Here is a 144179-nt window from a genome sequence, read left to right on the forward strand (position 1 = left end):
AACAAACCTCGTCGCTTACCTCATCGTCTCTATCTAGCTCCCGTCATCTCCCTCATTTCTTCACTCTCCTCATCCCCCCTCCACCTCATCAACTCATCGCTCACCTCTTCACCTCTCCCTAGCCCCCATCATCTCCCTCATCTCGTCTCCCACCCTCACCCCCCTCCCCTCATCGCCTCCTCCACCTCATAAACTCGTCACTCACCTCGTCATTCACCTCATCGTCTCTCTGTAGCCCCGTCATCTTTCTCATCTCGCCGCCTCGTCACTCCCCTCACTCCGTCCACCTCGTCTCTCCCTCGTCCCCGTCATCTCCCTCCTCTCCTCCCCTCGTCAGCCGCCACCCCCCCTCACTCCCTCAACCTCGTCCACACCCCAACCTCGTCGCTTCACCTCGTTACCGAGGATGGCGCCGCAACTGAGAGGAACGACGCTGCGCTGGAGCGACACGAAGCTGCGCGCGGGGTTCGTGCGCACATGCGGCCTCCAGCAGCTCGTGCGGGGCCTCACGCAGCGGGGCCACGGGGACCACCCGCTCCTCTGGGGTGATGAGATAAGATCGACGAGGTGATAAGTGAGGCGACGAAGTGATGAGTGAGGGGACGAGTGATGAGTGAGGCGACAAGGTGAGAGAGACAACGCGAGAACGACGAGGTGAAGAGTGAGGGAACGAGGTGATGAGTGAGGCGACGAGGTGATGAGTGAGTGGACGAGTTGAGAGACCAGGTGATGAGTGAGGCGACGAGGTGATGAGGCGACAAGGTGATGAGCGAGGGAACGAGGTGATGAGTGAGGCGACCAGGTGTTGTATATATTCGGTCTTGAAAAATTAATAAAAACAAAAAAATAAAATGAAAATAAAAAGGTGTAATTATCCAAAATTATGCTAATTTGTGTAATTTTGCAAATAAATGTATGCTAATGAGAATTGTGTAATTGTTTAAAGTTAAGCAAGTGTGATGTAAGTATGCTGATTAAGCTTGGCTTCGTTGTTTAGGGTTGCATTATCAATCGGGATAATACAGTGAAGAAGGTGTCATTGTATCAAGTTATGTAAGTGTGATGTAAGTATGCTGATTACGCTTGGCTTCGTTGTCTAGGGTTGTATTATGAATCGTGATAATACAATGAAGAAAGTGTCATTGTATGAAGTTATGCAAGTGTATGTTATTCTGCTCATTAGGCTCGGCTACGTTGACTAGGGTTGTCTTATCAATCAGGATAATACAATGATTCTCGCTTTAACTTTTACTGGTTATGTTTTAGTGTTTATGTCAAGTCTCATAATTCAGATCTCACTGCAGGATACAGGTATTATAATTAAGATTATTAATACGCATTCACTTAGGAAGGCACTACTCAGACTCTTCTGTGTTGAGCAACTTTAATCTCGAAACAAAAATATAACACTCTAATATGTGAACTCTTATACTGGTGTAATGCGGGCGTAAGCGACCTTCCGGATGTGACGTCACGGAGAGGTGGAGTTATGTGACGTGGGAGAAAGGTTCGGGTCCTTAAGGGGAGAAACCGGAAGGAGACGGGAGAGAGTGGGAGACTGAGCAAGGGTGAGGTCACGCAGGGCGAAACCAGGGAGGGGTGGCACCGTCGGCCAGCGGTGACCAACCCCGGGAGCAGCCAGCGGGGCTGCGGGAGGAGACAGCAGTGGGGCTGCTGGAGAGGGAGAGCGGTGGAGGAGCTGCAGCGAGTACAGGCAGGGAGGCTGTGTATGGGAGACAGCAGCGAGGCTGCTAGGAGCTACGGGAGCGACAGGGAAACAGCCGCGAGGCTGTCCGAGGCTACGAGAGCGACACGAGGAGGAGCTGCAGCGAGTACAGCCAGGGAGGCTGTGTGAGAGTAACAGCAGCGAGGCTGCTAAGAGGCTACGGGAGCGACAGAGACCAACAGCGGGGCTGTTAGTGGTGACGGGTGTAACAACAGCGTCGGCACCGTGTGGAAGGTCTCAAAGGAGGACAGCCGTGTGGGAGACAGCAAACGAACCGAATAAAGGACACCAAGCCAGATATCGTGGTCGAGTCTTTTATTACATTGGTGTCAGAAATGCAACGGCATGTCGAAGCAAGTAAGAAAGAAAATTATTCCGGCGCCAGCATCGGCTTCTTCGTCCGACGACGACGACCTCCCTCCAACCATGGATTCTGCTGGGGTGGTGGAGGAGAGCCCTGCTGAAGCGAGCACGGGGACTGGAGTTGAAGATGTCGCCGCGGTGGCGGGCCCGCCAACATCATCGGACGCTGATCCACGATGGCAGCAGATGGCGGAGCAACTGGAGACTCTCAAGGACGTCCTGGCGCAGTTGAGTCATCTCGTCACGCCAAGGACGGCGACGGAGAGAGCAGAGAGTGCTCCACAGGCCGCCACATTGTCTTCGCTTCCGACGCCATCAGCCACGCGGCACGAAGCCGCCATCTTGCGCGCTCCGCGGCGGGAAACCGCCATCTTGACCACGCCGCGGTTCGACGCCATTTTGAACTTACCACCGGAGGAACCATCAAAGGAGGACGGAGTAAAGAGAAGTCGGAGTCGCCATCTTACCACAGTCAAGGAATTCGCCATCGGGGGCGATTGGAGCGCTTTCGCCTGCAGATTCTTGGCGGCGGTCCGTTCTGCGAGGTGGACCGATGCTGAGGCCTTAGAAGTGTTGCCGACTCTTCTGGACGACGAATCAGTTAGATTTTTTCGTTCCATAACGGCCGAAAAGAAGAAGACATTACGTGGAGTTTTTGAAGAAATGGCCGACGCCTAAGAGCCACCTGACGATGCGCATCGGCGATTTGCTCAACGACAACGAGCGCCCGAGGAATCGCCCGTTGCATATAGGGGTGCGGTGCTGGAGTTGGCTATGGCCGCATATCCAGAGACGACACCTGACCTGCTCGAGCCTCTCATCTTGGGTAAGATGCTCGAGCTGTCTCGGGATCTTGGGATTCCCATGCCTGTGTGTGGGCATGAGAAGCTCACTTCCCGGGCGGGAGCAAAATGTCTGGATGCACAATTCAACCTCCGACGGTGGAAACAAGTCGCGGCGTGGACGGGGGGGCCCGTCGCAGAGGGTGGTGCTCTGGGTTGGGACCCTACGAAGGCGGTCTACGTGCCGGATGGGGGGGGCCCTCAGGAGCTGACGGCCGCCTCCGGTCCATGGTCGGGACGTGGTGGGCCGGGCCCGCGCGCTGCACCACCGGTACGGGGCCGGCGGGATGCAAGGCCTGCACTTCGGCGCAACGACGTCGACTGCTTCCGCTGTGGGCGGAGGGGCCACTACGCAAAGGACTGCTGGGCCCGCATCCCGGGTCCGCCGCAGCAGGAGGCCTCATCAACGGACAAGCCGACCAAGGAACCTCCGAAACAGACAGACTGGCCGTGACGCCGCAGGTGATGAAGGGCCCTGCTCGGAAGGTGCCTGCCAGGACTGCGGGAACTCCGGGCCCTGCGGCCCTTCCGACCCCGCTGCAGGCACATTCGCGGGACACGTCCAGGGCTAATTCTTCAGGGACACGGGACGTTGGTGGACCTCCAACATCGACAGGAGGATTACGCCCTGTCACTCCTCAAACTCCATCACGTTCCCGCTCTGCGGGTGGGCCGCCGACCGTCCGGGACGGGCCGGCGACCCGCACACGTTCTAAATCCCTTACGTTTCGTTGATTGTTATATGTTGCATTGTTGTTCTTACTGTTATATTTATTGCCTGCTTCTCGTACGTTCGTTGATTGTTATGTTGTGTTGATTGTTCTTACTGTTATATTGCATGCTTGGTGTCCTTTGGTGTGTCAAGGTCGGTTTCGCCCGCATTACTGTTTGGTATTGTTCAGCCGAGGTCGGCTGGGTTTTTCTCTACGGGGGAGGGTGGTGTAATGCGGGCGTAAGCGACCTTCCGGATGTGACGTCACGGAGAGGTGGAGTTATGTGACGTGGGAGAAAGGTTCGGGTCCTTAAGGGGAGAAACCGGAAGGAGACGGGAGAGAGTGGGAGACTGAGCAAGGGTGAGGCCACGCAGGGCGAAACCAGGGAGGGGTGGCACCGTCGGCCAGCGGTGACCAACCCCGGGAGCAGCCAGCGGGGCTGCGGGAGGAGACAGCAGTGGGGCTGCTGGAGAGGGAGAGCGGTGGAGGAGCTGCAGCGAGTACAGGCAGGGAGGCTGTGTATGGGAGACAGCAGCGAGGCTGCTAGGAGCTACGGGAGCGACAGGGAAACAGCCGCGAGGCTGTCCGAGGCTACGGGAGCGACACGAGGAGGAGCTGCAGCGAGTACAGCCAGGGAGGCTGTGTGAGAGTAACAGCAGCGAGGCTGCTAAGAGGCTACGGGAGCGACAGAGACCAACAGCGGGGCTGTTAGTGGTGACGGGTGTAACAACAGCGTCGGCACCGTGTGGAAGGTCTCAAAGGAGGACAGCCGTGTGGGAGACAGCAAACGAACCAAATAAAGGACACCAAGCCAGATATCGTGGTCGAGTCTTTTATTACAATAGGAATGTCAACACAGTACTCCTGGAGATGTCCTCCTCATTGATACGTACATTTAACCCTCAATTATTACGTTTGTTAAACTGGGTAACAGAACAATCGGTTAATTCCTCAGAGTAAAGCGATCATTCACGGCGATGAGAAAAAGTCCTTTAAAATTAATGTGACAATATTCATACAAACAGCAATAAAGAAACATGTCTCGAAAGCAAAGGTAGACCACGATGAATTTATTGGTAAGATTATGCAATTAACGAAATGTCTTGGAACCATGGTGTACGGCAGTGTGCCTGCTTGTCTAGTAAATGCTTATCAATTGACTAAGGCTTCAATAAATTCGTGGGAAAGATTCCTGTGATCAAAAGAAATTTTTTTAACACAATAGACTCCCTGCGAGTGTGTAGATTCGTAACATAGATGTTTCTAAATGGTTAGTTTCGTCAATGAATTCATTGGTACAGTTAGGCTATTAACAACAAGAATGACTAAAATACTTCTAAACGACCGTAGCTACGTAACTCGATGGGCAGCAATGCTTTTCATGATCAGTTAACGCACCACCTTAGGATGGCCACGCTTTTTCAAACACAAAGATAACTTTGGAGTAATCTTATTAGTCCTGTTATGTGCGTGTGTGTGTGGGCATGTTATACACATGGCGATCTCGCTCTCCTGGCAGCAGCTACAGGCCTGTCTGCTGCTGGATGAGTCAGCACGACGCTTGTCTTTGAAGGTGCCCGATTGCGCTCGCAGCTCGTCCTCAGGTCGCCGGGGCCTGCACTCTTGCTCGGCTGTGCTGGTTGCGTGCTCTCTCTCCTGCTCCGTGCACGGTTGGTCCTTGTAGACTTGACCTTTGCAGGAGTATGCTCGGCTTCTGAGTCCACACGCTCGTGAGTAGTCGTTAGCCGCTGCTGCTGGTCCTGTGCGATGCTCGCTTGGTTGATGCTTGGCGCTTTTCCACCCTTTCTCCAGGTTGATTGCTTGTCGTTGCTCATCACTCTCTCTTTCTCTCTTGCTGCAGCTGCTAGTGGCAGCTGGCACTCAATGTAGAATAAAACTTTTAGCGATACTTCGTCTGTCAGCGCCGAACTCGTACTCGGTGACACATCGCTACTCTTCAAGCCTTGCCATCCTTGGTCGATTACAGGGCCCACCCCCGGAGTTTGCCGCAGAAAGACTCAATTTCTGTTTCTCTTGTATAGCTATACAGTGAGGGGAAAAACGTATTTGATCCCCTGCTGATTGAGTACGTTTGCCCACTGATAAAGAAATTATCAGTCTATAATTTTAATGGTAGGTTTATTTGAACAGTGAGAGACAGAATAACAACAAAAAAATCCAGAAAAACGCATGTCAAAAATGTTATGAATTGATTTGCATTTTTACGAGGGAAATAAGTATTTGTCCCCTCTGCAAAACATGAGTTAGTACTTCGTGGCAAAACCCTTGTTGGCAATCACAGAGGTCAGACGTTTCTTGTAGTTGGCCACCAGGTTTACACACATCTCAGGAGGGATTTTGTCCCACTCCTCTTTGCAGATCTTCTCCAAGTCATTAAGGTTTCGAGGCTGACGTTTGGCAACTCGAACCTTCAGCTCCCTCCACAGATTTCCTATGGGATTAAGGTCTGTCGACTGGCTAGGCCACTCCAGGATCTTAATGTGCTTCTTCTTAAGCCAGTCCTTTGTTGCCTTGGCCGTGTGTTTTTGGTCATTGTCATGCTGGAATACCCACCCACGACCCATTTTCAATGCCCTGGCTGAGGGAAGGAGGTTCTCACCCAAGATTTGACGGTACATGGCCCCGTCCATCGTCCCTTTGATGCGGTGAAGTTGTCCTGTCCCCTTAGCAGAAACATAATGTTTTCACCCCCATGTTTGACGGTGGGGATGGTGTTCTTGGGGTCATAGGCAGCATTCCTCCTCCTCCAAACACGGCGAGTTGAGTTGATGCCAAAGAGCTCCATTTTGGTCTCATCTGACTACAATACTTTCACCCAGTTGTCCTCTGAATCATTCAGATGTTCATTGGCAAACTTCAGACGGGCATGTATATGTGCTTTGTTGAGCAGGTGGACCTTGCGGGTGCTGCAGGATTTTAGTCCTTCACGGCGTAGTGTGTTACCAACTGTTTTCTTGGTGACTATGGTCCCAGCTGCCTTGAGATCATTGACAGGATCCTCCCGTGTAGTTCTGGCCTTATTCCTCACCGTTCTCATGTTCATTGCAACTCCACGAGGTGAGATCCTGCATAGAGCCCCAGGCCGAGGGAGATTGACAGTTCTTTTGTGTTTCTTCCATTTGCGAATAATCGCACCAACTGTTGTCACCTTCTCACCAAGCTGCTTGGCGATGGTCTTGTAGCCCATTCCAGCCTTGTGTAGGTCTACAATCTTGTCCCTGACATCCTTGGAGAGCTCTTTGGTCTTGGCCATGGCGGAGAGTTTGGAATCTGATTGATTGATTCCTTCTGTGAACAGGTGTCTTTTATACAGGTAACAAGCTGAGATTAGGAGCACTCTCTTTAAGAGTGTGCTCCTAATCTCAGCTCGTTACCTGTATAAAGAACACCTGGGAGCCAGAAATCTTTCTGATTGAGAGGGGGTCAAATACTTATTTTCCTCATTAAAATGCAAATCAATTTATAACATTTTTGACATGCGTTTTTCTGAATTTTTGTTGTTGTTATTCTGTCTCTCATTGTTCAAATACACCTACCATTAAAATTATAGACTGATCATTTCTTTGTCAGTGGGCAAACGTACAAAATCAGCAGGGGATCAAATACTTTTTTCTCTCACTATATGTATCCCTTTTTGCGGTTTTGACTCTTTAAGTGACTCAAGGGCATGTTTTGAGCAGTGTTTATAGTAGGCGTGGTTTGGAATTTCTTCATGGTGTTTGACATCTTAAGGGGAGGCGCCCTCCCTGCATGTGTGATGTATTGCTACCACGTGCTTCTGGAAGACAAATGCGGTTTGGAAGTTCTGATTCTATGGAATACATATATATCTTGGTCGTGTGTGATTTACATGTTTCGCATTTTATTTCTTCTGGATGACCCTCGGTATAGTATTTAATAATTATTATTTGGTTTATGTTTAACCAAGATTTTTGATCTACCATAGTTGTTACCACAGATATTCCTAGGGTTTTATTAACTTTGTTCCCCGTCTGTATCCAGGGATCCGTGCTTTTTATTCTCGAGTTGTATTTTGATATCCTGAGGTTTGGAGATCTGGCTAAGTAAATTCACGTAGATAGAAATATACAATAACAAACAATATTTCTGGTGAATAAGAGTAAAATAAGGTAAGTAATAATAAAAGTCACTAATGTAGACTGCAGTCTGGTACTTAATCTGAGTGAGTGTGTTGGCAGTCTTTGATGTCGACTTATTCTTGTCGCTAAGTTTCGAACTTTACCGTTAACTAAAAACAACTTTAAAAAAAACGTGTCTGTTCGGTTCTTGCCGCCCAGGAAGAATTGTGGCGCATGTTGCTTGTACGTGCTATGTGGCAGCCTTTTAAGCCGTGTAGAGATTTCCCCAGAATCTCATTAGCAACCCCCCCACCTCTCCCCTTTTTGCACCAGGTTTTTTTTAATACCTGTTGTCTACTTCCTAGCCTGGTGTGGCTTGTGGGAGGCAGCTGCTGTTTTAGGGGAGGGTGTTTGTGTCGCCCCCTTTTTGCCCAAAGCGACACCCCGATCGATTATTATAAATATATATATATATATTGTCAGACTTATTCTTAATATCAATTTTGGAAAAGGACCTATATATGCAATAGAGGTCATGAGTGATGGAACGAGGTGAGAGAGACAAGGCGAGAACGACGAGGTGAAAAGTGAGGGAACGAGGTGAGAGAGACGAGGTGATAAGTGAGAGGACGAGGTGAGAGAGACCAGGTGATGAGTGAGTGGACGAGGTAAGAGAGACAAGGTGACGACAAAGCGAGTGAGCGCGGTGATGATGTGACTAAGAAAAAAAGTGAGAGGACGCGGTCATGATATTATTTAGGGGATGAGGTAAATGAGACGAGGTGATAAGACAAGGTGAGAGGATGAGGTCAGTGTGAAGTGACGATGTGTGTATCTAACGTGATGAGGTGCGTTCCCTTTTGCCTCTATGCCCAGTCAGAAGCAGCAATTACAATTACACACCTGTGCCTCGAGCCCATTGCAGTGTGACTGTGTGAGTGACAGTCGGTCGATGGTGGTTGCTCACTCACAACTTGCTCCTGCACTCGGTGGAGCCTGTACGGGGCATCTTTGGCGGTAATTAGATGCCCGCTCACAGACACCAGTGACGATTGTCTGAACCGGTACCTGGGATTCCACTAGGTCGACTCGGTCTCAAATGAGTACCTAGTGCGATGTGTAAACATTGGCACGGGGGAGACAAAGGCGGCCGGCGTGATGCTGGCCAACCACCCCCTCATGTGCCGTGCCGGCCTTCGTAGGTGCTCGCTAACAGCAATTGCCCCTACAGACTGTTAAGACTTTTCGGGGGGATTTGCCTTTGGTGAAGGTGATGATGATGTTGCTGGTCGTCTGAATGTTGAACTTCCGTCACACCGGAGGGAAGGTGCGGGGGGGAAGGGCAATTCAACATGAAATAATAATCAACAAAACACAATCACGCAACAAAAAACTTGTCGTTTAACTTCTAGCGCCATAGTGTTACTGACGAATGCGTTTGTTGATATTTTCACTCTGAAAGGGGCATCGGCTTGGCCGTGATGATATGGCATTGCCGCTATTACATACTTCCACTTCTCCGTGTCCCTTTCTTCTCTCCGTCTCCCCCTCATCTCTCCATCTCCCCCTCCTCTGCGTCTGCCCCCGTGTGAGCACGCAGGTCGAGTATATGCTCGTCTCCTTCGATCACACGGCGCGCAGGGCCCGTGTCTTGTTCAACGCAGAGGAGCTGATCAACGACTTGAGAGCCATGGACGAGGAGGCCAACCCGGGGTGAGACCTCCTCACCCTCCCCTTCCTCCTGCCACATGCTCACAGGAGAGCGGCCGTGCCCCAACGGCCCAGAACCGTTTTCAAACCCAACACTTTGCGTAAATTGTGAGAATTCCCACTAACCCCCCACCTTGCTCCCCCCATCGGGGAGGAGCAGGAGGAATGCACGCAGGCTGTAGACAAGCAGGGATAATGACACGCAGAGGTGGTGAGGGCGATTGGGGATGGCGAGCCGATCCCAGAGGAATAGATTTTCCGATTCTATTTTCGTAAAGTTTCGGAATCGATTACATTTTTGGTACAAAATATCCAGCCCCAGCCGTGCATAATGAGCCAATAATGTCTGTGTGTAACGCGCGTGACGTCACATAATCATAAACAGGTGGTGTCCTCCACATGGACCCCCCCCCTCATTAATAATCATGAACGGGTAACTTCACTCCGCATTAATAAGGTGCAGCGGAAAAGAACATTTGTTTACGCAAATTGGCTTAAATTTTAACCTTTCTTCATGGTAAATAAACCTAATAAATAAATCAACGCATCAACTAATATAACGAACCAAAAAAGTTTGTGTCTGTGTCCCGCGCGTGACATTACTCCACATGCGCCCCTCCCCTCATTATTATTCACGTGTGCCTGGATTTTCAGACGACCGCAGAAGAAGGTCGAGCGGCTATGACATTTTTTAAATGCAAATTCGCTTTCGATTTTACGTATCTTCATACAAAGTGAAGGAAATAAATCATTATACGCCGCATCACTGTGCATTTGGTGTCTTTAGCTTCCTAATTATGCTATCATGAACATTTCTCTGCTACTTTGCAGACATTATATTGAATTCGAATGTTTTCAACCCAGCGAGCGAAAGCGGAAGGTAAGTGTCAGAGCAGTAAATATCAAATAATTGATAAGTCCGTTAATTACAGTGCTACTATGATGTTACGTCAGGTGTTTTATGAAATAGTTGTGTGCAAGAAAAACAGCTATGAATGCAGTGCTGCTGTCAAATGCTGTCAGGTGTTTTATGACTTCGTTTTGTGCAACATTCACTGCCATTATTACAGTGCTACAGTGAAATGCAGTGAAGTGTTTAATGACATTCTTTTTAAAATATCATATTTTTTGTGTCCCATAGATAGGTTCAAAGAAACGTAGTTTTTGTTATTGTTTGTGATTTTCTTTGAACCTATCTACGTGACTCTACCGAAAGACCCAAATAATATGAATTACTGCAGTCATGAATGCTTTAAGTCAAGATTTTTCAATATTCTTTGCCATTACATTTAGAAAAGATACAATTATACTCTGATCAATTTATTCATAACTCTAATGCTTCTCTTTGGTCTTCGTTATTTGCTAAGTTACTTCAGACAGTATCACCACTCTACTTTCTTCACTCTTCCCTATTAAGCGCCCTTTGGAGAAGATTCATTTGTTAGTTAACAGCTTCAGGTGATTTTAAAACAGTGCTAAAGTGAAGTTACAGTTTTTTTTCAAATTAGACAGCCACATAGATTGCTCACCTTTGACTATTGTGTAAGATACCGAAGAGTTCCTGGTAAAAAAATTACCAATTTTAATGCTTCTTTTGACTCTGCCAGCTAAATGTGGCCCCTCTGTAGATCACACTGCCCCTCTACAGTGTCTAAAAAGCGCGAGGCAACCTTATTCGCAGTTTTACAGCTGCTGGAGCACGTTAAGTGTCATAAGATCTAAATACGTGAGCCCAGGATTGCCAAACATCATGGAGGACGAAGATACTGCAGCTAAGAAACGCCGTTTGCAAAGAGAAAGACAGCAGAGATGGAGAGCTCGCCAGAGCCAAGACACTTTGATGCTGGAGCTCAAGTCAACGCAACAGTATGTTGGAGCGCAAACGGTGATCAGAGGCACATTCAACCCACAAATCAGTGCTGGAAAGCTTACAAAACCGTGTATTGTCGATTCGTACCTGCAGGTTGAACCTAATAATTTGAATTACATACGTCAACATCAGCCGAAATTACGAGTTGAGCTTTATCAAAAACTTGCCGATCACATAGAGAATGCCTATCAAATGGCTGCAGGACGAGCCGGAATTCCTGTTATTCTGCCATCGCCTTTCGAAGGTTCACCCCGGAACATGAAAGAGCAAAGCACGGACTCCATTACAATTTTCACAAAGCAATAGCTCCCGATCTCTTCATAACATTCACTGGAAATCCAAGGTGGCGAGAAATCACCAACAATTTGCAGCAAGGTGAACAAGCATCTGATCGACTTGACTTAGTGGCACGTGTTTTCAAGTTGAAACTGAAATCGTTGATGCAGGATCTCACTGTCCATGGCGTTCTGGGAATCTCAACGGCTTTCGTCTACACCATCGAGTTCCAGAATCGTGGTCTGCCTCACGCACACATCCTGGGAACATTGCAAGTTGATGATAGATTCACAAGCTCTGAGCACATTCATCAGGTTGTGCCTGCTGAAATTCCCGTTGTGGCTAAAAATCCGCGGTTACACGAAATTGTCACAAGATGCATGATGCATGGCCCATGCGCAGCTGCAAATTCTCGCGCAGCCTGCATGCAAAATGGAAGGTACTAAAAGGCGTTCCCGAAGGAATTTGCTACCATGACAGTGCACAATGTTAACGGATATCCTTTGTATCATCGGCGACAAGGAATTTCAGCTGAAGTTCGTGGATCGTCAATGGATAACAGATATGTGGTGCCGTACAATCCATATCTGTTGCTGATGTACAATGCTCACATCAATGTTGAGGTCTGCACGTCACTACGAGCTGTTAAATATATTTATAAATATATATATGTTTATATATTTATAAATATATTTACAAAAGATTATATTGCGCCAATATGACGATCACTACCAGCGAGATTTCTCTACTTACACACGACGAGCTGTGAAATTTCATCAACGCAAGATACGTCAGTGCACCAGAGCTATGTGGCGTTTGCTCGAGTCGCCAATGCATGATAACTCGCATGCCGTGATGAGATTGCCCATGCATTTGCCACCTCAGCAATGACTTATGTTCCAAGAGGGTTGAGAAGATGAGGCGTTGGAAGCCGCACGAACAGGTCGCAGGAAGATCGAAGCTAGGTTTCAGCTATGCTTCATAGATCCACACGCACAATAATTTATCTACAACGACATTCCCTACAATTGTGTATGTCAACAACAACTGGAAGCAGCGACAAAGAGGAGGCACTAAGATCGTTGCGAGATTATACAGTGTTCGAATAATTGATGAGGAGCGCTTCTATCTGAGGATGCTGTTGCATCACGTCAAAGGCGCTACCAGTTTTGAATTGCTCTGAACCGTCGATGGTGTCGTTTACAACGCATTCAAGGAAGCTGCCTTTCATCGGCATTTGCTGGATTCAGACGAAGAATGGGCTCGATGCATGCAGGAGTCCACGAAATGCCCAATCATATGCGACAGACGTTTGCTCACGAGTTGTGGAACAACCATTAACTTGACATGTTGCTGGATTATCTACGGTGTCATGATGAGAATGTTGCAACATGCCTCTGCACGACATCAACGCTATTCTCAAGCAACATAGATTGTCTTGTGCATCAATTGGTATTCCCGAACCGATAAGCCATCCAATCGAAGCTCAGCTATACGATGCAGTGCATGAAGAACGAGAAGTGGAAACGGGAATTTCCTCCCTTAATGGCCAACAGTTTGAAGCTTTAACAGCAATAATGAGAGCTGTCGATGATGAGCATGCTCAGAACAGACTTTCCTACTTAGATTATCCTGCCGGATCTGGTAAGACTTTCCTGTACTCCACGCTGCTCTCATTTGTTTGTGAAAAAGGTCACATCGCTCTTCCTTTTACCACCACTGGAATCGCAGCTACTTTACTGCAAGGCAGACGAACTGTGCACAGCGGATTCAAGCTTACAGTTCCCCTCCTTGACACCTCTTCTTTGTCGATGAGACTTAATTTGCCAAAAGGCGAAACGATGAGCTTCATTCATAATAATTGATGGAAATTACGATGCTGACAAAGCATGGCCTTCGATGCATCGATCAGCTGCTGCGTGACATCGCGCAGATTCAATGCCCATTTGGTGCAAAAGTCATCGTTATCGGTGGCGACTTCAGACATACTTTGCCGGTTGTACCAAAAGGCACACATGTTGATGCCGTCGAGTGCTGTATCAAATCCAGCGTATTATAGCAGCATTTTTGCAAGTTGACTTTCACGGCAAACCTTCGGAGTGATGGTCAAAATGAGCATAACAATTGGCTGCTGAAAGTTGCATTGGGAAGTTTGACGGAGTTATCTCGATTGCGGTTAGGTTCCATTGAAATTCCACCTCAAATGATCACGGTTGATGATCTGGTCACCGCAATGTACGGTCAAAGCTTGCAACACATGCCTGCCGAAGAACTTGTGAAAAAAGCGATTATGGCACCTACCAACAAGGATACTCTCGATATGAACAGAAACATCATCACACAGCTGTCCGGAGATATCCAAAATCATTACAGCTCTGACTTGATCGTGTCGGAAGATTCTGTGGACGCATTTATTTACCTTCCAGAATTTCTTCACGCTTAAACACCTTCAGGAATGTCTTCACACACATTTGCACTGAAGACAGGCGTTATCATCATGCTGCTGCGAAATCTTAACCCGAAGAATGGCCTTTGCAATGGAACGCGTTTGATGGTCAAATCATTACAAAATAACTTAATCACCGCAAATATTGTATTGGAATGCAACCGAGGCGAAATCGTCTTCATCCCGAGAATCGACCTAACTCAAAGTGATGTCACTTTTCCTTTCGTACTGAAACGACGACAAATTCCAATAATTCCTGCATATGCAATGACGATCATCAAGTTGCAGGATCAGACTTTTGAAAATGTGGGTATTTATCTCAATTAACACGTATTTTCCATGGCCAGCTGTACGTGGCTCTGTCTAGATCTACATATCCTCAGCGGATCAAAGTGTTCATCAAGGATAGCCAACTGAGCCAACTGCAAGGAAACCTTTTGAACAGTGATAAGAGATTCACACAAAATATTGTATACCGAGAAATCTTTAAAAGTCCTTAATTTAATTTAATAAGTTAAGAATGTTTTCTTTATGTGCTACATTTCCTAATAAAATTTACAATGACACATTAATTTACATTTTTTATATGACAGCTTCCATCCTATGACGGGCTAACAATTGAGTTCCATAAAATGGAATCGAAATTACACTGCTATATATATTTTTTCAAACTATGGATTCAAATACAATTACCCCCACCTCTAAGACAAATATGGCTCTCGCCTGATGATGCTGGGTGTAGTTACCTGCAAAACGTCGTACTCGAATTGTAAATGTTGTGGGTTTACTCTCCAACACACAATTGTGCTGAACTACTGAGTAATTGGCAAGTTTTGTTTACGTGACAACCCTTAATAGTTGGGTTTGTTGGGTGGTGGCAGGTTTTACGATGCATTTATATTAACGCGATCTAACCCAAAACACCTATGTTATGGATACTTTTCGTTTGTTGACGAAATGCATAAGAAGGTAAAATGTGGCATCGCAGGACATCTTTCAGAACGGTTATTTCTCACACGGAGTATGCTGTTTAGCCAGTTACCCAGCAGTTTTTCGACAAAGGTCCATGGTGCATCAGCAAGGAGCGAGCACAACAACGACAGAGTGATCCGTGGTACAGAGGAACGGACGACATCGGATCACTAAAACGTGAAAATATTAACCAAACGAAAAGGCACATTGCACCAAAAAGACGGATGAGAGGAGAAGTGCGCTATGGTGGAATCAAACGCGGTCGAACGAATGCAACTAACCATCACGGGAACGGCCAGTTCATGAGTGGGTCACATGGTTCGCGCCTGCCGTCTCCTTCAAAGTGGACGCTAAAAGTCTCGTGACGTCATTTGCCGGAGTAGGCCCGTTGTACACCAGCATCCAAGGGTACGCCATGGTGGCGAGATGTTAATTACCTCGTCTGGTGTGCAGGAGGTCATGGGTTAGATCCTGACCTTGACGCCCGTTGTATATTTTGAATTTGTGATGGTCTCCCTGTAGTGGCGTGAATATTTCTCCAGCTGCTCCGTTTTTTCCCTCCACATTTACCATCATGGTTATAGTGTATTTGGCTAGTATACATGTCCACACGAGAACCTATTTCGTTGAGCTATCATTTGTGGCCAGGTCGCTTCTGAAAAGAGCTACAAAGCTCAATGGGCTTTAACTGGTAAAATAAAAAATAGTTTGCCTATTTTGAAGAAAACAATACCCGCAAAATTGCCTGAATTAGAATATACATATCAATCATCTCCACGCTGCTATGAAAATATGGCAGGACTCCACTTAATGAGAGTGATTTTGGCTCAGTGAAACTTCCTTGCGTGCACAAACAAGCAGGATGAAGCAACGCGATAATAATAATAATGGTAATATCTCTCCCATGCGGCAGGTACCCATCGCGGTGGCACCTGGAGTATGGCAGCTACATGCTGGAGGGTATCCCAGTGCAGCCGTACGGAAGCTCCATGGCCGAGCTGGCCAGCGTGGAGCCGAGCATGAGGCTGCGGCGGAGAGACGTGCTGGCTCGGCTGCGCTCGAACGAGACAATATGCTCCCTCACCACCTTCCCCAGGTGAGAGGGAGTGTCGTCGGCGTCGCTCTCCTCTCAGGAGAAGAAGTAGGCACCTGCGTGCAAGCTGAGCCCCTTTGTATGTATGTGTAGTGTCGTAGATCTCTTCTCCCTTATTGAGGCTTGTGTGTGTGCGGGTGGCGTACGGTGTACACACTCAGCCGGAGACGAGGTAGTCGCAGAAGGCACCGTCCTTCTTTCATTACATTCACGCCCCCAACTCCGCCCCCTCTTTCTCTCACGACTACACTTCTGTATGACCCAGCCTAGACACGACCCTGTCCACGTTGCACCGACGGCGTCGACCGAGAAAGCAAACTACTGTCCGGCCTCGCAATGATCGGGCAAAGGCGGCAGCGACAACGGCGGTGATGACGACATCTACGATGAGACGAGTGCACTCCCAGAACCAGCAGCCCAGAGCTCTCGCTCTCCACTGCGAGCTCTACATGATGCTCTAATCAAAGTTTCAAACGTTTGTTTCTTCTGCGCATTCGTCCTCACTGTGCTTGTGTAGTGACTGTGATTGCCATTGTGGGGTGCCGGGCTTATGAAGCCACGGCGGATAATGTGTTGGCATTATGTGTAGCCCGCTTACTGGGTGTAGTAGCAGCCCTAGCGGGGCTTGGGTGAGCGCTGGTCAGCGCGGAGGCACCACGTACAGTGTGCGGTGTGGGCTCCCGGTGAGGGAGCGAGAGGGAGCGTCAGCCAGCCAGGGTTACGTTGGGGCATGATACGCTGGTTGACCTGCCGATACGTGACTAGATGATATTGGAGGGGGGCCACCGGTGGACGGGGGCCGCTGGGCGGGCACGTGGTCTAAAAGAGCTCTCGGGGAGCCTTCAGGAAAGCGCTCGAGAGATCTATAAGGTGGGCGGGGCGAGGGGTGGAGCTAGGCCCAGCCCAGGACAATATAACGGGGGCCCAGTGAGGGGCTCGGGGTTCTTTGTGTTGCTGGTGAAGAAGATCCACGGTCGGGTTAAAGAAGCCTCTAGCCACGCGGTCCGGGACCCAGCTTGTGGTCCGGGCCGGGATAGTGAATCGTGTCTAGTTCTGCCATAGCATGGCTTGATGAGCATTCAACACCCAAGTGTAGGTTGTGTCGCAGACGTTGTCCTGGGAGCAGGACAACGTCTGCGACTCAGTTGGACTCACTACACTTGGACGACATGACAACAGAGGTGGGTCGCGGTGTCTGTGCGCCATGGGACGGAGTCGCGAAAATCGTTTTTAATTTATTCCGATTTTGACTTCCGTTTATTATGGACCCCGGAGTCCTGCCATACGGTTCAGGTGCAGCTGCTGTGCAGCAGTCAGTGCTGTGTCGCTACATATGTATGTTGAACTTCTTTCGTACTGAACGTAGCCAACCGGGCTAATCGAAGTGTGCAGGGGGAGGGTGGGGGTGGGGAGGACACCAAACTAAACACAACAACAAGCAGTTTTAAAGTAATTACTTTTCTATCTGAATTAAAAAGCGCAAGGCCCGCCCAGATGTTCCCAGAAGCCCGGCACAGAATGCTACGTGTGGGGGGGGGAGTGGGGGGCCCGAATTCACCGCCTGGAATATTTGCCCTCATTTCTCTCACGACCACGCTGCTGTACGACCCGGTCGCTGTGAAGATTTCGGTTCAAGCAGGGAGTGCCAGCCTGCATGTCACGTATAGCTGGCTCGCCCGCATTGATGTATGGGCGCCCTCGCTCACCCGCTGACTCGCCTGTGCGTGGCTCCTGTTGATGCAGACTCGGCTGCCCAGGTTTCTCTCAGCCTGAGTGTGTGCCCCAACACCGAGATGGACTATCTGCGTCTGTGTTCTTGCCGGACGAGGCTATCACCTGCCACCCGCGCTTCAGGTGAGAGTGTGTAGCGAGTGTTTGAGTGTGTGGAGTGAGTACATGAGTGAGTGCGTGAGATCTGGACAGTGTGGGGAGGGATAGTGTAGTAGCGGTCAGTGCGCTGCCCTACTGAACCCGGTGGCCCGAGTTAGATTCCCACTCATAGTCAACACGAATAACGATGATCTGAACCAGTCCTCGGCCTCCCCTAGGTCGACTCAGCCTCAAACGAGTACTTTGGAGTAAACTAAAATAAACTAAACTATTTTTTTTTTCACCAGATAAGGCCCACAGAGCTATGCAGCTCTTTTCCAGAAGCGACCTGGCCAAAAATGATAGCTCAACAAAGTTTCTTATTGTGTGGAAATGTATAGCAGTCAAATACTCTAAACGCATGTTTCTAAATGTGGAGGGAAAAACCAGAGGACCCGGAAAAATTCCACGCAACCAAGGGGACAACATGCAATTCCAAATATACAGGTGGCAGCATAGGGATCGAACCCACGACCTCCTGTATACCAGGAAATGTAGTTAACATCTCGCCACCGTGGTGCCCCGGGATTGACGTCAGGGGGCAGATAATGTTGATGTTGCGGGGTACCATTACGGAGGGCCGTTGCATTCATTTGAAATTCACAGAAACGTCATCGGGTTTCGTTTTTTGTCGTCTCTCGCCCGCAGTACGATTACGAGGAACACCCGCGAGAGGCGAGGAGAGAAGGTCATGGTGAATGTACCAAGTGGGTATCATTAAAACCAGCCGACCCCCTCCCCCATTCTTTTCCCTTTCACCTGCAACGTACAACAACAGGAGTATGTGCTGCGCGTCAAACCTCGCTTTCCCCCTCGTCTACCTCCCCCACCCCCCTAGTCTTCAGGGACAGAAACACTCCATCCCCATTCATCGACCAAATCCCGCACGGTGACGAGGAGGCGGCCATCACGATGAAGGCTGACCACATTTACATGGACGCGACGGGATTCGGCACGGGAAACTGCTGCCTGCAGGTAGAGCTAAGAAAAAAAACTATTAAACTATTGTCAGGCATTTCACAACGGTGTAGCAAGTTGAAACTAGACTATTTTTTCTCATGAAAATTGTTTTCATGATAACAAGGCCCACTGAGCTACGTAGCTCTTTTTCAGAAGCGACCTGACTATCACAAATGATAGCTCGACGTGGGCTTATCATCATTATCGTGTGGCAATTTATAGCAGCAGCCAAATAATCTGTACGTGCGATGATGATTCTAAATGTGGAGGGGAAAAACCAGGGGACCCGGAGGAAAAACCATTGCCACCATGCGGAGAACATGCAAACTCCAAATATATAGGCGTCAGGGTCAGGATCGAACCCACGATCTCCTGTACACCAGGAAAAGTAGGTAACATCTCCTAGCCACTGTGGCACCCCAGTTAGATAAGCCTACCCTCTCGGGTCCCACTCATGTCCACAGCGGGTTTTGCAAAATCCCACAAACTGGCTTACGACACGAAAACGATTGAGAAATATATGTTCCGTGAACAGATTTCATTCACTCTCGCGCAAACGGAGACAGAGGCGAAAGAGAAAATGATCAATACGGCTTCGGAAGCTTTCTCTTTTGCATCACAGGTTACACTGCAGGCCAGAAACATAGAAGAAGCGCGACATATCTACGACCAGCTGGCTCCTCTAAGTCCCATCATGGTGAGTTGCAGTGAGTACAGCTGGCTGCTCTTTCCAATCGTTGTGAGTGTCAGTGAGTACTGCTGGCTCCCTACCTCATTGGCGAGTACCATCTGACTTTGTGCGCTCGCCCCTCCTGCAGATGGCCCTTGGCGCCGCCGCCCCCTTCTACCGGGGGCTCGTGTCGGACGTTGACTGCCGCTGGAGCATCGCCTCTGCTGCAAATGACGACCGAACGCGACAGGAGAGAGGGCTCGAGGTGACGATAATAATATTTTTTTTACCCCGCCAAATGCGATCGCCCCCCCTTCTGATCGCTCTATCTGCTTTCACGCTGGAGATTCCGACACCCTCCTCCCCCCCCCCGTTTAAGAGATTGGATACCACAAAAGCGAATATCAGAGAACTAACGCTGAGATCCCTTCTTCACAGTGCCATCAGATCCAGCGCTCTTTCACTTGTGCGTCGCACGGCAGTAACACCGATATTTTCATTTTATTTTCATGGCCAAATTAAGTGCAGAACAAATTTAACATTTTCTTTCTATTAATTTTTATTGAGGTCATGTACAGACCTGCCACATCACGTAACGCATGTGTACACACACCGTCAGCATAAGCCAAAGGTGACTTTTTTAATTAAGGGGAGAGAGGGATACAACCGAAACACAGCTGACCCTCCATCCTGTGAACTTCCAGGTGTTGTATGAGGGGGGACCATCTGGCTTCCAATTCCTGCAGAACCAAATGTAACGTGGGGTTTTTTTGTTCAAGACATTGGTGACTTGGCTAAAACCATTACCTCACTGTACTAGAGAACACAGATTTAATCACAGGCAGCTGAGACCTGGCTTCAAACCCAGAACCCCAGTGGCGCTGGCTCATTTCCAAGAATGTTTCTACTTAATTTTATAATCGCTCATTGACTGAGCAGACCTTGGGGATTGGCAGTCGACTATAAAACGATTGTAGGATCTGGCAGAGGGAAGGCAGCGATGGCGAGGTGTGGTCGCACCAACGGTGTTTGGCCATGGTGACCTCTTGACCTTTGCAACTATTTTTCAGGCTGCACGACATCTATGAAGCCGTGTATTGCAATCAGGGTTTAAGTTTTGTCACTGAATATCTTCCAGTTGCTGGCAGGTGACGAGTAGGTGGCACGTAATGAGTTGGATATTTTTGTTTTGGGTGCAATTGTGAACAATAGCCAAAGAAGACACTCGCGGTAAATACCCGGCATTGCCCAGGGGAAGAATACATATTACAAAACTTTTCTTAAAAACATAACATATATATACACAAATACAAAAAAGTTTTGTGTATGTAAAAAGTGTTTGCGCATTAGTTGTATGTGTTTTGGAGAATACAATATAAACTCTAATACTAAATAAGCAATGCAACTGTGAACCCAAATGATGGACCAAATAATAGACCAGTGTGGTCTCCGTCTCTTCATTGGAGGAATAACAGGACTGCATGAGCTCTCTCCTGAAGCCCTTTCGTTGCCAGCAGACCTCAACATTTATATCTAGCTCCCCAAAAGTGCCAGACACAAGACAAACATAATTTTTTAAAATTGTAGTTAGCAAGGCATGTCACAAAACACAGACGGTATATAATTGTGGATAGGAAAATGGGGGAAATGGGGAGGAAGGGCAGGTAATGGCCGAGGAGGTGCCGCAAACAACCGCTGGCAGCCAGATCGCCGACAGGACGCTTGGCAGGCACGGAAGCAGGCAGGAGACTTGTGGATGGTGTTGTATATGTCGGGTCTTGAAAAATTTATAAAATTTATTAGAATAATACAAATTACATTAAAATGGAAAATGCGTAATTATCAGAAACCATGCTGATGTATGTAAGTATGTGCATATATTATGCTAATTGTTAATGTTTAATTGTGATCAGCTATGCAAATGCATAGAACCATGCTAATGCATGTCGTAATGATAATTAGGCTCTGCCTCGTTGTCTAGGGTCGTATTATCAATCGGGATAATGCAATGAATTGTATGAAGTTATACAAGTGTGATGTAATTATGCTAAATTAAGGTCGGCTTCGTTGTCTAGGGTTGTATTATCAATCAGGATAATACAATTATTCTTGCTTTAACATTTACTGATTGTGTCTTAGTGTTTTTATGTCAGGTCTCCAAATTCAATTCTCACCGCAGGATACAGTTCTCATAATTAAGATTATTACGTATGAACTTTGGAAGGCACCATTCAGATACTTCTGTGTTAAGAAATTTAAATTTCTAACCAAAAACCTAACACCCTAATATGCGAACTCTTATGCTTGGAATTGTCCACACAGTACACCTGGAGATGTTCTCCTCATTAATCCGTACATTTAACCCTCAATGGTTACGTTTGTAAAATTGGGTAACAGAACAATATATTCATTTCTGAGAGTAACACGAGCATATACGGCAGTTGGAAAAAGTCCTTTAAAATGAATGTGACGATATTCAAACGAACGGCAATAAAGAAACATGTCCCGAAGGCAAAAGTAGGCCTCAATTAATTCATTGGTAAGATTATGTAATTAACGAAATATCTTGGAATAATGGTGTGTGGCAGTGTGCCTGCTTCCGCAAATGCTTATCAATTGGCTAAGGCTTCAATTAATTCGCAGGCAAGATTCTGTGATCAAAAGAAAGATTTCAACACAATAGTCTCTCTGCGAGTGTGTGGATTCGTAACATAGGTTTCTAGACGTTTAGTTTAATCAATCAATTCATTGGTAAGTTATGCAATTAACAAAAAGAACGACTAACATACTTCTAAACGACCGTATCCACATAACTCAATGGTCATCAATGTTCTTCATCATCAGCTAATAGTTGACACACTCTTATTATTAGTCTTCTTCTTATTCCAGATATGTGCATGTTGGTGGTTTGTCTTCTTGTTCAACACTGTTGTGTTAAGCAGACGCAGGGCGATGCGTTGTGAGTGTGTGAGTGTGGGGTAGGGTCATACACACAGGGTTTGAATCATTTGGGCGACGTACCCATCACTACCTGTGGACAGTGCAACCAGGCTCTATCCCCAGGCGCCCACTCATGTGCCCAAGCACGGGAACCCCTCAGCCGCTCATTTGCTAATTTACGCGAATTGGAATTTTCCCTGGAAGCCTCCCGCACTTCGGAAAGCTTTTGAAGGCTTAGCGCACGGAATCAGAAATTTTAGATTTAGCCTTGTTGGGCAGGGCTTGTAACTGGACATCAATCGGGGGGTTGTGTTCTCTCCCGTACATTAAAAAAACGGTGAGTTCCCGGTGGATGCATGAGGAGCCATCCTATATGCAGCTAGGACTGATGGCTCAACGTAGAGGTCAGAATCCTGTGCAGATGCTCAACCATGCCCTCCGTCTGCGGGTGGTATGGTGATGTGCGTACTTTCTTTGTTCCCAACAAATCGCACACTTTGCGCAACAATTATTAAGAATTTATTTTTGCCCTGATAGGTCAGAAGACGTTCGGGAGCACCCTTGTCCATTACATAGTCATTGAGGAATGCCTCAGTGATCGTCGCCACCGACTGGTTGGGGAGCTGCCAGGTCATAGGCCATCGTGAAAAATGCTCGACTCCCACTAGGAAATACTTAGTCCCACGAGGGGTAGTGGGAAATGGACCAGGGATGTTCAGAGCAACTAGTTCATTTACGCAGGAGACCTGAATCGATTACAATAGTGGACAACAAGGTTTCACCAGCGGTTTCCGCCCCATGCACTGCACACACCCTTTCAACAAATTAGTAACATCCTCAGCCATGCTAGGGTAGAAGAAGTCCAGCTTAAGTTGGCCAACGTCTTATGCACACCCAGGTGCAACAGGTGCTCGTGTACCACCAAAATGACCTTACCCCGCAGGTCAGTGGGCACAACAATGTTATAACGGCACAATCCTCTGTCCCAATGCATGAGCAATCCGCCTCTAAGAATGAGAAAGGCGACACCCGTCGATCCCCACCCACATCAGCCTCCCTGACACAGCGTCACAATTTAAGCAGGGAAGCTACCTCAACCTGGAGGCGCCCCATTCGTCTTGGTCCAACCCAATGACGGCGTCACGCGCCACTGGACCCGCGGCCACTTCAGATGTTACAACCTCGGCTGCTGCCGCAAGGGAAGAGGGCGAGTACTCGTTGGGTGAATTACAGCGCCCGGAGCCCGAAAAACACGCGCACCCGGTAATCACAACAAGGCATCAGTGTTCGTGTGTCAGGAGCCTTTGCAATAGGTAACATTTAAGGAATAGTCCTGGAGGACCTCCAACCAACGTGAAAGTTGGCCAGATGGCTGTTCAACACTCAGCGCATATTGTAGCGCTGCGTGGTCAGAGTGCACCTCAATGCGTCTCCCATACAAATAGGGGCGATGCTGTTGCACATAAACCACAATAGCTAACAGTTTCCGGCGTGTGACACAGTACCGTTGTTCAGCCAGAGACAGCTCTCTGCTTCCGTATGCGACAACCCTATCGATGCCATCGATATCTGGAGACAGAACAGCTCCAATTCTGGTGTTACTAGCGTCTGTATCAAGGAAAAACAGCAAGGAAAAGTCAGGGAAGCAGAGGGTAGGGGCGATCACCAAGCCACCCCGAAGCGCAACAAATGCGGCCTCCTCCTCCCCCCAATAGAATTTATGACCCTTTTCCATCAAGGAGTGGAGAGGTTTAGTGATGGTAGTGGCCCTGACTAAAAAGCAGTGGTGATAGGATGCGAATCCTATTAAACTGCACACCTCCCCCACCATCGTGGGGGTCGGGCAAATACGAACACACGCGGTTTTGTCTGGGTCAATCACAATACCTGATTCACTTACTATGTGGCCAAGATACCGAACCAATTTCTGGAGGTGGCCACACGCATTTTGAGAAAGACAGTGCGTAGCCGTTCCAGGTGTTCGTCAAACGTACGGCTGAAAACTATAACATCATCGAGATATATCACACACGAGTCCCGCTGGAGACCAGCCACAACCAGTTCCATAAATTGCTGGAACATAGCCGGCGTGGAATGAAGACCCATCGGAAGCTGATTGAATTCAAACAAGTCTTGTGGTGTATGAATGGCTGTTTTGGGCTTAGAGGCTTTGTTTAACGGCAACTGCCAAAACCCGGATAGGAGATCAAGAGTGGAAAAGAACCGCGTTCCTGCTAGAGCATAATGTGAATCGTCCATCCGAGGTAGAAGGTACGCATCAGCAACAGGGACCTTATTAACCTTACGGAAGTCAACACAAAAGCGCAAGCTACCATCCTGCTTTTTAACAACTACAATTGGGGCTCCCCATGGGCTGGTGGATGATTAAATAATATTTGTGGCTAACATTTCGTCAACCACCAGCCGAACGTGTTCTTCTTCCTTAGGGCTCAACCGGTAGGGATTCTGCCGGATGGGAGTAGCGTTGCGCGTATCAATGTGATGACTCAAAAGAGTAGTGCGGCCGATGTCAAATTTCCCTTTAGCTAAAAACATCTGAAAATTCGCGCAAAAGCGCCCTCAATTTCCCCCTCTGGACCTTGGACAAATCCGTATTCTCCGAACAAAGCGTATCCATCCACCCCTCATCAGGACTTTGGTGCGGCCGCGTATTCGATGTGGCACTCACACTGCCAACGATGCTTCCCTCATAAAGCGCTCGTGACGCATGAGCTAGCATGGTATCTTCTTCGATAAACAACGTGTCTAAACCCTGCGTTATGAACCTGAATGAAGGGTTCCTGATCGTTGGATACCAACATCTGAGCCCCTACTAACGTCAATCCACGACTGGCTTCATTAGTAGGTCCCAAGAGAATTCCTCCCGCCGTCGCTTCCTGGTCTAGTGGCTTTCGCAATCGTAGGGGGACCAACATTTGTGTGTCGGGGGGAATTTTAACCATCCTACATGCAAATACTTGCACGGTAGCGTTAGCTGTGCACAAGCGAGTGGGAGAAGGCAAGAATGCTATTCAACGGCCGGATGGTAATTCCACGCACCCCTGGTCAATCAAAATTTCCAGGGGCATCCTTCCCAGAAAATCAGTCCCGAGCAAGCAAGGAATAGCAAAGGACGTTGAAACAAGAACTGGTCCCCATAAATTTGACATCCGAAATGCACACCTCTGCTGTTATTCTCCCAATGAGCCGCCGTTTGTGGCGAAGCGCAGAGCTTCGACTGAGCATAAGGAACAACAATTAGGGGTCAAGATATTATAAATCAACTCTGAAATGATGGTCGCTAACAGACTGGTGTCAACGAGCATCCTAATTTCAACCCCTTCTATCAATCAAATGACAGCGGATGAACCTTTAGTCACGGCCACCACTCAATTGGCCAGCTTTGACCACTGACCCAGTAGGAGCGGCCGGCCGGCCCGATTGAAGTCAGAATCCTCCTGCACCGACGCACGACCGGAACGGAAACTGAACGAAAGAGATGGGTGAGGCGGATTCAGGGGCCGAGTGTGGGATGTGTCGTGACTCGCCTTCGGGTGCAGTGGAGCAAAGGACGGTCGGGCAGATGATGGTGGTGGTCCGGGGAGGCATCGTCGTGACACGCGTCAGCCCTACAAGACATGCCCCAGCAGGCCACAGCTGTAGTACATGACCAGCCCGCTCCCAGGACGAGATGTCTTCCGCCATCGCTGGTCTTCCGCCCGTCCCACCATGCCGTCCCCTCACCCGCCTCCGCTCTGGGTCAATGCGCAGGCTGGGATGGGCTCTACGTCTTCAGGTGTATTCGTCCCCTCACAGGACGTGGTACACCCCGCCAACCCCTTGTGCCATTGCAAGAGCTGTTGAGCCTGGATGCATCTTGCAACATTGATAGGCGAAAGATGGTCGTCTACAGGCAGCAGGACGATGTTGAGGTCCTTAGCCAAAGCCAGCAATCTCTCGAGGACCAACGAGTCGACTCCGTTGTGGTCCATCCTCGGAAAGGCAGCCTTCACTAGCACCAAAAGTGCGCTATGGAAGTCGAGGGGAACTTGTGGTGCATGTTCGACGGTGACTTGTAAATTGCTGCCATTTGGTCAAAGGCTTGAGTCAGCATGGTCCTCTTTGACGGTGGGATGGTGAGAAACACTGCCAGGGCGTCGTCATCAGTGACTCCACCTCGGTCCACTCCGCTAAGTCGGTGTTCATCAGGAACCACCGCTTGACGGCCACCCAGTCCCCTCCGGCGGTTGTAAATTATTTCACGAAGGGCAGTCGTCACCGGAGAGATGGAATTTCCACAGGCGATTTGGATGCAGCTTCGGATTTGGCGGGCTCTGCGCTCTGCTCTTCTGACAAGATGGCAGCCGCAAGCGCGGGCTGCGCCACAGAGGTTCCCACTTGGGGGGAAATGGCGGCGAAGACTTTGTTTCCACGCGGTTCAGCTGCACCTCCGTCAACCGCTGGCTCCTTGCGGTGGAGCTCCATGACGATGGACGCCGTGGCTTGCAGGAGCTCTGAAAGGCTGGAGTATGCCATCCGGCGCTCCTTCCCCGATGGTAGTGAGCCGTCGCGCGCCAGGTCGGTGCACTACTCCGCCGACAGCACCTCAGGGGTTGCCATCCCCCGGGCTGTTTGAGGGATGAGGTCTTCATCTTCATTGTCCGATGTCCTGGTACATAGTCTGCATCCCGTAGTCATGCCCTAAGACTTCTACACTCTTTGGATCTTTCGGTGAAGTAACATAGGTATAAAATAAAATAAATCACTATGTTTCGGGAGCAACACAAGTGTCCGTCATCAGGTGGGAAAGCATGATCTGCTGCTGAGGCAGACTGTTTTTAAAGGTTTGAAATGGGTGTAGCCCAAGGGTCATAAAGAAGTGGACAGGGCTAGTGATGTTAATGTGAGAAATTAGCATGTAACTGTAAGAATGGAGAGCGGTGCAATCCAAAGGCATGAGAGCGCAATCCAAAGGACATGTATGTGAGCATGAGAGTGCAATGCAAAGGACATGTAAGCATGAGAGATGTAAGAGAGAGGCACGTGTGCCTTTTGGCGTCATCTGGTCGAACACCATATGAGACCGTCTCTGGTGTGGACCAATCAATTTCAAGGACAATGCATACATTATTAGAGTGCTGTTTTTGTTTGCATTTTGACCACAGGTATTGTGGTCAAATGCAAACATTATCCCTTGTAAAAAGGTGTCAGTTTTGTGCCAAATAAAAGGGTAAAAAAACTATTATATTTTGCTACTGGCAAAGGAGGTCTTATGATGTACCATATGTTTTCGACATTTGGAGGCCGAGAAGACCAGAATCAGTAATTTAGCTGATAATGTGTTCAAAGAGGTAGTTATATATCTGGACAGCAGAGTGAAGCAGAGCTTCTGTCCAGGGAGCAATGTTCTGGGAACCTGGGGGAGGCAAGGGCATGCCGGGATCAGAAACATCTTCTGGATCGCCAACCCAGACAAGCCCCTGGCTGAATTCAAGCCCTGATTTGGCTGTGCTTCCTTGTTCGTGCCTGTTAACTGATCACTGGACAGCGCTTGAGATCTCGTGACTCGTCGGTGCTAAACACTGCGTTGCAATTAACTCTGTAGGGGGAGTATGTACGTGCTCGCGAAAATGCGTGACTATGGATCGAGAACATTTAGCTCTGGACATTTTAAATAATAAACATCATAACGCGTTGTTCCCTCGGCACCGGGTTGATTGCCATTTGTTTTTGCAGCCTTCGGTTGTCGTTGCTATGAGGCGACAGCGTTGAGCTGGCACCACTGAGAATCTTCACAATCAAAATGTCAATCTGCGCATCTCCCTTTTTGCAGCCCCTGACAACGTGCAAGTGGCGAATCGCCAAGTCGCGGTTTGACTCCATCGACAGCTTCCTGTCGCCCGGCGGAGCGCAGTTCAATGACCTGGAGCTGCCCAAGGACGAGGATGTCCACCTGCAGCTCCTGGATGCAGGCACGGAATTTCTCCCTGCTATGCTCACCTCCACTGCCAGGCTCACCTCCACCACCATGCTCACCTCCCCCAACATTCTCACCTCCCCCAACATTCTCACCTCCCCTGCTTTACTCACCTCCCCTGCCATGCTCACCTCCCCCGTCGCGCTCACCTCTCTGCAACAATTACCTCCCGCGCCATGCTCACCTCTCCCCTCCTTCACTTTCACCGACCGTTTATTGGGGTTATGGATTAATCGCGCATGCTGTGAAACACCAAAGGATTTTTGACTTGCCGTGCCGGTGCAACTATCTGCTGCTCTCACTGGTCGAGGGCACGTGACTCGGTGCTGCGTGACCACAGGCATGCCGGCGAGGAAATCATGATACGTCACGTCGATTGTGATTGGGCTGAGTGCGTCTACTGGCTGGTGTCCCTTGCAGGCCCCCAGTTCCCAACCTCCATCTGCTCCAGCTCTCCCCTCTTCGCTTTTTAAACTGGTTAGATCGAGGATATCAAGGCAATCGGTAAGGTTTGTCACTTAAACAAAACATACCAATTAGTTACTCGTTCAGCACACCAGTTGGGTGTTGGAGAGTAAACCCTACGACATTTACAATTCGAGTACTGTGATATTTCCGCTGGTAATTCCAGGAGCAATTAAGACCAAAACAGGAGGAATTTTCCCCATTTCTGGCTATCGCCTAATGAAGCTGGTTGTAATTATTTTATTTTTAGATTTGTCAATGCAATGTGTTTTTCTTCTTATTCTAGTGACATGCAATGTGTGTTTGCATGAGCTGTGTGTGCATGTGGAGAAGAGGTAGTGTAGCAGTTAGCGCGTGCTGCTCTACGAAACTGGTGACCAGTGATGATTAACTGAACTGTTCGTGGGCCTCCCCTTGGTCGACTCAGCCTCAAATGAGTACCCGGTGTGGTGTGTAAGCATCGCTACTGGGGAGACAAAGACGGTTGGATGTGGTGCTGGCCACGTACTCCCCTCGTATACCGTTCCAGCCGTCATCGGTGCTCTCTAACAGCGCTTGCTTGTAGCAGCCTCTGTTCAAGGGCACACGGGGGGGAACTTTGTATCTTTGTGCATGAGCCGTGCCTCTGGCTCACAGGCATCGATCCGCTGCTTGCTCAGCACTTTTCTCACCTCTTCATCCGCGACCCCCTCGTGCTGTTCTGCGAGAAGATCCATGCCGACGACGATGAGAACGAGGCCTACCACTTTGAAGTGAGTCATCCGCCAGTGTACTTTATGAATATTATTATTCCGCTTGTTTACCCATAAAGGTCTCGCCAGGTCCCAAAAATATTTTGCAGGAGGGTGCCGCCAATTTTTGCATAAGCGGGGGGGGGGGGGGGGGTTGCGATATTGCTGCAGCTGCCTCTGTGTGCTGCTAATTTGAGTAATTTGCAGGTAAATTTCAGCATTTTATGTTGTTTGGCAAACGTCAGTTGCATCGCATGGTGTATTTTTTTTAAGCTGTGGGATGAAACCGGAGAACCCGTAGGAGACCCATAAAGAACAGGAGGAAAAACAGACACAAAAATTTCCACGCTGAAAGGTCCCCGAGTCGGGAATCTAACCCAGGCATCTTCCTGCTTTGAGATAAAAGTGTGTTAATACCGATCCACCCTGCCAACCCTCGAATTCCCCACTTGCGGTGCTACCAGTCGCGTGCCTGCCTAACCGGTAACCCCATAAAATATTCCGTGAGAAGTGATAGCCTGACTGGAGAACACCCGCAAGGGATCGGCGCGTGTCTTCCGTGATCGTGGGCGCTGACCGGAGCGCCCACCCCGTGTGCGTGCATGTGTCCGTGTGCATGTGCATTGCATCCAGTCCACAAACTGGCAGACATTACGCTTCAAGCCTCCACCGCCGAACACCAACATCGGGTGGCGCGTCGAGTTCCGGCCGATGGACGTAAGCCTCTCTGAGAGGGCGACGCAGATTATACGTTGAGGTGGAGTCATACTGAGATGCCTCTGAGGCTTGGGAAAAGAGGTGATGATGGGAGGAGGGAATTTCAAAATGGAGCAGTGCATGCGAAGAAACAGAACCAGAAGCGTTCTGACCCCGCAGTGTAGTGAGTTAGTGAGTGAATAAGTGAGTGGATGAGTGAGTGAGCGATTGAGTCGGTGGGCGAGTGTTGTTGTTGTTGTTACATGCAGTGTGGTTAGTGAGTGACATGAGTGAGCGGGTGAGTGGGCGATTGAGTGGTTGAATGAGTGTGTGGGCGAGTGTGTGGGCGAGTGTGTGGGCGAGTGTGTTATTGTTGTTGTCACATGCAGTGTGGTGAGTGGATGAGCGTGTGAGTGAGCGGAGGACTGAGTGAGTGTGCTGTGACATGCAATCGTGGTGGTTGAGCAGTGTGGGTCAGATGAAGCAGGCAGCGTGTGATGCAGGTGTAATAAGTTCGAGGAGACGAGGTCGGAGTTGAGGCACACTCTGTTTATTAACTCAGTGACAGGCACAATAGTTGAAGGGGTAACGGCCCCTTCACCCGTACTATGGGAAATCCACCCTAGTACTAAGCCCTCTGTCCTGTTCCCCAGTCCTCCTCTAATGGGCTACGGGAGGCTGACTGATCTGGCCCTGGCAAGCACAGATCTCGGCACCAGCTAAGCCGGCCTTGCCCTGACAAGGGCAGAGGTCCGGGAGCTCTTGGGCCGCGCCGCTGGCTTACCCAGCTCGGCCCTGACAAGGGCAGCGAGACAGGGGAGTCCCAGGGCCTAATCTCCGAGTCTTCGATCTTCACTGGTCAGCTTCGTGTCGAACTGCCTCGAGCGCTCTGGCTCCCCGCCTTTTATAGGGATCCCCTCAGAGGGCCGGGGGCGTGGGGGATAACGGATGCGGACGTCGGTGTGACCACCCGTGTGTGTGAGTGCAGACACCCCTGTGTTTGTCGTCCGCCGTTTCTCCCGTAATAACCCCTACACAGGTGCAGCTCACGGACTTTGAGAACGCGGCGTACGTGGTGTTTGTGGTGTTGCTCACGCGCGTCATCCTCTCCTATGGTCTCAACTTCCTCGTGCCACTCTCAAAGGTAAGGAGTCGCGTCCCTCCCACCGACCATGCGAGCGCTGCCGGGAGGCTCATCCTGGTCGCATTGCAACCCATCCACTTGTATATAGGCTGGCGCAAGTGGTAGCGCTTGTGCCTCAGAGTAAGAATGGCCTGGGTTCGATTCCCGACTCGGGCACGTGTGAGCATTGCGGCGAGGCTCGACCAGGTCACATTACAATTCAGCGGAAACAGGAAGAGGAATTGCGGGAATGTTTGAAACAGCACGACGCTGCAGCCAGACTTCCTAACCTAGTTCCACCCACTCACTGATTCTAGACACGTGCCTGAGCTGCGGCAGAATCTGTCAATCCCAGATCCATTTTTTCAGCCATCTTCGGGCCCACAGATAATCCGACTTTTATATGGAAGACAAGTATCCTCGATTGTGACGGATAGCCTATGACAATGGTAGAGCTTGTGCCTCAGAGTTAGAATGCCCTGGGTTCTCTTGCCGACTCGGGTACCTTTATGAGTGGATTTTGTTCTGCATGGGTTTCCTCCGGGTTCTCTGGTTTCCTCCCATAGCTTAAACAACAAAAAAACCTCCACACAAAATGTAACTTGTACGTTAGTCCCTCGGTTAACAGTGACATCAGGATGACGGTTTTTGCAGTCAACGTTTCACCTCTCATAATGACCCCATAATTTCGACTCACGTCAGCATTGTGACTAACGGTACGTTTTCGTTACGCACACCGCTCCCCACACAGTGCCGCTAGCGCTACAAGGTTGCCATCTCCTGGCTCAGGCTAGGGTATGGCAGTGCAGCAAGTGGATTCATTGCCATCTGTATTCCATCTGCAACCACCCCCCCCTTCCGTTCACACACAGTGGGTTTTCTGAGTGCTCTGCTTTCCTCCCACGTGTACAAACACACGTTCATAGAGTTGGCCTAAGCGTCCAAATACAGTGACTTCTCTTACGAACGAGTTAGGTTCCAAAGGTCTGTTCATAAATCGATTTGTTCACAAGTCCAACTTTACTCCCGTCGATTCCAAACCCATTGTACGGCATGTACACTAAACTCGGGGAATGGGTTCAAAAGTTGAAGTATCTCATGTAGTTGTTGATGCCACTGTTTTCTTCATGTTCTGCAGATGTAGATGCCACTGGTTCTGCAGATGTAGATGCCACTGGTTCTTTAAGTTCTGCAGATGTAGATGCCACTGATTATTCATGTTCTGCAGATGAACCTATAGGCGCGACTCCGGGTCCCATAAGCCCCTGGCTCTCGCATAAACTGCTTTGCAAAGTAATTTTTATCAAAGTTTCAAAGTTTTGCTTCTTCTGCGCATTCGTCCTCGCTGCGCTTAGACGACATGACAACAGAATGATCCATGCCAGGTGGTTTGCGGCGTTTCTGTGTGTGGTGGGACGGAGTCGGCAAAAACTAATTAGTTACGGTTGAAAATCCGTTTATTCGGGACCCCGGGGTCCCACCATAAGGTTCAGATGTAGATGCCACCAGTGATATCAATTGCGCTTCAGTTGAATTTACGACTGTTCGGTCTCTTCGTATCTCCAAAAATTTGTAAGTCGAATGTTCATACGTAGAGGAGTCCCTGTATTGGGCCTCAGAGCTTGGGAATTTTTTAGCACCAGGCTCTGGTTCCGGTGCCCCTCAATCTTACAAAAACTGTGCAGCGCATTACAAATGTTATTTTTTAAAATTTGCTACTTTTTTTATTGCTTCTCTCAAGCACCTTTGGTGCAAAAGGTTGCCGCCTGAATGTTTGGCATGTCCCTGACCGTCAATTCTCTTCTGTCACAGGTAGATCAGAACATCAGGAAGGCGCAGAAGAGGAACGCGGTGCTGGAGGAGATGTTTTATTTCAGGAAGGACATTCAAGCAGGCAAGTCGAGCCATTACAAATCAGACGTCTTTTTTTCACAACTTTACTCTGATTGTGCTCTCGGTGTCGAGTCACGAGATGAAGAATACATTCAGAAATCTCACATGGCAGTGACCCACCCCCATCCCCGTGTTAGACAATAGCACACAGAAGTGAATATCCCAGAACTATTTTTGAGATCCCTTCTGCAAATGACCTCCATGTCACATGGTAGGGGGCAGCACTCTTCTACTTGCCCCGCTGCCAACAGCAATGTTTGTTGCATGGCAGTCAACGCGATATTTGAAGTCTCACAGCTGGAATTTGGCGAAGTTAAGTGCAGAACCAAATTTTACGTCATGGATTTTGTAATTTTTTAGCAATCATTGTTGACCGGGCTGAGACCATCTACTCATCGCAGCGGTGCGGGCTCAGCCACTCTGATCTCCAAGCCAACGATCTGGACCTCCTCGCAACCCAAGCCTTCACCCCAGCCTGCCCTGCATTTTTGTGCGCATCACACGCGCGCTTAACCTCGCTCACGGTCGCTCGCCAACTCGCGTGAACGTCAAATTGCCATGCGGTTTCTATTTTTTTGTGGCCAGAGGTGGACGCTCCCCCAGCAGACGGCACCGAGTCCGAGGGCGAGGTGGGGATCCTCATGAGGATTGACACCATCATCAACGGCAAGGTGGGCAACCCGGCGGGGCAGGGCGCACAGCCATCCTCATAGTGTCAGGCCCTGTGGGCTCTTGCAGCATCAGGCTCACCCTTTGCCATCCACCGCCATGGCTGTCCAGAGCACCGCAACATTCGCTGCTGTATAACGTCTCGCTCACCGTTTTGCGCGGTGGCGGAGTGGTCGGCATGCTGTGGCTAACATCAGTTGGTGAGCGAAATCTGAACCAGTTCTGGAGACTCCGCCACGCACCCCCCCCCCCCCTCCGTGCCCATGAAAACCCCATGCTGACGCATGTGATGAATGGTCAAAACCCCATGACTGCGTGGGGAGGCCATCATCGAAGCGGTGGATTGACAGTTGTACATTATGATTAGAGCTCGTCTCCCAGTGATCATGTGAGCTGCCTTCAAGCATGCAGCTCCACTGAAACCAGTCACTTGCACTTCCCGTGCTGAAGACTGGCTCACCACTTCAGTCATGGATCCATCCCACATATCATCATCAGCCATGATCAATACACTGCTGGATTCAGCCCTCCACCAAGTCATTGCCATTTGTCGCCATCCTTTGATGCAACAAATCGACGTGACAAGCCTGGTGAGAGTAACACTGATAAACTGAAGGCTGCAGCTGACACTGCCTGCCATGGCGTGGTGTGCTGCGGTGCAGTGTGATCAATTGTAATGTCGTGTGCTGTGGTGTGGGGTGTGGTGTGTACGGTGTGCTATGGTGTGTGCGGTATGTAATGTGTGGGCTGTGCTCTGATGTGTTGTGTGTGCTGTGATATGTGCGGTGTGTGCTGTGACGTTTGCGGTGTGCTGTGATGTGCGGTATGTGCTGTGATGTGTGCGGTATGTTCTGTGATGTGTGCGGTGTGTGCTGTAGTGTTTATGGTGTGCTGTGATGTGTGTGGTGTGCTGTGGTGTGTGCAGAGTGCTGTGGTGTGTGCGGAGTGCTGTGGTATTTACGGTGTGCTGTAATGTGTGCAGTGTGCTATGATGTGTGCGGTGTGCTGTAGTGTTTACGGTGTGCTGTAGTGTGTGCGGAGTGCTGTGGTATTTACGGTGAGCTGTGATGTGTGCTGTCGTGTGCTGTGCAAGCACAGGTGGGGGTATTCCAGGGCCTCGTCCCCATAGTCAACAGCTTTCTGGAAGACATGGAGGTGGACGTGGAGACTCGGTGCACGATCTCCCACTACATGGAGCTCATCAGCAAGCGTGCGTCCGGTGAGTGCACTCCAGCGGATCATCACCCCTTCTCCAAGTGCGAGCGATGATGACTCCTGATCTCGTGCAAGCCTCATCGTGGCTGTGCAGGGGATGATGGCCGACAGACGAGACCGGTGTTGGAATGGCAGCCATAAGAGGGGAAGCAACCGAGGTGATGACCGCAGATTGTTGATGGCCAGGAGCATAGAAGCCGGAGCGTTGTACTGTACAATTGATTTTGGGGACACTGCCTTCTGCTGCCGACGACGTAGCACCGCAGCAACATCTAACGCCTCGGCGTGCACGGTGGTCGCCCATCCAAGCGCTCTCTGGGCTCAGGAATCCTGATCGGGTTGCGTGGTGCGACAAGCTCGGGCGCCTAACGTGCGCGAGAGACTCCGCACACCGCTACGTGCATGGGAGTGGTGGTGGTCGTCGTCTCCTCCTCCGCTACCGCTGACGACGCTACGGCGACCGCGTGCGCGTCTCGTTGGTTTCCCCCAGGGGAGCTAGGAACGACGGCGCAGCGGCTTCGCGCCTTTGTGAGCGGCCACCCCGACTACACACACGACAGCGTCATCTCGGAGCGCGTCAACTATGACCTGATGCTGCATTGTGACGCCCTGTCGCGTTCGCGGCCCCACCGCCATGGCGCGGACCCCTTGCACGAGCTCAGCCACGGCGCTTGCCAGACTGGCTAGCTTACGTCACTCGCCACGCTCAGCGCACTTACCACGCCCACCAGGCTCGCGATCCTCACCACACTCACCTCATTCGCCAATCTTACCTCGCTCACCGCACTGACCTCGGTCACCACGCTCACCACACTCACCATGCTCACCATGCTTATCACACTCTCCTCACTCACCTTGCTCCCCGCGCTCACCACACTTGCAACAATCACCGCGCTCACCACACTTGCAACAATCACCGCGCTCACCACACTTGCAACAATCACCTCGCTCACCACACTTGCAACAATCACCTCGCTCACCACACTTGCAACAATCACCTCGCTCACCACACTTGCAACAATCACCGCGCTCACCACACTTGCAACAATCACCTCGCTCACCACACTTGCAACAATCACCTCGCTCACCACACTTGCAACAATCACCTCGCTCACCACACTTGCAACAATCACCGCGCTCACCACACTTGCAACAATCACCGCGCTCACCACACTTGCAACAAGCACCTCGCTCACCACACTTGCAACAATCACCTCGCTCACCACACTTGCAACAATCACCTCTCTCACCACACTTGCAACAATCACCTCGCTCACCACACTTGCAACAATCACCTCGCTCACCACACTCGCAACGCTCACAATGCTCACCACACTCACAATGTTTACCATGCTCACCTTGCTCCCTGCACTCACCTCGCTCTTTGTGGTCACCACGCTCACCACACTCTGATAAAACCAAAGGCGAGCGCCAGGTCACCCTAGGACAGCAGGGACCCTGTCCTGTGGTATGTGGGCAAGACGCGGGCCATGCTTCGTTTTCACGTGGCCCGTCACTTCACTTGTTATAAATGTATTGTTTCACGTGGCGCTTCACATCATATTCATATAATTGGATATGAAAAAAAACAAGACAAGGCTTTTGTAGAAGTTCTGGTGGTCTGTGGGTTTCAGGTGAGGTCAGCAGGAAACCGTGTGTGAATTGTCAAACGCAGACTAACAAATACAAAGGTGGACGGAAGTGACCGCGTGTGCATATTTAACGCGTGCAGGCTTTCATGACCCGATGCTATTAAAATATTTTTTTGGTCAGATGGCTGCGAGTAAAAAGTGTGTCGTTACACTCTCCTCCACGCGTCACAAACAATTCATGAAATAAAATGCTCTAAAAATATTTCCGTCCATTCCTGTTGACGCTAAGTGTGTGTGTGCTGTAGGAATCGGTGAGTGGTCACCGTTCCTGTGAACTTCACTCATTGATTCCTCCACCCATGTCCACACAGCGTTCAACCAGGTTATAAAGAAAAAGACAAAGACCTCTCGTATAGCCTTAACAGACCGTTGGGGCAAATGGTGTTAGTGACAAGGCTGGATTATGGACCGGGCCAGTGGGGCTAGTGCCCTGGGACCTCGGACTGCCAGGGGGCCTCTAAGCCTCAGGCCGCGCGGTGCGTGGCCCAAGACTTCCAAAGGAAGTTGAACGCCAGGGCCCTCAGTGCACACATCGCAAGCTGACCACTAGGCCCCTGGGTGCTTATAGCATGAGCTCACCACTAGGGCAATCGGACCCCTCAGCGCTTACAATGTGAGGGCCCCCAGACCCATTGGTGTATAAAACGTGAGCTGACAACTAGGGCCCCTGGGCCCCTCAGCACTTACAGTGTGAGGGCCCCCAGGCACCTCCGTGCTTAAAGCATGAGCTGACCACTAGAGCCACCGGGCCCCGCAGCGCTTACACTGAGTCCCCTCGGTTCTTAAAGCGTGAGCTGACCACAAGGGCCATCGGGCCCCTGGGTGCTTACAGTGTGAGTTGACCACAAGGGCCCCAAGACCCCTCAGTGCATACATCGAGTGAAACACCTGGGCCCTTTGGTACATATGTAATAAACCTTCTCGAGACGGCCTCTGGAATCAGTCCTTTATTTTTCACTTCCACAGTTACACACACTCCCCGTTGCTGACAGGCAACGGGAAGCGGGCAGACAGCCAGCGAAGTCGCACCCCGCGCACGTGGCACCCAGAGCCCCGTACGCGCGTGGCTCCTGCTCTCTTCGTTCCCAGGTCTGCTCCCGACTCCTCCGTCTCTCCCCCTCTTAACCCCTGGGTCACGTGGTACTCCTAAGCCAATCCTCAGTAGTCAGCGTTGACCGCTCCAGATGACTCCCCGTCAATTCCCGGGACCACGCCTCTGATCCGGCTTCCCATTAGCTGAGGCCAAGATCGGCCAAGCCAATCACCTTAGCTAACATGCCGTGATCACGCCGAGGCCATGCTCCCGGGCTTTCCCCTCATTGGCTACAAAGCGGGACCGGCAAGCCGATCGCCACGTGAGCCATACATGGCTCTTATTACACAAACAGTGAATGCTTAAAACGAGGGCCTCTCGGATAGTGCAGTGCTTCTGTAAAACTGAACCACTGGTTGGCACGCTACAATATGCAGTGGCATGATACAATATTCACCAACAAGTCAGTTCATTATAAAAAAAACAGGACAGTTTGGAGGGCGTCATATTATGGCAAGCCATTCGTTATTTGACTTACCTTAACTCGCTATCCCTTTATTTTAGCTAGCTGCCCATTTTCCTTAGCGAGCTGCCCATATGATTCAGCTTGTTAATAGAAATGAGTTAGCTAGCTGCCATTTTTGCCAGCTCACTGCCCTTACAACCAAATTAGCTGCACTAAAAAGTCAGCTCGTCACACCGAGGGCTTGTCGTCTGTTGAGAGCTTAGACGTTGGCTAATCAAGTATTAAAAATACACCGCGGTTTTGTGAAACATAAAAAAGATGCCAAAAACGATATTTTTACATACACTGACATATATATAAGATACCTAATCCATTCTTAAAGATTAAGGAAAAGTCCAATCATTTTCCCCATAGACCGTCTGTTTTTAGATCCACCGAAGTCGATAATGCTAACGTTGACGTGCAAATTGTCGACAGCTCATACGAGGTATTTTTTCCCCTCGCCATCGATGGGGTGTGACCTATGTACACAGTTTACACCAAGTAATTTCAGACTTATCAGAAACCTTTGTTGGATGTTGAGCCAATGAAAAAAAGTTATCTTTGGAATTTCAAGCAACATTATTATTTCTGTGTCAAACAGGTATATAAGACATTTATTGGCAGGAAAAGCCACAGACAGATGCCTGTTTTCTTGCTTGGTATGCCACAGTAATATATTCAGAGACTTTTTTCATTCTTTCTTTCTTATATATAAAAGTCTCTGCGCGCTCGCGCTTGCGGGGGATTTGGCTCTCGGACGGTGGGGTTTAAGACTGAAATAATTTGCCAGCCGGCACGCCCTAAGCCCCGTGGTGGGAATAGGCTATTCCGTTTTCCCATCCATAAACTTTAAAGTAGTTTAATTAACACATTTGTGCCGTTTATATTATTCATTATTTACCTATTGCACGACATCGACCGTACCAACTGACGACAATTGCGTGGGGGGGACGGACCCTACCAGGTGCTGCGCGTTCACTCGAGCTCACGGGGGACATTTTCTTGTACGCGTTTTACAGCCAACACATACATAACGCTGCGGACATTTCTTCACAGTGTCATGTCCTCTTCGCCCTCCCCCCCAACACGATGGGTCCAGTTTATACTACAGACTGTGTAGATAATACATTTTTACTGCTTACATAGCATTAATCTTGCACGGCCAGGGGATGCTGGGGAGGGGGGGTAGCGGCCCAGCCCCTAGCCTGGCAACGTGCCAACTCCACCGTCTCGCCAAAGTAGGCCAGGACGGGGGGCTACGCATGGCACAAGGCCTCAACACGCCTATGGTAAGTAAACATTTCCTTGCTTCTTAGGCTAACAACTCAAGCCCATTGTTTACTATTGTTAAACACATTAGTTGACAAACATTACAATCATAATGTTTGTGTGCTCATAAAAAATCTGCTTCATTGCTTAATATTATGAAACAAATACGTTGCCAGATATTACTATATTTATCTTTGTGTGCACATACCAACTCTGGTTCATTGGTCATCTTTCATTTACACTTATTTCTGCTTATTTCTTAAATGCATTTCTATTGTTTCCATCGCTCACGTCACGCTATTTACTCATACGTAGTACTGCAATACTGATGGCTGTGCCATCATCGGGGATTGTTGTGCCCATCGATGTGTGTGTGAGTCCATGTGTGTGTCTTTGAGTCCATATGTTTGTGCGTGTAGAGCCATGCGTGTCTTTAACTCCATGTGGGTGTCTGTCTTTTTCGAACAGACAACGCTCGATGTGTGTGTGTACGTCGAAGTGTTTGTGTACGTCGAAGTGTTTGTGTGTCAGTCCAAGTGTGCATGTCAGTCCATTTGTCAGTCCATTTGTCTGCGTATCAGTCGTTGTGTGTGTGTCAGTCGATGTGTATGTGTGTGTCAGTCCATATGTGTGTGTGTAAGTCCACATGTGTGTGTAAGTCCATACATGTGTGTGTGTGTGTCACTCGATGTGTGTGTGTGTAAGTCAGTGTGTGTGTGAGTCGATATGTGTGTGTTAATCCATGTGTGTCAGTCTATGTATGTGTGTGTAAGTCCATGTGTGTGTAAGTACATGTGTGTGTGTCTTAGTCGATGTGTGTATGTGTAAGTACATGTGTGTTTACGTCAATGTGTGTGAGTCCACGTATGTCTCTGTGTGAGTCGATGTATGTGTGTGAGTCGCTGTATGTGTGTACGTCGATATGTGTGTATAACTCCATGTGTGTGTATCTCAAGTGGATGTCTGTGTGTGTGAGTCCATATGTGTGTGTGTGTGTCTCAGTCCATGTGCGTGTGTTAGTCGCTGTGTGTGCATGTCTCCATGTTAGTCAGTGTAAGTCCATTTTTTCGCGTGTCTGTAAGTCCATGTGTGCGTTTTAGTCCATCTGTGTGCTTTATTGACCTGCTCTAGGCCTATGACACCATCAGTAGGCCTGGGCTCTGGGTTGTTCTTCGTGCTTTCGGAGTCCCTCACCCTTTGCTCACGATCCTTAAGGACCTTCCTGCTAGTGAGCGGCCCCACATCAAACTACGTGGCCGTCAGTCAGAGCCATTCTCTCTACACCTTGGGGTGTGACAGGGATGTCCTCTGGCTCCCACATTCTTTAACATATCTTTTGACCACGTAGTTCGTGAAGCCTTCGATGGCTGTACCGGAGGAATTGCCATATGGTACAGATACAATGGTAGGCTTATCGATGCGCGGGTGCGGTCAAGGGATGGCTCTCTATTGCTCAACCATGTTATGTATGCTCATGCTTTGATGATTGCTGCTCACTGCTGCTGAACCTGGAACTTGCCACTAAGAGGTGGGGCCTTACCATCAGCCCCACCAAAACTAAGCACCTGCCTGGGTATTTTGTACCATCGAACAATCCACCCCCACAACTCACAATTGGTGATGCGGCAGTTGTAGAGAAATTGCCGAAATTCCCATACCTGGCCAGTGTGCTCATGACCGGCTCCGGTTTAACAGCAGAGGTCTCACTCCAAATCAGTCGAGTGCCATTATCTTTTCATCGGCTGCGTTACACTGCGTGGATGCTACCTGGTCTCTCGCTCTGCATGAAGCACCAGGTCTTCTCGCCCACGGTAATTCCCTCCCTTCTTTACGCTTGCGAAACGTGCACCCCCCTAATGGAACATCTTCGCCGGTTAGAAACATTTAGGCTGGCCTGCTAACGATCTATCCTGGGTTTAACCATATATGTGTGTGCGTCTAAGTCGATGTGTTTCTATGTGTGTGGGTCAATGTCTGTGTGTAAGTCCATGTGTGTGTCTGCCTTTTTCGCCCGAGCAACGCCGGGTACTTACCGCTAGTATTGAGATAAACAAGGAGATATACGTGGGGCAGTAGAGGTTGTTGAAGAGTAGTGTTATTTTGAAATTGTGAAATCGTGTATCGTACTGCCCTCTTTTAAGTAACATAATAACAGTGCCCTCGTGTTCTTGGATTTGCATGCGAGCCACCACATGGTACAAGGCTCTGATACTGCAGAATTTGCATTGCCGATAGACTCACTCTGCAGACGGCGCGAAGGCTGTCCCCCGCACAAATCGTGCTGGGCTTAACCTTGGCTCCCCACCACCCGGCGCTGCTGCACGCAGCGTAGCTGATGACTGGAAGCCGCACTTGTTGCAGAGTGTTGGAGACTCGGCCTGATACTGACGACACATGACCAAAACGACAAACTCTAAATGATGATTATCTTCGTTATGAAAAACCCTTCATCATAATCACCATCATAGTTAGGCTTCATCAGTCCATTGTTGATCCCCATTTAATGGTGATACTGTACTTTCATCAGCAGGGTAGCATAATGTCAATGCTTGTGCTCCATAGCAAGATTACTTGGGTTCGATTACCAACTCGGGTGTGATTTCTGTGTGGACTGTGTATGTTTGTCCCCTTTTCTGCATGGGATTCCTCCATATTCTTTAATTTCCTTCAATATCCAAATACAAACACACATACAATGTAACTGGTATTGGCCAACACATCCCAAAGCTGAAAAAATCGTTGCAAATTAATGTTAAAACCGGCCTGAGATTCATAAAGAATGAGGTCAGCAATGTGTGTTGATCAATTGCAGGAAAAAATTATTGCCAAAACTAAAATGCTACTGTAATTTTTTGCAGTCACTACATTTACCCTACTTGTATATGCTTACGATCTGAGCATCCTTAAAGTCCTGTGATATATTTTGAGTGTCCCATATGGGATATAAAAGTCAGCGAAGCTTTTTATTCAGGGTTGGCTCAGATACTTTGTGGATATCAGGTAAGGTTCCATCTAGACCAGGCACCTCTTGAGGTTGTGTTTGATGGATGCCTTTTTCTGATCTCTGTCAAATCAGGAGGGAGGTCCAACTCCGTGATTATGGTGGCTTGTGATAGACGATTAATTACACCAGTCTCTACCAAAAATGAAAAGTTGCTGTATTCATGCCATCTGTCTGCAGTTGCTTACCATCACAACTCTTCAACGGAGCAGAGTTTGTACATTATGGGCCAAATAGGACTTTCAGTGCATCGTATATGCTCCTCCTGTCATGCCTGTGCATTGATCGCACCAAACGATCCGTGGGACAATAGAACAGGGCGGTGCTTACTCACCAAAGACCGAGAAATACCTTTCAATCAAGAAGGGTGGAGCAATCACTTCATGTTATAATTGGTTAGGGCACGGGAAGAAAGAGGATTGGCTGGGGCGTTCAAAAGAGATGAAAACGGAAAATTTGGGCGAGTGTTGCAGGGCAGGTTCGGTCAAGAGAAGGGAAAGCGGTGAGGATTGTTGGAGACGGAATGCGACGAGGGGCAAAGAAAGGCCCAGAGTATTCTTTCATATGTAGAGTAAACTGTTGGACTTCATCAGCTTTGTTCCCCACCCATTCGTTCTAAGATAGTCTCAGTTAGACCTCTGTGACTTTACATAAACGGATGAAAGCTACCTGTCTGGAGTCAGAATTTATGTTTTGGTAAGTTATTTTTTTTATATCCAGGAGTGCTTCAGAGAGTAATTAAATCTTTTGCACATTGATTGTTTTTTCATGGAGTCGTCTGATATTGAGGTGCCACCAGAGACCAGTTATGGTTCTGTTGACTTTGGATTTGATGACAATGGCCAGCTTGGTTCTGAAAAGTCTGTGATCTGTCCAATATTCTGCTATTTGCATGATCCTGTCATTCAGACATCACACAGATCACTATTCCTGGTGATAAGACAGTTGATCATGTGCCAGTGGCGATATCGTGGATGCATCCACAAGCTCATCGGTGGGCATCACTCGAAGGAACATCCTGGGGCACCGATGCTGTGATTCTCCAGAAAGCAACTGCTTAATCGGTGTACTCTACAGCTGGGTACTTGTCTTTTTTCATCTTTATAGAGTGCCGTATAGCGTAAGGCGCTGTACATAGTTTAAAATTTGGTAGCAAAAATCGTGATGTATACAGTATGGCAAGGGCTGAGAAATAAGTGACTGTAATAGATAACACATGAGGTCACGAAAGAGCAGGGTAGGAACGGGATGTAGTGGAGCGGTGAGGGGAGGTAAGAGGAAGATAATGGGCAATGGAGAAGAGGTGACGTTTTCAGAGAGGAACGGAATGAGTTACGGAGGGGGACTGCTTCATGTGCAGGGGAAGTTTATTCTAATGGAGTGGTGCAAGGAGGGAGAAACATCGAAAACGAGATTTGACAGGACAGAGAAGATTTTCAACGAAAAGCATGAGGGGATACATACAAATAGATGAGAGAGGCTAGCCAGCTCATTGCACACAAGGACAGACAATTCCCACCTGAAGAATGTAATGCAAATCTTAACTGGGACACTAAAATAAACCCCACAACCTTGGTTACCTGTACCCTCCCCATATCGCCAAAGCACACCTCTGACTTGAAGCAGTAACACTCTTGGAATAAATGTGCTACCAAAACAAAGACCTCAAATCAAAATCAATCTCAACAACCTCTAAACAATCAACCTGAAAACGTTTCTCTGTATCTCTCGCAGTCGATCTCTGTTCATCTACATATGTCTCTATCTCTGTGTCTCTGTATTTTTCTGTATCTTATCTTTCTCTGTCTACTTGTTTCCATTTATTTCCCTCTCTCCCTGAGTCCGAGTGTGTTTTTGTATGTTCTGTATCCATATATCTTCATGTTAATTAACGCCTATACATTTGTATAGTGCTGCCCATCCAAACAAAGTTCAGAAACTGACTGAAAAGGCGCCTAAATCGAGGGAACCAACTCGGAAACACGGCAGAAAGGTTCGGCAGCATGCCGGGAGGCATGCGAGACTGGTGGATGGACAATTGGGAGGATCAAGCCTCTCATCGTGGATTTCACCATCCAGCCATCAGGAAGCTCACTGATGCACAGCAGTGGGCTACCTTACATCGTGTCCACACTGGCCACGGTAGGTGCAATTACATTTTCCAGAAGTAGAAAATAACAGAATCATCCAAATGCGACCACAGCACACAAGACAATGGAACACATCGTGAACTCATGTCAACTGCGAGCATTCTCTGAGGGTATATGTGGATCACACTTATTTTGCTCTGAAGAGAGCGGTTGGCTTTGCAACCCAGACATCGATTCATGGTTGTTAGCAAGTAACTGGATTAAATTAGTGATGGGTCATTAATCAATCTAAATGCTTCCCATTGAATTCGAAGAAGTGTAGTGAGGTAGGAACATGAGATGCATTCTCAATGACATATGTCTATATATGTGTCTGCATGATAGTGATGATAGTGATGATAGTTGTTTGGTCCTTACACGATGATGTTCCCCAGCCGGTAGCGTAGCACTCGGCATCATTGGTGAAGATTTGTCCCGGGTAAGGCAGGGACGCGGGTTGGATCTTGCTGGTGACCTGCACCGACTCGTTCAGCTGAATGAGTGCGATGTCAAACCTGGTGAGGGGTGCAGTTGACGGAGAGGGCAAGTGGCGTTAAAATTACGTTCGATAGCTAAACGGATGACAATACTCTTTGGTTCTTTCGGTAAAGTCACGTAGTTAGAAATAAAATAAAACATATCACGACGTTTCGATTGCAAAACAAGCAATCATCATCAGGTGGGAAAATCAGAGCAAAACAAAATTTCTGAAGTAGGAGAGAGAGCTGCCGTGGCTATAGATTATATTGGTAAGAAAGGGGGAGGGGCAAGGGGGGAAAGAGAGAGAGAGGGGAGGGTGGGGGGAGGGGAGCGCTGCGTGAGCGCTAGAGGGAGAGAGGCTGTGGGGGGGGAAGTGGGCTGCGCTGGAATTGGGAGGCCGTGAGAGCTGGGGATGCGGGGGGAAATTAACTCGGAAAAATAGACTAGTAACCGGCAGATATGATAGACACAACCATAAGGCAGTTAAGGTTTTACCTGGTTAATAACATCCTTCCTATGATTGCTCAATTTATATACATGTTCTCGGTTGAAGTTATGTTTATGTTTATATATATGGATGGCTTCATGAACAAACCTTTGATAGTAGCCCGAAGGTTTGCAGAGTATCTTGGTCTCGGAAAAAACAATATCATGCGAGCCCACAGCGTTATACAATGGTCAGCCACGGCAGAGGTATTGCTTCTGCCGTGTTTCAGATTGGCCTTGTGTTCGCGGACACGGTCCGAGACATGTCGTTTCATTTCCCAATTCTTACTGCTACCGCAGGTACAACTCAGTTTGTAAACTCCAGGATATTGCATATCAGGAATGACATCCTTCACAGATAGGATTAGATCACAGATTTTGTGTACTATATTGAATCGGACCTGGATCTTGTGTTTGTTTAAGATTTTGGAAATCTTTTAAGTAACACTTGCTATGTATGGTAACATGATGGTTTTGATCGGCTTCTCAGGGGGTTATTTCTCCATGGTTGTGTAATGCGGGCGTAAGCGACCTTCCGGAGGTGACGTCACGGGGGGTGGAGTCATGTGACGTGGGGGGAAGGTTCGGGGCTTTAAGCGGGTAAACCGGAAGAGGAAGGCAGTCGGGGTGTGAGCGGAAAAGAGTGAGGCCACGCGGGCAAGTGTGGAGAGGGGGGGCGCCGACGGCCATCGGGAGCCAACCCCGAAGATAAGAGGAAGCTGCGGAGTGGTGTGCAGCTGGGGAGGAGACAGCCAGGAGGGCTGCGTGTTAGAGGCAGCGGTGTGGCTGCCAGGAGGAGCTGTGGAGAGAGAGAGAGAGGGGGCTGCTTGTTAGAGGCAGCGGTGTGGCTGCCAGGAGGAGCTGCGGAGAGAGAGAGAGAGAGCAAGAAGCTGTGAGAGCTGCGGAGGGAGAAGAGCAGCAGAGAGTACAGCCAAGGGGGGCTGTGTGAGAGAAACAGCAGCGGAGCTGCTGTTGTGGATCGGGCCGACATTGGAGTCAGCACCGTGGAGAAGCTACAGAGTAAAGACAGCCGTGTGGGTGTACAGCACGAACCGAATAATAAAGGACACTGAGCCAGACATCGTGGTCCAGTCGTTTATTACACTGGTGTCAGAAGTGAAACGGCTTGTCAAGACGGCTCGGAAGAAAGAATATTCCTGTGCCATCATCTGCTACATCATCCGACTTACGATTGAGACAGATGGCGCAGCTGGAGACCTGGAAAATCGTGCTGGCGAAACCGTGTGAGCTCACCACGCCGACGACGGCAGTGGGGAAAGCCGATGGTGGTCTGCAGGCCGACGCCTTGCCTGCGCTGCCAGCGCCATCTGCCACGTGGCACGAAGACGCCATCTTGGGCGTGGCAGGGGAGAAACGGCGGGAAGCCGCCATCTTGTCTTCACCGCGGCGGGGAGACGCCGCCATCTTCAACATCGCGGCGGAGAGGCAGCCTTGCGCTGCCATCTGGAGGTGCCGCGGGGAGAGCAGCCTGCTGTGAGCTGCTGTTTTGCGAGGGGGAGCTGCGAGGAGAGGACGACGACGCTACAGCTGCTGGGGCGGGAGCTCTCCCGTCCTGGCTCGGGTGCGTGACAACGGAGCAGTCAAGTCGCCGAACGAGTTCTGCGAGACGACTCAAGTTGCCGCCCTGCCATCCTCTTCTTGCTGCAGCCCCGGGCGGGTCGTAACGATACGCAACCGGCCTTTACACACACCTCACCCATCTTTCGAGGGCCGGGTGGGGGCGATTTTGTTCTCTCATGACTCGATTGTGCGGAGCGCGGTTCGGAAAGTGTGTATGTGTGTGTAATAACGATGAACGCGCTATCTGCTTGTTGCTCGGTGTCAATTAAAGTGTGTACGTGTGTTGAGAATGGACGGAGAGTATGCTGTGCTTGCTGAGTGTTAAATTGTGTGTGTGTGTGCTGCGGTGTGGAGTTGTTATATTGATGTCGAAGTTAATTATTAACTCGGGAGCGTCGGGTATCTTGCGCTGTATCATCTCGTGGGTTACCTTGTGCGATGGGCTTAATTGAAAAATATATATATTTTTTTTGGTGTATTGTGCTGCGAGGTGCTATGTGCGATGTGGTTGTTGCAAGAGAGAGAATATTTGTGTTGTTGCTGCAATGTTACGACTGGATTAATGGTGTGTTGGTTACCTGCAGATCGGTTTGCTATTGTGCTTAAATGTGCGCGTGTGATCGCGATATGCTGACTGTATGTGCTGTTACACCGTTCTGTACGGTTATGGGGTGCGATGCATTGATTGACTATTGGGATTGGGATGTTATTAATTGTGCGTACCTGTTTGGAAATTGGTAATAAATTCGAGGGGGACCCTATTATTTGGTCGCATGCAGCCACGAGTTGCTTTGCGAGTTGGGTTGTGTAACCAATGTGGTTGGTAAAATATTGGTTAAAAATTCCCCGATATGACTGCTGCGCGCAGCAAGCTGGGGCTGTGCGTCTATCGTTGTTGGGATTGTTACAATAAGACGGGGGATGCAATTTGTGACCCCCAGCAAAGGGAAGCTGGGGTGCACGAATGGAGAAAACTGGCCACGTGTTCGCACGTTGGGCCGCCATTTTGCGCACACGCGGGGTATGGCGTCGATGCGCTTTGCGGAAAGGGCCGCCATTTTGAGTGCGCGCGAGATATTGCGCGAACGCGCTGGGCGAAGGGGGCCGCCATTTTGAGCGCGCGGGAAAAACCTCGGTGGGGCAAATATTCCATCTGTTATGCCTGCCATTGTTGATTGGGTGATGCAAGAGTGGTGGTCACGTTGGCCTATGGCTGATGGCTGACCTGACAGCCCGGAGGCGAAACCTCCGTGGTATGTCTTAAACTAATGGGCCGTGTGCTCATATGGCTCGGGGAGTCATGGTTCAGTTGTGCGGAGGCAGACTGAACCTGGTGTGCCGGGGGCTCACGGGATTTGGGTTAGGGCGTTATTGTCTCTATAAGAGAACATTACCCCATGGGGGGGGTCGTTGAGATCTGGCCTTGCCGAGGGATTGATCTTCCCTTGGCTATAAAGCGTCAGACTATAAGAGGCTGGTGTGTGTCCATCGCTGATGGGATAGTAAGGGAGGAGCATGGCCGAGTGCTGCTCATCCCCGAAATGGCACTAGCCGAGAGTATGGTAAATGGATGTTGCCGTGGGTTGACGACCACGGTGAGGGTTACGGCGAGTTAAACGTTACCGCTGGGGAGCGTGGCTCTCCACGCGAGGGTGTGCGATTAGGGGTTTTGTTGGTTTGTTGAGAGTGACTGTGGGTACATGCTGTGTACGTCTGAGGTCTGTGCTGGTCCTCAAGGGAGGACTGCTGGTGGGTAAGAGCAGAAATTTTTTTGTTGTTGTTGTTTTCACGTGTAAATAATATTGCTGTTCAAATGTAAATACTGGGGCGTCCATCGCGGTTATTTGGGTAATTATTGGGGGTTTCTTAAGCGGCCCGGAATTACATCATCTCTATCCTGGGGCCGGGGGGCTGTCGTGTACGACATGCGGATGTGCGTTGTTGTGCTTTGTGCTGTTGTTGTTCTTGTTGTTACATTATATGCTTAGTGTCCTTTAGGGGGGGAAGCTCGGTTCGCCGCATTACGATTTGCTATTGGTCAGCCGAGGTCGGCTGGGATTTTTCTACGGGGGAGGGTGGTGTAATGCGGGCGTAAGCGACCTTCCGGAGGTGACGTCACGGGGGGTGGAGTCATGTGACGTGGGGGGAAGGTTCGGGGCTTTAAGCGGGTAAACCGGAAGAGGAAGGCAGTCGGGGTGTGAGCGGAAAAGAGTGAGGCCACGCGGGCAAGTGTGGAGAGGGGGGGCGCCGACGGCCATCGGGAGCCAACCCCGAAGATAAGAGGAAGCTGCGGAGTGGTGTGCAGCTGGGGAGGAGACAGCCAGGAGGGCTGCGTGTTAGAGGCAGCGGTGTGGCTGCCAGGAGGAGCTGTGGAGAGAGAGAGAGAGGGGGCTGCTTGTTAGAGGCAGCGGTGTGGCTGCCAGGAGGAGCTGCGGAGAGAGAGAGAGAGAGCAAGAAGCTGTGAGAGCTGCGGAGGGAGAAGAGCAGCAGAGAGTACAGCCAAGGGGGGCTGTGTGAGAGAAACAGCAGCGGAGCTGCTGTTGTGGATCGGGCCGACATTGGAGTCAGCACCGTGGAGAAGCTACAGAGTAAAGACAGCCGTGTGGGTGTACAGCACGAACCGAATAATAAAGGACACTGAGCCAGACATCGTGGTCCAGTCGTTTATTACAGTTGGAGAAACCGCTTTGCGAATGTGGTCCTAGTACCCATTCATCTTGAGAGCCTGGTGTACGTGTTCCAGTTCACTGGCTCGGTAGTGTGGGTCAGAAATGCAGTGGGCCCTATGGTGTCGTGTTTTGATGTGGGGATTCTTCTGTGTCGGATGGTGGTGGGAATCAGGTTTCAGATAGGAATCTGTGTGGGTGGCTTTCCTGTAGATAAAGTGTCTCAACGAGCCGTCAGGTTTCTTCTCAAACAAAACATCCAGGAATGGTAGCTTTCCATCCTTCTCCACTTCCATGGTGAATTTGATGGATGGGTGTATGGAATTTATGTAGTTGAGAAATTGGTCCAAAGCTGGAAGGCCATGTGGCCAAATGACAAAAGTGTCATCTACATATCTCTTCCACAAGGAAGGATGTAGGGTCGATGCCTGGATGGCATCTGTTTCAAATTTCTCCATGGAATCATTCGCTATCACTGGTGATAAGGGGGAACCCATGGGGGTACCTTAATTTTGTTTGTAGAAAGTACCATTCCAGGTGAAGTAAGTGTTGGTAAGGCAGTGCCTAACCAGAGTAGGTACATCGGGATACAGTCCATGTTGGACTAAGTCTTCAATTATTGCTAAGGTGTCAGGTACAGGAACGTTGGTGAACAGAGAAGCTGACGAGCACATCATCTGGGGACAGTGAAATGCCCTTGATTAGAGAGACCAAGTGAGCTGAGTTACGTACTGCTGAGATAGTCTTGCCCGTGAATGGAAGGTGTCAGACAGAAAACGGGCCAGTTTGTAGGTAGGTAAGTTGATAGTCGAAACGATGGGCCAAAGTGGAGTACCATCTTCATGGATTTTTGGAAGACCATAGAATATGGGTTGCTAGCAGCAGAAGGTTTTAGGGAGAGCCGTTTGAATAGTTCGAATAGAGAAGTCGAACTGGTAATTATATTGTTGGTTTTTGTAGCCAGGCGGTTGGTAGGATTTTTGTTGATTTTGGTGTAACTGCCATCATTAAGAAGGTCCTGGATTTTGTTGTTGTATGTGGTTTTATCCATGATGACAGTAGCATTGCCTTTGTCGACTGAGAGGATGACTATATTTCAGACAATGGCTCAAATGGGTAAGACACGCACTTTAAAAAAAATTCGTATTGAAAAATAAAAATAAACATTCATGAGAGGTGTTTTGTGTTAGATCGCGTAAATATAATTGTGTTGTTAAACCCGCCACCATCCGACATAGCCAATTAGTAAGGCTTGTCACTGAACAAAAATACATGGCAATTATTTACAAGTACAGCACACCGGTGTGCTGGACATCACATTTATCCCACTATATAAGAACGAAATAGGAGGATTCCTTCACATATCTGGATGTCGCCTAATGATGATAGGTGTAATTACTGGTGAAACGTCGTAATCGAATTGTAAATGTTGTGGATTTACTCTCCAACAATTCAGCGTTCTATACGAGTGTATTGACATGGAATGTGCCACTGTGGTACATAGCGCTGGTTGCTGGCACAGAAGGGGATCGGCAGGTGTAGTAGCCCTGTCTGCCAGCAGGATGTGATGAGCCGGAGAGAGGGATGTTGTGTATATGCCCCCCTTTTTAATATTTAAAATTAAATTTTTTAAAGAATTATTCTGCCAACATAGATAATATCATTTTTTTTAATAGACACAGGGCAACGTGAGAACGGACACGCCCCCACACACTAACACAGATGTGCGCACACCTCATTTCAAAGGAAAGAGGGCATGAAAGAGGGTAATCACGGCCATCTTTGTCTTTCCGAGAGGATCTCCACACAAAGGCACAAAGCCGGGGAATGACACCAATAAAACTCCCGGGCAATGGCTCAAAGGAAATTAACACGTTCTCAGAAAATAAATAAATAAAAGCATGCGCCGGGTGCTTCCACACTGGAAACAACCGTCTTTGTCTTCCCACAACACGGACAGCAAAAATTGCACACGCAAGGAATAACATCTCCATGAGAGATCGGGTCACGATGAAACATCGGGAACACGGTTTCGGCATAACTGGGGCATAATGGAATAAGTCGCATTTCAACTTCCAAACCAAAACAACTTAAGCTATGTGAGACAAAAGATATGATCCCCGAGCGAGGGAGGAAATAATTAAGCTCGCTTAACGCGTAGGTTTTCGCGACAAATATTATTCAGTAACAAAAACATGGATTCGAATATTTCTTTTATATATATATATATAACTCGACGCGAATCATCGGTCTGGCTAATGTATAACTTCGTTGGCGCCGTCACGAGGCCCCCCCCCCTTCCAGAACGACAACAGCTGTGTCTTCAAAGCTAATAAACACACGGACAAACACGCACGCGAAACACACGGACGGACACACACACGGATGCAGATGGTCACACACAGAAAGGTTTTATGACAGACTTTGAACAACTCGGGAAACGGAGGGGATTTTTCTCAATATAAGCCGGAAAAAAATCCATTCAACTAAGATCGTCTGGGCCACGGGCCCCACCACCAGATCGTCAGGGCCTCTGGCCCCATCACAGATCGTCAGGGCCTCTGGCCCCATCACTTCGTCCGGGCCACGGGCCCCACCAAACAGATCCTCACCGGGGCTCCGGCCTCCATCTCTCTCACCGGGGCTCAGGCCCCCCATCTCATCTCGTCGCCAACAACGAAGGAGCTCTCCCGTCATCCAGAATGACGATGTTCGCGGGGTAGCGACGTGCAGTGACAAGCTGAGGTCTGCACCACCTAAGAAGAATTACTACACTGAGCCGCCGAGCTGCGAGTGAAACGGACGGAGATTCCAGCTATCACTCTCGAGCCAACAACTTCAACCCAACGTCAATACCAGCAACGAACGAAAGCATCGTTCATCGCCAGAGCGACAACCAACGAGAACCGACTCGTCATCCAGCAGTGGAGAGAAAGAGCGAGCCACCGCGCCGTCAGCTACAAGAGCGTGCCACCGCGCCGTCAGCTACCGAGATCGCGCCACCGCGCCGTCAGCTACAAGAGCGTGCCACCGCGCCGTCAGCTACCGATAGCGCGCCACCGCGCCGTCAGCTACGAGAGCGCGCCACCGCGCCGTGAGCTACGAGAGCGCGCCACCGCGCCGTCAGCTACCGAGAGCGCGCCACCGCGCCGTCAGCTACAAGAGCGCGCCACCGCGCCGTCAGCTACCGAGAGCGCGACACCGCGCCGTCAGCTACAAAGAACGCGCCACCGCGCCGTCAGCTACCGAGGGCCGCCAAGCGCCGCCAAGCGCCGCCGCTCACCTCCCTGCGGAGAAAGTGGCGGCTGCAACCCGCACGGGCGAGAGGAATCTGCGAACCAGGGTCGTATCACCTCCCCCACTCACAACCTCCAGGAAGCACATACACACACACGCACACACCTACTTTTCGCGGGGCATGCAAGAATTTATCCAAGAGACAATCCACCTCTCTCACAATGGGACCAACCCTAGATAATCATCAGAAGACTAATTATAAAGTTTGAACACCAGCTGGCCGTAAGGAATCGTGGCCCTCTGAGTAATTAAGAATCCGTCGGTTATAAGAGGGTGAAGTTTTTTTTTCTTTTCTTGCCTTTTTTTTTGTTTCTCTTATCGCATAAACGACCAATAGATTCGTCGATGCAAACTAAAACCCTCGAAATCCTCATTGCAAATCGACCGTGCACAAAGAGAGAAAATCTTGTCAAACCAGTTTTCTTTGTCTTAGAGTCTCGCGGAAGAATTAATTAAAAAAATCAGACTCGCTCTCCCCACACCCGCTCTCACATAGACCTTCGCCTCTGGGATACAATAAGTGCTTTTTCTTACCGCAAAATGAAGTGTGTCATGCTTGGTTTCAAACTCGGCCAGTCGCCGATTGTGATCGATACCAAAACGAACTAATGAGATGCCTGGTTGTTAGGAGGTTTTTTTTTTAGTCATTCCGTTCGTTAAATGCATAAGAGTTTTGAGTTGTTCTCGCAAATGCATAAGTGTTTATTCATTCATTTTAGTCAATGCTTAATCTCGTAATTGCATAAGAATTTTAGTTATCCATATTAGTCGAATGCACAATATCGAAAATGCATAAGAGTTTTGAGTTATTCAATTTAGTAAATGCATAAGTGTTTATTCATTCATTTTAGTCAATGCTTAATCTCGTAATTGCATAAGAATTTTAGTTATTCATATTAATCGAACGCATGATATCGCAAATGCATAGGGGTTTGGTTATTCATGAATTATTGACGCATGTTCGACCTGCATGATAGAATGTCACATGCTTGTTAGAATAAAATTGCTTAACACCAACTGTTCGAGTGCTTCTTTCCAAGTCCATGCAAAACCATCTTATTCTTGATAACTGTATCCTGTGATGAGATATGAAAATGGAGACCTAAATATCATAACACACACTAGGATAATCGGTAAACGTTTAATCATTGATCATCGTGTTATCCTGATTGACATAACTCTGGATAAACGAAGCTGAGCCTAATTACCACAACTGCTCTCATTAACATCATCGCAAGCATCCGCATAAATTACTACGATTATCTCCGCGATTATCATAATTTATGCATACAATTACTCACACTATCATAATGTATGCATATAATCACATACATTATCATAATTTATGCATATTAATACACACATTAACATAATTAATGCGATTTGCGCATTTTTCGGAAAATTATTAAATTTTATTATTTTCATCAAAATTTCATAACCCGACACATACAACAGGGACGTCAGACAAATTGGATAGAGGGGGTTCTAGAAGGGGGGCATGGCCGAAGGTGGGGCGAGGCCATGCTGGGTGAATAAAAGGGGAGCCTGAGCGAGGGTTCGGGGCTGTTGTTTGGAGTGGGACCGTCGTGCTGCTGGAGTTTTCGTCATCGTCTTCACCTCCTCGGCGTTGTTGGTCAGGCAGCCTGTTTGCTATCCTGACCATAGTGTAGTTATTTCTTGTACCTGTGAAGGCTATAATAAATAGTGTCTCCTACTATTTTTGTATCTGAGTGACACACTACACTAACAAGGAATTGGCATGTTCTGTTTACGTGACAAACATTACTAATTGTCTGTCTCCGGTGGTGGAAGGTTTAACGGCACATTTATATATTTACGCCATCTAACCCAAAAACCTCTATGGATAATATTGGTCGCGAAAGCCTACGTGTTAAACTGACCAGCGGTAGTGGAGCAGTTAGCATGCTGCATTATGAACCCGGCGACTCGAATTAGAGTCTTGCTCACAGCCAACACCAGTGACGATTATCTGAACCTGTCCTAGGCCTCCCCTAGGTCGACTCCGTCTCAAATAAACACTTGGTGCAGTGTGTAAACATCACCGCTAGGGAGACAAAAACGGCCGGGCGTGGTGCTGGCCACCCGTGCCGGCCTTCAGAGGTGATTGCTTGCAGGACTTGTCCCAAAAGTCTGTTAAGGCTATATGTGGGATCTTTATAAAGTAGTTAGTATGTTCTCCCCTTTTCTACATGGGTTTTCTCGAGTTTTTCATGTTACCTGCCATAGCTAAAACATACAAGGTAATTGGTGTTGGGGAAATATTTAAATGTTGGATCTTCCTTGAAAGTCGTCTAACTCAGTGTGGGAAAATTTGTGAAGTAATGGTTTTGGTGACCAAGCTGAGAGATTGCCAGGCAGTGTGCAGCCATTAGCTTTCTGGTCAAACTAACTAATCAGCGAGTCCATGGGCGTCTCTGTCAAACACCTCCGATAAGACGGTTGGATACGTATGGTGAGAAATAAGTTCAAATACATACGTGCAATCACAGCACCAATGTTTGTGTGCTGAAATAATGGAATGAGACACTCACTGTATGCAATGGGCGGCAGTCATTACCCATTCGCTGTTGATGAGGATGCCTCCGCACATGTAGATTGAAGCATTGGAACCAGCGTGATTGAGATACGATAACAGCTGGATCTGTAATGATATCATAGCATCACAATAGCATTTTATATCACAAAGGTAGAGCATGCAAACCACAGTATTCTTTGCATATCAAGATTATACTGAGTGCAGGAATCCTCGCCAACCATGGACTTGCCAACCACGGTTTTATGTATACACGGTGTATTATTTGAATACCAATTTACCAACCGCAGCCTGGAAATCTGAGTATCCACGAGTAATGACGGTTTTAAGGAAGTCACATGAACGTGTGTGTTACGTCATTGCATTACTGCATTACATAATTTTATTGCGTGATGTAATTAAATACGTTTTGTACGATACAGTTATTTTATGTTTTGTTTCCGATTCTGGAAAGCGTAAATTTTTCACTTAATCACCGACCCGCAGCGTGCAATGTGCAGTGAAGGTGAGAGAGTGTTGCGTCTGTAGCCCGGAGGAAAAACGGAAGTGTAGGCTGAGTCCCACCTCCATCTAACCAGCCCTTCCCCCATCATCTCATTGTCAGCATGGTCGTGAATATTAAAGGTATGTAAAATTACTGTTTGGTTCTTTCGGTAAAGTCACGTCGGGTAGAAAAATTAAATAAAACTAAAAATAATATATCAAGACGTTTCGATTGCAACACAAGCGGTCGTCCTCAGGCGGAAAAAAATAATCCAGCAGTAGAACTCCTGATGGGCAAGCAATAATCTTATTCGGTGTTTAGTTAATAAACAGGAAACTTATTTAAGCGATGACGAGTCTGACCGCGGCCTTGGTTCCCCTAACCCCATATTTCCATAGGCCCTGTAATTTACCAACCGCGGTTTTGCCTACCGCGGCCTTTTCCAGGAACCTAACCCCTGCGGTTCGCGAGAGATTGCTGTACATTATTTGTTTTCATTCTCTACATTTACCGTATTTTATATTCGAAATATTTATTGTTGAATGTTTGGGTTGATAAAGGGTAACAAAGCAAAATAAAGGGGGGTCATATTACTAACCAGGAACCAAACCCTCGTTTTCTCATTTGCCTTTGAGTTTGCAGAATGTGGATTTTACAGATTGCGGCAAATTTAAAGAATGTAACCCCGTGATGGGCAAGGGTATGCTGTATGAGGCAGTCGAGCAATGTTCGATATGCTAGGTCTTCACGAACTTGTCTACATGTTCCTTGAAGGAAAGCTACTGGTTTATTAACACCCCGAGATGTGTAATTCTGTTCCTTGTGTTGTTGTTGGGGCCGCTGGTCCCCGAGGTCCCTCCCTGCTGCGTGCCAATGGCAGGGGCTCCGCCTTTTGCCGACCACTCGCTGGTCTGCGACCAGCTGCTGCCGTCGCTGGGTTCCTCGCCCGACGGCTCCCCTCCCTGGTCCGCCCCTCCGCGAGCTCGTGTGAGAGGCATAGCTCGCCGCCCGCTCTCGTTCACCTGTAAACGCTGCGTTATCTCTCCACCAATCCCACGCTCTGAACGGGGGTCAGGGGTCGGAGGGCGGATGACGCTGCCCTCACACCGCGCGAGTCCCTGCGGCGATAGACGGAGCGGGTACCTGTGGACGCACCGACCCCCCCCCCCCCCCCCATGCTACGAGCGCACACACCTGCACACAGCTTCACTCACACGTAAGACCACTCGAGGCTGCGCTGGGTTATTAATGGTTTATTCTCCGCGACTGCGCTTTACTGTTGGGTCGGTATCGATCGGCGTGGCTGGCCTACGTTATCGTCTCTGGGTCCGTACCCGATTTATTGGAGGGATATGTTCTAGGCGGCTCTGGACTCTAGTCTCTTTCCCAATACCCCCTTTCCACTTACTCACGATTAGGTGCCCACGGCGGTCCGCTGATCCCGTCCTCACTGCGTACCTCGATGCGTCGCACGGACGTCCGGGTCGCTGGGCTGGAGAGCGTCTCGTGGCCTGGTTCTGGAGCAAGAGAGCGATCTACCCGTTTTCGCCCCCCTTTTATCGTCCCTACATCAAAGAGATGCTGCTCTGCCTGTGGTGGTGCCCTCCCAGCGAAGTAGCATTGGGGGAGGTCATCCAATTTCCTGGTCACCGGAAACCGTGAAAGTTATCCCGATAAGGGCTTCTCGGATTAAAACCGGTCGGCCAGGTGACTTCCCCTCGGAGCTCTATGGGGGGGGGGGGGGGGGAAATGCGTGCGGGTGTGTTCATGTGAGGTGAGGTGGGGGGACGCGGGGGTCGGCTCCGTCACTTGGTGGTGGCGAGGTCGGGGATGGGGCGCCCGTCGAGCGGCTTCGTGGCGGTGGCATCACATTGTGTTGTAAAGGACGGACTTCTAAACTTCTTTATGGCACACACTGTTTATTATCTTAACACACAATCTCCTGACCCTGCACAGCTCATACTCACTCTTCGCTCCTATTTTACGAAGGTACAGCCTTCGGATTTCTGTCTATCTAATGTTCCCGCTAGCCTAGCGTCCTCCGGCTGGGACCTAGGGGAGACACACTGACCCGCCGCTGGCCCGGCGGGTCCCTGACCTCTGGTCGCTCAGGACCTTTGCCCTCACAAGGGCGGGAAGGCTGGGAGCCAGGGTCCTATCCAGGACCTATCTCCCCTGACCACTGGTTACACTGAGCTTCAGCCCTGACAAGGGCTGGAAGGCTTGGTCCAGGGTCCTCGCTGTCTTCAGCCGACTTGGGTCTTCGTGTAGCAGAACTAACCAAGAGCTCTCAGCGCTCTGGCTTTTATACCTGTTCGTGGCCGGGTTGTCCAATCCCCGGCCACCTTGTGGAACCCTCCGATTGGTCCTTCCCAATCTGGCGTTTGGATCCTACCTCACCCCATTTGACCCTGACAGTTTGATTGAGCGGGAAAACCTTGTTTACGATCCGCTCTCTCAGTTTGCGAACAGCGAGTAGTTAACACCACTACACTTGCACTATGGCTATCGATCACCATCTAAATTTGGTAAGTTGGTCGAGGGAGCCAACAAAGACTTCAGTTCATTAAGCTGAAGACAATACTGCAGAATTCAAAATGTTATGAATGACACTGACGATAAAAGTACATATGATATTACAGATGCAAAGTGAGATCTCAGCTGAACATACAATTTGGTGTCGTCCCCATAACACTGCTAACAAAGGTCTCACAAACTAAAAGAGATGCTCCAAGTGGAGCGATGTACACGCTGAACAAGGTGAGTCTGAGCACTGATCCTTGAATAACCCCAATGACACTGGGTTGATAGAGGACTTAAAGCTAGCAATGGCGACATACTATACGCACGGTTGGTAAAATAAGACCGAAACCATTGCAGGGAAATGCCTTTTATGTCCACTATATGTTCCAGCTGCTCAAAAATAACGGCATGAACAATCAAATCAAAGGTAGCACCAATACCAAGAAGGACACCAGCACTTGGAAAAACCGGGACTGTATAAATCCTACCAAAGCAGTCTCTGTACTAAGCCGTAATATATCATCAGAACGTGTATTCATCTTGGAGGAATCCGATGAGCTATTAAGCCCTTTTTCTCAGATGTCACGTAGGGGTGGGTTAGAAAGTTGCAATAACAAACAACACAAAAAAACGATAAGAGTGCAAAGTAGAAAAATGGGACACAAGGCACAAAAATAAATCGATAATACATGTAATAAAGCGTATGTGTCAAATTTGCATAAGTACACACACTCCTGCAAGCTTGGGCAAGGCATCAAAACAACATCAAAACAGTCCCAGGACACACCAAGACAATACACAGTCCCTCAAATGTCACGTGAACATTGTATTTTCGATATACAGGTACGGATTAAAGTTATAAATCACATTTGCAAATGTAGTTGTATCTAGAACTGATCTTCTGCTTCAGGATGTGTTTCAAATAAAGATTTACGATGTAAAGCGACGAAACAAGGTTGTCGTTCCAAAACGTTGGTGCTGCAACGGCAAAGGCTTTGTCACCTATTCCAATTCTTGTTCTTGGGACAGATAAAAAGACAATTATATGGACGTCTAATGTTTCTTGGGTTTGACAACGGGGTTAATTAATTTGCTAGTTATATCGCGTATTTTCCATTAAGGATTTTATGGATGAACATGGCCTAATGTAGATTTATTCTTGCATCAAGTGATTTTAAATATTTTAAGTAGAGGTTACAATGATGGGGCCTGCGTGGTACATCCAGTGCCAATCGAAGGGCAGAATGATGAAGCGTGTTTCGTCTGTTAAATTTTTTATTGGTAGCTCATCTGTAAGCAGCATCACAGTGGTCAAAAGTGGTAGAATGATAGCTTCAGCCAATTGTAGGCACAATCAACTGGTAAAAACTATTTGTCTTTCTGTCTTGATTTGATGCTTTCGTGACTGCAGGAATCCATACTCTTTGGTTCTTTCGGTGACGTCATGTAGGTAGACAAATTGATCAATCACGACGTTTCTATCGCAATGCAAGCCAGCATCCTCAGGTGAGAGAGAAAACTGGTTGCGAGTCAAAATGCAAATAAAAAACAACACTCTGATAATTTATGCATTGTCCTTGTTGGCATTTTGACTGCAAGTATTGTGGTTAATGTAAACATGATTCCTTGCAAAAGAAGTCAGTTTTGTTGACAGAAAAAATGGGAAAACCCCTATTAGTATATTTTGGTACTGACAAAGGAGGCCTCATTGTGTATATGCTTACCCCGAGCTCTCATTACTCTGATAGTGCGTTGTGTTTGAACTGTGCGCCTTTTGGCGTCATTTGGTCGATCACTAGGCTCCAAGAAAAGCGTCTCTGGTGTCGACCAATCAGTTTTAAAGACAATGCATATACTACCAGAGCATGTTTTTTTTTCATGTTCACCACAAGTATATATGGTTAATGCAGGCATGATTCCTTGCAAAAGGTTTTAGTTTGGTGCTTTAACATTTTAACACCTGTTTAATTGCCAGAAAGGGTAAAACCAATTATTACCTCCGTGTTCATTAATTTTCATGTACCGCGGCACTCAAGCCCAACACTCGCCCTTAACATGGACACTTGAACGTTAATGATCCGCTACCGATGTGTCAGTATGACTGACATCAGCGGAGTGGTCAGATGGATCTATGCGGCAAAATGTGCAAACATTTGCATTGTGCCATCGTGTCTCTCAGAGTGCATTGCTGATTCGCTATCTAGGCGTCTGTTTAGGGTCCCTCAACGAGTGGACAGCTAGCAGATATCCATGTGGCAATGTGGACAATTACAATATGTCATTGTGCATGTTGAGTGTGCTACATTATCACACAAGACACACATATACGACATCATACTCTGGTAAATAAATCGTTCTCACAGTCGATTCATTCCTACCTTCCCACGGATGCAGCACTCTCACAGCACTACTTTTCGACGCAGAGATGAGGATCTTAGCAGCATGAAACCACATAGAGCGGAAACATGTAAAACTAAAACGATATTTTATTTTACGAAGTGGTTTATCAAGAGGAAATGCAGTGAAATACATCAAACGTTTATACACGTGAAAAATTGGAGTACCCGAAAAAAAATTAATGTGTCCTCACTGAGTGAAAGAACACGCAAACTCTAAATATACAGAAAACAGACCTCGTTAGGCAAATCCGCGTTGGGCAAAGTTTTCCTGTACTGCCTTGAGAAAAGTCGATAGGCCACTTTTAGCGAGAAGAGACCTCAGAGAGCTGCATTCTAATTAAGCGATTTTTTCTTAGATATATTCATAACAGACAAATTGCATCGTTATCACCATCACATGAGAAACGACTGATGGGGTTTGGGGAGCCACTCTCACCTGCCAGGGCCAGCTGTTGGGTGTTGCCTCCTCGCGATTGACGATGCAACTCTGCTGGGGGTTGACTTTGATTGCTCGATGTTTGTGGTCGAGCGGTAACGTGGTTCCTTCGTCATCCCGGGCTATGATGAGACCTGGGACACAGACACAGCAGCATGATATTGATCTCATAGCTAAATTATAAACGAACTTTTGTTTAAGAGGTAAAGCCAACTGGACTAGATTTGAAGCTTTCGTGACTGCAAGGAATCATCTGCTTAGGTTTTTTCTGTAAAGTCACGTAGAAAGTAAAATAAAATAAAAACAAAAATCACGACGTTTCGGAGGCAACACAAGTCTCCGTCATCAGGTGGGACCGTCACAGCCAGATTAGCTGTATCAAGTGAGGCAATGATTCAAGATGTAATCCCTTAAAAGCGAGTTGAGGGGGGAGGGACAGGGAGGGGGGAGCTCATCAGACTATGGTAGCCAATGAAAGGAACGTATCGGGAGGGAGGGGGGGCGAGGCCAAAAGGGTGGGCGATGGACGTGGAAGCGCTTGTGCGCAAGCGGCCAATTACTGCACACGCCAACACAATGGAGCGATTGTGCGCAAGCGACCAGCCACTGCACCCGCCAACACAATGGGCAGAGAGGAGGAGGGGAGGTCTAATACACATGATAGACAAAAGAACGAAAATGATGATGGGTACAAACTTAGGGAGAGCTCATCAGACTATGGTAGCCAATGAATGGAACGTATCGGGAGGGAGGGGGGGGCGGTGGGGGGCGAGGCCAAAAGGGTGGGCGACGGACGTGGAAGCGCTTGTGCGCAAGCGGCCAATTACTGCACACGCCAACACAATGGAGAGAGAGGGGGAGGGGGGGTCTGATACACATGATAGACAAAAGAACGAAAATGCCCATGTTTATACCAATGCTGGCTGAACAATGAAGAGAGTACTGTTAAAATAACTGGGGATGTTAACACTCGGTAAAGTACAGTAAAATAGTGCCTGTCAGATAAGATGGTCCAAAAAATTTGTGATTAAGTCTTTTTTGCGTGGTTGATAACATCTTTCCAATGATTACTAAGTCTTCAGCAGTACTCAACTCAACCCAATTAGTCTCTATGGTTAAGGACATGGTACTATCTCCTGATGACATCCTCGTCAGCTTTGATGTAGTATCTTTGTTTACCAAAGTCCCAGTACCGGACACCCTAACAATAATTGAGGACTTAGTCCAACATGGATTGAATTCTGATGCACCTGCGCTGGTTAGGCATTGCCTTACCAACACCTATTTTACCTGGAATGGCACCTTCTACAAACAGAATGAGGGTACCCCTATGGGCTCCCCTTTGTCACCAGTTATAGCCAACATATTCATGGAAAAGTTTGAATCAGACGCCATCCAGACATCCACCCTGCGTCCTTCCCTGTGGAAGAGATATGTGGATGACACTTTCGTCATCTGGCCACATGGCCTCCCAGCATTGAACCACTTCTTGGACCACATCAATTCTAGACACCCATCCATCAGATTCACCATGGAAGTGGAGAAAGACGGTAAACTACCATTCTTGGATATTCTGTTTGAGAGGAGTCCGGACGGTTCCTTGGGACATTCTGTCTACAGAAAAGCCACCCACACAGACTCCTACTTGAAACCGGATTCCCACCACCACCCATCTCAAAAGAACTCTCTCATCAAAACGCTATACCACAGAGCACATGGCATTTCTGACAAACACCACCTGACCGGTGAATTAAGACATGTACATCGGGCCCTCAGGATGAACGGATACTCTGACCGTACTATCCGCCAAGCTGTCTCTCCCACCACACAGAAACAGCCACATGAAACTCCGACCAAAACCATCACGTTACCATACATAGCTGGCGTGACCAAAAAGATCTCCAAAATTCTAAACAAACATAAGATCCAAGTCCGATTCAGTACAGTGCATAAAATCCGTGATCTGATTCCATCTGTGAAGGATGTCGTTCCTGACTTACAGTATCCTGGAGTCTACAAATTGAGTTGCATTTGTGGTGATTGCTACATTGGAGAAACGAAACGTCATGTTTCTGATCGTGTCCGCGAGCACAAGTCAGATTTGAAACACGGCAGAACTGATTCTTCTGCCGTGGCCGATCATTGCTACAACTCGGTGGGCTCTCATGAAATTGTCTTTTCCGAGACCAAGGTTCTCTGCAAACCTCTCGGCTACCATCAAAGGTTTTGTACACGAAGCCATACAAATATACAAACACAGACATAATTTCAACCGTGATGATGGGTACAAACTTAGTAATCATTGGAAAGATGTTATCAACCACGCAAAAAAGACTTAATCACAAATTTTTTGGACCATCTTATCTGACAGGCACTATTTTACTGTACTTTACCGAGTGTTAACATCCCCAGTTATTTTAACAGTACTCTCTTCATTGTTCAGCCAGCATTGGTATAAACATGGGCATTTTCGTTCTTTTGTCTATCATGTGTATCAGACCCCCCTCCCCCTCTCTCTCCATTGTGTTGGCGTGTGCAGTAATTGGCCGCTTGCGCACAAGCGCTTCCACGTCCGTCGCCCACCCTTTTGGCCTCGCCCCCCCCCGCCCCCCCCCCTCCCTCCCGATACGTTCCATTCATTGGCTACCATAGTCTGATGAGCTCCCCCTAAGTTTGTACCCATCATCATTTTCGTTCTTTTGTCTATCATGTGTATTAGACCTCCCCTCCTCCTCTCTGCCCATTGTGTTGGCGGGTGCAGTGGCTGGCCGCTTGCGCACAATCGCTCCATTGTGTTGGCGTGTGCAGTAATTGGCCGCTTGCGCACAAGCGCTTCCACGTCCATCGCCCACCCTTTTGGCCTCGCCCCCCCTCCCTCCCGATACGTTCCTTTCATTGGCTACCATAGTCTGATGAGCTCCCCCCTCCCTCTCCCTCCCCCCTCAACTCGCTTTTAAGGGATTACATCTTGAATCATTGCCTCACTTGATACAGCTAATCTGGCTGTGACGGTCCCACCTGATGACGGAGACTTGTGTTGCCTCCGAAGCGTCGTGATTTTTGTTTTTATTTTATTTTACTTTCTACGTGACTTTACCGAAAAAACCTAAGAAGACCAACTGGACTATTAGCTTTTTCTCAGAAGCGACTAGGCCACTAATGATAGCTCAACAAAGTGGATTATTACGTGGAAATTTACACCAGCAATATACTCTAAATGCGCGTTTCTAAATGTGGAGGGAAACACCTGTTTACCCGGATAAAAATGGACACGGAGAACATGCAATCTCCAAATATACAGGCGTCAGGGTCAGGATCAGGATCGAACTCACGACCTCCTGCATACCAGGAGAGGGGGAACACGTTCCTTTGGAGTAGGTAGGTAGGAACTTGGTTGGACAGCGCATTCGTGCACGACAAACAAATATGCGCGACAGACAAATAATCCCTGGTGGGCAGTGTGGAACCTGTTGTTCCTACCTGTATAACACTGTTGTATATATGCCTTTTCCCAAAACATATATTAAGAGTGATATTGTCGAATTTTTACGTAATCGACTTTCTGATTTATATGGATTCAGCGAGTTCCAAAAAAAAATACAGTGACGCATACCTGCGAACTCCTCTCTCGAGACAACAAATGCCAAAAGAACCCCCCTCCCCGCTGCCTCGCCACACAAAAGACATCTGGAGGTTGATTACTGTGAAAAGTTGCAAAGCTGGAACGGCCACAGTTAGGGGCAATTGAGAGCATCTGTGTCTACAGGCCATAAGATGACTGGAGGAAGGGTAGAGGAGCCAGGCCTTGATGTGACTTAGGAAATTACTTTAATAAATTAGAACAGACACACACACGTACAATGGACAAACGGTCACTCAAAAGGAAAGTTCCATCGTGAGGGGAAACCAAGCAATCACAGGCCAAGGAGCGAAATTAAAGGAATTCCGGTCCTTTGAGAAGACGAGCCGAGGCTAAACATTTTGGATATAACAAAGAAGCCGAACCATCCAAATCAGTCTTGCTATGGCAAGCTCCGGGGTATGGTCCTCGAAATCAACCATGGGTGTCGAGTCTTACAGAGGAGAGGGGAGATGCGTTGCTAAGTATTGAGTTCGGCGCTGAGAGACAGAGCATCGCTGAAAGTTTGATTCTAAATTCATCCTTATTTTTTGAGTCACTTGCAGAGTCAAGGACTGCAAAAAGTTATATTGTACTAAGCTATAAGAGTTGTAAAAAGCTAATAGGTGTTCGAAAACATTTTATGAGTTTACGAGAGTGAGAGAGGAGCAGCGACGAGCAGCTCACAGCAGGAGCCATCCTAGAGAACCAAGGGTGGTCGCGCAAAGCCAGCTGCTACTCACAGGACCAGCAGCGCAGCGGCTCACGGCTAACCACGAGCGTGCTCACCTGGAAGCCGTGAGCACACTCCAGAAAATGTCGAGCTCAAGGATCAACAGTGTCTAGTGACGCGCTGCGGCACAGCGGACGAGCTGCGAGCGCTATCTGACGACGGGACCATAGTGCACATCGACCCATCATCCCTGCCAGCACGGGCACCGCCGCCAGCGTAAGCAGCGTGCCGACTCAGCAACCACCCCAGCGGTGGAGAGAGACTGACGGCGCAGCCAAAAGCGCTGTGTGTTCGACACATACACGCCGTTACAAGGAACGCTGCACCGCGGAAGCCGCTGACTCGTCAGAATCACAGCAGGAATAATACGTGGACAAGTCAAACCAGACTGCCCGCTATAATTACGTACTATAGGAACTCTATCCTGCGGCGAGATCTGAATCCTGAGACTGGACATAATTACACTAAAACATAATCAGTTAAAGTTAAAGTGAGAATAATTGTATTATCACTATAATACACCCCTAGGCAACGAAACCGAGCCAATATAATAATAATACACGTACCTACACACACACCTATTGATCATAATGAAAATATGAATCGAGTCTAATTAGCATAATTGCGCACATTTGCTAAATTTCATAAAATTACATATTTTTTTTTCAAAACAATATATACAACAACATTCCGTCACTGCGACATTCCAACTCAGGATTTGAATGTGCATATTCACTCTCAGTGCGAATGATTCAGAGAAGCTTTTTACCGGTGGAATTTCCGTCTGGTATAGATACAATGGGAGGCGAATGGATGCCCAGGTGTGGTGAAGGGATCACTCCCTATTGGTCATTCATGTTATGTATACTGATGATCTGGTGATTTCTGCCAACTGGGGAGTTGGAGACGGTGGCTATGAAGAGATTGCACCTTACCATCAGCCTCACAAAAACAAAGCATTTGCCTGTATATATTATGTTATTAAATGCTCCCCGCCCTCTACTGGCCTTGAGTGATGGGGCAGTTGTGGAGAGGGTGGAGAGGTTTCCATACCTAGGAAGTGTACTCATGAGCAGCTCTGATTTGGCAGCAGAGGTGTCTCTTTGAATTAGTCGAGCGGTATTATTTTTTAATCGGCTGCACAACACTGTGTGGAAGCTTCCTGGTCTATGGCTACGAAGCTCAATGTCTTCTCAGCCATAGTTATACCCTCATTTATCTATGTTTGCGAATCGTGGAGCCCTCTTAAATAATATCTGAGCCAGTTCGTAACATTCACCCTACGGTCCATTTTGGGTTTAACCAGACTGGATTATGCGAGGAGCTCACCTATTTTTTTAAACATCGGTGAGCTCCTCTGGCAGATGAGGCTGCATTGCCTGGGTCATGTGGCCCACATGCCCAGCCACCGTGTACAATATGTGAGTAGCTGTGTATGTGTGTGAGTAGCTGTGTGAGTCTGTGAATAGCTGTGTATGTGTGTGAGTCTATGAATATCTGTCTGAGTATGTGAGTAGCTGTGTATGTGTGTGAGTCTGTGCATCGCTGTGTATGTATGTGAGTCTGTGAGTAGCTGTGCACGTGAGTCTGAGTAGCTGTGTATGGGTGTGTGTCTGTAACTAGCTCTCTATGTGTGTGAGTCGGGGAGTAACTGTGCATCTGTGTGAGTCTGTGATGATCTGTGCATGTGAGTCTGTGAGTAGCTGTGTGTGTGTGATTCTGGGAGTAGCTGTGTATCTGTGTGAGTGGGAGTAGCTATGCATGTGTGTGAGTATGTGATTAACTGTGCATGTGAGTCTGTGAGTAGCTGTGTATGCGTGTGATTCTGTGAGTAGCTGTGTATGTTGGCGATTCTATGAGTATCCGTATATGTGTCAGAGTCTGTGAGAAGCTCACCAGCACTGGAAAGCAACAGCAGGTGGCTTAGAATATTCAATTTCCGCATCTTGGTCTTTCAAGGTTTCTAGATGTCGCGTCTGTGAGATACCACTGCAATGGACCGCTATTTAAACACCAGCCCGCATCCTCCTTTCACCTCGCCTCCTCCCCTCATCCGCCTGTATAACCCCTATCGTGAACACCTTGCTCTGTTCAGATTTCATTTCCTGGAGTTGTCTGAATTCCTTTCCATAAAGTCGTAAATGCCGTGTGTTTCCTCGTGTATTATAAAAGTTAAGTGGATTTACTTCGTGTGTCTAGCTGCCTGGATTATTTTTACAATTTATAAGTGGTGGTGACACTGCAGCCCTCCCTGATTGTTTGTTCTGAGCATAGGCACAAAGACACCTTGGCTGCAGCACGCTTACACATGAACGTCAAGGTACATTAATTTGTGTAATGCAGGATTCACCATTTGAGCATCTAGAACAAAGCCCGGGTCGAGTGTTGGTGTTGTGTCCCATTAAAGGCTCCGAGTAGCAACGTGTATACCACTCTGAGTAGAACTGCTATATGTTACACGTATACCACTGAGTAGGACTACTATTTATTACACGTATACCACTCAACTGAATTTTGATTTTTCCAGTGACTAAAACCTTTTAGTTCCCCTTTCTTGAAACACATTCTCACATTGCTTACATTCTGTACATTCTTTACAACATCATCACCGCAGGGTGTTAGAACTAGTTTATTCTGTGTTTCGACAGATGTCAAAAAAGTCACACAAAAACCATGACTCTGTAAAAGTCAGTCACGATCAAATTGTTTTATTCGAGTTCCAATATTGACTCATAGACTGAACGTGGGACAAAAATCGGCCCAGGCATTTGCAAAAACATCAGCCAAAATTCTCGTTATGGAGAAAATAGATTGCTATGTGACTTATTTGCCTGCTTTGCCATGCGATTTCATTCACTCATTTGGGCTGTACAAAAAACAAATAGGCCAGTGAGAAATATTCTTTGGGGCTGCCGAATATGGGACTTAATGTTAACGTAGAGAGTAAATAACCTATGAAGCATACAAATTAGAGGTCATGAAATATGAAAAGAAAAAAATTTGAAATATAAATGATACTAATAATACTGTGATTACATTTGAAATGTTCCCACATACACTGGCACCATTGTCCCTTAGAATAGACTGGGCATTTGACCAGACTGCCCAATGTCCAGTCCAGTCCTATGTGTAGTGATTGTGAATGTCACTGTGTCGTGCCAAGCTTGCGAGGCCACGGTGGATAATATGTTGTCATTATGTGCAGCCCGGTTACAGGGCGTTGTACCAGCCCTAGCGGGGCTTGGGTGAGTGCTGGTCAGCGCGGAGGCACCACATCCAGCGTGCGGTGCGGGCTCCCGGTGAGGGAGCAAGAGAAAGTGTTAGCCAGCCAGGGTTACGTTGGGGCATGATACGCTGGTTGACTTGCCGACACATGACCGGATGATATTGTAGGGGGGCCACCGGTGGACGGGGGCCGCTGGGTGGTCACGTGGTATGAAGGAGCTCTCGGGAGCCTTTGGGAAAGAGCTCGAGATATCTAGAAGGTGGGCGGGGCGAGGGGCAGAGCCAACCCCAGCCCAGGCCGATAAAATGGGGGCCTCCTGAGGGGCTCAGGGTTCTTCATGTTGTTGGTGAAGAAAATCCACATTGGGTTGAAGAAGCCTCTAGCCACGTGGTCTGGGACCCAGTTCGTGGTCCAGACCGGGATAGCGGGACCGTGTCTAGTTCTGCCGTTGTGTGTTTAGATGGGCGTTCAACACCCAAGTGTAGGTTACGTTATGTTGTATTGAGTTGATATAATAAATAGTGTTTCTCCCAAGACAACGTCTGCGACTCAGTTGGACTCACTACATATGTATGCCACTCCGAGTGGAACTGCTATCTGTTACACGTGTAGGGCTGTTACGGAGGGGCTGTATGTATAGGGCTGTATGCATGGGATCACACGGGAAACAAGCACAGGGAGCGGGGCTCCGTGAGTGCTAACGGGGAGGTGCCCGCAACGACGTCCGCACCGGGCAGCCTGGGGGGTTGCCCGGAGTTGTGATCCTCCGAGGGGTATAAAGGGGGATGAGCCAGAGAGATCGGGGCTCAGTATTAGGATGAAGGAGGAAGACTGAAGATCGTCTAGCTAGAAGCCCTGGACTCCCCTGGGACGCCGCCCTTGTCAGGGCCGCGCAGGACCGAGCTAGCGGCGTGGTCCCGTGAACCAGAGTTAGTCTCCGGGACTCCGGGTACCGTAGCCCGACTAACCAGTGTCGGGCCAGACAGCCTCCCCTAGCCCATTAGTGGAGGATTCAGAGGCAGGTCAGGGGTAGCTAGCGGAGTATCCCCAGCTATCTGGGTGAGGGGGCCGATACCCCCTCTAGTGCTGTCCTGTTGTGACCACTTGTACAAATAAATATACGTGTGCCTCAACCTCGGTGTCAAGCGTCCTCAACGGTACTTCATCTGGTGTCAGAACAACTTCGAACATGGAGACGCGCCGGACAGCTCGAGCCGGAGTACCACAGGAGGAGGACACCGCTGAAATTGTCGAGCCCGAGAAGGCTCAACAAGACATCGTGAAGCCGGGGCCGGACGAATTCTTACCGGGACATCTGCATGAAGAGGAGCCGCTATCAGAAGGGCTGAGGATGGCTCACTCGAGGCTGGCGGAGCTGCTTTATGCCGCTGCCGCCACATTCGAAACCATCACGCGGCTGGGGGCTGGTGGACCACCACGGGGCGAGGACAACCGACGTCCGGTGCGCCTTCCCGCCATTTCTACAGATTCGAAATTTGAATCTCCCGCCATCGCCGTGGCAGCTGCAGAGGGCGTGGCCGGGCTCAACCTTGGGTCCGACATCGCTCTCGCTGGGGCAGCCGCGTCATCGCCAGCGGAGGGAGCGTCATCACGGCTGCGACAGGCGATTCCATCTGCCGTCCGCGCCGAAGCACAGCCGAGTTCCGGGGACAGCAGCCTGCAGGCTTCCACGGCGAACGCTGCGCTGCAACAACGGCTGCCTCCGCTTAAAGAGTTTGTTGGTGCGGAGGGCGACTGGGGCGGCTTCCAGCGACGCTTCATCGCCCACCAAGAAATGGCAAGGTGGTCGGACGCTGAAGCTCTCTGCGCGCTGCCAGCGCTCCTCGACGGCGATGCACTCGCCGCTCTTACGTCGGCGCCGAGGGAGAAGCGCTCCACCTTACAGAAGGCGCTGCAGTTGCTGGCCGGGGTCTACGGACCTTCAGCGGAATGCCGGCAGCAGTTTTACGATCGCCAGCGGGGTGAGAAGGAGTCGCCCTTGGCGTACAGGACGAGTCTCCTGGCGCTGGCAAAGATGGCCTTCCCTCGAATGGACGACGACGGCGTGGACGCCATGGTCACGGAAAAAATCCTCCTGCTGGCAGACGACCTGGACATCGCCGTCGTTGCACAGGAGGACACGGAGATGACTTCTCTCCAGGCTGCGCGGCTCCTCCACGCCAACCTGCTGTCGCTGCGTCGGAAAGCCAGCAGGGCAGCGGCCGGGCGCGCGATGGCAGCAGCCACCCTCCCGGTGGAGGAGGTGTACGCCGTCGACCGTCAACGGCAGCAGGGGACGGGAGCACGGTCGGGCCGAGAGGGGTCAGGCCGCGTCGACCGACCGTCATCGCCGCTGGCGCTCCCGCGGTGCTTCAACTGCGGCGTCCGGGGCCACGTCGCCTCGGGGTACCGCTCTCCTCGGCAGCGCGGGGCGACGCCTCGGCAGGACGCCGGCCCTCCTCCTCCCAAGCTCCATCAACAAAATCCGGCGAGTCGCGGCACCCCCCATGTTTGGCCCAAGCACACACTCGGCACACACTCGCACACCGCAACGAAAGGGGGGCCGACATTGTGCTGCGACGGGCCAACACGCACCACTATGGGGACTCACATCGAACCCAGGCAGTGGTCCGTCTTGGCCCATCGCGTTGTGGCCGCGTCGTCGGGGTCGTCGGCCGTGGTGGGACACATTGACGGGGTGGAGGTACGCATCCTGGTAGATACGGGGGCATCGGCGACCATCATTTCAGAACTAATTTATAATATTCTACCTGTCCAGAGCCGTCCTTTACTGCCGGTTAATGTCCCATTCTATGCTGCTAACTGGGGCTCTCTTGGCATTATCGGACAGATTCGAGCGCAAATTTGTATCGGGGATATTAAATTGTCGGGCCCGATTTTTGTTTCTTCCTCGCTGGCGGTTCCGTGCCTGCTGGGGACGGACTTCTTGGGCAAAATGCCGATCCGTATTTTGATAGACCAGGGATGCATTGAGCTACCATCGGGACGTCGCATGGCGTTCCTGCCTTCCCCTACTGCGGCTAGGACGGCGTTCGTGACAGTACCAGCGTCCGTCGTTAAAACAGTTTGTGTGCCGCCGGGAGCTCAAATGTTGGTGCCGCTGAAGCTTTGGCGGCCCTTCGCTGAGGGCATTGGGGACCAGGGCATTCTGCTGGGACCTTATAGGGCCGGGGTTAGTGGACCTTATTTGATTCCGGCCCAGACCGTCGTAAGAGGGGACGGGGACCCTTTCATCGCGGTCCTTAATGTGGGGTCGCAACCAGTGGTAGTTCCTCAAGGGACGGTACTTGCTCACGCGACGCCGGTGCCCTACGAGGAACCGGTTGCGAATCACGCCGGCACTGTTCCCCAGCCGCCCCCACATTCGGACAGCGATGGAGGGTGGCTCGATGCGCTTTGTGCGGGATCGACGGACCAATCAAATTCAGAGCGCCAACAACTTAGAACGCTATTGCGGGAATTTTCTGACGTTTTTAGTCGGGATAAGTACGATTTGGGTTGCACTCATCTGCTGCGTCACCATATTGACACGGGTGACAGCGCGCCAATTCGCCAGAACCCGTTTCGGTTAAGTCCCGCCGAAAAGGACCATGTCAAATCGGCTGTTGATGACATGTTAGCCGCCGACATCATTTCTCCCTCTACCAGCCCTTGGGGAGCGCCGATCGTCCTGGTTAAAAAGCAGGACGGCTCGTTGCGGTTTTGCGTTGATTTTCGGCACCTTAACAAAATTTCGGTGGCCGACGCATACCCGCTCCCACGGATGGACGAATCGCTGGACGCCTAGGCGGGAGCGCGATTCTTCTCCACACTAGATTTACTTTCGGGATTCTGGCAGCTTCTTCTGGACGATGAGTCAAAGCCTAAAACTGCTTTCCGTACACCGCACGGCCTGTTCCAATTCAACCGGTTGCCGATGGGCTTACACTCGGCGCCGGCACTTTCCAGCGGTTGATGGAATTGGTTTTGGCTGGATTGCAATGGGAGTCGTGCCTGATTTATTTGGATGACGTTATCGTCTTTAGTAAAACTTTTGACGAGCATCTCCAGAGGTTGCGGGCGGTTTTCCTAAAGATGCGGGCTGCTAATTTGAAATTCAAGCCCCAAAAATGTCATTTGTTACGCGAGTCGGTGCGTTATTTGGGGCACATCGTGGGGCGCTCAGGTATTGCTACCGATCCCACCAAAACGCAGTGTGTCAGCTCCTGGCCGACTCCCACCTCGGTGGGAGAGGTCAGGAGTTTCATTGGCTTCGCATCGTATTACCGACGCTTTGTCGCTGATTTTGCGACTATCGCCAAACCCCTGCACGCTTTAACAGCGAAAGGGGTTCGGTTCCACTGGGGTCAGGAGGAGGAGGCTGCTTTCTGCTCCCTTCGGGACGCCCTGGTAAAAGCTCCTCCCTTGATTTACCCCGATTTTTCGGTACCATTTTTGCTCGACACCGATGCGAGCAACACAGGTATTGGGGGCGTGCTTTCCCAGGTGTTTGACGGTGTGGAACGGGTGGTTGCGTACGGCAGTCGGGTGTTGTCTCCAGCGGAGCAAAGATATTGTGTCACCCGTAGGGAACTGTTGGCAATTGTCTATTTCATCCAACAGTATCGCCCATATCTGTACTGTCGGCATTTCACCGTCCGCACAGATCATGCGGCACTGCAGTACGCCCTGCGAGTTCAACAACCATCGGGTCAATTGTCCCGATGGTTGGAGATCCTCCAGGATTTTGATTTCGAAACCACCTACCGAAAGGGCGTTCGCCACACTAATGCGGACGCTCTGTCGCGCATGTCAACCGCCTCCGTATGTGCATGCCTCCTGGGGTCGGGACGTTGCAAGCCGGCAGGGGACATGCCGGTTCCGGTCCTGGCGGCCGCCGCCGACGACGAAGCATTGCTTACTGACTCTGTCGCACAGCAAGGGAAAGATTCCCTGCTGGGTTTGCCCGTTAATGAATGGGGGCGCCTCCAGATGGAGGACACCTCCCTCCTCGCGTCGCGTCGTCGCGCCGGGCAGGTGGGGCGAGGGACGGGCGATGCCGACGCATGGGAAATGCACGCGGGGTTGCTAATGCATTGGGACGCAAGGTCCCGTCGACACCGGTTGGTGGTCCCTTCTGGATTACGGGGTAGGGTGGTGTGGGCTGCTCATGAGCACCTCCTCCACCTGGGTACCCAAAAGACCCTCGCCTTGCTCCAGCTTAATTTTTTTTGGCCTGGTATGACGAGGGATGTCGCTGATCTGTTGGCATCATGCCCTCGTTGTGTGCAGCGGAAACCGCCGGCGCGGGAGTCAAACCCCCCCTTGCAGTCCATCAGGGTCTCCAGAGTAAACGAACTTGTCGCGCTGGACATTCTGGGCCCATTTCCCGCCACCCCTAGCGGCAATAGATATTTGTTGACCAGGGTGGAATACTTTATGTGCTGGCCTATGGCATGGCCCCTGGCCAACCAGTCGGCAGCAGCCATCGTGGACGCCTTTGTCCAAGGTTACGTCATGGACAAAGGTGCTCCGGAGCAGCTGCTGACCGACCAGGGGAGAAATTTTTCCGGCAAACTCCTCCATCAGGTCTGTAAGCTATTGGGAACGAAAAAAATTCGTACCTCTCCCTATCACCCGCAAACTGACGGGATGGTCGAGCGGCTGCACCGAACCATAACGTCTATGTTGTCGCAGCAGGTTTCGGACTAACAGACAGATTGGGACTTACAAATTCAAGGGGTCCTGGCTGCATACAGATTGGCCCCCCATGCTGCGACGGGGTTTTCACCATTCTTCCTCATGTATGGCCGAGACCCTGACCCACCTGTTCGGGCACAGCTGCAGATCCCCGCGACGTTAGGAAAATCTAAATTGGCCGACCATCTTAAATTTAACCTTGAGAAATTGACTGAGGCGCAGGATGCTGCCATGCTAAATTCTGACAGGCGCCAGAAAGCGAACGAGCGCCTCAGACTGGGTCGCGCGCACGTGCTACAGTGGAAGCCGGGGGACAGGGCATGGCTGCACTGTCCCCAGGTACCGCTCGCAACCTCCTCGAAACTGGTGCGGCCGTGGCGGGGCCCCGTCGAGGTGGTCGAGGTTATGCGGCCTCAGTGTGTTCGCATCAAGTGGGGGAAGCGCCGGTGGTTTGTACACCCCTCTAGGCTTAAACCCTTCGTTGCGGTGCGAGGGCCCACTCCGCACACACGTGGCCAAACATGCGGGGGGTCGGCCGGCTCAAAGGGCCCGTCTCTGCTGCTCTCGCCTGACATGTTGCCGGCTGTTCCACCCCCAGGCGCACCAGGAATGACGGCCTCCCGCCCGACGACCCCTACGGGGGACGCCGAGGGTCTCGCGACATCAAGCGCAGACTCACCAAGAAAGGGACAGCTGCCACCGGATGGTCCACCATCCGGGGTTGCCCCGTGTGACGGGCCTGCGGCAAGGACGCGCGCAAGAATGCGCAGACTCTTGTAATGCACGAAAAGAAGATTTTTTTTATTTTATTTTTTATTCTTCACGCGTATGGTTCTTGTGCGCTGCGTCGGTGGTGTGCTTCTGCCACATTGTGTTGTGTTGTCTTGTGTGTGTGTTCGTGGGTTCCTTGCGATTGGTATATACGTGCTCTTATGGAATTCGTATTTATTCGGGGGGGGTGCGTCGGGTTATTTTCCCTTCGGGGTTTTCTGTTTTTTATTGTTGTTGTTGTTATTGTTGTTCTCTTCTCGTTATGGTTGAAAAAAAATTGAGGCACACGCGGGGCTCAAGGGGTTAATATACCTTTATTGGAATTGTTGCAGCCGGGACGGCTGTGAGCTGTGTAGGGGGGGGTGATGTAGGGCTGTTACGGAGGGGCTGTATGTGTAGGGCTGTATGCATGGGATCACACGGGAAACAAGCACAGGGGGCGGGGCTCCGTGAGTGCTAACGGGGAGGTGCCCGCAACGACGTCCGCACCGGGCAGCCTGGGGGGTTGCCCGGAGTTGTGATCCTCCGAGGGGTATAAAGGGGGATGAGCCGGAGAGATCGGGGCTCAGTATTAGGATGAAGGAGGAAGACTGAAGATCGTCTAGCTAGAAGCCCTGGACTCCCCTGGGACGCCGCCCTTGTCAGGGCCGCGCAGGATCGAGCCAGCGGCGTGGTCCCGTGAACCAGAGTTAGTCTCTGGGACTCCGGGTACCGTAGCCCGACTAACCAGTGTCGGGCCAGACAGCCTCCCCTAGCCCATTAGTGGAGGATTCAGAGGCAGGTCAGGGGTAGCTAGCGGAGTATCCCCAGCTATCCGGGTGAGGGGGCCGATACCCCCTCTAGTGCTGTCCTGTTGTGACCACTTGTACAAATAAATATACGTGTGCCTCAACCTCGGTGTCAAGCGTCCTCAACGGTACTTCACACGTGTAGTGGGTTCAACTGAGTCGCAGACGTAGACTTGAAGGCAAGACATTTATTCAGTTCCAACACACAGGGTAACTTCCCCTTAACACAATACAACCTTTGGTGGTGACCACCAGGCTAACTACACTAGTTACAACGTAGCTGCTACTTCGGACCAGGACCAATAGTTCTGGCCCGGATCCACGTGTTGGAGACTCGTTGAATGGAGAACGTAGACAAAGGGTTTCTTCCAGGATGAACAACAACCCTGGTCCCTCTCGGGACCTGGCTTATATTCTATGTGGCGTTGACGGCTCCACCCTTGGCCAAGTCCACCTTCCAGAATCTTCGGGAAGGATCTGGGTCCCAATCACGTGACCCCCCCTAGCCCCGTCTTGGGGCCCCTCTGTCAACTTAACCGGTCACGTGTCCTCCCAGGTCAAACAAAGTGCCATGGCCTCACACAACCTCATCCTTCGGTCGGCACTTACACACCTTGTCCTGTAGGGTAGGCACTGCAATTAAAGCATGGTGCCATTTCGCGCTATTATTCAGCACACACCAGGCCCCTTTAGGGCCAGTACTACACCCACACCATTGTGGTATCTGGCGATGTCGCTACACAGCACGCCATGCCCGTCTCGGGCCAGTACTGCACCTCTTCTTGACATCCAGCGATGTCACTACACACGTATACAATTGAGTATAACTTCTAGCTGTTACACGTATACAACATATACAACGGAGCAGAACTGATATCTGTTACACATGTAATGACATGGAATGGATCACTACGGCGAATAGCGCTGGGTATGTGATGCCGCCGCCATGAAGCCGTTTAGGAGGCGCCCCATCTACGACCTCGCCACCACCAAGCGACGGAGCCAACCCCGCGTCCCCCTCACCTCACCTCACATGAACACACCCGCACGCATTCCCCCCCCCCATAGAGCTCCGAGGGGAGGTCACCTGGCTGACCGGTTTTTATCCGAGAAGCCCTTATCGGGATTAACTTTCACGGTTTCCGGCGACCAGGGAATTGAACGACCTCCCCCGACGCTACTTTGCACCGCGGCGCTGCGACTGGCCTTAAGATGGTATGGTCGCGGCGAAGGGCATTCGGCCACCGCGGTTGAAATGCATCCCCCCACACACACCCCCACGGGTCGACGAGACAGGCAGAGGAGGGACGGGGCGGCATAGTTTAGCGTGCCAAAGCGGGCTCGAGTGCGTAGGTGCCATTGTTAGGGAAGTTAAAGGATAGGGCTAGAATTGCAAATAATCAGAGTGGCGACTCGGGCACATAGTGCGCAATTGATGGGGCAGGTGGTGGAGACATGCGGAGGCTCCACGCTTAACTTCCACAGCAGGCCGTTGTGATGGAAGCCGCTGCATAATGTGCATGACCAAGGCGCCATGCATGAGAAAGGGATTAATTAGAATTAACGCCACACACGGAGCGCATCTGATTAGCATAGCAAGGGCGCCCGGAACCGCCGCACGCGCGCTGACGGGCACGCGCCCATTGTTAAACAAAATCTGGGAGGGAGCCGCCACCACGCTCGGAGCAGTGTCCCTTTGATGTAGGAAGGATAAAAAGGGGGCGCAAAGGGGTGATCGGTCTCTCTTACTCCAGCACCGGGCGACAAGACACTCTCCAGCCCAGCGACCCGGACGTCTGTGCGACGCATCGAGGCACGCTGCTAGCACGGGATCAACGGACCGCCGTGGGCACCTAACAGTGAGTAAGAAGGCAAATTAGGATCATAGCCATTAAATAGGGAATAGGTCCAGGGGTAGGAGAATAGGCCAGCCTCGTCGATTCATACTGACTCAACAACCAGTTCCAGGTAGCAAACAATAAATCATTAATAGCTGATCGTGGCCTCGTGTGATCTCGTTGAGCAGTGTGAACGTGTGTAGGGCTGCGTATACAGCGGCTCGCCTTGTGGGAGCGCTGCACAGAGCGGCGCGAGAGTGGGTGTCGCGTGTGGAGCTGCGTGTGTGCGCATGCGTTCACTGCGTGTATGATACAGGTGCGCAATCACAACGTGAGTATTCAGTGGTGAGTGGGTGCCGCGGGGAGTTGTGTGCGTGAGTGCGCGTACGTTCGCTACGTGTCGGATACGGGTGCGCATTGGTAACGTGGTTATTCGACGTGGAGGCGAGTGCCGCACAGGGCTGTAGATGGGCACATGCTCGCAGCGTGCGAGAGCTGTACGTAGCGGTGTAAAGAGGGGGAGTATGGCGTTTGATTGATGATGCTGTGCGCACGTATGCTTGCAGCGTGGGAGCGCTGCGTGAGGCCGTATGGGTAGGGGAGTCGCGTTCGAAGGCCGGCAAAACCCTAGCGGGTATTAGGGTGGTGGGGTAACGTAAACGGAATAGGGGATGCAGGAGGGGGAGACCCTGGGGGCCAACGGCCCCCACATATTGGTGTCAGAAACGGGACGATCCCCACGCCCCCAAGGGAAAGAGGCCCCCCAAACCAAGTTAAAGTAAAATGCACATTTACGGGCAAAGGGATTCCATCATGGAAATCGTTTACCCGCAGCATCAAGGGGGCTAAAAATGTTAATGGGTGGTCAGATGAGGAGGCGTTGCAGCAGTTAGAGCTACGTTTAGATGGGCGGGCAGCTGATTTTGTGGAAGCTTTGCCCGCAAGTGCACAAACTCAGTGGGAAGAATGAATGTGCCAACTCGAACAGCGCTTCGGCACCGATGACGAAGAGGAGGCGCATGCAGCCTTAGAGGCACGCCGCTGCCAACCCGGCGAGGATCTGCGAGATTACGCCGAGGACGTACGCACGCTGACCCAGCTCGCATACCCGGAATACGAGGCAAAAATAATTGAGGGCCTCGCCGCCGGTAAAATCCAGCGATATTTGCACGCACCCCGTGGTGGCAGCCAAATGTAGACGGTGCACACCTCTCCTTTAACACCCTCGTCGAGCGCGCGCGCAAATGCGAGAAACTCTCGGGTGAGCGTGCGCAGCCTCGAGGGAGGGGACGAGAGTGCGCCGTAGCGAGCCTACTCTCCGACGAGGAGGAAGAGCTCGCCATCACAGTAAGGGGACAGGCAAGGGAGCCCCAGAGACCCAACGAGACAACCCCGGGGTGGGTAGCCGAGTTACAGACCGGCATGGGAGATATTGCTGGCCGGGTAGACCAAATGGACAGTAAGATAGCCCAAGTAGGTGAGGAAACGAATAAAAATATGACCAAACTGCAATCCTCCGTTGAGACCATCCGATCTGAGATGGGGGAACTAGACTCCACGGTAGGAGGGCTAACTGGAAGGATAGCCCGACTAGAAGCAGAATATGAGCAACAGCGCACTGGGGGAGGAGGGAGTGAGCAGAGAGCTCGCCACAGAACCGCCACCCTTCCCCCTACATGCCATATATGCGACCAACGGGGACACCGAATGAGGGACTGTCCTCGGGTCGCTCGAGCTAGACAAGAACTAAGGTCAAACACTAAGGCCCCCCTAGAGAGGAGACAACCTAGGGGTGCAATCGACGCGGTCCCGATACAAATAGACAATAATGAGAGTAATGGCGAGCGAGTGATCTCCACACAGGTTCCAGCAACAACGCCCACGGAAACGGTGACTCCTGGCAACTGGCTACGGGAGCTGGTGGCGGGGATCACGGGGGCCACGTCGCTGGTGAAAGGGGAGGTAAACGGAATGCGTACCCGAACCCTGCTGGACATGGGGGCGGTGGCCTCGCTCGTGAGCGCAGCACACTGCAGCGCGATCGGGGTCGACGTGCGTCACCTGCAGGCACCGGACCGCGCGCTGCACACGGCGAGCGGAGCCGGAATGGGGTTGCTGGGGAGAGCCACCCTAGAGGTCCGCATAGGCAGCCAGGTGTGCATCCAGGAGTTATACGTGTCGAGTGCGTTGTGTCACGAGTGTATCGCAGGTACCGACCTCCTAGAACAGATGGGACTCAACGTGCAACCCAGCCAGCGATGCGCCACCATAGAGAGCAATGGCGAGCGGATACCGTTCCTGGGACGAGAACCGATGCGCCCCCGCTTCACACCTGTGGCCGCTATCCTGGCGACGGCAGTCACCATCGGGCCGCTCATCAAGATGCTGGTGCCGGTAGCAACATCCCCCACCGACCCCGCGCTCTGACCATCAGGCGAGGTAATGCTAACTCCTCACCCGGAGTTGGCCAAACGGTATGGGGTCGTGGGATCCGCCACGTTGGTAAATGCAGATGGGGACCGATTGTTTATGCGGATGTTTAACCCTCACAGCACCCCAGCGATACTATGACGGCGCACCCCGATAGCCACCGTACACCCCCTGCACGCACGCCACTCTAACGACTCGGTGTTCGCACTCTGGGCTGAGGACCCCGGTCGTCCTGAGGGTGACCAGGACCTGGCCTGGCAAGTCGGCCAGACTCCCCAAGCCGAGGTCGTTTCTCTGCTCGACGCGTTACATGTACCATGGGCGGATTTACCTAAGTGAGAGGCCGATTGGCTGCGCGAGTTACTGCGGGAGTATGCCGACGTATTCAGTAAACACGACTCGGACGTGGGTCGGACCGACCTTGTTAAGCACCAAATTGACACCGGTGCAGCCCGACCCGTCAAACTCCCTGCAGTCCGAGTGGGCGCACCCGAACGCGCCCAGATCAAAGAGGCAGTTGGGGACATGCTTCGCGATAACATAATTCAGCCCTCGGCGAGCCCCTGGTCAGCCCCAGTGGTACTAGTAACGAAAAAGGATTGGTCAACCCGGTTCTGCGTCGATTACCGTAAACTGAACGCAGTCACGCTCGGCGACGCCTTCCCCATACCCCGCATCGACGACACCTTCGACAGCCTCGCCGGAGCGCGATATTTTTCCACCCTCGATCTCGCGTCCGGGTACTGGCAGGTGGAGATGGCGGAGGAGGATTGGCCGAAAACCGCATTCACCACCCCGATGGGACTATTCGAGTTTCGAGTACTCCTGTTCGGACTCACCAATGTGCCCGCGACGTTCCAGCGGCTGATGGAGTTGGTGATGCGGGGCTTGCAATGGGAACAGTGCCTGATTTACTTGGACGATGTGATAGTGTTCAGTAGATCTTTGTCTGAGCATTGATCCAGGTTACGAGAGGTATTTCAGCGACTGCGAGCGGCTCATCTCAAGCTCAAGCCACGTAAGTGTTACATCGCACAACGCGAGGTGGGGTACCTCGGGCATCGCGTCAGCGAGGCAGGCGTGCACACCGATCCGGAGAAGGTACGCGCTGTAGTGGAGTGGCCACGGCCAAGGAATCTGACGGAGATTAGATCATTTTTGGGGCTCGCCACCTATTATCGTCGATTTGTAAATTGATTCAGTGAGATTGCACGCCCCCTGACCCAACTCACCTCCCCTAAGCACCCCTATCAGTGGACGGGGGCCTGCCAGACGGCCTTCACCACTCTCAAAGACCACCTCACCCACGCCCCCACCCTCGCTTTCCCCGATTTTACCACCGATTTTATTTTGGACACCGACGCCTGCAGCAGCGGGCTGGGCGCAGTGTTGTCACAGGTACAGGATGGGACGGAACGAGTCATCGCGTACGCCAGCCGGACCTGGAGTGGGGCCGAACTGAACTATTGCGTGACCCGCCAAGAGTTATAGGCTGTGATTTTCGCATGTAAGCAGTTCCGGCCGTATTTGTACGGCAGGAAATGTCGTGTACGCACTGACCATTATGCTCTGCAGTTTCTTCTTACATTCAAGGAGACGCGGGGGCAGATGGCCCGGTGGTTGGCGCAGTTGCAGGAGTACAACCTGCAAATCGAGTATCGGGCTGGCCGGACGCATGCAAACGTGGACGCCTTGTCGAGGCGGCCCATGGTGTTCCCTGAGAATAAGGCGGAGGAGGCCTGCCCTTGTTTCACGGGGGGACGCTGCCGGCAGGCAACGGACCCCCGAGAGGCCGCGGCCACTGACCCCCCTCCAGCGAGAGAGAGTGCAGTGTGCTCCACAGAGACCCTCACAGGTGGCACCGAGGATCCCGTCGACCGCCCGGCAAGCGCGGGACCCACGGTTCGGGACCCGGTGGATCACCCCGCCCCGATCGGACAGATCCAGGAGGACGTCGGCTGCGCCTTCCCGGACCTGAATGAGGATCAGCTGAGACAGACCCAGCAGCGGGATCCGGATCTGGCGGTGGTGGAGGCGGCACTACGGGAAAAAAAGAGCGCCCTACCAGGACCCTGGAGCGGTTTGTATGGCCGGTTGTGTGTGCAGAACGGGGTGGTACGGGAGTTAACCGAGGCCGGCCAGCCGGGGTGCATCTGTGTCCCTGCCCAGGTGTGACCCCAGCTGCTACGGCTGGTGCATGACCACCCACTCGGCGGCCACGATGGGGAACGACACACTCGAGAAACCCTGTGTCGCCAGTATCTCTGGCCCAAACTGGCACAAGACATGGCCGCCTGGGTACAGGGCTGCCGCGCCTGTCAGCAGTGCGGGCAGAAGCCGGCACAATATCAGGTACCCCTAAGGCCGTTCCACGTCAGCCGCACGAACCAGCTGGTCGGGATTGACCTACAGGGGCCATTCCCGCGGTCCCATCGAGGCAATCGGTATATCCTGGTCGCAGTAGAGTATTTCACCCGCTACCCCGTGGCAGTGGCCATCCCTGATAAAACGGCCCTGGTGGTGGCCTGGGCATTCGTGGAGCATTACGTCCTTAAGCACGGGATCCCAGAACGAGTCCTCACCGACCAGGGTAGTGTGATGCCGCCGCCACGAAGCCGTTCGGCAGGCGCCCCATCCCCGACCTCGCCACCACCAAGCAACGGAGCCAACCCCTCGTCCCCCTCACCTCACCTCACATGAACACACCAGCACGCATCCCCGCCACCCCATAGAGCTGGAAGGGGAGGACACCTGATCGACCGGTTTTCATCCGAGAAACCCTTATCGGGATTAACTCTCATGGTTTCCGGCGATCAGGGAATTGGATGGCCTCCCCCGACGCTACGTTGCACCGCGGCGCTGCGACCGGCCTTAAGATGGTGTGGTCGCGGCGTGGGGCATTCGGCCACCGCGGTTGAGGCGCATTTCCCCCCACACACACCCCCACGGGTCGACGGGGCAAGCAGGGGAGGGACGGGACAGCATGAATAGCGGGACCGCAGGGGCTCTTGCGCATAGTCATGGAGGGTTGGGATGATTGCGCTTGAGCGCGCAGGCCCCATTGTTAGGGAGGGTAAAGGATTGATTGGGATTTGCACCGCGCACGCCGCACACTGATTAGCATATCAAGTGCGCCGAGAACCGCCGTGCGCGTGCCAGAGGGGCGCGAGCCCATTGTTCAGAGCCGCATCCCTTTGAGGTAGGGAGGATAAATAGGTGGCGCAAAGGGGAAATTGCTCTCTTGACTCCAGCACCAGGCGACACCACGAGCTCCAGCCCAGCGACCCGGACGTCCGTGAGACGCACTGCGGTACGCTGCGAGGAGGAGATCAACGGACCGCCGTGAGCACCTAACAGTGAGTAAGAAGGTGAAGCAGGGTATGGTAAGCCGATAAATAGGGAATAGGTCCAGGGGAAGTAGGATAGGCCAGCCTCGCCGATACGTACTGACTTAACAACAGGTTCCAGGTAGCAGACAATAAATCATTAATAGCGAGTCGTGGCCTCGTGTGATCTCGTGGAGAGGTGTGAACGTGTGTGGCGCTGCGTACACGGTGGTTCGCCACGTGAGTGAGCGCTGCGCGGAGCTGCGCGTGTGGGTGCGCGTGTGTTCACTACGTGTATGATACAGGTGCGCGATCACAACGGGGGTATTCAGTGGTGAGTGACTGCCGCGGGGAGCTGTGTGCGTGAGTGCGCGTACATTCGCTACGTGTCGGATACGGGTGCGCATTGGTAAAGTGGTTGTTCGACGTGGAGGCGAGTGCCGCACAGGGCTGTAGACGGGCACATGCTCGCAGCGTGCGAATGCTGCGCGTAGCGGTGTAAAGAGAGGGAGTATGGCGTTTGATTGATGATGCTGTGCGCACGTATGCTTGCAGCGTGGGAGCGCTGTGTGAAGCCGTATGGGTAGGGGCGTCGCGTTCGAAGGCCGGCGAAACCCTAGCAGGTATTAGGGAGGTGGGGAACGTGAACGGAATAGGGGATGGAGGCGGGAGGGACCCTGGGGGCCAACGGCCCCCACATATTGGTGTCAGAAATGGGACGATCCCCCCCACCCCCAAGGGAAAGAAGCCCCCCAACCCAGATTAAAATCAAATGCACATTTACGTGAAAAGGAATTCCATCATGGAAATCGTTTGCCCGCAGCATCAGGGGGGCTAAAAAAGTTAATGGGTGGTCAGATTAGGAGGCGTTGCAGCAGTTAGAGCTACATTTAGATGGGCAGGCAGCTGACTTTGTGGAAGCTTTGCCCGCAAGCGCTCAAACTCATTGCGAGGAACTGATGTGCCAACTCGAAGAGCGCTTCGGCAAGTATGACGAGGAGGAGGCGCAGGCGGCATTAGAGGCACGCCGTCGCCAACCCGGCGAGGATTTGCGAGATTACGCTGAGGACGTGCGCACGCTGACCCAGCTCGCGTACCTGGAGTACGAGGCAAAAATAATTGAGGGCCTCGCCGCCGGGAAGGTCCAGCGATATTTGGCACAAACCCCGTGGTGGCAGCCAAATGTCGACGGTGCACGCCTCTCCTTTAACACCCTCGTCAAGCGCGCGCGCAAATGCGAGAAACTCTCGGGTAAGCGCACGCAGCCTCGAGGGAGGGGACGAGATTGCGCCGTAGCGAGCCTACTCTCCGACGAGGAGGAATAGCTCGCCATCGCAGTAAGGGGACGGGCAAGGGAGCCCCAGAGACCCAGCGAGACAACCCCGGAGTGGGTAGCTGGGTTACAGGCCGGTGTGGGAGATATGATAACCCAAGCACGTGAGGAAGCGAATAAAAATGTGAAGACCATCCAGTCTGAGATGGGTGAGCTACACTCCACAGTAGGGGGGCTGGCCGGGAAGGTATCCCAATTAGAGTCTGAGTTGGAACAACCGCGTACAGGGAGAGGGAGCGGGCAGGGGACCTACTACGGAGCCGCCACCCCTCCCCGGACGTGTTATGTGTGCGATCGTCGAGGGCATCTCATAAGGGATTGCCCTCAGCTCGCCCGTGTGAGGCAGATGCATAAGTCAAACAGTAAGGACCCCCTAGAGAGGGGACCACCGGGGGGTGAAATCGACGTAGCCCCGACACAAACAAGCTGTAGTGATAATGGCGAGCGAGTGATCTCCACACAGGTTCCAGCAACAACACCTACGGAAACGGTGACTCCTGGCGACTGGCTACGGGAGCTGGTGGCAGGGATCACGGGGGCCACGTCGCTGGTGGAAGGGGAGATAAACGGAGTGCGTACCCGAGTTCTGCTGGACACGGGGGCGGTGGCCTCGCTCGTGAGAGCAGCGCACTGCAGCGCGATCGGGGTCGACGTGCGTCATCTGCAGGCCCCGGACCGCGCGCTGCACATGGCGAGCGGAGCCAGAATGGGGTTGCTGGGGAGAGCCACCCTAGAGGTCCGCATAGGCAGCCAGGTGTGCACCCAGGAGTTGTACGTGTCGAGTGCGTTGTGTCACGAGTGTATCGCAGGTACCGACCTCCTAGAACGGCTGGGAATCAACGTGCAACCCCGCCAGCGATGCGCCACCATGGAAAGCAACGGCGAGCGGATTCCGTTCCTGGGACGAGAACCGACGCGCCCCCGCTTCGCACCTGTGGCCGCTATCCTGGCGACGGCAGTCACCATCGGGCCGCTCACCGAGATGCTGGTGCCGGTGGCAACATCCCCCACCGACCCCGCGCTCCGACCATCAGGGGAGGTAATGCTAACTCCTCACCCGGAGTTGGCAAAACGGTATGGGATCGTGGGATCCGCCACGTTGGTAAACGCAGATGGGGACCGATTGTTTATGCAGATGTTTAACCCCCACAGTACCCCAGCGATACTGCGACGGCGCACCCCGATCGCCACCGTACACCCCTTGCACGCACGCCACTGACGAATCGGTGTTCGCACTCTGGGCTGAGGACCACGGTCGTTCTGAGGGGGACCAGGACCTGGCCTGGCGAGTCGGCCCGACTCCCCGAGCCGAGGTCGTCCCCCTGCTCGACGCGTTACATGTGCCATGGGCGGATTTACCTAAGGGAGAGGCCGATCGGCTGCACGAGTTACTGCAGGAGTATGCCGATGTGTTCAGTGAACATGACTCGGACGTGGGTCGAACCGACCTTGTTAAGCACCAAATTGACACCGGTGCAGCCAGACCCATCAAACTCCCTGCGTACCGAGTGGGCGCACCCGAACGCACACAGATCAAAGAGGCGGTTGGGGACATGCTTCGCGATAACATAATTCAGCCCTCGGCGAGTCCCTGGTCAGCCCCGGTGGTACTAGTAACGAAAAAGGATGGGTCAACCCGGTTCTGCGTCGATTACCGTAAACTGAACGCAGTCACCCTCGGCGACGCCTTCCCCATACCCCGCATCGACGACACTTTTGACAGCCTCGCCGGAGCGCGATATTTTTCCACCCTCGATCTCGCGTCCGGGTACTGGCAGGTGCAGATGGCGGAGGAGGATCGGCCGAAAACCGCCTTCACCACCCCGATGGGACTATTCGAGTTTCGAGTACTCCCGTTCGGACTCACTATTGCGCCCGCGACGTTCCAGCGGCAGATGGAGTTGGTGATGCGGGGCTTGCAATGGGAACAGTGCCTGATTTACCTGGATGACGTGATAGTGTTCAGTAGATCTTTGTCTGAGCATTGGTCCAGGTTACGAGAGGTGTTCCAGCGACTGCGAGCAGCTCATCTCAAGCTCAAGCCACGTAAGTGTCACATCACACAACGCGAGGTGGGGTACCTCGGGCACCGCGTCAGCGAGGCAGGCGTGCACACCGATCCGGAGAAGGTACGCGCCGTAGTGGAATGGCCACGGCCAAGGAATCTGACGGAGATCAGATCATTTTTGGGGCTCGCCACCTATTATCGTCGATTTGTAAAGGGATTCAGCGAGATTGCACGCCCCCTCACCCAACTCACCTCCCCTAAGCACCCCTATCAGTGGACGGGGGCCTGCCAGACGGCCTTCACCACTCTCAAAGACCACCTCACCCACGCCCCCACCCTCGCTTTCCCCGATTTTACCACCGATTTTATTTTGGACACCGACGCCTGCAGCAGCGGGCTGGGCGCGGTGTTGTCACAGGTACAGGATGGGACGGAACGAGTCATCGCGTTGTTGTATGTGTCGGATTATGAAATTTTGATAAAAATAATAAAATTTAATAATTTTCCGAAAAATGCGCAAATCGCAGTAATTATGTTAATGTGTGTATTCATATGCATAAATTATGATGATGCGTGTAATGATATGCATAAATTATGATAATCACTGAGATAATCGTAGTAATTTATGCGGATGCTTGCGATGATGTTAATGTGTGCAGTTGTGATAATTAGGCTCAGCTTCGTTTATCCAGAGTTGTCAATCAGGATAGCACGATTATCATCGATTAAACGTTTACCGATTATCCTAGTGTGTGTTATGATATTTAAGGTCACCAGTTCAGATCTCATCAGGATACAGCTCTTATGAATAAGACAGTTTTGCATGGACTTGGAAAGAAGCACTCGAACAGTTGGTGTTAAGCAATTTTATTCTAACAAGCATGTGACATTCTATCATGCAGGTCAAACATGCGTCAATAATTCATGAATAACCAAACTCTTATGCATTGCGATACTATGCATTCGATTAATATGAATAACTAAAATTCTTATGCAATTACGAGGTTACGCATTGACTAAAATGAATGAATAAACACTTATGCATTTACTAAATTGAATAACTCAAAACCCTTATGCATTTTTGATATTGTGCATTCGACTAATATGGATAACTAAAATTCTTATGCAATTACGAGGTTAAGCATTGACTAAAATGAATGAATAAACACTTATGCATTTACTAAATTGAATAACTCAAAACTCTTATGCATTTTTGATATTGTGCATTCGACTAATATGGATAACTAAAATTCTTATGCAATTACGAGATTAAGCATTGACTAAAAATGAATGAATAAACACTTATAAATTTACTAAATTGAATAACTCAAAACTCTTATGCATTTTCGATATTGTGCATTCGACTAATATGGATAACTAAAATTCTTATGCAATTATGAGATTAAGCATTGACTAATATGAATGAATAAACACTTATGCATTTACTAAATTGAATAACTCAAAACTCTTATGCATTTTCGATATTGGCCATTCGACTAATATGGATAACTAAAATTCCTATGCAATCGTAACCTCTACCTCTCCACCAGGCATCTCATTAGTTCGTTTTTGTATCGATCACCATCGGCGACTGGCCGAGTTTGAAAGCAAGCATGACACACTTCATTTTGCGGTAATAAACAGCACTTATTGTATCCCAGAGGCGAAGGTGTATGTGAGGGCGGGTGTGGGGAGAGCGAGTCTGATTTTTTAATTAATTCTTCGGCGAGATTCTCTGACAAAGGGGAACTGGTTTGACAAGATTTTCTCTCTCTGTGCACGGTCGATTTGTAATGAGAATTTCGGGAGGTTGAGTTTGCCTCGACGAGTCTATTGATCGCCTATGTGATGAGCGGAACAAGGGAAAGGCACGGAAACCAACCTCACTCTTATAACCGACGGACTCTTAATCACTCGATGGGCCACGATTCCTCATGGCCAGCTGATGGTTCATGTAGTTGATAATCAGTCTTCCAATAATTGTGTAGGGTTGATACGACAGTAAGGGTGAACTAGATAGGATAGTCTCACAGGTGAGTGGGGCGTCGATGCGTGCGTTTGTGTGGGTCTATTGGTGGGGGAAGTTGTGGGTACGAACGACTTTCGGAGAAGGGCCCTCCTTGTCGCGGTTGCGGTGATCAGCTGCTGCAGACTCCGCCCTCGGCTGACCCCGTACGATGATTGTCGGCGCGGTTAGGCGATGCACCTCGGCGTGGCGACACGGCACGGGAGCTGGGCTCGTACCCTCGTGTGCGGCAGGCGATGCACCTCGGCGTGGCGACACGGCACGGGAGCTGGGCTCGTACCCTCGTGTGCGGCAGGTGATGCACCTCGGCGTGGTGACACGGCACGGGAGCTGGGCTCGTACCCTCGTGTGCGGCAGGCGATGCACCTCGGCGTGGTGACACGGCACGGGAGCTGGGCTCGTACCCTCGTGTGCGGCAGGTGATGCACCTCGGCGTGGCGACACGGCACGGGAGCTGGGCTCGTACCCTCGTGTGCGGCAGGCGATGCACCTCGGCGTGGTGACACGGCACGGGAGCTGGGCTCGTACCCTCGTGTGCGGCAGGCGATGCACCTCGGCGTGGTGACACGGCAAGGGAGCTGAGCTCGTGTACTCGTTTGGGTCAGGCGATGCCTCGTCCTTCTGGATGACGAAAAGCTTCTTCGTTGGCGGACGAGAAGAGATGGAGCCGAAGCCCTGGAGATCTGTGGTGGGGCCAGAGGCCCTGACGATCTGAGTTGAATGGATTTTTCCCCGGCTTATATTGAGAATATCCACTCAATCTTCCCGAGTTGTTTGAAGGCCGTCATATATCTTTCTGTGGGTTGAACACATCTCGTCCGTGTGTTTCGTGTGTTTATTAGTGAAGACACAGTTGTGTGACCCTTCTGGGAGGAGGGGTGTGGAATATTATTTGCTTGCGTGTGCAAATCTTGCTGTTTGTGCTCAAAACGTGATCACCCTCTTCTCTCTTTTGCGAGAGAAAACAAACTAAAACAGAGCGAGAATAAGCAGACACCCTCGCAATCACTCCTCGCGACCTTCCTAACCCTCCAAGCATTCATGGGCCATCTGTTTGTGCTGCGGGGAGACAAAGGCGGCCGTGCTTAACTCAAACACGCGAGCACCCTCCCTCTCTCCGCATCTCTTGCGAGAGAAAACAAACCATGTCAGCACAAACCCCCCCCCCCACCCCTTTGCGACCTCTCTGCTCCCTTCTTGCCCGCCCCGCGCGGGTCATTCCGAGGCCAGACCCCGCTGGGAGACAAGGGTGGCTGAGGAGATGTTTGCAATACATTTATGTGGTCCTGTGTGTTACATTTATTCTTGAATTATATTTTATGAGTTCCTTCGGTCTTGGTATTGGGGTTATCATTCGTCTATGTTTAATGAATATTCGTCATGATCCTCGTCACATTATTATTTTGGGTTTCGCCAAGTTTAGTTCTCCAGAGATTGGTGTTTATTCTGAGTTAATTTTTTTATGTCCGGAGGTTAAGTGTACTATGCACTTAAGCTTTCTGGATTCGTACTCTTTAGTTTTTCGGAAGGTCGTGTAGATAGGAAACATATACTTCTAAATAATATGTATGCGGTGAATATAAGGGAATTACTAATAATAAAAATTATTGTTTGTTGGTTAATTATCTATGTTAAGTTTCTACTTTTCGGTAAGGAAAACGTTAAGAAAACGCGAGTTTAAACCGTTGTTTGCTCTGCACCTTATCTGGACATCTCCAGATGTCTTTGGGAGGTTAGTCCATACATCTTTGTCCATCTGGATGTCTATGACCTCTCTGTCACCGACTTCTTACCAGTTTAATGGCCGTTTCACAGATTCCTGGTGTGTTTGTAGTGGGTTGTTTTCATTATTTAATTAAAAGGTATATATAGATATAGTAAAAAGAGAAATGTTTTTTTTTTTATTCTTAATATTAATAACGGAAAACAGGGCATAGATACAACAGCGTACGCCAGCCGGACCTTGAGTGGGTCCGAGCTTAACTATTGCGTGACCCGCCAAGAGTTGTACGCCGTGATTTTCGCATGTAAGCAGTTCCGGCCGTATTTGTATGGCAGGAAATGTCGCGTACGCACTGACCATTATGCTCTGCAGTTTCTTCTTACATTCAAGGAGCCGCGGGGGCAGATGGCCCGGTGGTTGGCGCAGTTGCAGGAGTACAACCTGCAAATCGAGTATCGGGCTGGCCGGACGCATGCAAACGCGGACGCCTTGTCGAGGCGGCCCATGGTGTACGCCGAGACAAGGGCGGAGGAGGCCTGCCCGTGTTTCACGGGGGGACGCTGCCGGCAGGCAACGGACCCCCGAGGGGCCGCGGCCACTGACCCCCCCCCCAGCGAGAGAGAGTGCAGTGTGCGCCACAGAGACCCTCACAGGTGGCACCGAGGATCCCGTCGACCGCCCGGCAAGCGCGGGACCCACGGCTCGGGACCCGGCGGATCACCCTGCCTCGATCTGACGGATCCAGGAGGACGTCGGCTGTGCCTTCCCGGGCCTGAACGACGAGCAGCTGAGACAGACCCAGCAGCGGGATCCCGATCTAGCGGCAGTGGAGGCGGCACTGCGGGAGGAAAAGAGCGCCCTACCAGGACCCTGGAGCGGTTTGTATGCCCGGTTGTGTGTGCAGAACGGAGTGGTACGGGAGTTAACCGAGGCCGGCCAGCCGGGGTGTATCTGTGTTCCTGCCCAGGTGCGACCCCAGCTGCTACGGCTGGTGCATGACCACCCACTCGGGGGCCACGATGGGGAACGACGCACTCGAGAGACCCTGCGTCGCCAATATCTCTGGCCCAAATTGTCACAAGACGTGGCAGCCTGGGTACAGGGCTGCCGCGCCTGTCAGCAGTGCGGGCCGAAACCGGCATGATACCAGGTACCCCTAAGGCCGTTCCGCGTCAGCCGCACGAATCAGCTGGTCGGGATCGACCTACAGGGGCCATTCCCGCGATCCCATCGAGGCAACCGGTATATCCTGGTCGCAGTAGAGTATTTCACCCGCTACCCCGTGGCAGTGGCCATCCCTGATAAAACGGCCTTGGTGGTGGCCCGGGCATTTGTGGAACATTACGTACTGAAGCACGGGATCCCAGAACGAGTCCTCACCGACCAGGGTAGCGAGTTCGAGGCCGAGCTGTTCCAGGCACTGTGCCGAGAATTCGGAATCCAGAAGGACCGAACCACAGCGTACCACCCCCAAGCGAACGCTATGGTGGAGCGCATGAATCAGACCCTAGCGGGGAAACTCAAACGTATGGCGGCCGCAAATCAATGGGATTGGGACGAACACCTCCCCTACGCCCTTTTCGCCTACGCCACCACCGTACACACGTCGACGGGACAAACCCCGTTTTTAATGATGTTCGGCCGTGAGTCTCGTTTACCCGCAGATCTGCTATTCGGCGTCCCTTCCCCCCAGCCGGAGGAGGGAAGCCGCCCCGTGGAACACCTGTTGGAGACCCTGCGAGAAGCCCGAGGCCGAGCATACCCGCAAGGGGAAGCCGCGCATCGGCGGCAGGAACAGGGCACCCGACCCCGCATGGAACCCCCCTTTTTCCTGACAGGCGCTAAGGTGTGGCTACACACCCCTCGTGTCGGGGCCGGGCAGGTGGGGTAACTGAAGAACTACTGGCGGGGACCCTGGACCGTGGTGTGACAGATCTCCCCCTGGACGGTACTAATTTATGGCGGGGAGAGGGGTCGAGATACGGTGGTCAACGTTCGCCGCTTAAAACCATGGAAAGCGGCCCTGGCGAGTGAGAACCCCGTCACCCGAAGGCCCCGAAATCCCGGAGTACCCGCACCCCTCGTGTTGGGGGGCCTCGCACACTACATGGGCCCCGCCGGGCCCCCGAGACGCCCCGATCCAGTCCGGAGACGGCGCGGACGACGGCCCCTAAACCCTTCCACTGCTGAGTTTGTTCCCCAGCCCACAGGTGCCGGAGGACGGGGAGAACCGCTGGAGTGGAGGAGGAGGCCGCCGCAGGAGCTACAGAGGACGGAACCACCCACCCCGAGACCAGCCACTAGGTCCGGACGGATCCCCCGGAACCCGCAACGTTTCCTCGTGGGCGCGGCCCAAGCGAGGTGCTCCAGTCAACCCGGGACGGGGACTGGCACCTCTGGGGGCTATGTGATGCCGCCGCCACGAAGCCGTTCGGCAGGCGCCCCATCCCCGACCTCGCCACCACCAAGCAACGGAGCCAACCCCTCGTCCCCCTCACCTCACCTCACATGAACACACCCGCATGCATCCCCCCCCCCCATAGAGCTGGAAGGGGAGGACACCTGATCGACCAGTTTTCATCCGAGAAACCCTTATCGGGATTAACTCTCACGGTTTCCGGCGATCAGGGAATTGGATGGCCTCCCCCGACGCTACGTTGCACCGCGGCGCTGCGACCGGCCTTAAGATGGTGTGGTCGCGGCGTGGGGCATTCGGCCACCGCGGTTGAGGCACATTTCCCCCCACACACACCCCCACGGGTCGACGGGGCAAGCATGGGAGGGACGGGACAGCATAAATAGCGGGACCGCAGGGGCTCTTGCGCATAGTCATGGAGGGTTGGGATGATTGCGCTTGAGCGCGCAGGCCCCATTGTTAGGGAGAGTAAGGGATTGATTGGGATTTGCGCCGCGCACGCCGCACACTGATTAGCATATCAAGGGCGCCCGGAACCGCCGTGCGCGTGCCAGAGGGTCACGAGCCCATTGTTCAGAGCCGCATCCCTTTGAGGTAGGGAGGATAAATAGGGGGCGCAAAGGGGAAATCGCTCTCTTGACTCCAGCACCAGGCGACACCACGAGCTCCAGCCCAGCGACCCGGACGTCCGTGAGACGCACCGCAGTACGCTGCGAGGAGGAGATCAACGGACCGCCGTGAGCACCTAACAGTGAGTAAGAAGGTGAAGCAGGGTATCGTAAGCTGATAAATAGGGAATAGGTCCAGGGGAAGTAGGATAGGCCAGCCTCGCCGATACGTACTGACTTAACAACAGGTTCCAGGTAGCAGACAATAAATCATTAATAGCGAGTCGTGGCCTCGTGTGATCTCGTGGAGAGGTGTGAACGTGTGTGGCGCTGCGTACACGGTGGTTCGCCACGTGAGTGAGCGCTGCGCGGAGCTGCGCGTGTGGGTGCGTGTGTGTTCACTACGTGTATGATACAGGTGCGCGATCACAACGGGGGTATTCAGTGGTGAGTGACTGCCGCGGGGAGCTGTGTGCGTGAGTGCGCGTACGTTCGCTACGTGTCGGATACGGGTGCGCATTGGTAACGTGGTTGTTCGACGTGGAGGCGAGTGCCGCACAGGGCTGTAGACGGACACACGCTCGCAGCGTGCGAGAGCTGCGCGTAGCGGTGTAAAGAGAGGGAGTATGGCGTTTGATTGATGATGCTGTGCGCATGTATGCTTGCAGCGTGGGAGCGCTGCGTGAAGCCGTATGGGTAGGGGCGTCGCGTTCGAAGGCCGGCGAAACCCTAGCGGGTATTAGGGAGGTGGGGAACGTGAACGGAATATGGGATGGAGGCGGGAGGGACCCCGGGGGCCAACGGCCCCCACAGTAGCGAGTTCGTGGCCGAGCTGTTCCAGGCACTGTGCCGAGAATTCGGAATCCAGAAGGACCGAACCACAGCATACCACCCCCAGGCGAATGGTATGGTAGAGTGCATGAATCAGACCCTAGCGGGGAAACTCAAACGTATGGCGGCCGCAAATCAACGGGATTGGGACGAACACCTCCCCTACACCCTTTTCGCCTACGCCACCACCGTACATACGTCGACGGGACAAACCCCGTTTTTAATGATGTTCGGCCGTGAGTCTCTTTTACCCGCAGATCTGCTATTCGGCGTTCCTTCCCCCCAGCCGGAGGAGGGAAGCCGCCCCGTGGAACACCTGATGGAGACCCTGCGAGAAGCCCGAGGCCGAGCATACCCGCAAGGGGAAGCCGCGCATCGGCGGCAGGAACAGGGCGCCCGACCCCGCATGGAACCCCCCTTATTCCTGACAGGCGCTAAGGTATGGCTACACACCCCTCACGTCGGGGCCGGGCAGGTGGGGAAACTGACGACCTACTGGCAGGGACCCTGGACCGTGGTGCGGCAGATCTCCCCCTGGATGGTACTAATCTATGGCGGAGAGAGGGGTCGGGAGACGGTGGTCAACGTCCGCCGCTTAAAACCATGGAAAGCGGCCCCGGCGAGAGAGAACCCCGTCACCCAAAGGGCCCGGAATCCCGGGGTACCCGCACCCCCCGTGTTTGGGGGCCTCGCACGCTACATGGGCCCCGCCAGGCCCCTGGGACGCCCCGATCCAGTCAGGAAACGGCGCGGACGAAGGCCCCTAAACCCTTCGGCTTCTGAGTTTGTACCCCAGCCCGCAGGTACCGAGGGACAGGGAAAGCCGCTGGAGTGGAGGAGGAGGCCGACGCAGGAGCTGCAGAGGACGGAGCCACCCGCCCCGAAACCAGCCACGAGGTCCGGACGGATCCCCCGGACCCCGCAGCGTTTCCTCGTGGGCGCGGCTCAAGCAAGGTGCTCCAGTCATCCCGAGACGGGGACCAGCACCTCGGGGGACTATGTGATGCCACCACCACAAAGCCGTTCAGCAGGCGCCCCATCTAGGACCTCGCCACCACCAAGCGACGGAGCCGACCCCGCGTTCCTCTCACCTCACCTCACATGAACACACCCGCACGCATTTCCCCCCCCCCCCCATAGAGCTCCGAGGGGAGGTCACCTGGCCGACCGGTTTTTATCCGAGAAGCCCTTATCAGGATTAACTTTCACGGTTTCCGGCGACCAGGGAATTGAACGACCTCCCCCGACGCTACTTTGCACCGCGGCGCTGCGACTGGCCTTAAGATGATATGGTCGCGGCGAAGGGCATTCGGCCACCGCGGTTGAAATGCATCCCCCCACACACACCCCCACGGGTCGACGAGACAGGCAGAGGAGGGACGGGGCGGCATAGTTTAGCGTGCCAAAGCGGGCTCGAGTGCGTAGGTGCAATTGTTAGGGAAGTTAAAGGATAGGGCTGGAATTGCAAATAATCAGAGAGGCGACTCGGGTGCATAGTGCGCAATTGATGGGGCAGGTGGTGGAGACATGCGGAGGCTCCGCGCTTAACTTCCACAGCAGGCCGTTGTGATGGACGCCGCTGCATAATGTGCATGACCAAGGCGCCATGCATGAGAAAGGGATTAATTAGAATTAAAAACTGGGAGGGAGCCACCACCACACTCGGAGCAGCGTCGCTTTGATGTAGGAAGGATAAAAAGGGGCGCAAATGGGAGATCGGTCTCTCTTACTCCAGCACCGGGCGACAAGACGCTCTCCAGCCCAGCGACCCGGACGTCCGTGCGACGCATCGAGGTACGCTGCTAGCACGGGATCAACGACCCGCCGTGGGCACCTAACAGTGAGTAAGAAGGCGAATTAGGATCATAGCCGATAAATAGGGAATAGGTCCAGGTGTAGTAGAATAGGCCAGCCTTGTCGATTCATACTGACTCAACCACCAGTTCCAGGTAGCAAACAATAAATCATTAATAGCTGATTGTGGCCTCGTGTGATCTCGTTGAGCAGTGTGAACGCGTGTAGGGCTGCGTATACAGCGGCTCGCCTCGTGGGAGCGCTGCACAGAGCTGCGCAAGAGTGGGTGTCGCGTGTGGAGCTGCGTGTGTGCGCGTGCGTTCACTCCGTGTATGATACAGGTGCGCGATCACAACGTGAGTATTCAGTCGTGAGTGAGTTCCGCGGGGAGCTGTGTGCGTGGTGCGCGTACGTTCGCTACGTGTCGGATACGGGTGCGCATTGGTAACGTGGTTATTCGACGTGGAGGCGAGTGCCGCACAGGGCTGTAGACGGGGACACGCTCGCAGCGTGCGAGAGCTGTACGTAGCGGTGTAAAGAGGGGGAGTATGGCGTTTGATTGATGATGCTGTGCGCACGTATGCTTGCAGCGTGGGAGCGCTGCGTGAGGCCGTATGGGTAGGGGCGTCGCGTTCGAAGGCCGGCAAAACGCTAGCGGGTATTAGGATGGTGGGGTAACGTAAACGGAATAGGGGATGCAGGCGGGGGAGACCCCGGGGGCCAACGGCCCCCACAGGTACAATAGAATTAGGGAATATGGGTGTAGCAGCCAGCACAGCATGTAATACCATGCAGTGGGTCACTAGGGTGCGTGGTGCTGGCTGCTGGCAGAGAGGGGCATATGAGTCCTACCTACAGAGCAGGGTATAGCAGCTATCCCGCCAGCGCAGCAGGAAATTCCACGAAGTGGGTCACTAGGGGGCACGGTCCTGGCTGCTGGCAGAGAGGGGCATGTGTGGACACAAGACCCCGGCCTGCTGGCGAAGCACGTGATGGGCCGGGGTGAAAGATGTAGCCAAAGGTGACCAAGGGTACACGGGAAGCATGGCTCAGGACCTTCTGGAGAGTTCCAGGAGGGGGCGTGGTTAAGGGCGGAGCCAGGCAGATAGCAAGTGGAAGGCGGCCCAGAACCTCCTGGAAGGTTCCAGAAGGGGGCGTGGCCAAGGACGGAGCCAGGCCACACTGAGGGGCATAAAAGCGAAGCCCCGAGGCTGAAACAGGGCTGTCTACAGGTGGAATGGAACCCAAGGTGCTACGTCTTCGTCTCCAGCATTGTGCGTCAGACAGCGTGTTGGCTGTTCTGATCCGTAATTTGTTATCTGTGTGTGAACAGTGTGTAAGATATACAGTACAGAATATACGTTGTTGCCTCCTAAAATAGAGTCTCAGAAGTTACTCACTACATTTGGTGTCGGAAGTGTCAACGATAACAATAAATAGTCATGATAGTTAGGGTTAAAATGCCCATGTTAACCCGGAGAAAGACACTCACTTTGATGTCTTCGGACGAGGAAAACAGCGGGGAGGTGATTTCCCAGACAGCCCCAGAAGCCCGGAGATGAATCCAGAGGAGGCACTTCTAGCAGAACAGCAGGAGGAGGTCTGTGACTCCGCGCTGCGGCCATCAGGAGGAGGACACTGGATCATGAGCACGCACCTCGCGGACCTGTTTTCTGCGGCGGTTGTGCTGGTTGCTGAAATTGAGTTTGAGGAGCCCAAAGGAGACACGGCCATGGGCCGCACTGCCACCGCCATTTCACGAGCGCGGGAATGGTGGAGCCGCAGCCTGCGTGGGTAGGAAGCTGTACCCGATAAATTTGAGACACCGCTGACTTCGCGCTCAGAGATGCCCACCCTTGAGAAGCGGCTGCCCTTTGTAAGGGAGTTTGCAGCAACGGGGGGTGATTGGACGGCCTTTCAAAGGTGGTTTACTCCTATGTGTGGGATGGACTGATGTCAGAACCGGCCCTAGACCTTTGGGGGCCCTAAGCAAAATTTGGTTGGAGGCCCCTTTGATGTATGATTTTTTTCACCCACTAGCTAGCAGTGACTCTAGGGGGCCCTCTGCTGGCCACGGGGCCCTTTGCAATTGCAAGGGTCGCTTAGTGGCTGGGCCGGCTCTGACTGATGTTGAGGTGCTGCGAGCGCTGCCTACTACTTTAGATGACGACGCCTTAGCGGCCTTTTACGTGATTCCCCCGATGGACAGGACAACGTCATTGGCATGCGCGCAGATGGCGGCTATCTTCGACTCGCCGTCCAACGTGCGACAGAAGTTTGCTACGCGGAGATGGGGCAAGACCACTTCATCGGTACAACGAGCAGCAGGAAGGATCCAGGGGGTATGTTCCCTGTGGTCCTCCGAGATGGGCTGCTTATGAGGTGGGATGCAAAAGTCCAGCACTACTGCATCATTGTGCCGACCCTGCAGGGATAAAGTTACGAGAGCTGCCCATGTTTGGTTAATGCACCTTTGGGTGCAGAAGACATTGTCTTTTTTGAAGCGAGATTTCTTTTGACCCGGGATGTCTAAAGACGTCCACAATGTTCTTAAGGAATGTGTAGAATGTGCGCACGGAAAGCCCCCGCCGAGGCTAGCCAGACTACCATTGCAGTCTATTGGGGTGTCGGATATAAACAAGCTCGTTGCTCTTGACATCCTTGGCCCATTTCCCACCACGCCAACGGGAAATAAATTTCTGCTCGTGGTAGTGGAATACCTGTCACGGTGTCCTATGGCATGGGCCCTGCCGGATCAGTTGGCTGCGTCTATTACTGACGCATTCCTTCATGAGTATTTGTTGGACAAGGAGACCCTGGAATTTCTCCTTACGGACCAAGGCCGGATTTTTTCTTTACAATTGTTGAAGGAAGTGTGCGATCTATTGGGAACTAAGAAATTTCGGACCTTGCCCTACCATCCCCAGACTGACGGGATGGTGGAGCTCTTGCATAGGACTGTTACATCTATGTTGTGCCAGCAGGTCGATGAGGCACAGTCTAACTAGGACTTACACGTTCTGGGTGCTTTCATGGCATTTATAGAATGGCTCCTCACACCTCTACCGGGTTCTCCCCCTTCTTTTTAATGTGCGGGAGAGAATGCGATCTCCCTATAGAAGCCAAGTTGAATATCAAGTGTTAAGAAGGTCGCTGTGCTGGGACGTATGCGCCTCATGCTTAAACGATTGACTGAAGCACGGGAGGCATTCTGTGGGAATTCAGTCAGCGGAAAATGAGAAACTGACAGGGATTCGGGAGTCAGGGAAGCTGTGTAATGTTGGGGAGAGGGCATGGCTGCATTGCCCCCACGTGCCCTTGGGCACGTTCCCTAAGTTGTATAGACCATGGCAGGGCCTGGTCGAGGTGATAGAGGTCAAGAGGCCGCAATGCGTTCGGATCCAGGTCGGTCGCAGACGATGGTACGTGCATCCGTCGTGGCTAAAACCTTATTTTCTGCCTTGTCAAGATGTTTCATCCCCACTGCCCCAAGGTCTGATATGCCCAACGAGCCCGGACGTGCGACGTGGAGGTTGTGCCTCAGTGGATTGCTGTTCCTCCGTCCACAGGAATTCAGCACTTGACGACCACGGAACCACCCATTCAGCCGTCGGAAAGCAGTTATCGGAGGAGGGAACGGCCGACACCCACTTCTTCTCCCCCCCCATCTTTTGTCTGGGAGGGGCCACACCCGTTAGGCCATCTTCTAGTCATCCCTGGGGCACCCAGGAAACCCGACCTTGTCCCACCCAGGGGCCCAGCGACGAAGATCCTTTCGAGAACTGTATGGTTTAAATGACTGCCCCCGGTCATCCTATTTATATCGCCACCATTTGGAAAGAGGTCACAGACACGAGCCGGGCTGTGTGTTGCCGGTTGAACTGGGTCCTTCTTGGGTTCATGGGCTGTGGTGAGTCAGCGGTTGTCGGGTGTTGTATATAGTCTGGGGGTGGGTTATTACAGTGCGTCGCAGATTATTTTTTTGGTTGTTTTTTTGACTCGCGAGGGGGCTAACGGTCGTTGATGTTGTGTTGACTCACGATGATGGTTAATGGTTGTAGTTGTTGTGTTGACTCGTGCAAAGTTGCTGACAGTTGTTGTTGTTGGCATATCATAATTGTTGTTGGTTACTGATGGGTCATCCCGCTCCGTGAGGTGTGGAGGTCAGCCGGGATGGCTGTGTTTTTTAAGCGGGGCGGGGTGATGTAGTGACATAGAATGGATCGCTATGGCGTGGCGCGCTGGGTACAATAGACTGAGGGAATATAGGTGTAGCAGCCAGCACAGCATGTAATACCATGTAGTGAGTCACTAGGGTGTGTTGTGGTGGCTGCTGTCAGAGAGGGACATGTGCGGACACGGCACCCCGGCCGTCTGGCGAAGAACGTGATGGGCCGGGGGATGGATGTAGGGCAAAGGTGACCAAGGGGACATGGGGAGCATGGCCCAGGACATTCTGGAGGGTTCCAGGAGGGGGCGTGGTTAAGGGCGGAGCCAGGCAGGTGGCACGTGGAAGGCGGCCCAGAACCTCCTGGAAGGTTCCATAAGGGGGCGTGGCCGAGGGCGGAGCCAGGTCACGCTGAGGGGCATAAAAGCGAAGCCCCGAGGCTGAATCAGGGCTGTCTACATGGAACCCGAGGTGCTACATCTTCATCTTCGTCTCCGGCGTTGTGGGTCATACAGCGTGTTTGCTGCTCTTACCCGTAATTAGTTATCCCGGGTGTGAACAGTGTGTAAGATATATAGTGTAGAGTAAATGTTGTTGCCTCCTAAAATAGTGTCTCAGAAGTGACTCATCACACACATATATCACTGAGTAGAACTGCTATCTGCTACACTTCCACCACTCTGTGTATAACTGCTTACTGTTACACGTATACCACTGAGTAGGACTGCTATCTCTGCCACGTACACCACTCTGGGTAGAACGGTTATCTGTTACACAAGTGTAGTGGTGATACGCGCTGGGGTAAGGATCGTGTGGCAGCACATGGTGATTGGTTGTGTGTGTTGGTGACGCGCGCTCATGGTGAAGGATCATAGGTCAGCGCGGGGTCATGGGTTATGAGGCGGTGATTGGCTGGGTGTCGGTGACGCGCGCTGACAGCGAGGGGATCGTGTGGCAGCGCGTGGTGATTGGTCAACTAAGGGGGGTGCTCACGTCGCGGTCCGCATAGGCTCCGTCTCCCGGGAGCGGAGGCTATATAAGGCGGTGCGCGCAGGCGCGCGGGGAAGTTGGTGACCAGTGAAGACAGAAGACGGAGGAGGAAGAGATAGGGCCCTGAGACACCTAGTCCCGCTGTCCTTGTGAGGACCGGGGCCCTGTATGGCTCAGAGGCGGGACCTTGGGACCCGGGGCCGGACGTCCGTGTGAGGGCCGGGCCGCGGGACCCAGAGGTCGTGACCCACGCCCAAGCTGGGGTGGGTCTGTAGGTTCCACGGACGCTACGGGGCTGGAGTGCCCGTGAGCGTGTAGCGTGAGCTGTAGTGACCACACGTGTCGAGTGGAACGTGTAGCGTGAGCTGTAGTGACCACACGTGTCGAGTGGAACGTGTAGCGTGAGCTGTAGTGACCACACGTGTCGAGTGGAACGTGTAGCGTGAGTTGTAGTGACCACACGTGTCGAGTGGAACGTGTAGCGTGAGAAATAGTGACCACACGTGTTATTGTGGAAAGACAAGTGTTAATAAAGTGTGCTACCCGTCAAGTGGTTTCCCGCCGTCATTCAGAATACTTCACAAGCACCACTCAACTGAATAAGGATTTTTTCCAGTGACTAAAACCTTTTAGTTCCCCTTTCTTGAAACGCATTCTCACATTGCTTACATTCTGTACATTCTTTACAACATCATCACGGCAGGCTGTTAGAACTGGTTTATTCTGTGTTTCGACAGATGTAAAAAAGTCACACAAAAACCATGACTCTATAAAAGTCAGTCACGATAAAATTGTTATATTCGAGTTCCAATATTGACGCATAGACTAAATGTGGGACAAAAATCGGCCCAGGCATTTGCAAATACATCAGCCAAAATTCGCACTATGGAGTAGCTAGATTTGCTATGTGACTTATTTGCCTGATTTTGCCATGCGATTTCATTCACTCATTTGGGCTGTACAAAAAAACAAATAGGTCAGTGAGTTGAACGGCTATCTGTGACACGTATACCACTCTGAGTAAAACTGCTATCAGTTATACGTGTAGTGACACAGCGCCGACTGCTGTACCGCAGCATCAACTGCAGGTGGACACTTTGCACACACCCCTTTGAGCAAATACACGGGTGTGCCGGCAGGGCTGAGGAACTGGGGCAAGGATCACGGTACACCCTGTAGGGAGGCCCCTGGAACCCTCTGGAGGTTTGGAGATGGGAGGTGCGGCTACGGTGGAGCCAAGCCACGCCAAGGGGAATATAAGCAGCGGAGAGTGAGAACTCCGGGCAGCCGGTTCTGTGAGTGGACTCATCTCGTCGTCACTGTCATTGCCACCTTCGTCGCTGCCACCTTCGTCCGATCATTGCGCAGCCGGACAGTAGTTGGCTGTCCCGGTCGACACGTCGGTGCAACACACACATGGTTGTGTCTGGGTTTGGCTGTATGGCAGCGTGGTCATGAGAGAGGAGGCCGTAGTTGGTGGCGTGAACCAGAGATAATAAAGAGAGATGGTGCCTCCTGAAACTTCATCATCTCCGACTGAGTGTGTGTGACGCACGCCACACGCACACACATGCCTCGAGAACAGAGGACACCACACCTATACAACTGAGTAAAACTGCTATCTGTGAGACGTATACCACTCTCAGTAGAACGGTTAGCTGTTACACACGTACCACTCAATTGAATTTGGATTTATCCAGTGACTAAAACCCTTTAATTCCCTTTCTTGAAACACATTACTTACATTCTGTACATTCTGTACAACATTATTATGGCAGTGTGTTAGTACCAGTTGCTTTTGTGTTTCGTCAGATGTCAAAAGTGTCACACAAAAAGCATAACATTATTGAAATCTAAAGTCACACTTAACATGCTTACGAAAAAATGGTTCCTGAAATTCTCATTCTAGTTAGTTAGGTGACTCTTATACTCAACGTGTTATTATTCGAGTCTGAGTTATGAATATGGAAATTGACTTGACAGTAAGTCCTCGCTTAACGCATGTTCACACAATGCGTTTTCTTGGATAAAATTTACAACATCCTCCTTCAACTTACCTCATCTCCTTCCCTTGCCCCTTTTAAAAAATGTTCCCCGTCATTCCTGGGACCAGGGCAGTGTGATGTTTGTCCCGGTCCGAAGTTAATAGCTATTTTGTAACCTGTGTAGTTAGCCAGGGTGGTCACCACCCTAGGTCGTTGTTTTGTTAAGGGGTAAAGTTACCCTGTTGTTTTGAAGTAATAAACATGTTTCCTCCGAGTCTAAATGTGCGACTCTGTTGAACCCACGACATTTGTATTAAAATAGCCGTAGCAACAGTAATCCCTATGATGTATGGTGCCCTTCATAGGCATGCATTTCAATAATGTATTATTTGATGTTTCGCTTCTACGCAGCACTAAGGCGGTAGCTATACGAACGGTTAAAATAATGTTTATGAATGCAGAGTCATACCATCACCCCGCACAGTAATCTGCTCTTATCAAGACGCTCATTCATCGAGCTAAGAAAGTGGTGACAGTCTGAGAAGTGAAATTCACCATGTTAAAGAAGCACTACAAATGAACTGTTACAATGATGCACGAATCAACAGGGCATTGAATGCCAAAACCAAATCAAATAACAAGAGCATTGAAACTGCCCAAGTAATTAAAACAATCAAAATACTGTATTTTGTGGGAGTAACTGATAAACTATCCAGATGTTTGGAAAAACAAAACATCTGAGTCAGATTTGGCATGGTACATAACATACAGAAATTAATATCTGGTACAAAAGATGTATTACCAAAGCTATCAACAAAAGGTGTACACAGTATTAACTGCACGTGTGGAAAATGTTACGTTGGGCAAACAGGATGAATGATCAGCACGAGAATAAAAGAACATCAGAGAAATATGAAATACTCCCAAATACAACTGTCAGCAGTAGCAGAACACGTGTGCCAACAAGGAAACTCAATTGATTTTGATAATGTTGAAGTTCTGTGCAAAACTAGGTACTACTGGCAAAGACTAATTAGAGAATCTATCGAAATTTAAAGAAATTAAAATGATTTTAACCGTTCGGATAGCTACCATCTTGGTGCTGCGTGTAAGCAAAGAATCAATAATAAATCATTTAAATGGATGCCTATGAAGGGCACCATACTTCAATAGGGATTACCGTTGGTACGGCTATTTTAATACACACCATAGACAGGAAGGACAAGCTCATAGGGCTCGCATAATGCGCATTCATAATGTACGTTGACTCATTAATCCCCCCCCCCCACACTTTGCATAAGAGCGCGGAAGTGTGGTTACCACATCTACGCCGCTATATAAGGAACGAAACAGTTAGACTTCTCCACAAATGTGGCTGTTGCCTGATGAAGCTAGTTGTAATTACTGGCAAAACGTCGTACTCAAATGATTAATCTTGTGGCTTGGCTCTCCAACACACCAGTGTGCTGTACTGGTGACGAATTGGCATGTTCTCTTTACGTGACAACCCTTACTAATTGGCTGTGTCGGGTGGTGGCGGGTTTTAACGACACATTTATATATTTACGTGATCTAACACAAAAAACTTATATTATGGAGGAAACATGACGAATAATATTTACAGTACCATACATATTTAATTACGACTGACACGGATTTTTTTGTCGTCAAGCATCCCCTCCCCTTGTGTTTATCTCTTTTGTTTCTCTCAAGCCCTTTTTCCCGAAGGTTCCCTGACTTGCTTTCCACAGTCAATCCTCGTCCTCCTTCTCTAACAGTGTTCAACCTATCTCCTGTCAGTCATCCTTTCTCACCATTTGTGTTTTATCTTTCCTCCAATCCCGTCCAGCCAATCCCTTTCAAGCATCTATGTACCTCCCCTTTCTCCGAGCTCTCATACTCTGATGGTGCATTGTCTTTGAGTTGTGCGCCTTTTGGCGTCATCTGGTCCAACCCATGTGAGATTAGGCTCTAAGGAAAGCTGTCTCAGGTGTGGACCAATCAACTTCAAGGACAGTGCACATTATCAGAGTTATGTCTTTTGTTTGTATTATGACTGCAGGTATTGCGGTCTATGCAAACATGACTCCTTGTAAAAAGGTGTCAGTTTTGTTGCCAGATAGAAGGGTAAAAAACAATTATCATATTTTTACTGGCAAATGAGGTTCCCATAGTGTAGATGCTTGCCCCGAGCTCTCATACTCTGATGGTGCATTGTCTTTGAGTTGTGCGCCTTTTGGCGTCATCTGGTCCAACCCATGTGAGACTAGGCTCTAAGGAAAGCTGTCTCGGGAGTGGACCAATCAACTTCAAGGACAGTGCACATTATCAGAGTTATGTCTTTTTGTTTGTATTATGACTGCAGGTATTGCGGTCTATGCAAATGTAGTAGAGTTACCCACTCGATATTCACAAACTCGGAGAGCAAATCGTTAACAAGGTTTTCCCGCTCAAACTAACGGTCAGGGTCTCACAAGCTGTGAGAGCTGACCGTAAACAAGGTTTTCCCGCGTGACCAAACGGTCAGGGTCAGATAGGGTGAATTGGGATCGAAAAGCATATTGGGAACGACCAATCACAGGGTTCCACAAGGTGGCCGGGGATTGGACAACCCGGCCACGAACAAGTATAAAGCCAGAGCGCTGAGAGCTCTCGGGGAGTTGGACTACACGAAGACCCAAGACGGCGGAAGAAGCCTAGGACCCTGGACCAAGCCCTCCAGCCCTTATCAGGGCTAGGGTTCAGAGTAACCAGTGGTTGGGAGACATCTCCCTAGGTCCAGTCAGAGGACACTGAAAGAGCGGGATATTAAGTAGCCTGTAGGGTACGGGGGCTTGTACGTTCTGAGTGTAACGGGTGAGGGGACCGTATACCCCTCAGTGCATAGGGACTGTGTTAATAAGACGAATAAAAGTGTGTGCTACAAAAGACGTTGAAGAGTCCGTCTGTACAACACTACATTGGCGTCAGAAGATGGAAACAAGACGAACGAACCGCACGCAAAGTCCCGATGATGCAAGCTCCGACTCACCTGTGGGTGCTGCGGGCGGCGCTGAAGATGTTGGCGTGTTGCCAGCCGCCCCACCACCAGCTGTGCAGCCGATCGCCGCGAGCGACGGCACCCAGGCTGCTCACGCCCTCCTCGCCCAGCTGCTGCATGCTGCAGCAGCCATCCTGGAGCAACTTACCCTGGGGGCTGCGGGTGGAGAGGAACGGCCGACAGCGAATGTCCCCGCCATCGCAAACCCGGAAGAGGTCGTCTTTCCCGCCGACGGGTCACGTGGAGGCGGAAGCCAAGTGCATGCTGGGACCCCCGGGGGCCAATCACGACACACCGCGTCATCGCAGAGCGACGCTGCCTTTGCAGGACCCTCCAGCAACACCGCGTCATCACGGCTGCGACGCCGTACTGTACATGTTGTCGACCAAGCCATCGCTGCGTTCGGGACCGAGTCTGAGCTTGACGAAGACGACGACACAGCTGCTCTACAGCAGCGGCTGCCTGTCTTTCGCGAATTCTCGTCCACAGGGGGCGACTGGGCGGCATTTCAACGTCGCTTCCTCAGCCACCAGGAGATGGTGGGCTGGTCGGATGCACAAGCACTTCGTGCACTGCCAGCCACCTTGGACGATGACTCTCTCGCTGCACTCATCTCCATTCCCAAGCGACAAAGGGCGACACTACAAGCAGCACTTCAGCGGCTGTCTGATGTCTACGGACCTCCTTCCGCCACACGCCACCAGTTCTACGAGAGACGGTGCAAGCCAAGGGAGTCGCCATTGGCGTTCCGCACCGCGCTACTCGCCATGGAAAGACAAGCTTACCCCCGCATGGACGATGAGGCTATCGATGCACTCGTCCTTCAGAAGCTGCTGGAGATGGCGATGGGGCTGCGCCTTGTCATCCAGGCCGTGGATGACGAGGACATGTGCTCACTGCGAGCTGCCCGGAGCATTCATGCTCACTTAATGCTGGACCAGGACGAGACCATCACCGCATCGGCTACGACATCGGTGCCTGCCAGCAGGGACAACGCTCGCTCTCCTGATCGAGTCTTCTCGACGTTCAGCGCGATGCCCCAGCGATCACCGGATCGCACCAGTCGCCGCAACAACTGGGAGCGGGGACGGCCCTTCCCCCGCGGCGACGCGACGTGTTTCAACTGTGGCTGCCGAGGCCACTTCTCTCCCGACTGCCGTGCACCTCGCCGCCGCTCCGCCGGATCCCGAGACCGGGACTACAGAGCTTCCAGAGCAGCGCAGCATAACCAGGCAAGTCGCGGCACCCCACACGCTCGGCCCTCATACACACCACAACACACCATTGACTCCGCTCGGAACACGGCGTATGACACGCGGCGTTTGGCCGACTCTTCGCGACCACTGCGACCCGGGCAGTGGTCAGAGCTGGCCCATAGAGTGGTTGCAGCGACGGCGGGTTCCTCGGTGGTTGTTGGTTCGATCGAGGGGGTGGAAGTGCGCGTGCTTGTTGATACCGGTGCATCGGCCACTATCATCTCCGAGTTAATTTACAATATACTGCCCGTGCGATGTCGATCTTTGGAAAAGGTTTCCGTTCCATTTTTCGCTGCAAATAAAAGTTCCCTGGGGATTCTCGGCCAAATTCGGGCGCAAATTGCCATTGGAGATATTAAATTGGCCGGACCTGTTTTTGTGTCTTTGCGGTGCCGTGCCTTCTGGGAACTGATTTTCTTGCCAAAATGCCCATTAAAATCCTTATTGATCAGGGATGTATTGAACTTCCCTCGGGCCGCCGGATGGCATTTTTACCCGCGGCCACGTGTTCACGGATGGAAAATGCTTCCGTACAGGCTTTTGCGGCCTGCGCTGTACGCATTCTGCCAGGGGCACAAATGCTCGTCCCCTTACGGTTAAAGAAACCGCTCGCTCCCACCGCCTCGGTAAATGGCATTTTATTGGGACCTTCCAACACAGCAGTTAACAGCCTTTCGTTGGTGGCCGCACAGACTCTTGTAGCGGGCGACAGGGAGCCATTTATACAAGTTTTGAATGTCGGTCTGTCAGACACCGTAATTCCACAGGGGACAGTGCTCGCTCATGCGACAGTCGCGCCCCTGGGGACCGGGATTGTTGGACACGTAACGAACGCTCAGCAACCTCGCCCTCAGAACGGTGACGAGGGGTGGATTGATGCTCTCTGCGCTGATGCCGGCGATTTATCCGGCTCACAGCAGAGTGATTTGCGGGCTCTTTTGCGGGAATTCTCGGATGTGTTCAGCAAATCACAATTTGATATTGGCTGCACCAAGCTGCTGCGTCACCATATTGATACCGGTGACTCTGCCCCTATCCGCCAAAACCCGTTTCGGCTCAGCCCTGCGGAGAAACAGCATGTTAAATGGGCAGTTGACGACATGCTGGTGGCTGATATAATTTCTCCTTCAAACAGCCCCTGGAGTGCTCCGATAGTGCTGGTAAAAAAGCACGATGGCAGTCTTCGATTCTGTGTAGACTTTCGGCGCCTGAATAAAATTTCCGTAGCTGACGCATATCCTCTGCCACGTATGGATGAGTCATTGGATGCCCTGGCAGGGGCGCGCTATTTTTCCACTTTGGACCTTCTGTCAGGGTTTTGGCAACTCCCCCTCGACGAAGCGTCAAAGCCAAAGACTGCTTTTCGGACACCACAGGGCCTCTTCGAGTTTAATAGATTGCCCATGGGGCTCCACTCGGCCCCAGCGACGTTTCAGAGGGTCATGGAGCTGGTCCTCGCTGGGCTCCAGTGGGACTCATGCCTGATTTATCTTGATGACGTTATTGTCTTTGGCCGCACGTTCAACGAACACATTGAACGGTTGCGCGCTGTCTTCGAAAAAATGCGAGCTGCGAACCTCTAATTTAAGCCGCAAAAATGCCACCTTCTGCAGGAATCTGTGCGCTATCTGGGCCACATAGTCAGCCGCTCGGGTATTTCCACAGACCCTGAAAAGACTAAATGTGTCAGCCAATGGCCTACCCCCACCTCTGCTGGGGATGTTCGCAGTTTTATCGGGGTCGCGTCGTACTACCGACGTTTTGTGGCTGGTTTCGCTACAATCGCCAAGCCACTACACGCTCTTACAGCGAAAGGGCTGAAATTTCATTGGGGAGATGCGGAACAGGCCGCATTTGACTCCTTACGGAATGCTCTTGTAGCAGCACCGCCCCTGGCTTACCCCGATTTCGCAAAGCCGTTTATTCTGGACACCGATGCCAGTAACACCGGGATCGGCGGGGTGCTGTCCCAAATCGTTGATGGCGTTGAGAGGGTGGTTGCCTATGGAAGCAGGGTTTTGTCCCCTGCAGAGCAACGTTATTGCATAACCCGACGCGAGCTGCTGGCCATTGTTTACTTTATACAACAATACAGGCCATACCTGTACGGTCAACGGTTTACCGTGCGCTCCGATCACTCTGCGTTACAATACGCTTTGCGCATTGACCAACCGTCTGGCCACCTCTCCCGATGGCTTGAAGTCCTCCAGGACTACAATTTTATGGTGATTTACTGTAAGGGCACACAGCACAGTAATGCGGATGCGCTATCTCGCCTCCCGTCAGAACAATGCGCCTGTTTCACGGGTTCTGGCCGGTGCAAACCGCAAATAGTACGCCCGGTTGCACCTCCTGAAACGGTTTCTGCTGCCCTTCCTTCCGATCCTGCACCGGGTGCAGACCACGAAAATCTGCCAGCAAGTGACGACTTGCTGGGGATAACGTTGGACGAATGGGGTCGGCACCAAATGAACGATGCGTCATTGGTGCCTCTGCGTCGTCGCGCATGTGATTCGTCCTCACGTTAAAGTAAATCAAACTCTTTTGCCATGCGCCGCGGTCTGCTCATGCATTGGGATGCTGATTCTTGCCAGTACAAAATTGTAGTGCCATCGGCTTTGCGGTGTTCGGCTGTGTGCGCGGCACACGAGCGATTGTCCCACCTGGGTGTGCATAAAACCATTGGGTTGCTAAGATTACAATTTTACTGGCCGGGCATGCTTCGCGACGTAACTGATATTTTAATGGGCTGCACCCAATGTGCGCAACGTAAACCTCCAGCGAAGCCGGCATGCCCACCGCTGCAGCCCATCACGGTATCCCGTGTGAACGAGCTGGTTGCTCTCGACATTTTGGGGCCTTTTCCTACAACGCCTCGTGGTAACAAGTACCTTCTGGTTGGGGTGGAGTATTTTACACGGTGGCCTATGGCCTGGGCCCTCCCCAACCAGTCGGCAGCAGCCGTGGTGGACGCCTTTGTTCAAGGCTATGTGCTGGACAAGGGCGCTCCAGAACGGTTGCTGACCGATCAGGGAAGAAATTTTTCAAGTACCTTGCTGAGTGAGGTATGCCGCCTGTTGGGCACTAAGAAGGTGCGCACTTCGCCCTATCACCCCCAAACAGATGGCATGGTGGAGCGGTTGCATAGAACCCTCACCTCTATGCTATGCCATCAGGTTGACGAATCCCACGTAGACTAGGACCTGCAGATCCCAGGGGTCCTCGCTGCTTACCGCATGGCGCCACATGCAGCGACAGGGTTCTCCCCATTTTTCGTAATGTATGGCAGGGAGGACATTCCCTCCGCTGATGTGCGGCTTGGGATAGAGCAGCTTCCACAGTCATCGAAGCTCACTGACCATTTGCGGTTCAACCTGCAAAAGCTGTCTGAGGCTCGTGATGCGGCGATCGAAAATTCCGCTTCCCGCCAGCGGGCAAATTCGAGGTTGCAGGCCCCTCGCACGTCCGTGCATCAGTGGGCTCCAGGTGATATGGCGTGGCTTCATTGCCCCCAGGTGCCGGTGTCCACATCGGCTAAACTCCTAAAACCATGGCAAGGTCCGGTTGAGGTGGTCCAGGTAATGCGCCCACAGTGTGTTAAGATACGTTGGGGACGACGGCGCTGGTTCGTGCACCCCTCTCGTCTGAAGCCATTTGTTGCTCCGCGCGGCTCTGCGTCACACTCAAAACACGAGGGCCGAGCGTGTGATATGCCCGACGAGCTGGATGTCGCCCGTTGGTACCTAATCCACAGCGCAGACGTCTCATTCCTCCCGCAGATGATGCGGGACTGAGGGAGCCGTGCGAGCCACGAGTCTCTGCATGAAGGCCCCGTGAGCCGCCCAACATGTTTGCCAGGATGCCTGACCCATCTACAACAAGAGTCTCTGCAAAGAGACCGTCTGACCCACCCAACATGGTTGTCAGGATGCCTGACCCGCCCAACATGTTTGCCAAAATGCCTGACCCGCCCAACATGTTTACCAGGATGCCTGATCCGCCCAACATGTTTGCCAGGCTGCCCGACCCGTCTGCTCCAAGGGTCCACGCAGAGAGGCCTCCTGCCCCTGCTGACATTTTTGCCAGGATGCCTGGTCAGCCTGCAGCCCGGAAAGGGGCACCCATCCCCTACGACCGGCCCGCGAAATACACACGGGCTAGATCGCGTCGCTTTTCTTGATTGCCCATCATTTTTTTTGCGGCAGCTGAATGCTGCATGCGTTGTGCGTCGCGAATGTCGTTATTTGTGATTGGTTCTGACCATGTACATATGTTGCGTTGTTGATGGGGGGGGGGGGGGGTGGTATTTATAGTGGGTATTCCTGTTCTTGTTGGATGTTCCTGTTCTTGTTGGTTGTGGCACACACACACTTTGATTCATTGATGGGGATTTTCTGCTTGTAACAGCCGGGACGGCTGAGGCTTCCGAAGGGGAGGGTGATGTAGTAGAGTTACTCACTCGATATTCACAAACTCGGAGAGCAAATCGTTAACAAGGTTTTCCCGCTCAAACTAACGGTCAGGGTCTCACAAGCTGTGAGAGCTGACCGTAAACAAGGTTTTCCCGCGTGACCAAACGGTCAGGGTCACATAGGGTGAATTGGGATCGAAAAGCATATTGGGAACGACCAATCACAGGGTTCCACAAGGTGGCCGGGGATTGGACAACCCGGCCACGAACAAGTATAAAGCCAGAGCGCTGAGAGCTCTTGGGGAGTTGGACTACACGAAGACCCAAGACGGCGGAAGAAGCCTAGGACCCTGGACCAAGCCCTCCAGCCCTTATCAGGGCTAGGGTTCAGAGAAACCAGTGGTCGGGAGACATCTCCCTAGGTCCAGTCAGAGGACACTGAAAGAGCGGGATTTTAAGTAGCCTGTAGGGTACGGGGGCTTGTACGTTCTGAGTGTAACGAGTGAGGGGACCGTATACCCCTCAGTGCATAGGGACTGTGTTAATAAGACGAATAAAAGTGTGTGCTACAAAAGACGTTGAAGAGTCCGTCTGTACAACACTACACAAACATGACTCCTTGAAAAAAGGTTTCAGTTTTGTTGCCAGATGGAAGGGTAAAAAAACAATTATCATATTTTTACTGGCAAATGAGGTTCCCATAGTGTAGATGCTTGCCCCGAGCTCTCATACTCTGATGGTGCATTGTCTTTGAGTTGTGCGCCTTTTGGCGTCATCTGGTCCAACCCATGTGAGACTAGGCTCTAAGGAAAGCTGTCTCGGGTGTGGACCAATCAACTTCAAGGACAGTGCACATTATCAGAGTTATGTCTTTTTGTTTGTATTATGACTGCAGGTATTGCGGTCTATGCAAACATGACTCCTTGTAAAAAGGTGTCAGTTTTGTTGCCAGATAGAAGGGTAAAAAAAAACAATTATCATATTTTTAATGGCAAATGAGGTTCCCATAGTGTAGATGCTTGCCCCGAGCTCTCATACTCTGATGGTGCATTGTCTTTGAGTTGTGCGCCTTTTGGCGTCATCTGGTCCAACCCATGTGAGACTAGGCTCTAAGGAAAGCTGTCTCGGGTGTGGACCAATCAACTTCAAGGACAGTGCACATTATCAGAGTTATGTCTTTTTGTTTGTATTATGACTGCAGGTATTGCGGTCTATGCAAACATGACTCCTTGTAAAAAGGTGCCAGTTTTGTTGCCAGATAGAAGGGTAAAAAAACAATTATCATATTTTTACTGGCCAATGAGGTTCCCATAGTGTAGATGCTTGCCCCGAGCTCTCATACTCTGATGGTGCATTGTCTTTGAGTTGTGCGCCTTTTGGCGTCATCTGGTCTAACCCATGTTAGACTAGGCTCTAAGGAAAGCTGTCTCGGGTGTGGACCAATCAACCTCAAGGACAGTGCACATTATCAGAGTTATGTCTTTTTGTTTGTATTATGACTGCAGGTATTGCGGTCTATGCATACATGACTCCTTGTAAAAAAGTGTCAGTTTTGTTGCCAGATAGAAGGGTAAAAAAACAATTATCATATTTTTACTGGCAAATGAGGTTCCCATAGTGATTTTATTATAGTTAGTTCTCCTATAACGCATTATATCATCACGCGCATTGGATATAACACGATGAATGTATCAAGGAACACATAATGCGGATACGAATTGGATATAACGTGATTGAATGAACAGAACTACGTCGCACGAGCGGAATGAGCGGTCGTGTGGCTGCCTTGGTGTAGCATCACACAAAGCATTGGGATGCTGCTGGATGCTTCTAGATGCTACCCACGCGCCTCAGTCTTTGTTCAGCCTGTGTACGCATCTGACGTGTTATCGTGGACCGTGCTTTACCCCTGTATTATATATTATTACGGAATGTTCCCATATCCCGGGTGTTCTTCAGGAACACAACTACCACAGTGATCTAGGAAAATAGGCTGTGTTATGATTCTGAAAGCCTCACTGTATCTTCAGACTCTTTAATTCTGGAGGGTCCTGCTAACTTTTTCTTTTTTACATAGTAGGCGGGCAGTGGTCGCTATGTGTAATCCAAATTTAGTGCAGTAATTTGTCGTGCCGATATTTTAACATTATATCGTGCAATCAATCTTGACTCTGACGCTTGTATATTTAAAGTCTACATGTATCTCTCCTCGTGGTCACGTAGATTGTTCTTTGGAGCATCTAGCTTTTCGACATGAACCGATTTTATTTCTCAAATCCCCGATGGATATAATTGCACTCACATTGCCCCCTCTTGCTACCCCTCAACCGATATGTTGTCTGCCTTACCTGGTATACAGGAGTTCGTGGGTCCGATCCCAACCCTAACGCCTGTATATTTGGAGCTTGCACGTCTCTGTCTCCGTGATTGCATATATATTTCTCCGGTCTTCCGGTTTTTCACCCCACATTCAAAATTAACGGGTGTTTAAAGTATTTGAATGCTATACATTTTCACGTGATAAGAAACTTTATTGGAATATCATTTGTGGCCAGGTCACTCGGCATTACCAGATAAAATAATAGTTTATTTTAGAAAATGTTTACCAATACTTGGGATTTTTGAAAAATAATTACCCTTTCAGAAATAATACAGGAGGTGTTACTATTGTAATAATCCTTCTTGAGACGGCTTCGGAATCAGTCCTTTTATTTCCACTTCCACAATGCACTTTACTCAATCACTCTCCGTTTCTGGCAGACAACGGAGAGAGGACAGACTTCACACTAAGTCCCCACCGCGCACGTGGCACCCAGAGCCACCGTACACGCGTGACCCTTGCTCTTCTCGTTTCCCAGTCTGCTCTCGATCGTTCTCTCTCACTCTCTCTTAATCCCTTCGTCACGTGGTCCCCCCAGCCAATCGTTCATGGACAGCCTTGACCATTCTCGATGGTTCTCTGTCAATCCCGGGACCACGCCTCTCATCCGGCTCCCCATTAGCTGGGGCCCCGAATGGCTAGGCCAATCACTCCTGATGACATGCCGTGATCACGCCTGGGCCATGCTCCCTATCTCAACCCTTATTGGCTACAAGCAGGACCGGCAAGCCAATCCCCACGTGAACCCTCTATGGCTGTTATTACACTATGTTAAAAACGGGTCCCATCGATATAACTTCTCGACCGGAGCTATTAATGGTTTGATATTTGCATTGCCTTTATGCTCTTCGCATGTTGGCATTCTCTGGTCTAACACAGGTGAGACAAGGCCATAAAGGATGTATTTAATGTAGACCAATCAGTTTCAAGGACAATGCATGCATTATTAGCAATGCATGTTCGCATATTTTACCACAAGCATGATGTGTGGTTAATGCAGACTTGATGATTCCTTACAATAGGTGTGTATATTCGGTGTGTGAACATCTTAACACCACCTGTTCTCTCTCCGGAAGGGTGAAGCCGATTATTTTTTGATCATCTAGATACTGGAAGAAAAGGTTCCCGTAGATATATATATTTGTACGGATGGCCATTACCGCTTACGTCGCACGTTTTTTGTTGCTAGTTCATTTAATCAACAGCAGCAATAATAATAATAACACATGTGATGGTGTAATAATGAAGCATGAATTACAACGGTAATTCTAACACCATGGCAATACAGTACTGGAGTTGGAATTCCCCGTGTCGTGTCAGTTGTGTAGCTGTAAATCACCGGACGTTACTTGTCGATGTGGGCAAGGCAGGCGCCTCAGTGGGGTGCAGCTGTAGAATATTAAAATCAACGCATACCCATAGTTGCTATGCACGTATAAATGGGTACAAGAGTGAGGCAGGGGACAAATGAACCGCGGTCTAAAGGAACCTGTGTTGGCGACGGAGGGGCAATCGAAATGTGGGAGACCCTTATGGATCGTTCTCTCACTCTCTGTTAACACTAGTGTAATATCGTTGAGGACTCTTGAACGCCGGGGTTGAGGCACACGTATTTATTCCGCAACAGTTGTCACAACGGCGGACATACAACACTGGAGGGGGTATCGGCCCCCTCACCCGGCTAGCTGGGAATACACTGCTAGCTATCTCTGACCTACCTCCTAGTCCTCCACTAACAGGCTAGGGGAGGCTGTCTGGCCCGACACTGGTAAGTCGGGCTACGGTACCCGGAGTCCCAGAGCACTAGCTCTGGTTCTCGGGACCACGCCGCTGGCTCGGTCCTGCGCGGCCCTGACAAGGGCGGCGACCCAGGGGAGTCCAGGGCTCTAGCTAGACGATCTTCGGTCTTCACTGGTTTAGCTTTAACATTGTACCCCGAGCTCTCCGGCTCATCCCCTTTTATACCAAAACCCCCCGCTGAGGGGTGGGGCCCCCGGGGGATCACAACTCCGGGCCAGCCCCCCAGGCTGCCCGGTGCGGACGTCGTTGAGAGCACCTCCCCGTGCACTCACGAAGCCCCGCCCACTGTGTTTGTTTCCCGTGTGATCCTATGTATACAGCCCCTCCGTAACACCCCTACATCACCCCCCCCTGTACAGCTCGCAGCCGTCCCGGCTGCAACAAACGACAATAAAAGTTTATTTACCCCTCGACCCCGCGTGTGCCTCACAATTTTTTTCAACCATAACGCGAACGAGAACAACAACAAGAACCAGAAAAGCAAGAAGGGAAAATAACCCGACGCACCCCACCCCCGAATAAATACGAATTCCGTAAAACCAACGTATATACAATTTGCAGGGAACCCCAGCACACACAACACACAGTGAACACAACATACGTACAATCCAACGTGCCAGGAACACACCACCGACGCAGCACACAGTGAACATAACATGTGAAAAATATTTTTATTTTTATTTTTGTGCATCACAAGAGTCTGCACATTCTTGCGTGCGTCCTTGCAGCAGGCCCGTCACACGGGGCGACCCCGGATGGCGGGCCGTCGGGTGGCAACTGTCCATTTCCGAGTGAGTCTCCTCTCGATGTCGCGAGACCCTCGGCATCCCCCATAGGGGTTGTCGGGCGTGAGCCCGTCATTCCTGGTGCACCTTGGGGCGGGACAGCCGGCAACACGTCAGGCGAGAGCAGCGGAGACGGACCCTTTGAGTCGGTCGACCCCCCACATGTTTGGCCACGCGTGTGTGGAGTGGGACTTCGCACCGCAACGAAGGGTTTCAATCTGGAGGGGTGCACAAACCACCGGCGCTTCCCCCATTTGATGCGTACGCACTGAGGCCGCAAAACCTCAACCACCTCGACAGGGCCCCGCCACGGCCGCACCAGTTTAGAGGAGGTCGCGAGTGGTACCTGGGGACAGTGCAGCCATGCCTTGTCCCCCGGCTTCCACTGTAGCACGTGTGCGCGACCCAGTCTGAGCCGCTCATTAGCTTTCTGACGTAGGTCGGAATTTTGCATGGCAGCATCCCGTGCATCTGTTAATTTCGCAAGGTTAAATTTAACATGGTCGGCCAATTTAGTTTTACCCTGTGGCGCGGGGATCTGCAGCTGGGCCCGAACAGGTGGGTCAGGTTCGCGGCCATACATGCGTTGCCGCATGGGGGGCCAATCTGTATGCTGCCAGGACCCCTTGAATTTGCAGGTCCCAATCGGTCTGTGAGTCCGAAACCTGCTGTGACAACATGGACGTGATGGTTCGGTGCAGACGCTCGACCATCCCGTCAGTTTGCGGGTGATAGGGAGAGGTACGAATTTTTTTCGTGCCCAGGAGCTCACAGACTTGTTGGAGCAGTTTGCCGGAAAAATTTTTGCCCTGGTCGGTCAGCAGCCGCTCCGGAGCACCTTTGTCCAGGACGTATCCCTGGACAAAGGCCTCCACGATGGCTGCTGCCGACTGGTTGGCCAGGGGCCAGGCCATAGGCCAGCGCGTAAAGTACTCCACCCCGGTCAACAAATATCTATTGCCCCTGGGGGTGGCGGGGAATGGGCCCAGAATATCCAGCGCGACAAGTTCGTTGACTCTGGAGACTCTGATAGACTGCAAAGGCGGGTTAGACTCCCATGCTGGTGGTTTCCGTTGCGCACACCGAGGGCATGACCCCAACAGATCTGCGACATCCCTTGTCATGCCCGGCCAAAAAAATCAAGCTGGAGCAAGGCGAGGGTCTTTTGGGTCCCCAGGTGGAGGAGGCGCTCATGAGCGGCCCACACCACCTTACCCCGTAACCCAGAAGGGACCACCAGCCGGTGTCGATGGGATTTCCCGTCCCAATGCATCAGCAGACCCGTGACCATTTCCCATGCGTCGGCATCACCCCTCCCCCGCCCAGCATCCCTGACGCGACGACGCAACGCGAGGAGGGAGGTATCCTCCATCTGTAGGCGCCCCCATTCAGTGACAGGCAACCCCAACAGGGAATCTGATCCCTGTTGTGCGATCGAATTCGTCATTGACGCTGCGTCGTCTGCGGCCGCCAAGACCGGAACAGATATTTCACCCGGATGCCTGCAACGACCCGACCCCAGGAGGCATGCGCATTCGGGGGTGGTTGGCATGCACGACAGAGTGTCCGCATTGGTGTGGCGAACGCCCTTTCGGTACGTGGTTTCAAAATCAAAGTCCTGGAGAACCTCCAACCATCGAGACAATTGTCCCGATGGTTGTTGAACTCGCAGGGCGTACTGTAGTGCCGCATGATCTGTACGGACGGTGAAACGCTGACCGTACAGATATGGGCGGTACTGTTGGATGAAATAGACAATTGCCAACAGTTCCCGACGGGTGACACAATATCTTTGCTCCGCTGGAGACAACACCCGACTACCGTACGCGACTACCCATTCCACGCCGTCAACCACCTGGGAAAGCACGCCCCCAATACCTGTGTTGATCGCATCGGTGTCGAGCACAAAGGGTTAAGAAAAATCGGGGTAAACCAAGGGAGGAGCTTTAACCAGAGCATCCCGAAGGGAGCGGAAAGCAGCCTCCTCCTCCTGTCCCCAATGAAAGCGGACCCCCTTTGACGTCAAAGCATGTAGGGGCTTTGCAATTGTCGCAAAATCCGCGACAAAGCGTCGGTAATACGACGCGAATCCAATGAAACTCCTGACCTCTCCCACAGAGGTGGGAGTCGGCCAGGAGCTGACGCACTGTGTTTTGGCGGGATCGGTAGCAATACCTGAGCGTCCAACGATGTGTCCCAAATAACACACAGATTCGCGTAACAGATGACATTTTTGGGGTTTAAATTTCAAATTAGCAGCCCGCATTTTGAGGAAAACCGCCCGCAACCTCTGGAGATGCTCGTCAAATGTTCTGCTAAAGACGATAACGTCATACAAATAAATTAAGCACGAGTCCCATTGCAATCCAGCCAAAACCAATTCCATCAATCGCTGGAAAGTCGCCGGCGCCGAGTGGGGTCCCATCGGCAACCGGTTGAATTGGAAGAGACCGTGCGGTGTACGGAATGCAGTTTTAGGCTTAGAATCATCGTCCAGAGGAAGCTGCCAGAATCCTGAAAGCAAATCCAATGTGGAGAAGAATCGCGCTCCCGCCAAGGCGTCCAGCGATTCGTCAATCTGTGGGAGCGGGTATGCGTCGGCAACAGCAATTTTGTTGAGGCAGCGAAAATCGACGCAAAACCGCAACGAGCTATCCTGTTTCTTAACCAGGACGATCGGCGCTCCCCACGGGCTGGTAGAGGGAGAAATGATGTCGGCGGCTAACATGTCATCAACAGCCGATTTGACATGGTCCTTTTCGGCGGGACTTAACCAAAAAGGATTTTGTCGTATTGGCGTGCTGTGACCTGTATCAATATGGTGACCCAGCAGATTGGTACAGCCCAAATCGAATTTGTTCTGACTGAAAACGTCGTAAAATTCACGCAGCAGTGTCCTAAGCTTTTGACGCTCAAAATCCGACAGGTCCGTCGATCCCGCACAAAGCGCCTCGAGCCACCCTTCATCGGTGTCCGAATGTGTATGCGGCAGAGGGACAGTGCCTACGTGATTCGCGACAGGTTCCTCACAGGGCACCGGCGTTGCGTGAGCAAGCACGGTCCCTTGAGGAACCACCACTGTCTGCGACCCCACATTGAGGACCGCGATGAAAGGGTCCCCGTCCTCTTTTACGATGGTCTGGGCCGGGATTAAATGATGTCCGCTAACCCCGGCCCTAGATGGCCCCAGCAGAATTCCCTGGTCCCCAATGCCTTTAGCGAAGGGCCGACGAAGTTTGAGAGGCACCAACATTTGTGCCCCCGGCGGAACGCGAACCGTTTTAACGACGAACGCCGGTACCGTCGCGAACGCCGTCCGAGCCGCAGTAGGCGACGGCAGAAACGCCATGCGTCGTCCCGACGGGAGCTCAATACAGCCCTGGTCTATTAAAATACGAATCGGCATTTTGCCCAAGAAGTCCGTCCCCAGCAGGCACGGAACCGCCAGCGAGGAGGAAACAAAAATAGGGCCGGACAATTTGATATCACCGATACAAATTTGTGCTCGAATCTGTCCAATGATGCCAAGTGAGCCCCCGTTAGCAGCATAGAATGGGACGTTAACTGGCAGTAAAGGACGGCTCTGGACAGGGAGAATATTGTAAATTAGTTCCGAAATGATGGTCGCCGATGCTCCTGTATCGACCAGGATGCGCACCTCAACCCCGTCAATGTGCCCCACCACGGCTGACGACCCCGACGATGCAGCCACAACGCGATGGGCCAACACAGACCACTGCCTGGGTTCGATCTGAGTCCCCATAGTGGTGCGTGTTGGCGCGATGGTGCGCAATGTCGACCCCCCGTTCGTTGCGGTGTGCGAGTGTGTGATGGGTGTGTGCGTGGGCCAAACATGAGGGGTGCCGCGACTCGCCGGGTTATGTTGATGGAGCTTGGGAGGAGGGCCGGCGTCCTGTCGAGGCGTCGTCCCGCGCTGCCGAGGAGAGTGGCACCCCGAGGCGACATGGCCCCGGATGCCGCAGTTGTAACAGCGCGGGAGCGCAGGCGGCGATGACGGATGGTCGGAGCGGCTCGATCCATCCCGGCCCGCCCGTACTCCCACCCTCTGCTGCAGTCGATGGTCGATGGCGCAAACTTCCTCCGCCGGGAGGGTGGCTGCAGCCACCGTACGCCCGGCCGCTGCCCTGCTGGCCTTCCGTCGCTGCGACAGCAGGTTGGCGTGGAGGAGCCGCGCAGCATGGAGGGAACCCATTTCTGTGTCCTCCTGTGCAACGACGGCGATGTCCAGGTCGTCCGCCAGCAGGAGGATCTTTTCCATTACTATCGCGTCCACGCCTTTATCGTCCATTCGTGGGAAGGCCGTCTTCGCCAGCGCCAGGAGACTCGTACGGTACGCCAGGGGCGACTCCTTTGCACCCCGCTGGCGTTCATAAAAGAGCTGCCTGCATTCCGACGATGGTCCGTAGACCACAGCCAGCAACTGCAGCGCCATCTGTAGCGTGGAGCGTTTGTCCTTCAGCGCCGATGTAAGAGCGGCGAGGGCGTCGCTGTCGAGGAGTGCCGGTAGCGCGCGGAGAGCCTCGGCGTCCGTCCACTCTGCCATTTCCTGGTGAGCGAGGAAGCGCCGCTGGAAGCCGCCCCAGTCGCCTTCCTCGCCCACAAACTCTTTGAGTGGAGGTAGCCGTTGGTGCAGCGCAGCGGCCGCCGTGGAAGCTCACACTCCGCTGTCCCCGTTACTCGGCTGGGCTTCGGCGCGAACGACGGATGGCATCGCCGGTCGCACCAGTGGTGACGCTCTGTCCGCTGGTGATGACGCGGCAGCCCCTGTGAGGCCGATGTCGGACCCGAGGTTCAGGCCGGCCACGCCCTCAGCAGCTGCTGCGGCGATGGTGGGAGATTCAAAGTTGTGCTCCGTTGAAATGGCGGGAAGGCGCACCGGTCGTCGGCTGTCCTTGCCCCGTGGCGGTCCACCAGCCCCCAGCCGTGTGATGTGTTCGAGCGTGGCGGCAGCAGCGTACAGCAGCTCCGCCAGTCTCACGTGAGCCAGCCTCAGTCCTTCTGTTGACGGCTCCCCTTCATCCCGATGCTGTGGTAAGGATGCGTCCGGCCCCGGCTGCTCGATGCCTTCTTCAGCCGTCTCGGGCTCCACAATTTCAGCGGTGTCCTCCGCCTCCGGTACCCCGGCTCGAGCTGTCCGGCGCGTGTCCATGTTCGTGGTCGTTCACTTCTGTCACCAGATGTAATATCGTTGAGGACTCTTGGACGCCGGGGTTGAGGCACACATATTTATTCCGCAACAGTTGTCACAACCGCAGACATACAACACTGGAGGGGGTATCGGCCCCCTCACCCGGCTAGCTGGGAATACACTGCTAGCTATCTCTGACCTACCTCCTAGTCCTCCACTAACGGGCTAGGGGAGGCTGTCTGGCCCGACACTGGTAAGTCGGGCTACGGTACCCGGAGTCCCAGAGCACTAGCTCTGGTTCTCGGGACCACGCCACTGGCTCGGTCCTGCGCGTCCCTGACAAGGGCGGCGACCCAGGGGAGTCCAGGGCTCTAGCTAGACGATCTTCGGTCTTCACTGGTTTAGCTTTAACATTGTATCCCGAGCTCTCCGGCTCATCCCCTTTCAAAACCCCCCGCTGAGGGGTGGGGCCCCCGGGGGATCACAACTCCGGGCCAGCCCCCCAGGCTGCCCGGTGCGGACGTCGTTGAGAGCACCTCTCCGTGCACTCACGAAGCCCCGCCCACTGTGTTTGTTTCCCGTGTGATCCTATGTATACAGCCCCTCCGTAACACCCCTACACTAGCACCGAAGCATGACATTTGTCTGTACAATACAGTGCTGTTTGTGTTCCTAAAGCAGAAGTCATTGACAAAACAAAACTCAAACTACGAAGATGAAATAGCAGGCGGACCAGTGGTCAGTGTAACACCACCATCGCTTCGTATACAGAAGGTCGTGGGTTCGTTCCCGACTCTGATGCCTGCTGTATATTTGGAGTTTGCATGTTATCCCCGTGGTCGTGTAGATTTTACGCCGAGATCTCCGGGTTTTTCCTCCAAATTGAGAATCAACCTGCATTTAGATTATTAGCCTGCTATAAATTTCCACGTGATAGGCCACTTATTTGAGCTATCATTTGTGGCCAGATCGCTCCTGAAAAAGAGCTGTGTCCCTCAGTGAGCCTTACCTGGTGAAATAAAAAATAGATTATATAGTTAGTTTGTTTCGCCTCAACAGACTTTTGGGGCAGGTGCTATGAGCAAGCATCCACTTGATAGAAGTGGTAAGGTATATTGTTTAATTTCAGAATCTGAAGTGTCAGAAGTTTTTTTCCCCAAGTAAAGCACATTGAGCTCATTGTGATTTTGATAGAACAATAGTGTGATTCTAATAATCTTAATGCTCATCTAATCCCGAACCTCCATCCACATAATTACGGAAGAGCGCATGCATCGCCATACTGCTGCTGATGTCGGGTATCGAGCCAAACCCCGGACCAGGGTTCATCAACTTTGCATTGATCAAGGGACGCTCCATAGTCAATGAGTCGGTGCTGATCCATCAATTTGCTGATACACAATTGTACTCTGCAGTGAAGTCAAAGCTAGATATGGAGAACCTCGAAAATCTAGAAGATTGCACACGGGCGGTGCACGTGTGGTTTGGACGAAACGAAATGCTGCTTAATCAATAAAAATCTGAGGTTTAGCTGGTTGGCACGCAGGCTCAGGCAAAAACATTTGTGGGAGGATCAGGTGTGGTGGTTGCAGATTCCAGGATTCCGTTTTCTACTCGTATCTGATGAGCCGAGGCACCGTTCTCGACCAAATAATGTCTCTTTGATCACCACGTGTAAAATATGATCAGGTCTTGCAATTTTCATATCAGGGCTCTACTACACATTCGACCACTATTGAGTCGTGACATAGCCAAAACAGTGGCGTGTAGCATAATATCGACAAGGCTCGATTATTGCAACTCACAACTCTATGGGACGTTTGCCTAAAACATTACCAAGCTGCACCATCTACAAAGATTATGTTGTGGCTGTGAGCGGGAATTGAACTCAGGTCGCCAGATTTGTAGCACAGCGCGCTAACCACTACCACTCACCATACCCACTGACAATCACAGATATGAAGATTACCTGTGAAGCCTTTAACAAACTGTCACACCATCAAGGAGATGGAGTGTAGTGGGGTAAAATAAGGGTACTCGTGGTAATAAAGCCCTAATACGCCCAAGAGGGGAAATCTGGAACTTTCCCCAGTGACTGCCCTTTGGCTATCAGTGGCGTGTGTGCACCTTTACCAACATTGCCACCTTGGAGATTTGCTATCAGTTTAACATCTGCTGTGGAAATCCCCGCAATTAAACTCCGATTATGACATTGCCAAAAGGGTATGTATTCACATGCACAGGGGAGTTGTGTTAAAACGACAGTCAAACTGAAACAGTAATGCTTCGCAGTTGTCTTTATAACTGGTTACAAAACAAGATTTGAGTTATACTGACAAAGTCAAGGTGTCTAGATTTTTTTTGTATCTTCATGGTTGCTGTTGGCATCAATATGCACTTGTTATTAGCACAGTTAGCTATGTACGGTGCGGAAAAAGTTTGACGTACATTTTAACAAACACATAAAATCACACTATCTTTAAGCGAGTGGCTATTGCAGCCTCCGAGGTAGAGGCTCGTAAAGGATCCTACTGGTCAGTGCCAGGCTAGGTGCACCTTGAGGCTACTTGAATTGAAGGCACTTGCCATCCAACAACAACAGAAGGCAGAATTAGCAACGCTTACAACTGATGGAACCTGGGTTTGTCCAGTGACCTCATGCCAAGAGCGTTCACGTGGACTCAAAAGTGCACAAGAGTCGTGGTGATGTCACCGCCACTAGGTGGCGAATGTGCATAAGTGGAGTGGTGAGTTTGCTGCGCTACGAACCCAGCGACCCGAGTTGGACTCTCGCACACAGCCATGTGTTGGTGTGTACATAGCGTGCCGTGTTAGTGTGCGCGTGTGTTGTCAGGAGTTCATATCGTGTTCGTGTTTATATGTAGGTGTGAATGTTTTCTATGCAACTGCTTGGTTATTACTTTAGGGAGTGGCTCCTTCACCTAAATAAAGGAATGAAGAGACTTTAAGAGTGTGGCCGGGTGGAAACACCAGGCTATTGTGGACTTTCCCTTAAGGAGGAATTAATGATGGTGGTGATGATGAAGGTGGTGGTGATGGAGGTGAAGGTGGCGATGGTGGAGAAAGTGGTGATCGCTTATTCCCCCACTGAAGATGAGCGCCAATGGTGTGATACAGGCCAGGCTGGTGAGTCACATCAACTTTAGTTATCTCAAACTTGATTTGAAGCTTTCGTGACTGTAGGAATTATTATTTGGTTCTTTCGATAAAGTCACGTATAAAGAAAATAAATGAAATAATAGAATATGATGTTTCGATTGCAACACAAGCGATGGGGGGGAGTGGGAGGGGAGGAAGCCTCGTGAGTGCATCAGATTGACCAATATATTTTCGGGACTTAGGAATCTTATCTTAATTTTACAATAACACAATTATGGATAAGATGATAGTAGTTAAACGAAAGAGTGTGCTAATTCATAGTGGTGTAGTTATTGTGAGAGGAGGACAGGTGGGAGTGGTTAAGGAGAGTTTGGAGTAGTGATAGATGTTGGTGTTATGATAGAGGTAGTGATAGGGGTTGGCGTAAGCCTGATCGTAGCTGTGGGGCGAGGGTAGGGAGTAGCTGTAGGATGAGCTAGGAAGGAATAGATGGGGTTTGTTGAATTATAAATATTTTTTTTATGTTCAGTGGGATTTTTGTTCCAGAGAAGGCAGGTCGCTTGAGTGCTCTGCCATGAGGAACCCGAGAGGTCGCCGAGAGGTGGAACCGCTACACACCATGTCAGCGTATGCTCACACACTTAAATTAACTATATTACATTCTATACAACTTTGTTTAAAATTATTTTTTTTCATCAGGCTGAACGTAGAGCGGCAATCGCGGAAATAAATACTGTGTTTAAGACATGGAAAAAACAGAGAATTTAGATAATCCAATTCATGCGAGAAATTGTATGTCTACTCAAAGGAAGGCAACAAAATGTAAACATCGCAAGAGCATCTGGAACATCTATCGGTGTTGCTGGTGGAATCCTGTCTATTGTCAGCTTTGCTTTGATTCCCGTTACCTTCGGAGCATCTCTTGGTCTTAAATTAGCTGGAAATATTTTGGGAGTAGCCGGAGCATTGGCCAACACTGGAGCATCAATAATGTTGACAGTGAAGAACAAAACGATGGCACAAGACGTTCAAAGGGTGATGGATCGAGATAAGGAACTGAGCAAAGAACTGTTTGAAGCGATGCAACATTTGCCAGAATCTTGTGCTATTGATCTTGGTGTTGCAGTTCTACCGACAATGGCTAGGAGCGCAACGCAGATCGCCTTTGGCGTACTTGGCACAGTTGATGATATCGCTGCCGGGTTGACCAAAGGAGTTGCCGTGTTCGCATTACGGATAACAGGGATAGTTTTTACCAGCGCATTTCTTGCAGTGGACATCGCCATACTGCTGAGCGTGGGGGTTGATATGGCCAAAGGGGATCCAACAAAAATCTGAAAAAAATTCGAAATTATTGCGAATGACCTTAAAATCGGACTAATTAGAATGATCAAACAAAATAATGAGCTGAACTCAATAAATACAACTAATGAACATGATAGGGGGCCATCCATTTAGTACGTCCGCAAAAATCTGTCAAAACTTGACCCCTCTCCATGTATGCACACGTACTTTTTACACCCCCACCAACGTACGTACGCTTGACGCACCCCTCCCCCGAATCCTATAGAACGACCAATATTTAATCCGCGCAGAAACGATCAAGGATTAATAATATTAACGTGTTTAAACAAACAGATAGTCCACTGCCAGCTGAATTAAATAATTAAGTTGCGTACCTTTAAAAAGTTTGCCTAGTGTCCGCTAGGTTCAAACGCCGACTGAACAGGTTACGTATTATAGGAATTTCATCCCGCTTAATTTTTTCCCATAACCGATTAGTTTTTTTGTTCTTGTTTACTAGCTTGCTGCCTAGCTTTACACACAGCTTTGTACAAACAGCTATACTTGACCGTGTTATCCATCCTGACTGGTTATTAAATAAGACGTCTATTATGATCTTAAAACACAATAAAAACTCGGTGAACTCGTCTTGTGGGGGCCGACGCCCGCCCCCTCCGCCCCGCTGGGCAAGCAGGGCGCGACGTCCACCCACTCCACTCCCTCCTCCACCACGTCGATCGGCCCCCGCCGGGTCCCCGCTGACCGGGTGATTGGCTCGCCCGTGCTGGCGCTCTCTCTGAGGGACATGGCTGCAGCGCTGGCTCACTGCCGCACGGGGTTACTCCGCACACGCCCACGTACACCACCACTAACTTGAAGGTGGCTGCATGAATATATGTGTGCGCACCTCCGGGTGGTTAAACCATAATCCGCTTGCACACAAACGCTAAAGCGGCTGCACGAATATGCGCGCCGGCGGGTGTCTATCCGCTACGCTGCACCCACGTGAAGATGCGTTCTAAAGCGGCAGCGCATACGCACGCGCACCTGCAGGCGATTAATTTAACACACATGCGCGCGTAAACACGCACGAGCGTCGGCGAGCAGGTTTAACTCCGACCAAAACTATCATGTTACCATACATAGCAGGCGTGACCAAAAAAATCTCCAAAATTCTAAACAAACATAAGATCCAAGTCCGATTCAGTACAGTGCATAAAATCCGTGATCTGATTCCATCTGGGAAGGATGTCGTTCCTGACTTACAGCATCCTGGAGTCTACAAATTGAGTTGCAGTTATGGTGATTGCTACATTGGAGAAACGAAACGTCATGTTTCTGATCGTGTCCGCGAGCACAAGTCAGATCTGAAACACGGCAGAACTGATTCTTCGGCTGTTGCCGATCATTGCTACAACTCTGTGGGCTCTCATGAAATTGTCTTTTCCGAGACCAAGGTGCTCTGCAAACCTACTGGCTACCATCAAAGGTTTGTACACGAAGCCATACAGATATACAAACACAGACATAATTTCAACCGTGATGAGGGTTACAAACTGAGTAATCATTGGAAAGATGTGATTAACCATGCAAAAAAGATGTAACTACACTTATTTGGACCATCTTATTTGACAGACAACTATTACAGTTCATTGATAGACAGCCAGTTTGTTGTTTTACCAGTTTGTAGTTTTTTTACTTGCTTTTCTTTTTTCACACGTTTGTCATGTTTTCCATGTGTGAGTTACAAACCGCACCTCTCCATAACAAAGGCTCACCCTCTTAAGCCTCACCTTACCATATTAATAAAAAGTGTGCCGTACTTGGCCCTTCCCCCCTCTCCAACTATTATATATACGGAGTGGTAGCTCTTGCAATCTCTCTTTTACTTGATACAGCTGTCGTGGCTGTGACGGTTCCACCTGAAGACGGGGGCTTGTGTTGCCTCCGAAACGTCGTGAATTTTTTAATTTGTTTTATTTTACTTTTATAAATTTTATTTTTTTACCTACGTGACTTTACCGAAAAAACCTAAGAGTAGGTTTAACGCACCCCGCCCCTGCCCTAATACTCGCACGGCACGGCTGCACGGATGGGCGCGTGTCGGCGGCTGTGTATGTTTTAATACACGCGCGCCTCACACACACAGATTCAAATTACCAACACCACGCCGAGGTTCCAACCACACACACAGAAATGACACTGCACCGAAGTTTATTAACGGCGCAAATACACACTACCTGGGGGGGAATATTTCGCGAGTCGGAGGGAGAAGGACGAGAGAAAACTTTACCTATCACTGCCTCGTAGCAGCACTCACTGGCATCACACGGATGCTGCGAGTGGCTCGAGGAGGCAGGACGGCAGGGAGTGGGTCTTGTCGGCCCGGAGGTTGAAGACTAGAGGCTTAAATCGTCCCGGGCTACTCTTTTTATTCCCTTAACTTCATAGGCCAGGGGTGCCATTGTACCACGCGGCCAATCGTGGGCTTACCTGTGGTTACTGCCCCCCTGTTTCCGCATCCTTCCTCTGATCCTCGGCGGCGGTCGCCGGCCACCCATTGTCCCTCGTTACCCATTGCCTGGCAAGGCACTTGCACTTTTCTTGCCTAATATTACGCCCTCCGTCCTCCCCCCAATGTTGTAACTCATAGCGGTTGGCCCAGGGAACCTTTTCTTTCTGCACCCATGCAATTTTAAACCAATTTTAGGGGCATCACAATGTAACCTGTCCAGCGAGGGTCGTCCAATCTCCTGGCACCAGGAAACCGTGGGACTTTTCCCCGAGGGGCCCTTCGGATTAAAACCCGATGTGCCAGGCAATCCCCCGCCAGGACACTACGTGGGTGCAAGTGCTGCTTGTGCACGTGTGCTCAGGGTGGGGGGTAGTGGACAATCGCAGCACTTGCGGAGTTGCTCCACAGTCATGGCACCACAGTCTATATATAAAGTTCGTCTACTGAACATCTTGCTGTAACAGGAGACCGATGTACAGACCAGTGTTAGTACTGAAGTCCGGGCAGCAAAAGTAGCACTAACAGAGCACCGCGGCAGCTAAAATCCTGAGCCAGCGGCAGTCTGCAATAAGGCCAGATAGAAGGATGTGTAATCCATGGGGCAGGCTGCCAGACTATATCCGACTCACTGCTGAGCTGCGTGATAGCTGCAGTCAGGTGGTAATCAAATGACACCTCTACCACAGTCCTACTTCTCCCGGTAGTACTTGAATAAACTGAACAGTGGCTCATTTGAAGGCCAATGTAGACATTATTATCGAGGCTTTACCCACCCCCCCTCCTGCGTTTCCTATGCGTACGTACATTGTCAGTAGACCCCCCATACACAAGCGTACGCATTTTAGTTAACCCCCCCTCCCCCCTCCATGCGTACGTACTAAATGGATGGCCCCTAATAACAACGATAGTGATACATCTTAAAATGTTATTTACGAGCACGGGTTTTCAACTGGTATACATGTTTTAGGGCGATGCAGTATACTTAGTGTGCACAATAAATGGAAACATCACCACCATGTTGGATAATTTAATGTCATGATGAGTCGCGCAATATTCGCAAAGTAACTATCCCTATACGTAATTGTTTCGTGGACTGCAATAATTTTTGTTTAATTAAAATACATATTCTCAAAATCCCTAGCCCTGAACGTGGACAGATGCGACATGACATGAATAAGGACACCTTCAGAATACACGAACAGGTCTCTAAACACATTTATTTATGTTGGAAATACAGTACACGTCTAACTCCCCATAAATCCCCAGGCCATTTACAAGAACAAATATGACATCAGCCATACTGTCGGCCAATTTCCTTAGAGGGGAGAGATGAGAGGGCGCGTGGAGGTAGTAAAGGAATATGAGAGGTAGGCAGGTATTCATTTATATTCGGTAATGCCCACTGAGCTATGAAGTGATTTTTCAGAAGCGACTTGTCCACAAGTAATAGCTCGCCAAAATTTATAGCAGCCAAATAACCTAAACGCATGTTTCTAAACGTGGAGGGAAAAACCGGAGGACCCGGAGAAAAATCCACGCGACCAGGAGGAAAACATGCAAACTCCAAATATACAGGTGTCAGGGTCTCGATCGAACCCACGATTACCTATGTACCAGGTGACGTAGTTAACATCTCGCCACCGTGGCACCCAGGTACTAGGAAACAGAAGACAGCGAGTGTAATCTTTACATGTATCCAAGATTATACTGGTAGGAACGAAGTGGACCAGACCACCAATAGATTAATGTGTCCGTCCGTCCGTCCGTGTAGCAACATCGCCCCCTACTGCAAACACTTGGCATGACCCTACAAAAACCGAGACCTAGGCCTGAAACTCTCCCTTCGTATCGTACCCCCGCGTGTGTGAAAGGGAGTTATGTTTAACAATGTTACATTCCCTGATGTTTTTAAAGAGAAACATTTACATTTTAAGCTTTTACATAAATAATTAAAACATTTATATTAACAATTAACTCACGGCGGACTAAGGCCTACAGCTAGGCCGAAAGCCTAGACCTAGGCCTCAAGCTCTCCCTTCGTATAGTTCCCCCGTGTGTGTGAAAGGGAGTTAATGTTTTACAATGTTACATTCCCTGATGTTTTTTAATAGCAACATTTACATTTAAAGCTTTTACATAAATAATTAAAACATTTATATTAACAATTAACTCACGGCGGCCTAAGGCCTACGGCTAGGCCTAAAGCCTAGACCTAGGCCTCAAGCTCTCCCTTCGTATAGTTCCCCCGTGTGTGTGAAAGGGAGTTAATGTTTAACAATGTTACATTCCCTGATGTTTTTCAATAGCAACATTTACATTTAAAGCTTTTACATAAATATTTAAACATTTATATTAACAATTAACTCACGGCGGCCTAAGGCCTACAGCTAGGCCTAAAGTCTAGACCTAGGCCTCAAGCTCTCCCTTCGTATAGTTCCCCCGTGTGTGTGAAAGGGAGTTAATGTTTTACAATGTTACATTCCCTGATGTTTTTTAATAGAAACATTTAAATTTAAAACTTTTACATTAAAAACAACTCCCTACCCCCCCCGCCTCGTCGGCGGCTGTGCAACCGAGCCAGGCGTGGGAATCTCTCCCCCGCTCGGGGTGTATTGGGCGGGGCTACAGCGGCAGGGGGCGGGGTTACGCGGGGCTGGGCGGGGCAACGGCGGCAGGGGGCGTGGGCACGAGGTGGAGGGCGGGGCTACGCGGGGTTGGGGCCGGGTTACGGCGGTAAGGGGCGGGGCAACGAGCTGGGGGCGGGGACACCGAGATGGGGCGGGGCCACGGGTGGCCGGGGCGGGGTTACGCGGGTGGAGGGTGGGGCCACGGGGCATCCACTTATTGGCGGCCATTTTTTGCCATTTCATTTTACTATAGCCATTCAATTGTTCGGTCCTACCAGCCCACCCCACAGGGTCCTGTTTGGGAGCTGGTGGAGGGATTGGATATTGGAGTGATGTGTCAATTATAAGCCACCTTAATCATTATTATTCATTAATAAAAAAGTTTTTTAGGTTAGGTTGCGTAAGTCTAATGAGAGAGATGAATCATATTAAAGAAGCGCTACAATTAAATGGCTATAATAATGCTCAAATTAACAACAGTGAATGTCAAACCAAGATCGAACAGCAATACTGCTGAAATATATTTTTTATACAACAATTAAAATACCATATATTGTGAGAGTAACTGACAAACTAGTTAGAGTTTTGAAAAAACAAAAAATCAGAGTAAGATTTGGCACAAAATTCTAAAACTAGTATCTTGTACTAAGGATGAATTGCCTAAGTTGTCGACAGAAAATGTGTATCGGATTAATTGCTTATGTGGAAAATTCAATATTGGACAGACGGGACGTAACATTCACATAAGACTAAAAGAATATCAAAGAAATATGAAATACCCTCAAACACAACTGTCGGCAGTTTCAGAACATTCTTGCCAACAAGGACACTCCGTTTATTTTGATAACGTTGAAGTGTTGTGTAAAACGAATTATTACTGGCCGAGACTAGTTTGAGAATCTATTGAAATTGAGAGAAATACAAATAATTTTAACTGCTCTCACAGCTACAGGCTTAGTGCAGCCTGGAAAATATTATTAAGTAATACATTTTACAACTGTATTCCTTATATAGGAAACACATGCTAATTAACTGATTAATAATCTATTATATAATTATAATAATTACGTCATCTTGCTCTATTTAATACCGGAAGCAGGTGGATTGCTTCACTATTCTGGCAAATCGCCCGATGATGCTGGATGTAATTGCCAGCGAAACGGCGTACTCAAATTGTAAATGTGGATTTACTTTCCAACATACCGGCGGGCTGAAGTAGTAACTAAATGGCGCGCTGTTTACGTAACAAACCTTGTGTTGGGTGGTGGAAGGTTATGACACATTTATACTTACACAATCTAACCCAAAAACCTTTATGAATGTTGGTCGCGAAAGCCAACGTGTTAAACTGTATTCATAGTTTAGTGTAGGATATGATACGTAAAGGGCGCTTCCTGTTAACATGTTACACCGTGTATCATAGGACAGCTCGAAACAAATTCCTCTTGTGATCTATTTTGGAAGTGGTTCCCAACATTTAGCTTGCCGTGTATCCTTTTTCCAGACCTATATTATGTCTATATTCCCCTCAATCAGCATATATAATAAAAAATGTCAAATGAAGTTTCTTTTTTAATGCAGGCAGACCTCGTTATGAGCTTGAGGTGCGTTCATAAAGAATTGAGCACTCATCGAATGTGTGCTAAAAGGGGTCATTACACCCATTGCATATATGGGGATGCGTTCTTGACAGCGTTATTTTTTGTTCAGCTTATATGAGGTCTTCATTGGGTTATGTGTAATATTGCTAATAATAGAGATGGTAAACATTGATAAATAAATATCAATAACAGTTAATATCATGATTTGAAGCGTTCGTGACTGCAGGAATCCATACTCTTTGGTTCTTTCGGTCAAGTCACGTAGGTAGAATCTCATCCCCATATATGCAATTATTTTTTGTTTCATTTTATTTTTCTACCCACGTGACTTTACCAAAAGAACCAAAGAGTATAGTTAATATCATGCAATGTACTCACGGGTGCATTCGACTGTACTCCTCCAACAAGGCAGCAGTGGGGGAGCTGCTGCACTCCCAATCCGGGTCACTCTCAGAGAAGAGCTCCGGGACCTCAGTGGTCCTCGTGATGCCCTCTGTCTACACTTCTGTGTTGAGGTTATTTTTAGGTGGAGCCTGAAACTCAAGCCTGGTCTGACGAGTTCTCAACTGGCTAAACACATTGTACTATAATAACATTGAAAACATATATTTAAATGTAACCGTGACTATGAATTGTGATTATCGAATCGCAGGGGGTGGGGTCTGCTTGGCTCAAGAGCGTACGTTCTCATTGTATGTATATTGAATTTATTTCGCACCGTACGCAGCCAACCGTGCTAATCAGAGGTGTGGGGAAGGACAACAAATTGTACAGAAAGAGCAGTGCTCAAGAAATGAGTTTGTCAATAGAGATGACTTAAAAGTGCGTAGTTCCAGTGGCTTCCCGATTTCGGAAGAAAGAGCATTCCAACGGGCAATAATCAAGCCTTGGCGATACCATGTTACTTTGGCTATGTCACGAATGACAGGGGCGGGGTACAATTTCCTTGGCCAGCGCTGCTACGTATTCTCACTAAAAAAAAGTACTTTAAAAAGTGCGTTTTAGATTTTGTAATTTTTTCGAGTGTATGTCATTACAATCGCACGTTATTAATACCAAACACGTGTAGATACTTCATAACAATGAACATAATAGCTACATACTCTTAGTTATTTCGGTAAAGTCACGTAGGTAAAAAATGAAATTAAAATTAATAAAAATAAAACAATAAAATCACGACGTTTCGGAGGCAACACAAGTCTCAGTCATCAGGTGGGACCGTCACAGCCAAATTTGCTGCATCAAGTGAGGGAGGGATTCAAGATGCAAGCTCTTAAATACCAGTTAAGGGGGAGGAGAGGGGGAGGAGCTTATCAGAATGTGGTAGCCAATGAATGGAACGTATCGGGAGGGGGGGTCTTAAAGAGGGCACGGGGTACTCGTGGGCGTGGGCGTGTTTGTGCGCAAGTCACTGTGGATGCACATGATAGAAAATAAACGAAAATGCCCATGTTTATACCAGTGTTGGCTGACAATAAAGAGAGTACTGTTAAACGCCAGGGATGTTAACACTCGGTAAAGTAAGATAGTGCCTGTCAGATAAGATGGTCCAAAAATGTGTAGTTAAATCTTTTTTGCATGGTTGATAACATCTTTCCAATGATTACTAAGTTTGTACCCATCATCACGGTTGAAATTATGTCTGTGTTTGTATATCTGAATGGCTTCGTGTACAAACCTTTTATGGTAACCAGAGGGTTTGCAGAGCACCTTAATCTCGGAAAAAACAATATCATGAGAGCCCACCGCGTTGTAGCAATGATCGGCAACGGCGGACACGATTAGAGACATGACGTTTCGTTTCCCCATGTAACAGTCACCACAGCTGTAACTCAGTTTATAGACTCCAGGATATTGCAAGTCAGGGATGACATCCTTCACAGATGGAATTAGATCACGGATTTTATGTACTGTACTGAATCGGACTTGGATCTTATGTTTGTTTAGAATTTTGGAGATATTTTTGGTCACGCCTGCTGTGTATGGTAACGTGACAGTTTTGATCGGTATAAACATGGGCATTTTCGTTTCTTTTCTATCACGTGCATCCACAGTGACTTGCACACAAACACGTCCACGCCCACACCCACGAGTACCCCGTGCCCTCTTTTAGCCCCGCCCCCCCTCCCGATACGTTCCATTCATTGGCTACCACATTCTGATAATCTCCCCCCCTCTCCTCCCCCCTTAACTGGTATTTAAGAGCTTGCATCTTGAATCCCTCCCTCACTTGATGCAGCAAATCTGGCTGTGATGGTACCACCTGATAACGGAGACTTGTGTTGCCTCCAAAATGTCGTGATTTTATTTTTTTATTTTGTATTAATTTTAATTTCATTTTTAACCTACGTGACTTTACCGAAAGAACTAAGAGTATGAATCCTTGCAGTCACGAAATCTTCAAATCTAGAAATAATTGCTACAGTTTAATATTTACACTTTTTTTATTATCATCATGAAACAGTGGCAGGGGGGGAGGTTGAGGTTCATTAACTGGATAAGACATTTTCTAAATAAATTGAATGAATTTTTGCATATATGTGTAATGCGGGCGTAAATGGCTTGGCGGATATGACGTCATGGGGGAGAGGAGTTAGGTCACGTGTGAGAGAGGGGTGAGGTCTTAAGGGAGAGATACCGGAAGAGACGGGGGAGTGTTGGAGATAGAGTAAGAGTGAGGCCACGTAGGGCGGAGGTCGAGGAGTGGCGAGATCGCCACACACACGGAGAGTAAGACTTGGCACCGTCGGCCAACGGTGACCAAGCACGAAGGAACGACGGGCAGCGGTGGAGCTGCAGTGAGGGCAGCGGTGGAGCTGCAGTGAGTGCAGCCGGAGGACTGTACAGGAGTCTGCAGCGGAGCTGCAGAGGAGTGGAGGCTACGGGAGCGAGAGCAGCTACGGAGCTGCCAAGGGGAGAGCTCTGAGCGAGGGCCGTGTGGGAAAGGTGTAAGAACCCGAATAAAGGACAACGGAGACAGACCCAGGATCGAGTCCTTTATTACACTGGTGTCAGAAGTGAAACGGCATATCAAAACAGCTCAGAAGAAAGAATATTCCTGCGCCATCATCTGCTACATCATCCGACGACGACGACCTTCCTCGGGCGGTCGACCTGCCTGCAATGGAGGAGGAGATCCGTGCGGGAACAAGTGCGGGTCCTGGAGTCCAAGATGTCGCCGCGTCGGTGGACCCGTCTGCACCAGAGGACGCGGATGGGAGATGGACGCAGATGGCAGCGCAGCTGGAGACACTGAAAATCGTGCTCGCGCAATTGTGCGAGCTCGTCACGCCGAGGACGGCGTTGGGGAGAGCCGATGGAAGTCCGCACGTCGCTGCCTTGCCTCCGCTGTCGGCGCCATTGGCCACGCGGCGAGAAGACGCCATCTTGGGCGTGGCAGGAGAAGAACGGCGGGAAGCCGCCATGTTGCGCTCTCCGCGGCGAGAGGCCGCCATCTTGAACACGTTGCGATGCGACGCCATTTTGAATATGCCGCCTGGTGAGTCATCGGCTGAGGATGGTGCAACAAGGAGTCGCAGTCGTCATCTCACGACCGTCAAAGAATTCTCCATCGTGGGCGATTTGAGTGCTTTCGCCTGCAGATTTCTGGCGGCGGTACACTCAGCAAGGTGGACGGACGCTGAGGCATTGGAGGTTTAACCGACTCTTCTCGATGACGAGTCGGTGAGATTCTTCTGCTCCATAAAGGCCGAGAAAAAGAGGACATTGAGAGGAGTTTTCGACGAGATGGCAGATGCATATGAGCCACCGGATGATGCTCATCGCCGGTTTGTTCAACGTCAGCGAGCACCCGAGGAGTCGCCGGTGGCATACAGGGGTGCAGTATTGGAGTTGGCCATGGCTGCATACCCGGAGATGGAGCCTGACCTGCTCGAACCTCTCATCTTGGGTGAGATGCTCGAGCTGTCCCGGGATTTGGGGATTCCTATGCCGGTGTGTGGCCATGAAAAGCTCACATCCCGGGCGGCCGCTAAATGTCTTGATGCCCAGTTCAATCTGCGCCGTTGGAGGCAAGTCACGGCGTGGACGGGGGGGCCCATCGTCGAAGGGGGTGCCGTGGGTTGGGATCCCAAGAAGGCGGTGTACGTTCCTGACGGGGGGGGCCCACAGGAGCTGACAGCCGCCTCTGCTCAGTGGTCGGCCCGCAGTACGCCGGCGCCGCGATCTGCACCGCCGCCACGGGAGCGTCGGGACGGGGTGCCTGCGGCGCGGCGCAACAACATCGACTGCTTCCGCTGCGGCCGCAAAGGCCATTACGCCAAGGACTGCTGGGCCCGCGTCCCGGGTCCGCCCCAGCAGGAGGCCGCGTCAGCGGACGCTCCACGAAAGGATCCTCCAGGACAGGCAAGTCGGTGCGCACCAGACACCCGGCAAGGCTTGACACCTCACTCATCACTGTTGTCGTGCGATCCGGGTGTCGTTAATAACGGGGGGAGGCCATCGACTGGGCCACGTCGCTCGGTAACGCAGTGACGTAAATTGGCACGGCGGGTCGTCGCGGCCGCTACTGGGTCGTCCACGGTACCTGGTTCTATACAAGGGGTAGACGTACGTGTGTTAGTGGATTCCGGGGCGTCCACGACCATTATATCGGATGTCATTTTCCATCTGTTGAACATCCCACCTGAGGCCGTGCGTCCAGTTTACGATTCCTGCGTCGCTGCTAACGGGGGTAGCATGGGCATTGTGGGCCAGGTGGACGCTACAATTTCTATCGGGGGAGTGTCGGCCTCGGGAATTGTGTTAATTTCGAGGTCCCTCGCGGTTCCTTGCTTGTTGGGAACCGACTTCCTGGCCAAGATGCCCATTCTAATTCGAATTAATCAAAACTGCATTGAATTACCGGGTGGGCGAAAAATTACATTTCTACCGTCGCCCTGGGGGCGACCTGCTCCGGTCGCTCAGGTGCAGGCGCTGTCCGAAGTATCTGTTGATATTCCACCTGGCTCACAGATGCTTATCCCCTTGCGATATCGGAAGCCTGTACCTGGTCGTCAGGGTGCAATTGGGGTTTTGTTGTCGCCGTCCGCCACTATAACGGGCGGAGCGGCGCTCGTTGGGGCGCAAACTATTGTCCGGCCTGACTAGCAGCCGTTTCTGCAGGTGCTTAATGCAAGTACCGAAAATGTGTGTGTGCCGGCTGGTACGGTTGTGGCACATGCCACTACGGCGTTTACGGCACAAGATCATCTGGGCGGCCAGGTCGTGGTTGGTGGTGTTTCAGGTCCTGGTGCCGCAGATGATCGCTGGATCGCCGAATTGTGTGGGGAAAATTCTTCTCTTTCCGGTGAACAACGTTGTGCGCTTCGTAAATTATTATCGAGTTATTCTGACGTGTTTAGCTCCGACGATTTGGACTTGGGACGCACCTCGTTGCTTTACCATCATATTGACACAGGGGACGCTGCCCCTATTCGGTTAAACTCGCATCGGATGAGTCCGGCAGAGCGAGATCAGGTTCGAGGGGCAGTGGATGACATGTTGGCTGCGGACATAATATCTCCATCTAACAGCCCATGGGGCGCGCCTGTTGTTTTGGTTAAAAAGAAGGATGGCAAATTGCGATTTTGTGTCGACTTTCGAAAATTGAATAAAGTGTCTGTGGCAGATGCGTACCCCCTGCCGCGTATGGACGACTCCCTCGATGCCTTGTCGGGGGCGAAGTTCTTTTCAACGCTAGATCTCTCTTCGGGATTCTGGCAGCTTCCCCTTGACGAGCCCTCGCGGGAGAAGACTGCTTTCCGTACACCGCAGGGGTTATTCCAATTTAATTGTCTTCCGATGGGGTTGAATGCTGCCCCTGCCACATTTCAAAGGTTGATGGAGTTGGTGTTAACGGGGTTGCAGTGGGAGACATGTCTGATATATTTAGATGATATTATCGTCTTCAGCCGCACATTTGATGAGCATTTACTGTGGTTGGAGGCGGTGTTCGCCAGGATGCGTTCCGCAAATTTGAAATTTAAGCCTAAGAAATGTCACCTACTGCAACGGTCCGTGCGCTATTTGGGGCATATCATAAGTGCGGACGGGGTGGCCACGGATCCGGACAAGACAGCATGCGTCCGTGACTGGCCAACCTCGGCCACGGTGGGGGATGTACGTCGGTTTTTGGGGTTTGCCTCATATTATCAGAGGTTTGTTCCGGATTTCGCGACGATCGCGAGGCCCTTGCACCTCCTTACGGGTAAAGGAAGGAAATTTGCTTGGGGACCACCGGAAGAGGCGGCGTTTCAGGGCCTGCGCGATCGACTGGCTACGGCACCGACGTTAGATTATCCTGATTTTGATCACCCCTTCATTCTGGATACGGATGCGAGTGACACGGGCATTGGGGCCGTGTTGTCTCAGTCAAAAGGTGGTGTGGAACGCGTAGTGGCGTATGGTAGCCGGGTTTTGTCTCCCGCAGAAACTCGCTACTGCGTCACACGCAGGGAACTTTTGGCAATTGTTTTCTTTCTCCGCCAATTTCGACCGTATCTCTATGGTCGTTCGTTTATTGTACGCACGGATCATGCGGCCTTGCAGTATGCTCTCAAGATGGACCAACCATCCGGCCAGTTGGCGCGGTGGTTGGACACGCTGCAAGAATTTTCCTTCCAAATTCACCATCGGAAGGGGGTGCGTCACGCGAATGCGGACGCGCTTTCTAGGTTGTCGCAGCGATCCCCTTGCGCGTGCGCGTCGGGGACGCATAGATGTGCACCGATTCAGCAAACCCCTCAGCCTGTTGCGTTGGCAGTCGACGTGCCGGAAGCTCCAAAGGTGCCGGGACCGGCTGATGGGATTCTGAATCTTCCACGGGCTGTGTGGATTCGAGAACAAATGTTGGATGGTTCGTTGGTCTCGTTACGGAATCGGACTGCGAAGAATAGTGGGGGACTGGGTACGGGAGGTATGCCTGAAACTGCTCTCCGCGATGGTCTGCTGATGTGGAGGGAAGGGTTACAGGAACGCTGGCGTCTGGTTGTACCGGCATCCTTGCGGTACGAGTTGATTAGGACTCTGCATGGGGACACGCTTTTACATCTGGGGGTGCAGAAAACCCCATTGACGCTGCAGCGAGACTATTTTTGGCACGGCATGACAACGGATGTCGTCGGGCACGTTCGCGCGTGTCCCGATTGTGCCCGGCGAAAACCACCTAAACAACCATATGTGCGGCCCATACAGTCTATTCAGGTGTCTAGAGTTAACGAATTGGTGGCTTTGGACATTTTGGGACCCTTCCCGCCATCCGCTAAGGGAAATAAATACTTGCTAGTTGGGGTGGAGTACCTCTCCCGCTGGCCGATGGCCTGGCCTTTGCCTGACCAGTCAGCGGCGTCTATCACAGACGCCTTTCTATTCGGGTACGTTATGGACAAGGGGGCGCCGGAGAGGCTCCTCACAGACCAAGGCCGGAATTTTTCTTCTAAATTGTTGGGGTAGGTGTGCGCGGCTCTTGGAACTAAAAAGATACGGACATCTCCCTACCACCCGCAAACGGATGGTATGGTCGAACGGCTAAATCGGACTTTGTCCGCCATGTTGTGTCACACCGTGAGTGAAAAACAATCGGATTGGGATTTGCATATCCCTGGGGTACTTTCGGCATACCGAACGACGCCGCATGCGGCTACAGGATATTCGCCGTTTTTCCTTATGTACGGTCGCGAGAACGTGCCGCCAATGGATGTGCAGTTGGGAACTGGAATGAGGGGACCTGCTAAGCCTCTTCCTGATTACATTCAGGATACCGTTCGCCGGGTTACTGAGGCGCGGGAAGGGGCCCGCATGGCCACTGCCAAAGCCCAGGCCCGGAACGAGCGATGTGCTCGACGCTCGAAGGGGGAGTGCCCCTGGAAGGTGGGGGACATGGCCTGGCTCCATTGCCCGCAGGTGCGGCCAGGTACCTCTCCTAAATTACACAAACCATGGCAAGGGCCGGTCCGCCTCATCGAGGTTCCCAACCCACAGTCTGCGCGTGTTTGGTTTGGATCTCGGCGTTGGTTCGTTCACACGTCGCACTTGAAACCATATGTGGCCCCTCGAAACGATGCGTCATCTCCCGATGTTGCCTTGCCGGGGTCTGTGGCTGCCGACTCATCCTTGCCTGTGCCTGTTGACCTTGCAAGAGCGCCTGTCGTGCCTTTTACAGACAAGCCGGCCGTGACATTGCTGGAGACAGGAGACTCTGCTCGGGGGGTGCCTACCACGGCTGCAGGGACTCAGAGCCCCGCCGCCCTTCCCATCCCGTCGCAGACACGATCGCGACGCACCCCCAACGCTGGGCCTTCAGGGACACGGGACCGGGACGTTGACGGGCCTCCAATAGCGACAGGAGGACTTCATCCTGTCGCTCCTAAAACCCCGTCACGTTCCCGGTCTGCTGGAGGGCCGCCACCCGTCCGGGACGGACCGGCGACCCGAACGTGCTCAAAGTCCCTTACGTTTCGTTGAAATTTACTGTTGTGTTGGTTGTTGTTGTTATATTTATTGTATGCTTCGTTGTCCTTGAATGTGTGATGGTTGGGTTCGCTCGCATTACTTGTCTCGTTATTGTTCAGCCGAGGTCGGCTGGATTTTCTCTACGGGGGAGGGTGGTGTAATGCGGGCGTTAACGGCTTTGCGGATATGACGTCATGGGGGGGAGGAGTTAGGTCACGTGTGAGAGAGGGGTGAGGTCTTAAGGGAGAGATACCGGAAGAGACGGGGGAGTGTTGGAGATAGAGTAAGAGTGAGGCCACGTAGGGCGGAGGTCGAGGAGTGGCGAGATCGCCACACACGGAGAGTAAGACTTGGCACCGTCGGCCAACGGTGACCAAGCACGAAGGAACGACGGGCAGCGGTGGAGCTGCAGTGAGGGCAGCGGTGGAGCTGCAGTGAGTGCAGCCGGAGGACTGTACAGGAGTCTGCAGCGGAGCTGCAGAGGAGTGGAGGCTACGGGAGCGAGAGCAGCTACGGAGCTGCCAAGGGGAGAGCTCTGAGCGAGGGCCGTGTGGGAAAGGTGTAAGAACCCGAATAAAGGACAACGGAAACAGACCCAGGATCGAGTCCTTTATTACATATGTAAGAATTATAATGATAAACGAAAGAGAGAAAGAGCAGAACAATTGCAAGACCGGTGTGTTAGAACAATCCCAAATCACTTGTTTATTACAGGCACCAGATGTCGGGTCTTAATCACATGATTTCTATTTAAAGCTTTCGTGACTGCAGGGATTCAACCAAGATTCAACCAAGAAGACACATGATTTCTGTCAATCCCAAGACCTTAGATGACTTATGGTTGAAAGAAGAAAGGGCATCGTCAAGTCTGCTTTTGAAAACGTTAAAGAGGTTGTAGCAACTCGGAAACTAAACAGAATTGGGGATTAAACTATTGAATGCTGCAGTGTCGAGTGTCGTGGATATGCCGTTGAAACATAACTAATGATGATGTGATTAAAACAAAGATAGAGCAAGTATTACTGAACATATAAAAAGGGTCCAAGCTGAATATATGACAAATATGATTCTGCATGGGAATAATGTACAGAAATTTCCACGAGACATTGGAGATCGGGAAAGATGGAAAGGCTCTGTCAAATGCAACAACGCTCAGTTATGAGTATCATGTTGTGATGTATTTTTATCATGTGATTTCTTTAAAACGGTGTAATTGCTGAGTTTGTTTAACTGCCAGTGTTGCTGCTACTCTTTGCCGGTTACTCATGGGCACTTGCAAACACACACTTTTATCTCATGTGGGATTTCCTGGTTGTATATCTTCAATAATAAACGCAGACAAATACACACATTGATGTGTTCGTGTTGCTTCGTTTTACATGGGCTGCCAATAATGCGATCTCAATTGTTTAAAAAAAATTACACTTCTATGGACTATCGTTTTTAACGGAAAACGAACGGATAATATACTGTAACATAACAAATGTATTCCAATTTGCTTCAAAAAGTCAGCGTCTCTACTTGTTCGCCATCATTGTCAACACATGCCTGGAATCTTCGTCAGGTGGTCTTCAAGGCCCGGAGGCACATTTCTCGTGGTATCCTTGCAAATTCTCGGAACTTTTAACAT

The 144179-nt window shown here is 50.9% G+C and overlaps 1 protein-coding gene and 1 pseudogene across 1 annotated transcript; one reads left to right on the forward strand and one right to left on the reverse strand.

The window, feature by feature from the left end:
* The first annotated feature begins 406 nt into the window (after positions 1-406).
* Positions 407-36006, forward strand: LOC144948039 (glutamate--cysteine ligase catalytic subunit-like). The gene is made up of 17 exons (XM_078877466.1): positions 407-545; positions 580-587; positions 9345-9457; positions 15932-16114; positions 17855-17965; positions 18629-18687; positions 18819-18955; positions 19563-19637; positions 19759-19875; positions 28384-28522; positions 29629-29744; positions 30348-30440; positions 31459-31563; positions 33355-33436; positions 34021-34106; positions 35203-35323; positions 35810-36006. The coding sequence occupies exons 1-17, from the start codon at positions 407-409 to the stop codon at positions 36004-36006; spliced, it is 1881 nt and encodes a 626-aa protein (XP_078733592.1).
* Positions 36007-38255: 2249 nt separating this feature from the next.
* LOC144947984 (elastase-1-like) lies at positions 38256-68114 on the reverse strand (annotated as a pseudogene).
* Between the last annotated feature and the right edge of the window lie 76065 nt (positions 68115-144179).

This window comes from Lampetra fluviatilis, chromosome 48, assembly GCF_964198595.1.
Source record: "Lampetra fluviatilis chromosome 48, kcLamFluv1.1, whole genome shotgun sequence".
In the NCBI taxonomy this organism is placed as follows: Eukaryota; Metazoa; Chordata; class Hyperoartia; order Petromyzontiformes; family Petromyzontidae; genus Lampetra; species Lampetra fluviatilis.

Bases quoted from the DNA above. Each gene is read 5' to 3' on its own strand.
- LOC144948039 (XM_078877466.1), top strand. From the start codon at position 407: ATGGCGCCGCAACTGAGAGGAACGACGCTGCGCTGGAGCGACACGAAG. The intron at 16,115-17,854 runs GTGAGAGGGAGT...CTGTTGATGCAG, and splicing joins TCCCTCACCACCTTCCCCAG to ACTCGGCTGCCCAGGTTTCT. The intron at 17,966-18,628 runs GTGAGAGTGTGT...TCTCGCCCGCAG, and splicing joins ACCTGCCACCCGCGCTTCAG to TACGATTACGAGGAACACCC.